General features: G+C 47.0%; 1 protein-coding gene, 1 long non-coding RNA gene and 1 pseudogene across 8 annotated transcripts; 2 read left to right on the forward strand and 1 right to left on the reverse strand.

Annotated features, from left to right (window-relative positions):
• The first annotated feature begins 5423 nt into the window (after positions 1-5423).
• Stard8 (StAR related lipid transfer domain containing 8) lies at positions 5424-84389 on the forward strand. Of its 7 annotated transcripts, XM_028883893.2 has the most exons (15): positions 5424-5652; positions 22710-22743; positions 68560-68631; positions 72942-73023; positions 73994-74057; positions 75430-76829; positions 77425-77598; positions 78380-78539; positions 79017-79215; positions 79596-79806; positions 80069-80183; positions 81139-81363; positions 82269-82486; positions 82593-82769; positions 82938-84389. In XM_028883893.2, exons 1-15 carry the CDS (start codon positions 5608-5610, stop codon positions 83053-83055), a joined length of 3294 nt encoding a protein of 1097 aa, XP_028739726.1. In that variant the 5' UTR covers positions 5424-5607; the 3' UTR covers positions 83056-84389. The 7 variants fall into 7 exon arrangements, with proteins under 7 accessions (XP_028739726.1, XP_028739728.1, XP_028739732.1 ...); XM_028883899.1 differs by lacking the exons at positions 5424-5652; positions 22710-22743 and adding an exon at positions 49901-50036; XM_028883898.2 differs by lacking the exons at positions 5424-5652; positions 22710-22743 and adding an exon at positions 50336-50498.
• Positions 52596-54173, reverse strand: LOC119086714. Its single transcript, XR_005090056.1, has 3 exons — positions 54107-54173; positions 53130-53197; positions 52596-52824 (listed from the first exon to the last, which is right to left on the reverse strand). It is a non-coding gene; the product is annotated as an uncharacterized LOC119086714 (long non-coding RNA).
• On the forward strand, positions 83780-86190 carry LOC114703168 (annotated as a pseudogene).
• The last annotated feature ends 57475 nt before the right edge of the window (positions 86191-143665 follow it).

Here is a 143665-nt window from a genome sequence, read left to right on the forward strand (position 1 = left end):
AGAAGTCACCATCTATGCTGGGAGGGATCATTTAGTGATATGGCTATTTTGGGCACACCCCCAGTCTTGTTCCTAACCCTTCATCCATGTTCCCATGAGTCAGCCCAGCAAATTCACTGGTTTCCCCCAGCTAGATATGGATGGAATGGTAACTCTGGGCTATTACTGGTGTACATCTTTCCAGGAAAAATTCATGCAGCACAAAGCACCATCATCACCATCATCTCTGTGTCTTCGTGGGGAAGACATTACTGAACACTAAATTCTACCAGATGAATTAATAAGGGAACACATGACTAAAAGCCTAAGGTCTGGCTATAAGATCATGTGATCTGTTGGTAGAATGTGCTGGAGGCCAGTCTGTGTAGCTTTGCATTGAAGCTGTTCCCCGAGAAGGCTCTGCTCTCAGGAGAAATGCCTGCCTTCGCACACCTGTCTACAGTAGCGCAGCTAGTGTGACCGCTCCCCAGGGAGGCAGACTGCCGTTTGGAGATTACAGCACCCACGTGTGTCTCCTAGGAGCACTTGTGCCCTTCTGTTCTTCCGGCAATGGTCAGAGGCAGAAAGCCAACCCTTCAAAAAGTTCTCCTTTCATATGTCCCTTGCCTAATACGTAGTAGATGTCGAATAAATATTTATGGAGTGACTTCCTAGACAATAAAAGATAGGGAGTAAATAGATAAATATATAAATGTTTTTAATGAAATGCGGATTTCTTTCAAAAATTTCATCAGTTATTTATTTGCAAGTATAGTTGGGGGGGGGGGCTCAGTGCCACAGCACTGGCTCAGGTCAGAAGGTAGCTTGTAGGAACTGGTTCTCTCCTTCCAGCATGCGAGTCCCAGGGATAGAAGTCAGGTTGTCACCCTTGGCAACGAGTGCCTCTGCCTGCTGAGCCTTCTCAGAGCTCCAGTTTTACTTTCTTTCTTCCTACCATGCTCCTGGCTCAAGCTGGAAAAGCAACTGATTCTACTCTGCCTTGAGATCCCTGCTTGAACTGTGCGTACGTATCTTTCAAGGGCCCATCTTCCAGGCTCTGGATGCTGATGGAAACCTGAGAGGTCGGTTGGAGCAATGAGTTCATGTACACGTCTAGTGACTAGGAGCTATCTTACGCTGAAGCCTGTGCTTTGATTTTTGGAGGATTTCGAAAGCTGTAACTGCTTCATCACTTACAGTTGTTGGTACCCAAGCCTCCCTGTCAGCAGAATGCAGGTCTCTCCACAGTACCACAGTGGTTACCCTGAGAATTCAAATATTCATTTCATTCAAAAGCAGTAGGAAAACAACTTTCCAAGGAAGCAGGAGACCTAGATCCAGCCAAATCTGAGCTCTGCCACTGGCCTGCTGTGTGCAAGTGGGTAAGCCCTATCCTTGTTCAGGCCCCGTGTTCCCATTTTGCACAATGAGGGCTTTCAAACTGGGTGCTCTGAAAGAATTCTAGCTCAGATGTGCCAGGATGCTCTGATGTGGTTTAATTTGGATCTTCTAATGCAGTGTTTCTCTAAGTGTGGTTCAAGAATCCCTGGGACCACTTTCTTTAAAAAATACCTTTTTAAAAACAATTTTGAGGTTATCTTTTAATTTCAACATTTCTCCCTTCCCTTTCCTCCCTCCAAACCTTCCCGTATACCCTTCCCTGCTCTCCTTTTTATCAACTGGTATTTCATGCATATATGTATTTACATATGTATATATTCCCAAATATGACCTGTTGAGTCCATATAAAGCTACTTGTATGTATGCTTTCAAGGCTGACCATTTGGCACCCTGCAACCAATTGGTGTGCTTGTCTCTGGGGAGGGCTACCTCTCCTGCTCCCAGCTTTACTCACTTGCCTATGGTTCTTTGTGTAGTGTTGAGGCCCCATGGGCTTTTCTCCATGCAGTTTGGTATGTTTGTTGGTATGTTCCTCGTTCAGCTCATGTTGGGGCAGTCCTGGGTGAGTCTTTACCGGTGTAGCTTCTGACGTTAGTAGGAGACTTACTACCACAGCAAAGTCAGTATGCAGAATTGTAGAGCCCGGTCCCAATGTATACAGTTACAAAACACCTGCACACCTGAGGCTCAGGGAACATTGGGGAGGAAGGGGCAGAGGACCTGGGCACCTTTTATGAAGCACTGGGGTCTCCCATTGCAAACTACATTTTCCAGAAGGCAGGATTTCTTCATATATTTTAACCCAAACTGCATCTCCAATGGGCTGAATACAGAAGCTGCTATGAGAATCTGGATGTGAGATTATTTATAGATTATATAAAAATATGCTCTCAAATTTATTTATGTTAATATTTAAATTTTTAAGTACGTTTTAAAAGTCAGTCAATATTCTTTAAGTGTTTCCGTCTTGATTCATTGTATGATAAATACTGCTAGACATAAGCCAAATAAATAAGAGTTCCTTGGAGCCCTTCCTTGTTAGTAGTATGAGCAGCTTTGTTCTAGTGTTTCTCTGACGTCCTGATGTATTCTATTCATGCCACTCCTTATTACCACAGCTCTGATCTCATCACTAGCCTGCACACCATCACCTTGGAAATAAGACCACCCTTTCTTCTCCTCCACCCTTGGCCATACTGGGCCTTCCTTCTCCTTCACTTGTGTTTCTTGGCGTAAAATAGTCACTTGGGCTTTAGACATGATGCCCAATCATGAGTAGTGTCAGTTGTTGGATGAGAAAATAAGACAGCTGGAAAGATGAGTGTTGATGAAGCAGCCTTCCTGGCCCTCTGTGCACAGCTGTCCGGCCACTCCCCTTCTACCTTCCCTAATTGTTACAATCTCCAAATCCCTCACCCTAAGGAAGAAGGCCTACTGCCCATTCCACTTACCCAATCCTAACAGGCCTTCATGTCAGGTAAGGGAGATCCACCTGGAAACAGAGCCCTTATGTGTGTAGAGAGGGATAGGAGAATTGGAATGTGAAGGGAGCCCGCAACACACACACACACACACACACACACACACACACACACACACACACACACACATCAGGCCTGCTTGTTCCCTCATTCACAATGACGACACCCCTGGGGAGATGGTTAGAGATTTCCATGCTCCTAATTTAGTCGGGAAACCCAAGGGTCCCTCTTAAGGTGATCACACAACCCAAAGTAGCTGGGGTTAGACTTGAACTCACATAAGGATGATGCTAAATTAAGGCTGCCACTGCTCTTTCAGGGCCAATGAATCAGGAGCATCTAGGACAGGAAAAGGAGGAAGGACCTAACATTTAAAGAATGTTCAATGGAAGCCAAACACATTATCTCATTAGCTCCTAACAGCACAAGTGTGAAGCCACAGCCAGGCTTAGAGAAGGGATGGGTTTCTGATAAAGGCACAATGCTAGAAGATAGACTCAAGATTTAAGTCTGCCAGGCTCCAAAGCATCTGTTTCTTTGCTAAAAGCAGATAACATTTGTTGAGAATTTCAATTGTGCTAGTCGTAGGTCTAAATCCCGTAACTCATTCAGTTTAATTCCCTGACAAAATAGGTGCTCTTATCTTTTGTTGTACAGATGGGAAAACCAAGGCAGTAGCAGGCCTAAGGCCACCCAGTTAGAGAGTAAAGTAACAGAACTGGGTTGGAATCTGGGCAGTCTACTTCGGGAGCTCATGGGCTTGACCACTTCAAGGCTGCACTCATGTCGAAGGTCAGGGTTGAAACGGAAGTCTGTGGCTTTCTAAGGCCAGTGTGGAATGCTGTGCACTATTGCTTGCTGAGTGAATACCAAAGCCACAGAGGTTGTACTTCCTCCCAGAGGCTGAATCTAAAGGCAAGGATAAACTCCAGGGAGCAAGGGACTATGCAGTCATCGAGAGCAGCCACACTCCCTAGCCTATAGCAGTTGCCGCATAGTTGTCCATGCTCAGGCTTCTAGTTGAAGGGAAAGAGGGTACATACTCAGAGGGACGCTTTCTTTCTGCCTTGGCTTGCCATACCGCGTAGTAGAGCAAGCTGGCTGGGAAGGAGCCGCTTTTCTCAGCTGTTGCTATATTTCTGACCTGGCCCAACAGAACTCTATCGAAGATACTTCTCAGAGCTCAGGAAAGGGTAGGGGAAGAGTTCCCTGATCTCCCCAGTATATAAGCAAGGAAACTGAGGGTCCCAGGGTAAGTTGTAAGCAGATCTAAGAGCAGACTCTCCGAACAAATTTCTGGCCAAAACCACCGATGAAAAAGTCCTCAAAGGCAGACAGAGACTTAGGCTGGGGACCTTTCAGGGTCCCAGGATTTGGCCCTTTGCCAGGCCAATTTGGCCTCTCAAGGGGAAGTGAGGCCACTGGGAGTAAGTTATTCTGGGCCCCATGATGACATGTCCTCCCCCAGAGACGCAAGCCTGGCTCTGTGCCACGGGGTCCCCGGGGGACTCTGGACAGCAGCCATGGCACCCTGCCTTCTGAGGTCTGGGGAAGGGTGGGTGCTGTGTGGAAGGATCACTGTTTCTAAATGGCTTCCTGCCCAGAAAGCCTCCAGAACTGCCCACTGCTCCTTTACTGCTGTTCGAACCGACTTCATAGCATCCAGGGGGTGCAAGTTTAGATTTTAGGACTTGAAGGGCTCTTGGCATGGCCACAGATAAAAGAAGGAAGTCATCTTCCCTTCAGAAGCTGTTTATTAAAACATATACAGTCAACCTATGTGAGCTAGGAGGGAGTTGCTCTGCTCTGAGGCAGGGGGATGGATGAAATGGCCTTTGCTGTTTAGGGGGTGTGGTCTGACTTTCTGTGGACTCTCAGGGGCAGTTCAGGAATTTTGAGAGGCGAAATTGTCCACAACAGGGTTTTTCCAGACTTGCCTTGTACCTAACTCCGTACCAGGAGTCGTATAATAAAATGAAACCCCTAATCCTACCTTTCACTGCACAGTTGAGAACATTGAGACCCAGAAGGCAATGGCCTCTGCCAGGTGCCAAACGGAGGCCAGATTGCTGGCTTTAGAACAGGGCTGGAGAAGGACCACCCTGATGCAGGGCCAGAGCTCCTGTCTGAAGGTTGTCCAAGGCCACGGACTTTACCCTTCCGTCCCCTGCCTTCACACCGTCACAGCTTCCTGTACAGGAGCTGCTCCTACATCCTTTCCTGACACGCTCCACAACTCCCTTGTGGTCTTGGTTGTGCCTGGAGCCCCCAGGGATAGCTTGTATGTTACTTGGTAGGCCAGGAGGCTAAGCTGGCCAGTGTACCAACGTACAGGTGGCAGGATGAGCCTGAAAGCCAGGAGACAGTCTGGATACCCAGGCTGGGGAACTTGCGATATTCAGGGAATTTCAATCAGTGTCTCCGTTCATCCCAGCCAACTGGCTAACTGTGCGGAGTTTGAATCAGTGACCCGCCTCCTGGTCCCTCCTCCTTAGCCAGCCTCTCTCCCTCCCTCCTTCCTTCTTTCCAGTCCTTTCCTCCCTTCCCTCTCCAGGAGGGGCCTGCCGTTGAGCTGTTGAGCTGAGCAAGCTGCTGCTGTCTGCCTCTCCCCTCCCAGTGCCGCTGATGGAGCACAGGGGTAAGGCTGGCTCTCACAGAGCCCTGGGGCTCTTCCCACTTTTCTCCTAGATAGAGGGTCAGGCCCAGCAGAGTCCTGCTGAGCCCCCTCAGCCTCTTTCACCCCACCATGCCTCTGCTGGATGTCTTCTGGGCTTGCTTCAGAAAAGTGAAGGTAAGTGTCTGTCTGCTCGGGCTACAGCCCAGCTATAAGGTTCATGCGAGAAGCAGGCAGCTGAGCCCATTGCGTGAGTGGGAAGGTCTGGCTAGTTTCTAAGACAGGGTAAGGCTCTTGGAGCCAGAGAGGGTTAGAGTCAAACCCCGCCCCTTGCCACTTAACTGACTCTCTGAACTTCTGCTTTTTCCTACGGAAGCAAGGAAGCGAGCTGGCTCTTTTTTTTTTTTTCCTCTAAAATTTGTCTCTAACTTGTCTCTTCCCAAGCCTGCCACTGAGATAAGATACATGTCCTCTTTGAGTTTCAGTTTCCGAGCTTTAGAATGAAGATAGCTAAACCAACCTTGGAGGGTAAGAAGGCTGCTGGTACTGTTCACATCATAAATATTTGCAAACACAAAGAGCTAAGGTGTGAAGTTTCTAGCATGATGTCCGGCATGTGGCATCCGTACAAGTAATGGTGTGTATTATTATTAATGTTGAAATCCATCAACATGCAGCAAAGCATCTACTGTGGACCAGGTACCAGGGAGCTACACAAGTCAGAAAGGGTGTGGCTTGTATCCTTCAAAAAGAAATGAGAACCATGACGGATCAAGCCATCATTACATGCCAAGCACTATACTACATAGTCAGGCAGGCAGGCACTAAATGTCTGTTGAAGGGCTACTCTATCCCGGCCATGGGAAATAGAGGAACACAGCAGAATCCACTGAAATGCAAGATTTCTGTTCTCAAGTACCAAGGCACTAACATGTATTTAGAATCTGCATGCGCCAGACCTGGGTGTTCTTTCTCACTATCCAGTAATTTCCTTCTTTGATAGTTGTGGACGAGACACTGTAAATGGCTAATATCACTCAGCTATGACTGATACAGGCATCGGAACTCTAAAGTCTGTGATTTTCTTGATATAATATGGCTTCTCAAAGTACAGTCTGCTGGGAAGACTCTTGAGCAACTAGCCCTACTCTAAGATAGGATGGAAGACTTGTGGGGATTCTTAGGAAAGGACGCTCCATTCCACCCAGAAAGTCTTGGAAAGATTTCACAGGAGGTCACATCTGGGTTGAGCCTGGGGGCGGGGGGAGGGTGGAGAGAAGTGTTTGTCAGTCTACAGAGGGGCATGGAATTCCAGGCATTCCCGACAGGGAACTACATGAGCAATAATTGGCAGAGGGTGGTGGGTCTGGAAGTTGGTGCATGATCTGGTGGTGGAGGTGGTGGGTGGTGGTGGTGGTGGTGGTGGTGGTGGTGGTGGTGGTGGTGGTGGTGGAGGTGGTGGAGGTGGTGGTGGTGGTGGTGGTGGTGGTGGTGGTGGTGGTGGTGGAGGTGGTGGTGGAGGTGGTGGTGGAGGTGGTGGTGGTGGTGATGATGATGGTGAGCTAAGAGTAGGGCACAACTGAAGAGTTGGAAGAGAGAGAGGCACAGAGAGTAGGAAATGGAGCTGCCCCTCAAAGGCTTTGGAATTAATCTGGGGGCTCATGGTCTTCTTTCACTTGGGGGGGGTTCTAGTGAAAAAATTTGCCTATCTGTGGTAGAACTGGAGAAAAGCAAAGACAAGTGCAGTTTTTGTAAATATATATTAATTCAACTCAATGAACTAGTCTTTCTTTGGAAATTATGGAGTCTTTCCTATGGGGTTAGGGTTCAAATGATATTTCTTTTTACAAAATAAGATTGAGAAAAGTTTTATTGTCTGTTTTCAGCAAAATTAAAGATTGTATCACTGTTTTCCTATATATTTTAAAATCATTATTCTTACCCATGAAATCTTGAAGTCTTGAATTTTTAGGGCTTGAGGGGGGCTGATTTTAATAAGGAAGGCTTATAATTAAATGGGTAGTTTTAGGAGAAGTGTTCCAGCAGCAACAGAGGGTGACATGGAAGGGTCCTAGTGGAGAGGGGGGTCAGGAAGGAGATTGCTGCAACGGCCGTGAGGCTGGGCATGGGCGGGGGAGTTCGTGAAGAGTTGGGTAGAATGAGGAAGAAAAAGGGAAGGTGGATTTAAAGGGATTTGGGGGTTTGATGCCCGAGAGGACCCATCTGCTATCATGACCTGAATGTAGATCCCTTTGTACTCATTAGTCCAAGGTGCTCAGCAGATACCCCTGATTCATGACGGTCTCTTCAAAACCACTAGACTAAGGAAATGAAAAGAGAAGGTCAGAGATCTCCATGCCAGGTCCAAGAAGCATATATGATTCCATGCATGCATATGCCCATGAACATAAAACGTATATGTGCATTTGTGCACGTTCAGCCAGACATGCTAAGCATACACAAGAATGTAGATCAGCAGTTTTCAACCTATGGGTCACAACTCCTTTGGGGGTCGAACGACCCTTCCACAGGAGTTGCCTCAGATCATCAGAAGACAGATATCTACATTACAATTCATAACAGTAGCAAAATTACAGTTATGAAGTAGCAATGAGAATAATTTTTTGGTCGGGGGTCTCCACAACATGAGGAAATGTATTAAAGGGTCTCAGCATTAGGGCGGTTGAAAACCACAGAGTAGATACACACACATACAACTACATGTCCCTCCAAGCACATGCATAGATCCAGGCACACCCCTAAAATTAAGTAGAGTACAAGGTCACGTGTATGTATAAATGTGCACATGCACAAGCACACACGTGTGCACGCACGCACACAGAGGAACGCAGGAGCACTGTTGTCATATGTGATCTTTACTTATATAAAGTGACACATGACTAAAAACCCCAGAGCTAAGAGGCAGCTTGCCAGACCCACACTTCGACTTGAGCCTCGCATCCCCTCCTCCAATGCTGTTGCTTTAAGGCCTCAGTCAAAGGCAGGGTGCTCTGGACCTGTCAGCCTGTGCAAAGGCAGGTGCTGTTCTGAGAAACCCACCCTTTCAGGGTCTCCCCGTGAACCGTCACACAGCCGTGAAAAAGCTGCCTGAAGGTGGTCCGTCCGTCCGTCCGTCCGTCCGTCCGTGGCTGTGCAGAGCCTGCTGCAGCTGACAGACCCTTCAGATCATCTAGTCCTGCCTTCTTGTGGCCTTGATAGGGAGAGCAATCCCCCAGAACTCCATCCCCCACGAGGCTTTCTTCCCATCAGCTGAAGAGATGAGGAGAAGGAAAGCAGACAAACTGGGTTTAAGTTCCACCACAAACCTTCATGCATGCATTTTAGCTGCGCACCATTGAGCATGCCCTTTCTGAGCCACGGCCTACAGTCCTGAAGAAATATAGTGCCAGTGTTGGCAGCTCAAAGAAACTAAGAGACCTCAGTGAGCGTGTCCTGTTAAAAGCAGATTTCCAAGTAGTATACTGGGAGCGACCAAAGCAAAGGGCAGGGTTTATTCTGTGTTTAGAGAGCGAGGGTTAGGGCCTCAGATCTTGTCCAGTCCTTTGTCACTGTTAACCCTCAGGTCTCTACTTTGACCCTGCTTTAGTCTAGTGACAGAAGTGACTCATTTAGGAACTGCAGGCTGACAATTCAGAAGCAAAGAATACTATGGAGGTGCAAGAGGCCAGACCAAGCCTTAGAATTGTTTTTAGTTTCTCTAGGTTAGGAGCAGCCTCGGCAAAGGCATTTGGGTGTGAAATGAGCCCAACATACAGTTTCTGAAACCATCAGAGCCAGGAGGGTAGATATGGTCACCTCTCTGTACAATCAAGCATACATAAGACCCTGCCTCCATACTGATGGGCTACCCATTTCTTTGAGTCTTTGATGTGACCTTTTGCTCCCTCCCAGCCCCTAGCTTGGTGCTGTGTACTTAATAAGCGTGAGTATGAGTCCTCTCTGTCTGTTAAGTTGAGCACACCAGTGCCTAGAGGACACGAGTCTGAGAGGTAGAGCCTCACCTCTGTCATCACCATTGGGTGACTTTGAGAGGATTACATTTCCCTATTGTCCCCCATTTCCTTCCTCTTAAAACATAAGTATATAATTACATAGTATCAGATATAGAAAGGCCCTTAGAAGTCATCTATTTTCCCCTTCCAAGTTACTGGTGAGGAAATTGGGGCCTGGAGAGGAGTGAGGTGCCCAGGGTCATAGGAGGAGTCAAAACACAGACCGATCAAGTGTGGTGTCTCTTATGTATTCTACTCTCCCTATTTGCTGTCTTACAAAATTCAACTACAGCTTATATCTGGTAAAACCCTACAGTGATGCTAGGCGGGTGTATCCATACACGTTCTGCCCACACATACACAGTGCACATATGTTTACATGTGATAACAACTCTCATTTACCCACGAAGAGTCTGCAATAGTTGAAGAAATCATGGATAGAGAAGTCTCTTATACACTGGGAAGGCCCTCAGAAGTTAACCAGCCAGGTGCAGTCCAATGCGGGTCAGCAAGCCTTGCCTCATATTCATGTTCTAAAGTCATTTGCTGTATTCACGCGCTGAGTGCATTATGTGTATAGGGCTCTTCCAAATTCATCCAGGTACATAGCCTCAAGCACCCTCTCTTGTAAATGCTCTACCCTGAGTGCACATGGCACTTCTACATGGCTGCTCTTTTGTTTTCTGTTTATTTTTGTTCCTTTAAGACTCACTGTGTAGCCCAGGCTGCCCTTGGATCCACTACATAACCCCAGAGTGGCCTTGAATTCATGTCAATCTGCCTGCCTGGGCCTTTTGGTCCTGGGATAGGTATGTACTCATCAACCAGCTCCGTGTGGCCCTTCAAGCACCTGTTCCTATGACAGTAAGCTTTCCAGCTCACCACACAGTCTCACATTCATGTACATACACACATTCACATAAGGTGAGCATACATTCTCCTGTGTGCTTGCTCATACCTTAGGTCTTCTCTGCCCAACACCAACTCACAGCGTCTCATTCTGCTGGGAATCGGCCTGGAAGGATATGGGGTGTAAATGTGACAATGATTTAGTATTTCCACTCCTAGCTTCCAGAACATCTCTGGTTTTTCTCCATTCCTTCGCCCTTATCTCTACAAACAGATACCAATCACACACACTGTGTATTGCTTCTGAGAGGGGCAAGGAGAATGTGGAGAATTCGAGTATACACAAATGTATACAGATTCTCAGAGCTAGCAAAGGACATCTGGATCCCGTCTCTACATTCCACAGGTTAATAAACCAGTCTCTGGTGAGTGTGTGTATATATACATAAATGTGTACATATAAGCTATATATATACAGCCACCTCTCAACTATTGGAACCAAAAAAATGACATAGACTCTCAGGTCATGGGAAAACTGCTTTAAGGGAGAAGGCCAAAGTCCTCGGTCTCAAAGATGGAGGATTCACTTCCTGGGCTCTCTGAGCAGAATTCTTCAGCCAAGTCCATTATTATATCAGCTGACTAGTGGGTGTTGGCTCTCAACTTGCGTGAACAACCCATACTGTGGGTTGTTCCTGCGTGGTTAATTGTGAGTTGACTAGATGCTGACTTGGGCCTGTGGACTGAAGCAAGAAATAGGTGGTGGAAAGTTCATTGGTCCAGACGGAGTTCAAGAGGAGCTGTGGGTACTCTGAAGCTTTCTGGGAGAAGCTTTTTAGTATAGATGAGAGACAACTGGGAAGAAAGCATTGGACAACTGCCATATCTAAGCCAAGCAGTCTTCTTGGGCCAGACACTTCCTTAATGGAATTGCCAAGGAACTGATAGATAAGAGCCTGGTACATGGATCCAAATCAGGACTGGTCTACTGATAAATGACAAGGAAATTCCAGGGAAAATAAGGGTGGAAACAGGAGAAGAAGGAGGCAGAGATCCAGGCATTTTCCCTCAGATATAAGGGTTGGGAGTTAATGATGATAGATGGAGAAGATGTTGATAAATGAGAGATGTTGATAAAGTTTTGTTAGTGTTGGAAATGGAACCCAGGGCCTTTCACAGACTAGATAACTGCTCTGCCACTGATCTATACCCTTAGCCACTGATCTATACCCTTAGCCTAAGACCTTGAAACTTTCCTGTGGAAGTTCTGCTTGGATGTTCATGATGCAGCCAAAAAGCCCAAGCATTTAGAGTGAAAAGATATCTCATTAATCCTTTGTCTATTCCATCCACAACTTCAGCTTCTTTGGTGACAAAATGGGTACAAGTGGGATGGAGTGTGCACCTGTCACTAGGGCTGTTGACAGGAGAAATGGAGAAAGCTATAGACTAAAAACTAAAGAAGGTTCAGACTACGACTGGCTGTACTTATAAAGTACAGACTGGTCCACACGATTCCAGGTACTTCCTGTATATTAACTCGATGCACCACAACAATGACACTCTAAGACAGGACTGTCATCTCTATCATCTTCATTTTACCAAAACTTAGAAGTCTCAGGAAATGTATTCAAGGTGACAGAGCTGGTGTGTGGTGACCCTGGACATTTCAATCCAGGTAACCTAGTTCCAAAGTCGATTGTGGTCATATGTAATACAGGCCTGTTTCTCCACCTACAACATTTGAGAGTTGGATTGGTCATCAAGTCCTTCCTACTCTGATATTTTCATTATCCGAGTGTTACACACACACACACACACACACACACACACACACACACACACACACACACAACTTCAAGGCCAAGTAAAATATAAAATGCTGCTTTTAAAATGTCAGTGATTTCCACTCCTATTCCCTAGGGAGGGAGGGAGAGAGCCCAGGCTCAGGGAAAAGAGCCTAGCTGGTGACTTTTCCTCCCAGTAGCCCCTAGGGCCTGAGAACAGCTGGAGACCCAGGAAGCTATGGAAGCCAGGGTTTGGTTTATGTTTCCAAATCACTGGTAACAATAACAAGGAGCAGCAGCCCAGATGGCCTGGGCTGGGATTTGGAGTCAGAGGTTTCCCAGGGGCTTAGGGGAAGGGCATTCCTCACCCCTATCTCTCTGTCCAGCCGTTCGGTGGCCACCTGTGCCTCTGATGCCAGGGAGCATACAGTCGGGCCAGGGGGTAGTTCTGAGGCCGAGGCTTCCAAAGCACAGGAAGAAGATGTGTACTTGGAGAATGGCGTCGAGGCCCTGGAAACGGTCACAGGCAAGCCTCCTCTGGCCTTTTCCTCTGCCCTGAGTTGGATCACCTACAGAGAACTGGAGGGGAGAAAGTGACTGTGATGATGCAGTGAAGGAACGGGAGGCAACATACCCAGCTTCTGCCTCTTCATCTTTCCCTGTGCCTCAGTTTCCTTATCTACAGCACAGAGAAGACTACAAGTCCTAGTTCATAACTGATTGCAGGAATGGCATGTGAAAGAGTCTGCCACAAGCAAATATGAATTAAGACGAAGATAGAAGACTTGCTACTCTTCGTGATCTTGAGCCCATGGCTCAGGCCATTTGTGTCATTTAGGAAATAAGGGAAACTTAGCGCTGCCAGCCCCTTCTTCCCCTGACTTTGGGAAGCCTATTGCTGAAGGCATCTTGTGAAAGCCAAAGACTGATAGAAAACGCAAGGTCACCTTGGATTTCAGGAAGTGAGTTGTTTAAATAATCTCCTAGTCTTTGTATCCCCAACTCTCTCATGCCGCCTCTGGTCGTAGTTCAAAGCCTGGAGAAGAGGCCCCACTCACCCTGTTCCCTCTAAGGCCACTCTGCTCTTCTTCAAAAGATTCCCAAGGTTTTGGCAGGAAGGAGCATCTGTGTTGACTGGTGGGAAAGTCAAATCTTTGGGACAGGACATTCCTGAGATTATCTCGGGAACCCCTGGGGGTTGCAGCTTCTCCCTTCCTCTCTTCCCTGGCTTGGCTGTTGTTAGCCTGCTAAGGCAGTACAGCAGGGGGAGACTGGAGAAGACTTGAGGGAAAGGGAGCCAACTGCAGGGATCCAGGCTTGAACCAGCCCCGAGGGCTGCTGAGGAGTTAGGGTGGAGGAGGAAGGAAACACTAATACAACTGGAAGGGAGTGTGTCCAAATCGGCAGGGATTTCTGGGAGCGTTTGTGAAGGTGACTTATAGGACGATTGGTGATCCCGCAGCTACAGGTCAGAGAGTCTTTTGGGTAGTGGGCAACTAAAGAGGAGATCACAGTAGTCCGGAGGATAAGAATGGACAGTCAGGTCTCCTGAGAGGCCCTAATCTCCAAGCTGGTACGGGACAGCTATGGCCTCAGTGAGAGAGCAGCAGGAGGCCTTCTGGTGATCCCGAGTGCTTGCCAAGCATGCACGAAGCTCTGAATTCCATCCAGAGTGCGACATCAAACCAGACATGGTGACACACACCTGTAATTCCAGCATTCAGGAGGTAGAGGCAGGAGGGTCCGGATTCCAAGGTCATCCTTGGCTACACAGTGAGTTCCAAGCCAGCCTGAACTATGTGAAACCCTGTTTCAAAAAAAAGGGGAGGGGATAGATTGTCTCAGAAGGAGCTCTACAAAAGCCTTTTAGAAGTATTTCTTCCATTTCTCTCAGCCAACTAGAACTAGCCTTCCCCTTCTGTTACATGGGAGGGGAAGAATTGAGAGGGACCTATCGTTACAGGAGGCAACATGACTGAGGCCCAGCAGAGGTTTGGCTACTCAGAGGTATAGGTTGAAGTCTAGAGTACCCGTGTGAAGTAGTCCTTCTTAAAATCAGCTCTCTGGCACCCCTTTTAGGGTCCATATTTATATCTTCCACCATCAGCAGACATTACCTACTGAACACTAGCGCATGCTCCCAGGACACTGGCATGGGGTTTAAAAGTGGAACCATGACAGAAGTTCCAATGTAGGACTTAGTAATGAGCTTAGTCCAGCCCCAACCAATACATGCCATCTTCCCTGTATCCAGGTGTTGCCACACTAAACTGGGAGCTTCTCGAAGGACCCAGCCTGTGTCTCAGCTGCTCATATCCAGTGAGAGCCAGGCCCAATCCAGCACCCATTCCAGCCTTAACAAGTTTACTGAGTATAGTAAACAACACACACACACACACACACACACACACACACACACACGTGCCGTCAAATTCACATCCCCACCTACCAGTTGAAAGACCTTGGAAACATGAACATAGAGCTCTAGAGGGGCCAGGGGAGCTTGCTTTCCACAGTAATCACAGTCTGTGTTGGCAAAAGCTGGCTTCGGCCTGGGGGTGGTGAGGTCCCAGTGTGAAGGGAGGAGGGCCAGGCCATGAATAGGGCTCTGTGTGGCCAAGTTGAGAGGACTGGGGGAGGCTGGAATGTGAGGAACGTGCTCTCATGACTGTGGCCTGAGGCCTGGGTCTGTAGCACAGGGTTGATCAGGGGTGATGGGATGGTGGGGGCAACAAAGGTGGAGAGAGAAGCCAGGCAGGGTAAGGACAAAACAACTTTCCAGGTCTCCCCTCCAACAGCAGGGCAGGGGCTGTAGAGGGCTTTAGGCTGACCGCAGAGGCTGCTGGGGCCGTGAGTTTGGGTCCACCCATATGGCTGAGAATTCTTTGGGTCTGGATCAAGCCTGTTGATAGCTTTTGCAGTTTCTGTCCAAACTACCTGTCTCAGACCTTTCCACTCTCCTCCCAGCAACTACCTTCCTGCTTTTCACTTTGGCTTTCTCTTCTTTATGTCAATCTATTCTTCTTCTTCTTCTTCTTCTTCTTCTTCTTCTTCTTCTTCTTCTTCTTCTTCTTCTTCTTCTTCTTCTTCTTCTTCTTCTCTTTGCTGGGAGGACTCTCAGTACTGTAGCTCATATTGTAGCTCCAGACTACAGGGACAGCATCTTTGGATGTGCAGGGCATTAAGCAAAACCAGATAGAGAGATCAGAGCAGTAGTAAGGCAGAGAGACCTTCGGGATAGGAGCGGGGAACCAATAAACAAATGGGCTAGTCACATGGTAGAAGCCAGATAAAGGACAGAGGATGAGAAAATAAAAATGGTTTCCTGAAGGACATCTAGGTATCTGGCCTGGCAGCTGGGTGGATGCTGGCACTAAAATCAGAAAGAGAGGAAAAGGCATTTCTAGAGTGTATGGAGGGAATCTCCCCACCACTGTGAATCTTGTCTCGAATCTGGTCGATTCTAGGAGACTGGCAGATGTCTCCAGAGAGATCGAATAATTACTGGGGTACACTTGCAGAAGGAAAGATGAACAAAGGAAGATGCAGTCCCTGCCATCGAAGAGCTTGTGGTCTTGTAAGAAAGAAAGTAACCAGATAGAAAAATAAAGAGAGATGAATTTTGGAAAGAAAAAGAGAGGCCAGATGTAGGGGCATACACACTTATATTCCAGTATTTGGAGGTCTGAGGTATGAGGACCATGAGTTCCAGGCCCAGCATAAGCTACAGTAGTGAGAGTCCCAGCAAAGAAAAATAAAAGGTAAATAGATGGATGTAAAAGGAGAGAGAACACCAAATAAATGAATGAATGAATAAATGAATGAATGAATAAATGAATAAATAAATGAATGAATAAATAGGGAGACACACACACACACACACACACACACAGAGAGAGAGAGAGAGAGAGAGAGAGAGAGAGAGAGAGAGAGAGAGAGAGAGAGAGAGAGAGAGAGAGCCAAAGTGATAAGCAGGAAGAGGGTTTCTGGGTGGAGAGTAGAAAGGTCTAAGACAAACCTTCCTAATGCTGCCACCCTTTGGTACAGCTCCTCATGTTGTGATGATCCCTGACCATAACATTATTTCATTGCTACTTTATAACTGAAATTTTGCTAGTTATGGATCATAATGTACATATCTGATATGTGATCCCATGTGGGGGTCGCAACTCACAGGTTGAGAACCACTGATCTGGGGTAACATTTTGAAATGTGAATCTATGGGCGGAGGCATAGTTCACTAGTAAATCACTTGCCAAGCATGCATGAGGCCCTAGGTTCAATCCTCAGTACCCAAACCAACAGACACAAGAAAACTCAAATCCATGAACACATAGTTGCTTGTGCTTGTAATCTCAGCATTTAGGTCATTGGCTTAAGTTTGAGGCTAAGTTGGACCATTTGGTGAGTTCAAGGACAGTCGGGGCCATGAATTAACACCCTGTCTTAAAAAAAAAAGGCAGAGACACGACGACAGCTACCCACCATGCCATGGAGCTGGTGGGGGCACAACTCAACCAGAAGCTGCTTGGGCCGCCAGGGGCAGGACTCAATTAGGAGTGAGTGAGTACAGGATGGCAATATGGGAGAGAGACAGAATGAGTCATGTGCCCGGGAGAGAGGCAGATTAGAGGTGAGGGAGGTGAGGAATGGGCTGACACAGATGCCCTACTGCCATCCAGGGTTAGATGTGTAGGTCTGGGCTGCTGCCAAGGGCCAGGACTTGGTCCATGACCCTGATGGAGGCAGAGAGGATAGGGTTGTGCAGAGTTGGCCGGGCCCTTCACTGGCTGAAACACTCAGGAGAGAGGGCTCTACAGCTCACCTCCACAGCATAGTAGAGCTGGCCGGGCGGTGGTGGTGCACACCTTTAATCCCAGCACTTGGGAGGCAGAGGCAGGCGGATCTCTGTGAGTTTGAAGCCAGTCTGGGCTACAGAGCGAGTTCCAGGAAAGGCGCAAAGCTACACAGAGAAACCCTATCTCGGAAAAAAAAAAAAAATAGAGCTGACCCTATTCCCAGGGGCATAGGCGAGCTGAGGGTCTGAGAATAGGAGAGCAGGTCGCATCCCTCTGGTCTGTCATGTGGTAGCATGGGTGAGGGAAAGATGCCTTCCTCCCCTCACCCCTTAACACCTGCAGCAGGTGGGGGACCTGACCCAACCCTTTGCCAGGTGCGGTGCTCCTGGGCAGCACAGTAGAGGTGTTCCTGTAGACCGGGGTGCAGAGGAGCCAGCCCTAAGGGCGCGAGAGGGCCATAGCTAGTACCACCTCCTTTGACTGCAGTGTGGTGGTGGGGATGAGAGAAAGATGCCCTTCCCCTTGCCCCTACTACCTCCAGCTGCCGAGGGAGCTGGCCCCTTGGCCAGGGCAACACTCAGCAAAGCAGGCCCTACACCTCACCTGGACAGCACAGTAGAGCTGGCCCTGAAAGTGTAGTGTGGGAGGAGAACGACTCTGAGGCTGTGAAAGCGGGAGAACTGGCCCAACTCCCTGCTCCTGGCTGCGAGGGGCGAACTAGCCAGGACAGTGCTGGAGAGCTCACCCTGGTGGTGAAGACTGGACAGCTGGCAGGCGGACCGACCCTGCAACTCCCCAGGCCTAGAACCGGGCTTAAGTGTTGGCCCACCCCATCTATGATCGGCTCGAGCACTAGGTGGGGTGGGGTGGAAGTGGGGTTGGTCCTGTGGATCCAGGGGTGCAGGATCTCCATGACACAGGGCAGCAACAGGATATCCAGGGAGAGTTCCAGTGAGGGTCCAGCCTTGATGCTGTAGCAGAGACTAGGGGCCTTGAACCAGACCAACGACTCTTTGTGATGGACACCTGCATGTAAAAATGTATGGACAAAGGGGTTTACTGCGTGACTCACTGTGTCACACGGCAGCTTCCATGATGGGATTTTCCCTTTCTCCCTTTCCCCCCTTTTCTCTCTAAAATTTTATTTTGTTTTATTCTGGGGGTGAGGGGAGGGAGATGGGTGGGATTGGGAGGTATGATGTGAAAGATACAAAGAATAAATCAAAACCAAGTTTTAAAGTTTTTTTTAAAAAGAGTCTTTTTAAATAAGAGACACAGAGTCAAATACAGAGTTAAAAGCCCAAGAGATCAGCGCCACATTCCCAAAGAGGTGGTGTGGGGCAGCTGGTTTTTGGTCTTTCAATAGGTTTGGGTTTGAGATCATTTTCATTGTTTAGGAGGGTTGGTTACAAGTTGTTGTTGTTAATGGTTAGGAAAAGGGCTAAGCAAAGGAGATTAGATTTAATGTTCTTGTTTGAAAAAAAAAGATATATAGAAATGATAGAATAGAGGGCAGATTATTGAATTTACTCTGAAAAGTAAAGAGAAGATATAGATATGATATAGATAAAAAGATAGATTATTGAACCTACTTTTAAAAGACAATTACTAGTTTTAAATACTTTACATTGGATTGGATTTTTGTACATTGTATACAAATTATATATATTGAGATTGTTAGAAAATGCTGTATGTATATTTCTAATCTTGTTCAAGATACAGTTCATTTAACAATGTATGCAATTTGCTAATCCTTGAATGTTATTATTACCAACTATTAGGATATAAAGAAATGAAAGTTAGTAGTTAGACATTACAATCGAACTTGTAGTCATGTTAGGTATGTTTTCAAGGTCAAGTGGATATATTTTAGATAGACAGGTCATCCTCAAACCTTTCAGAGACCTACAGAAGAGTCCTTTGGGGAAATTCTCAGGAGTGGGATAGCTGGGTCATATGATAATCTACTTTACTCTACACGGAATTTCATGTGGTTGGAATAACTTACATCCCCACAATCAATATCTAAGGGACACTTTTCCCCATCCCTGATAGTGTTTGTTCGCTTGATGGACGCGGTGAGACGAAAACCTTGATGTGATATTATTTGTATTTCTCTGAAGGCTATTGATCTTAATAAAATATGCCAAGTGCCCAAAACAAAACAAAACAAAACAAAACAAAAACAAGAAAACAAAACAAAGCAGACCAAACCAACCAAAGGACAACAGACAATTTTACAGCATGAATGTGGTTGCGCTCCTCCTTTGTTTTCAATGGCTTCCCAGACCGACATACCTTTGAATCTGGGCCTTATCTGCAGATCTGGTTGCATCGGATACGCTACTCCCGGGCCAGACTACAAGCAGTTTCTCAGAGAACCTGTTTGGATCTGTCTTTGCCCTTTTTAAATGCTTTTCCTTTTGGTTGTCATGCTTCCGCCCCCCCCCCCCCCACCAATCCCCCGCCTTGTCTGCCTTCAAGACCTGGTCCAAGTGCTTTGAAAAGGGCCTCATGAGAAAGCATCCGCCCACTCCCAACAATAGAAAACGACCCCCTCTGCTCAGTTCAGAAAGCATTGTGCTTTACAGTAGCGGTGGGGTTGGTTATGATCTGAACATGTGACTCTCAGGCAAGGAGGGAAGCTGTCTGATTGGTCTCAATCCCTGAGTACCTAGCCCAGGGCCTAGTTCTGAGGGGACACCTAGGGAATGAATGCAGAAATGAAGAAACACGGTGAATCAATGGCTCCTTGAGTAAGAAGTTGTCACTGCTGAGCTTGGCCCCTTTCACTTGTTTCCTGCTTTAGGGGTCTTCCTGTGTACCCTGGCGGGCCTCAGGCTTACAATTCTCCTCATCAGTCTCCAGATTGCTGGAATTCTAGTTGTCCACCACCACTTCTTCCAGCTCAGGGTGACTGTCTTTTGTCAATGTCGCACTTATGGCTCTTGGGTTCAGGACTCCCAGATCTGACAGGAGTATGTTCAGCAACCAGGAGTCAAGAAGAAGTTCCGCTGCGGCCTAACGCCAGCACACAGATGTTCACGCCCCGTCTTCCTCTACAAAGCTTTCAGCTACCAGAGAAACATCAGGATCAAGGGCAAAATTAAAGTGCGAGTAGCTGTGGTGACCTGTAATCCAAGCCATTCACTAGTGAAGGTAGAAGACTCGTGAATGTGAAACCAGCCTGGACTACATGACCGTGTCTGGGGGATTGGTGGGGAGAGGGGCGGAGAGCACTGTTTCCCAAGCCCGCTTTTATCAACTTTTTATTTTGGGACAGGGTCTCACTGCATAGCTCAGGCTAGCCTTGAATTCACTCTGTAGCACAGGCAGGCACTGAACTTGTGTTCCTGTCTGGGCCTCCTAGTTTGATCGGCCTACACCACCAGGCCCTCCTCTGCCTTTTTTTTTTTTTTGGTTTTTCGAGACAGGGTTTCTCTGTGTAGCTTTGCGCCTTTCCTGGAACTCACTTGGTAGCCCAGGCTGGCCTCGAACTCACAGAGATCCGCCTGCCTCTGCCTCCCAAGTGCTGAGATTAAAGGCGTGCGCCACCACCACCAAGCATTCCCCACCCCGACCCCCAACCCCCCTGGAATTGAGGACCGAACCCAGGGCCTTGAGCTTGCTAGGCAAGCGCTCTACCGCTGAGCTACATCCCCAACCCCCCTCCTCTGTCTTTTGAACAAACGTGAATTTTATTGTGGCAGTAATGAACTGGGCTGGGAGTGGGGTAGGAGACTAGGGATTTAATATGAGTGGAGTGGGGCTGGCTTTCCTGACTGCTAGTGCACTTCCTACTTTCCCGGAACTGTCACCTTCAGGACCTCCCAGGGCTCTGCTTTGGCCTTGTCTTCCACCCCTTCACTCTTTCTTTCTTCTTATTCCCTCTTGTCCACCAGTGAGCATTATATCGGCTCGTTTACTCGTGCCTCCACTTAGTAGCTTCTGAGGAGAGTTTCATGTCTGTACCTCTCTGAGCATGCTTCTCTGATTCTAGAACCTTCTATCTCACTAACATCCTCCACGGGTTTACCAGTGAACACTAAAGTGGATATGCTTCCGATCCCTTCTTTTACTTGTGGACAAACGTGTTCTTCAAGGACAGACCTTACCCGTAGGCATTCTAGGGTGACCTGCGAGGGAGGCGAGTCTTCCTAGGATTAGGAGTCGCTGGTTCTAAGTGTCTGTATCGGATGTGGTCATCATTGTCCTGAGGGTAAGAGACACAGCAGCAGCTACTCCAGCAGCCCCTTTGCTGATAACCTTTCGGCGGATTTCAGGTTGCATGAAGGACACAACAAACAAGATGCTATCTCTGAGAAACAGGCCTGCCTTCCTTCCTCCCTTCCTCCCTTCCTTCCTTCCTTTTTTTGCTTTCCTTAACAGCTTGATTACTATCATTTTAGTTCAGGCTCCTGACACTGTTTGCCTGAAAACAGGCAAAAGCCTGCTGATAGATCTCCCGGCTTCCATTACAAGGCTGCAACACACGCCCTGTGCGGCCTTTTAAAGGTAGCAGTCAGATCTTATCGTTCCCCTCTTCTCTCCCCAATGGCTGCCTACTTGTGCTTCCCAACAAAGCCATGATCCTCATCCTCTCGCTGGCTTTCAAAGCTCTGCGCATTTTCAGCTGTTCTCTCTCTCTCTCTCTCTCTCTCTCTCTCTCTCTCTCTCTCTCTCTCTCTCTCTCTCTCTCTCCAGATTTTTCCTGGAATGTTCTCCATCAGATCTTCACATGGATTACTCCTTATCATCCAGCGCTGTTCAAAGTTCAGCTCCTGGGGGGGGGGGGAGAGGCTCCCCACGTCCATCTTCCTACCTATACTTCCCTATCACGCTCATGGTTTTTTTTTTTTTTTTTTTAAGTTTCTCCTTGGATCTTGGGATGCCTTTTCGAAATGTCCTTGTTTATTTATTTATTGTCACTTCCCACTAAGAAGTGCCTGCCATGGGATCTCATTTGTCTAGAGGGCAGTTATACTCTTAACATGTAGCATGGCGTTCTGCAAATATTTGCTGAATGAATTCACAAAGTATTTTTTTATATATTGAAAAACATTTTTATATCCATTTTTTCACAAAACCTGTGAGAGCAGGATTTTCACTCTCCTGCTCCTAAGTATGCAGAAGCTGAGACTCAAGAGACTATGAGTGTTACCGAGTGTCACATCTGATCAATAAAGAAAGGAAGACTGCCCTCAGTTTGGGCTTTCCAGTTCTAAATAATTCTACTTCCACCAAATAACCTTACTTCGAGCCTGCCCAGGGCTAAACATCTGTGACAAACAGATGCTTACTGATTCTTTGACAATCTATGTTGTTAGGCATTGAACGACTTGGGGCACTTCACCTTCTGTAAGACAAAAGTGTATCAGAAGAATTAGCCAGTGGAGTAGGAGGAAGTAGTATGGAGTAGGTAGAGGAGTCTGGGATTCTAGGCTCCACTTTTCTTTTCACTTCATCTTTCTCATCTGTGGGCCTCAATATGTCCTTCCATAAAATGGGTAGACTGAACTTGCTTAGTTTAAAGATCCCTCTCACTTTTTTAAAATATATGTTTATTACTTGTGTATATAAAGTATGTGCATGGGCATACATATATGCCACAGCACAGATACAAAAATCAGAGGACAACTTGCCGGAGGTGATTCTCTCCTTCTACCATGAGGGTTCTGGGAATCAAACTCAGGTTGTCAGGCTTAGCAGCAAGCCCTTTTCCCAGCTTAGCCATCTCACTGGCCCACTTTCAATTCTGAGATTTTTCTTCTCTGTTTCCTTTGCAGTGCTTTCCATTGCTACCAGCGAGGAAGAACGTTGGTAAGTATACTAGACGCACCTTTCACCTCACCAATGAATAACGGATAGAGCGTCTTAGGGAGCTGGGGGGGGCTAGCTGCTCACCCTAAGGAATGGAGGCAGTGGCTGAGAGACAAAGCTGGAGACATTCTCTCTGTCTCCCTCCCCCGGGCACACCCTGGCCTCTTTCCGCTCTGCTTTTTGGCTCCGGCTTATGGGCAGCGCCTCTTTTTTTCTCAGATGAAGGTCTGGTTCTTGTCCGTGAGCCAGGGGAGGATTTCCCTCCAGAGCTATCAGCAGGCAGCAGCCACCCATGTGCTTCCCTTGTGCTCAGATGCCCTCTTCCCACTGGCAAGTGTGCTACGGATGGGTACTGTGTCAGGAAAGGAACCTAGGTAAGAGGAGGTAGAAGGAAGGAGGCTTGATACTTGAGGTTCATGTCCTTGACGTGCCAACACTTGCTGGGTCTGGAAGGATTCCGAGAGGAGGTAGGCCTCGGGACTAGTTCGATTAAGGAGGCCTGTGTAGTTCAACAATTCCCTCTGCTCTCTGGTCAGTGGCTTTGAGTCTGACCACCTCTCTGCCTCCTGTCCCCTGGTGTCATCTTGGAGTGAGTAAGCCAGTAGCAGTCTGCAAGCAGCTTCGCTGGGCTGAAGGGAATGCAGCTGTCTAGGGAGGGATGACTGCTTTGGCAAACAAGAGAGCGTAGGACGCTAGCCAGGAAAGGGTTTGCAGTCACTGCCAGAACTCATGGCCTAGGCCAGGCTTTGCTGAGGTCATCGAGGCCTCAGCCACTCCCGTTCACTCATTTTGTTTCATCGGAAGGCGCTCATGACTTGAATGAGCATCATTTCTAGGTGGCAGTTAGGGCTGGGGGTGGCGGTGGTCACTGAAACAGAAAGGCATCAATGAAGTGTCATGCTAAAGATCAAGGTGAGGCATCTTGTGAAGGTGTTAGAAGGGACAATAGAAACCTTGCACGCAATGACCTTACCCGGTAGTTGGAGTTACTTTAGGCAGTCTTATCAGAACTCGAGGGGCATTTTGGTGACTTCCCAAGGACTTTTCCAATAGAGGAACCGGAGTTCTTGGGAGGTGGCTGCTGAAAAGGAGAACTGGAAGGGTGAGGTGTTTATTTGCATTGCTATGACAGCAGATGAGAGAGACCTATTTTGAAGAAGAAACATTGCTTGGACAAGCACACAGTATGCATCCGCTTCTCAACCCCCCACCATCATTCCAGGGCTTCTTGCTGAGTACAGTTCCTTCTCTGCCCCAGGGACCTCCAGGAGCACAAGTTCTGGGTGCTGCCCATACTAAGGGAATGACAAACTTCTCCATTTCCCAGACACCAGCTGCACAGGCTAAAAGAAACCCCTCAGACCCTGAAATAGTGACCCCTATCCCAGACAAATGCACTTACAGCTGCGAAGTTGTCTCCTCAGAATATCTGAGGCAGGGGAGCCACAGACAGAGCTCAGTTGGTCGAGTGCTTGCCTAGCACGCATGAAGCTGTGGGTCCAATACGGAGCACAGAAAAAATGGGGTGTGGTGGGGCAGATGGTTAATCCAGTATTCAGAAGGCGGGGCTGGGGGGGGGGGAAGGTCAGAGTTCATCATCCATGTCTAAATACTGAGTTAAATAAAGAATATCTGTACAAAGTTAACGTACTCATGCTGAGCCCCGGGAGGGTCGGGGGAGAGAGGACTGTCTTTTTTTTTTTTTTTTTTTTTTTTGGTTTTTCGAGACAGGGTTTCTCTGTGTAGCTTTGCGCCTTTTCCTGGAACTCACTTGGTAGCCCAGGCTGGCCTTGAACTCACAGAGATCCGCCTGGCTCTGCCTCCCGAGTGCTGGGATTAAAGGCGTGAGCCACCACCGCCCGGCTGAGAGGACTATCTTGTAGTGGGTGACAGGAGAGGTTTACATCTAGGAAGCTGAGAAAGGATTGTTCTTCCTTCTATTGATTTGGCTTCAAGTTTGAAAATGTCTCTTGAAGAGCCCATGTTCTCAGGCCAGATGATGGACAAGCCATCAGAAATTACGAGTGTATACGGATGTGGTAATTGCAGCAGCAAGGCACTGGCCCCGGAGTTCCTTACAGATCTCATTGTGGGAGTCCTGGCCAATGGCTTCTTCTCTAGAGTGCTGTCCACATCAGTAAAATAGGACTTCTTCCATAGACTCATATGGATCACAAGAAACAGTGCGTTACAAACACCAAAGTTGTGCTTATCAGTAGCACACACATTAAAACGGGCACAAGCCAGAGAAAATGAGCATGGTCTTGGCACAAGGATTAGACACAGGAATAGCAAACTAATGAGCTGCGCATGTGGCTCACACCTCAATCCCAGCATTCAGGAGGCAGGGACAGAGGTCCACAGATGATGGCCTAGTCATATAGTGAGAGCCTGTATCCAAAAAAGGTGTCAAAGTACTGAACAAAGTGAGTTTTTTTTCTGATATTTCACTAATAGAATGAGCAGAAACCTTGATTTACTTTATTATTATTATTATTTCTTTGCTGAATAGGCAGTACCTTCCTGTTTCAAAATTCAAGAATTTTACGAAACCAAAATGTCTTCTTGCTCTTGCCTCTCAATTACCAAACAATCATCTTGGAGGTGACCCCTGTTACCAGCTTCTTGGCTCCTCAATGAATGTAGATGGTCTGAAGAAAGTGAGCTGCTTGATAGGGTGGGGGTGGGGAGAGGAGTGTGTGGAAGGGGTGCCAGAAGAGGAAATGGGGGGGGGCAGAAAACATGGGGTGCTAGAATCAGCATTTGTTTGGGCGTCAGTCTTCACCCCACCCCCTCTGCTGGAACCACTCTTAGGAAAAGCCTTCCTTCCGGTCTAGGAATCTCAGTACAGCCACGTGCTCCTGAGTGCCAGCACAGCACGACAGAGTGGTAGAGGACAGGACCAGCCAGAGACTTTTCAGAAGCAAAAAAGCCAAAATAGTGCCTCAGATCTGGCAGTTGCCTATGATTTGCACAAATAATCTTCTTATTAGGGTGAGTCAACCAAGGAGTTCTCAGAGACAGTAGTGCTTTCCTCTATTCCACGGGCAGAGGAAAACTTGGTCTGAGAGAGTTCATGGGAGCTCTTCTTATGGTCTTACCTTACCAAAGGGCAAGAGGAGTGTCCAGCTTGCTTCACTCAGGGGGACCGCCCAGGACCCCTGTTATCGTGATCCTTCTGCAGATCCCCTAGCATAATGCTCCCCAAACTTCACAGTTCTGTGAAGCAACCTTTGAATTTTTCCCCCCACCACTTCATCCTGTGTCATGGGTATTCAATCTCTCTCTTTAAATCAACCTTGTTTTCAATAATGAGGCCACTCTAATAGTAGCATCTATTAGATTGTGTGATACTAGTTACGTTTTTCCTGATATATGGTAAATGAAACCAATGGCTATTTAAATTCAAAGAGCCAACATAGTGCAGGAAATCATCTCTGGCCAGAATACAGTTAACAGTGGAAAATATAGAATATAGGAATAGGAACTAGCAGGTCATGAGTGGAATCTTTGGGGTCTTAGCCGTATTCAAGCTTTCAGTGTCTGTCCGTTTCTTCTAAGGCCTTCCGCCATTTTTTTTGAGCATGGATTGTTTCTGTGATGGATATATTTCTGGAACCTAACAGGAACCCACTTCCTCCAAATAAAACCATAATTCAAACCAGCCTCCAATACTTGATGGGGGGGGGGTGCTGGCAGAAGATCTCTATTTTGGTTTTGGTTTTGGCTTTGTCCTTTGCCAGCTGTGTGAGGTTATGCTTCTTCTTTCTCCTCTCTGGGTCTAAGTGTCCCTAGCTATACAATTAATTAGTCTTCACTAAAGCGCCACAAAGGTATATGGTGCTCTGAAAATCAGTGACTGCACTTGCAGACTCCACACTTCTACGGAAGCCATTAGCTCCCCTATCCAGTAGCCTGCAGAGACCAGGGGGGGCACTCTTGTGCCAAATCCTCTCTAAGGCCCCTTGCTCAGACTGCACAAAGCTCCTTTGTTGCCCACAGCCATTCAGAGCCTCTCTCCAGGCTCCTGCTGAAGTGGCTGCGGCAACCTGGGGGGTAATACTTTGCCTGTAACCAGAGCTCCTCGTCCCAACCCGACTGGCTCCAGTCTGGCTGCAGGCTTGTCTTCTGTACTGGACTCTGCCTATCAGCTGTCCAGTACCCTCCCTCCAATTCTGAGGGGTACGATGGCCTATGTAAAAGGTAGAAAATAGAAACAGATTTGTCCGTTTAAGTACATAAATCCAAGATGCTATGGGGTGTCACCTCTCAAATTTAGAAGGGCAGGAGACTAAAATGCCAAGCATATGAAAACCAGCATCATCACAACTCAGAGCACTTCCTTCATTTGAAAAGGACTAAATCAGTCTTGTAACTGATTCTTGATAGATTCAGTCACTCCTTGTTTGCTATTTTGCTAAGAACATTCGCAGCGCATGCCTTCCTTATCATTTGACAGATATCTTCTTCAGCAACTTGGAAAATCATAAACATCTACTTAGTTGTAGGAGTAGCTGGAACGCATTATCATTTGGGACAGGAAGTCTTTCAGCCATAATCTAAAGGCAGAAACACTGGCTCTCCGCCAAGGCAGAAACACTGGCTTTGAGCTAAGAGACCCAACATCTAGTCCCATCTCTGCCATTAACTCCTTCTATGACAGAGAGTCAGTTACTTTGACTGGACTTTGGTTTCATTACGTGGTCAATGAAAAGTCTGAACCAAAAAAGTGACGGTGGTCTCCTGCATTTTGACTCTGGGTTGTCTCCTATGTCCCACCCCCATACCATCCCGCACCATGTCAGGAGACAGACTGAAATGGGAGTAGGATTGGTGGAAAGGGCAAGTTCAAGGTTGTTGTAGGGGGTTGTGGTAACGGTTTCAAGGGCTGTGAAGAATCATAAGTACTCTCTTTGAGGCCAAAGGTGCTGTGACACCTAACCTCTCAGTTCCTGTTGTCAAGAGTGCAAAACAGAGTTCATCTCAGGCTTGGAGATGCAAGTTAGGTGAATGCACAGAGGCACAGTATGTACTTGCCCACTTTCATAGCCCAAGCCAATCCAGAAGGTGAGAAGATAGAGGGGAATCGGAATTGCAGGTAGAGTGCTGGATCTAAGAAAGATCTGGAAGGTGCTGTCAGCACTGTCACAGAAGGGCCTGTGGTTCCTTCAAACTCACCATCAGAGATGACAGTTTTTCATCCTTCCTCAGGAAACCTTCTCGCCCAGGACTCCCTTTCTTGGTTAATGCAGCAGTAGCCACGCAGTCACTCAAGCGAGACTCATGGGCATCACCTGGACTCCCTAGTCCTTCTTACTTGCTGTCATTAAGCCACTAAGCCATGCGCAAAAGATCCCTCTGTGATGTTTCCTAAATCTGCCCCGTCTTTGCCAACCACACCATCACAGCCCTCCATCTGGACCTACAGGAGCTCAGGCATGGATGGGCTTCATAAATGCTCTCTTTTCCACCAAGCTTTTTGTACCAGTACATCTCTTCCCTTCTTCCTCCTCCTCCCCTCCCTCCTCTCCCTCCTCCTCCTTTTCTTCTTCTCCTCCTCCTCCTCCTTCTCTTATTTTATTTATAGTACCAAGAATCAAACCCATGGCCACATGTGTTAGGCAAGTTCTCTTCCGCTGAACTCTATCCTTAGCTTTGCCAGTTTGTCAAGCCACCATCTAGATGGCATTCCCATCTTGCCTGTGTTTCCATTACAGCACATTACCTTATCTGATACTGTCTTCTTCTCTCGTCTCTCCAATACACCATGAGCTCTTGTATACTGTCTACATGCCTGACCTCTGTATTCCCAGACCTAAGCCCTGGACTTCACATAAACAGTGAATCTTCCAGGGACTGTCTTCATTTATTTATTTTTTGTTAGTATAGCCAAAGATCTTCTGGCAATAGGATTGGTGAATTTTTACACTTCCTTTCCTATAAATTCAGCTCTAAACTAGCTATTACAAATCAGCAGAAAGCCCCCACTGGATTCAGATGATAAAATATCCCAAGGCATGGCTTTGAGGGTGCAAGAGCCTCCATCAGTGGTGCAGATCCACGTGACGCATGATTCCACTAAACCATTAGAACTTGGAGCTTGCACTACATCTCGAGATAGGAAGAGCCATTAAAAAAATTGGAGGTCTCTGAAGATATCATTTGGAGTATTGAGTTTTCCACACAAAAGCAAATGTTAGGGAGCATAGATGAGCCTGGCGTTCAGGTGCTAGGGGGCTCCTTTTTTTATACCATTCCTGCTGTCTGCCCACTCCGGCTCCGACCAAACCCTTTAGGTATGGTGAAACCTTTGTCATTCCATACTCAGTTCAAAGGCCTCCCGCTTCTCTTCCTCCTCCTTCTCCTATGCTATTTTGAGATAGAGTCTAAATATGTAGTTCAGGATGGCTCGAGCTTGCAGGAATTCATATGCCTTTGCTTTTTGAGTGTTAAGATTTCAGGCACCTGCTACTATGCCCAGTGAATGTTGCCGAGTCTGAATTGGGTGTAAACCAACTTCTACTTATTGATCCTATGTTTACCCCTTGGAGTTTCATGAGAGTGGTATGGTATATTCCTTCTTCTCTATGAGTGTGGCATTTTCACTTTTCTGGTGTTTGGGGTTGAGGGGGCCTTATTGCTGTGTAGACCAATGTACTCATTAAAGTTGACAATTTAAAACCCAACGTAAGTGACTGCAGAAGAGCATACAGCAAACGAGGTGAGCGGCGAGCTAGGTGCATGCCTACTCTTCTACAATGTTCTCAGACTCTGTCTTCTCCCAGAGGCAATAGCCTTGACTGTAAGACCATTTGCCACAGTCCCTCTGACCTCCCCAGCAAGCCTCCTGATGGACAGGGAGATCAGGCGCCGGGCTGTTGATTGCTCCATGATGGATGCTCAGGCTTGGTCTGCTGTAGGAAAGCAGGGCAAACTGGTGTCCGAAGCAGACTTGACCCTTGCCACAACCTGAGTTCTGTTTCTTATTACACTCGTCTTCTCCTGGGTCTGAATCCACTCAAACAGCCCTCCCCCTAGCACAGGCCAGCCCAGGGCCAGCCCTCTGAGTCCCTGTGTGTCTGTTTGCTGAAGGTTCCTGCTGTGTGGCCTTCCACATCCCAAAGCCAGAAACAGGAAGCGTTGATTTGGTTGGCATTTTTGAAGAGAAAAATGAAAACATAGGAAGTGGGGTTCCTGGGAACACAAGCTTCCAACCCTGCGTTCATCTGTCCCTGGAACAGGATAGCTTAAGGCATACATTCCACAGAGAAAGGGAATGGCCTCCCATATTAAAAACCCAACAGGGAGCCCTTCAAGGTTTGGAAAGAGTAAAAGGCCAGCCAAAAGGAGACTTTTAAGGAGGGGAAGGGCCATTGGTTGAGACTCCCCAGCCCTGGCGCACACCCCATCCTCATTTATAACTGTCATTCTTAATCTCATCAGTGTTATTGACACATTTGACCCCCAGCAATGCCCTGCTCTCTTTAAGCTATGGCTAAAGAAAGAGTTGGACTTCTCTCTTGTCTGAGGATAGCCAAAGCATGCATTCACTCAGAACCTTCCCTTAAAACCTAGAGGGAAGAGACAGTAAGTACACACAAAAAACAACAGCTTTTCCAAGTACAAGCTTCTTGCTAACTTAAGAAAGCCAGTGCAGGGAAGTACCTTGCCATCCCCTAACTGTCTCCTAAGATAACCACTCGACCCCTCCTGAAGAGCTGCTGAGCATTTGCCTGGCTTTGTCATCAAGACTCTCTACCACTGAGAAGTGAGTACCAGCATGTTTCCCTACCGGTTACTAATAGAGCCAATGCATAAGGGTGAGTTAGAAAACCAGAGAAAAAGAAGTCCAACATTCCTGGACCTCTAGATCTTTTGCACTTCTGGTTTCCAGGCTGAAAAACATGAATAATCCATAGCTAGCTTTCAGGGTAGAAATGTACCTTTGAGTCTCAGAGGAATATAAATATAACCCTGCAAGAAAATCAGCCCTACCTGCTGCCTCTGGAGTTTCTCTAGGCATGCATGTCACTGGGACATCACTGCATATGCACACAGAACCTCTTTACCAAGATCTTAGGTTTTTTTTTTTTTTTTTTTTTTTTGGTTTTTCGAGACAGGGTTTCTCTGTGTAGCTTTGCGCCTTTCCTGGAGCTCACTTGGTAGCCCAGGCTGGCCTCGAACTCACAGAGATCCGCCTGGCTCTGCCTCCCGAGTGCTGGGATTAAAGGCGTGTGCCACCAATGCCCGGCCAAGATCTTAGTTTTTGCAGTAGGACAGGACCATCATCACATAAAAACATACTATCATCTCCCCTGAGGCCAAAGGAGACAGAAACTTTATGGAGGAGGCTTCCAAGTCCATCCATCCACTTATGGTGGCTTGTTTGTCCTAGAAGATCTGGGGCAAAACATCATTTCCCTTTGCTTGGTCTTTGCGGGGAGAGAGGGGCTTTAGTACAAAAGCTGAGTGAAGTGCTGAGCTCCTTAAGAATAGCAACTTTGAAACCGGGCGGTGGTGGCGCACGCCTTTAATCCCAGCACTCGGGAGGCAGAGCCAGGAAGATCTCTGTGAGTTTGAGGCCAGCCTGGGCTATCAAGTGAGTTCCAGGAAAGGCGCAAAGCTACACAGAGAAACCCTGCAAAGCTACACAGAGAAACCCTGTCTCGAAACCCCCCCCCCCCAAAAAAAAAGAATAGCAACTTTGTCTCAGATCTCTCTGTAACCTCATATCTGATGTAGGGAGAACACTTGGGAAACTATTTCGTCGTCCTGCACCCATTCATCCGTTTGTCAGAGGTGGAAGAGGTTGGGAGGCAGAGACACAGCAACAGTCTAAGGAGTTCCCTTATCCTTTAGGGTAACTTTACTTCCACTTAGGTAAAGTTAGATCCTTGATTTTGCTGCGGAAAGTAATTTCAGACAGTGTAGTACAAGGAGTAAGGAGATCTTCACTGTAAACAAAAATGAATGTTCCTGCTTGTGTGATTCCGAGCAATTACCCAGAAGAGTAAGGCCATCTGGACTCAAGGTTATACATGCGTAGGCCTTAAGCATAGTTAATTACTATTTTAGCATTTTCATTTGAAAGCTATATATAATTCTATATAAAAGAAACATTGCCTCTATGTGTGCAATGTTCACAGCAAATGTTAATTGTGCTGGAATTTCTGATTCTCCCCTGACCAATATCAACCAGACTTCAGAGTGAGAGGTGCCTTTTTCTTCCTGGATTGGCACAGTTTTCCCGTTTTTCTATCTTTCCTTACAATTACCTATGTATCCTTGCATCCTTGCTACAAAACAAGCAAAAAAAAAAAAAAAAAAAAAAAAAAAAAAAAAAAAAAAAGCAACTCTAGAATGGCAAGAGAATTTAGACAGTTCTGGGTCTGAATGTTAGCTGTCAGCCCCAAGACACCTTTCTGAGCCTTAGTTCTCTTACGTTTTTGTTTGTGGCCCAGGCTGATCTGGAACTCATTTTGTAGTCCAGGCTAGCCTTGAACTAGTAATCCTTGTGTCTTAGCCTTCTGAGCACTTGGATTAAGGCATGCACCCCCCCCCCGGTATTTCTTGACATTTTCTAATGGAGGTCCCACTGCTCTGCTTTTAGATTGTAGGACCTAAGTGTGAGCATGGGAATTCGAGTGCCTTATAAGCTTGCAGACAAGACATAGATGATACTTAGCTAATGAGGCTTAAACTGCGCCGTCACTAGCTCAGGCAGCCGCGTGGCTGTAAGGAGAGAGTTAGTCTTCCATCCAGAAATCTGACTTGAAATTGCAAAAGCATCAGCTGAGGCTCAAGCAATGAAGGCCCAGGCCTCTGGGGTAGAGACTGCATCTGTTGAATCAGGATTCCAGAACCCCATCCCCCACCCCAGGGAGGTCATAGCACGCAGGCCAGAGAGAAACTGCTGGTAGAGTGATGGGGAAGGATAAGAAATGACTTGTGATTTCAGGTCTCTGCAAGACCAGATGTGCCTTCCTTCTCATATCTGCCGGTAAGCACCTTTGAAAACACCCAGTGAGCAGGCTGGTCTAAAGTACAACCAGGCAGGATGTGTTGACTTCACTCCTAATAACCCCTGTGACCTTCGGCAGATCCCTGTTCTCTCTGGGCCCCCGGATCTCCGAGTCATTCAAATGCGAAGATTGGAGTCTGTGGTTTTTCAGGTCCGTTCTGTGCCTATGTTGTTTCTATGATCCTTAGTTGGAAAAGGATTTGGCCTTGACTTAACCAAAACTGTGATCAATCTGATCATCAGGTACTATGACATAAAATCCTGGGTGTTAGCAGAAAATGGCCAAAAGCAGTTGGAGGAGGGGCCTTGACTAGTCCCGATAATCCCTTCGGTTTGTGTCTAGTTGAACTGGTCCAGCTGGAGCTGCCCAGGGAAAACTGAAGGACCTAAGGATCAAAGCAGGTGTTTCCCAAGCCTGGGGCTCGGACACAGGTACCACAATCTAACATGAAGGAAGGAGAGGAAACAGGAAATCCTACGCACTCCGTGCGCCTAATTGTTCAGGAAGAATTCCTTTGCAGGAGTCAGCCACCGCTGCTGAGTGAGAATGGTGAACTTTGCCGAGGCCAGGGTTCTGGGTGTCCCTTCCCCCATTTCAGTCTGTTTAGACCTTTGCCGTTCTCGGAAGCCTATCTCAAACATTGTCTTCTCCCTCTTCCAAATTCCCAGCGTACTATTTATCTGCTGTGTCACATGGATGGTATTCTGCTTTGTGTTGGAGCTATCTCTTTTCATTCATAGATTGAGTAAAATACGTGCTCCAGTGCAAAACTCAAGCTGAGTATCTGGCTATCAAGTAGATAGCCAAGTTCCAAAACTCCTTACTCTCCCACTTTCTGGAGTTAGCTGCTGTTACGGAGTCTCTCTCTCTCTCTCTCTCTCTCTCTCTCTCTCTCTCTCTCTCTCTCTCTCTCTCTCTCTGTGTGTGTGTGTGTGTGTGTGTGTTATAGTTTATTGTTCAGTGAGATGGCTCAGCAGGTAGAGAGCACTTACCAGCAAGCCTGATGACCTAAGCTCTGCCTTGGAGCCTACCTAGTGGAAGGAGAGGACCAAAGACTGCAAGCCATCTTCTGCCCTCCACTATGGTACTTGTTCAGGCATGCAAGCACGTTAAGTGTGTGTGCTCGTGCGTACACACATGCACACACTAAATCAATGCAAAAGGAAAAAAAAGATAGCTTTTAAAAGAAAATACAAAAGTTGGTTGAGCCTGGTGCTCCAAACCTAGAATTCCAGAGAGCCAAAGGCTGACGCAGGAGGATTGCAAGTTTAAGGGAGCCTAGGCAATTTAATAAGATCCTGACTCAAAGTTAAAAAAAATACAAAAAGAACAAAGAAAAGAAAAGGAAGGAAGGAAGGAAGGAAGAGAAAGAAAGGCTGACTGAGTAGATAGCTCAGCTGTACAGTGCTTGATTAGCATGTACGAAATTCTGGGTTCTGTCTCCAGTACCTTAAAAAAAAATAAAAACAAGAGCATGAGGGGTTTGAATGAACACTGGCTCTGGAGTCAAAACACTCTGAGGTTAAGGTCTGGCTACCCTGGCTGTCAAATCAACTTGAGTGAATTCTGTCTCCTCTTTGATCTGTAAATGGGATAACCGTTCCTATCTCACTATCTCACAGGGTTGCTGTAAAAGCAAACCAGATGAAAGCATCTTGGGAACTGTAAGGGGCTCTCTATTAATCTCCATGTTGTCTCTGCACCTTTGAAATAGAAACCTCAGCCCATCGGGAGCTCTGTCCCAAGTCTTCCCCCGCCCCAGCCCCGTGTCTTGTGCAGAGCAGGCAGCTGGTGATCCTGGGTAATGTAGGACAGCACCCCCGTGTTGTGTGCGACACACCTAGAGCTGCTGACGCTCTGCTACTGTCTAGTTCCAGACTCACAGCCCCTTGACCTTTCTTTGAAGCCAAACCTAGCTGAGGGGACCATTTTTCTAAAATTGCTTGGCTTGTCAAATATCGTTGCTCCACCAAGTGGGCACTGGCCTGGCCTTGTCCCCGAGCGCTTTCATCACTTTGAAATTTCTACAAGCCTTGTTTCCGCTTTCTGCCTCCCTTAGCACCCAGTTCCTCAGCTTCTGGCTTCAATGGATTCTTTCAAAGTTGCCTGCCAAAAAAAGAAATGCTATTCATATAAAGGAAGTAGAAAGATACGGAGACGAATATGCAGTATCCTAACAAAGCAGATATAAAACTTCTGGCAAGGAGTGGTGGAAAGCGCCTCAGATGTCAAGCATTCCAACCTACCTCTAGCGGTCCCTTTTAACAGTTAACAAACAGATGGGGAAACCGAGAGACCTGGAAAGATAAGGGACTTGTCCAGACAGAGAGCAGCTTGGATGGCTGGGTGAGGTGGAAAGGGGCAAGTCTCTGCAATGTACTTGTAGGGTGAGAGGTTAAAGTTGAGGGACCTAGCCTGAGGGAGGTGGGTGGGACTGGACTAGAGATGAATGTGGCCAGCGAGGAGGGAGAATCAATCAGGAGAGGCGGCCGGGACCTGCTGCAAAATTCCCCCTGGAAGGTGGAAACAGAGGAGGGTTGTGGTTTGGTGAGTTATTATAAATCTTGCTGAGCAAGAGAGGGAGCAGAGAGGAAGATAAAGGGAGGGGGGCCGGAAAAAAAGAGCGAAAAGGGAAGGAGGCAAGCTAAGTTGGGAGAATGGGGGTGATCAGGAGTAACAAGGCAGTGCAAGCTGAAATGCAGAAAATGTGTGGAGTCCTGTGCTGGGGGTGCATCCAGCCCCCTGCTAAGATCCTACCTCAACTGCTACTTGTTCCTTCTAGGCTCTGAAAATGTCCACTGGTCCTCATCGTCTCAACCAACTCAGCATGGCCCCACTGTAGGCTGTTTGGAGAAACGGCCCAAGGCTTAGGCTTTGCCTCAGCAAATCTGCCACACCAACGAGAGGGAGTAGTATCATGTAGCCTTGCTTGGTTGCCAGAACAAGCCCTAGGTTACCCCCAATCACTTGGCTTTCAGTACCAGTCGCACCCCCTCCTTCACTGAGTGACCTTGGACAAATCGCCTAAGTCCTCAGTGACTGTATTTCTAAACCAAGGGTAACAGTCTTCAGAGGCGCTAAAGTGGGTTCAAGGGTAGCGTGTGAACAGTACCTGGAACATCACTAGTGTTCAAAAATGGCAAGGGGGCCAGTGACATAGCTCAGGAGGTGAAGGCACTTGCTGCCAAGCCTGACAACCCGAGTTCGGTCCCCAGAATGACATGGTAGAAGGGGAGAAGCCACTCCAAGTGGTCCTCTGGTTGCCACACAGCTGCATCTCTCCAGGAATAACTAAGTAACTAAATGTGAGTGTAGAAATGGTGCGAGTCACTGCTACATGCTGGGTTCAATGGTAAGTCAGGAGACAGCTGGCGCTCAAGTGCAGGAACTGACAGCTAAAGTCGCGCGCAGTGATGCGGGCCAGAGGCTGAGGCAGCGGGATTTAGAGTCCGAGGCTAGTCTTAGCTACACCGTGAGACCCTGTCTCAAAAATGAACCCAAACTCTTCTTACTACGAAGAAGAACGCTAACTAAATGCCAATGAACTGCTTTTATTCCTTTTCTATGAAATGTACAAATCTCTGGGTCTGATGGGGCAGTGGTGTTTCTTGTCACCCTGTATAAACACGTGAATACTTTAATCAATATCGTCATCATCTTTTTGAGGATCCCAGTATTTTTTCTCAAAATCTGTTTAATTAAAATTGTATGGAATGACATAACTGATAATAAAGTCTGAACTGCAAAAAAGGTGAATCCAACTCAATACACACACACACACACAGAGAGAGAAAGAGAGAGAGAGAGAGAGAGAGAGAGAGAGAGAGAGAGAGAGAGAGAGAACTCTTAACCACTGAGCCCTCTCCCCAGCCTCTTGTTTTTGTTGTTTTGAGACAGGGTTTCGCCATGTTTCCCTGCCTGGCCTGGAACTCACTATGTAGACCAGGCTGACCTTCAAGTCACAGAAATCCATCTGCCTACCTCTTTCTTCATAGTGGTGGAATTAAAGGCATGCACCACTGTGTCTATTGGCTTTAAATTTGTCCTTTGATGGAGACTCTCCCCAAACCTATCAAGCTGAGTCCCAAATGAAACCACTATGTAATACAGATCCAAATAATATGCTCTTGACGGAAACAAGGTGAGATAGGCATAGGGTTCAGCTTTTACTAGTTCTCCCCTGACCCAGTTCCCCCATGGTAATCCTGATGCTGTAATGAAGATATCACAACCCAGAGAGGGCAAGTAATGGAACCAGAACCAGAGTCAATAGCAAGTGGTGGGCAGAGTGGGGTATAAGGTGGCTAATAGGCTTGGAGGACAATAAGTTGGACAAAGAGAAGACCTTTCTTGGGTAAGCTAGAATACAGAGCAGACACCCCAAGGTTATAGTAGAGAAAAGGTAGGAAAAGGGTGAGCAGGACAGAAGGGAGGTGTCTGAGTGTCATGAGCCTCATTGAATAGGTTTATCTTACTGGGCCACCTCGAACTTCAAGACAGCAAGCCAAGGACCTCTCCTTGTTCCTCTCATGTTGGGACAAGGGCTGAGGTTCTGAGGGATGCAGTCAAGCTGAGCCTAGATCCCACCCCTAGTCTTTTTAATTAGGCTCGCAGCCGAAGTTGACATTTTCACAAGGCCCCTCCTCCAGGGCTCCAGAAGTTTGAAAGCCAGACTTCCATGCCGTATGTGTAAAGGAAGCGCAGGCCTTGGGGGGAAGCCTGGCATTCCATCTTTTCCACCGCTGATGTGTGCCTGTGCCTCTAGCCGGCCAGGATGTTCCACCACCAGTGCTCATCATCTGAGAACCTATGAGTTGCTGGCTTTTAATTCCAGGACTTCAACATGAGTTACCTGGAGACATGACCTGAAGAGAAATTATGGGATAAATTCTCCCAATAAAGTTTGGGGTTTCTGTGGAATCAGTTCTTCCTAGCAGATCTCTGGAGCCGCTGAGGTGTAGGGAGAAACCTGGAACACTGAATCTGGCGGCCAGGCCAGGCAAAGGCACATACTGGGTACAAGACTGTGAATGGCTTGCTTCTCTTGGCATGGGCCTCAGGGCCTTCCTCTGGACCAGGAGACGTGGATCTGCTGCTCCCTGAAGATGCCAGCTCCAGGCTGGCCTGCTCTGCAGGCCCTGTTCCCCCAGGGTCCACTTGTATACATTGCGTTTGAATCCCAGAAGAGCATAGGAAGGGATAGGCTGCCAGGCAGGCTTCACAATTCAAGGTGGGAGGTAGATTGTTTTAGTTTCAGGCTGCAAAACCAAAGATCCTGTTCATGGCCAGGCTACTTGCTTAGACAGACAGAGTCTAGAAACCTGAGCCAGATTTCCGGGTATGTGTTACTTGTGTATGGGTGCCATCCCCTGTCAGGTGGTAAACAGAAGACAAGGGGCTTCTCCAAGTTTTGACTGAGGTCCAGGTATGTGTACAAAGGCCAGGGAGTGTGGTTTGGAAGCAGGGTCACCTGTGGTAACACGCTGGCACTACTTCCTAGACACATGCAGGAAGAATTAGTGGTCATTGGAACTGAGCACCCTGCTCCGCGCAGGAGCAGAAGTAACGAGGTGGGGATAGGGGTGCGCTTCCTGCTGACACACGCATCTGACTGATGCTCTTGTGGTTGAGCCACTTGAGAGCTCAGGAAGGTAGACATCCATTGTCCTCCCTCTCCCCATCGCCTTCTTCTCCTCCAGCTGGGCAGCTGAACTCGGGGCTCAGTGCTTGCTAGTGGAGGTACACTCTGCCAGTGGCTACGAAGCTCCAACGCCAGCTTGACTTCCCTTATTTAACCAGGCCCAGAGGAGTGGTATGATACATCTGTTGAAGCTGGTGTCTGCATCCCAGGCGTCTTGAGAGTTGCAGTCCCTAGAGGCCGCTTTCCCCAGCACTGGGAAAAAAACACTCAACTCATATGCCCACTGGCTGCCTATCCAATAACCATCCACGGCAGAGATTCTCCCCCTGCCTAACGCTGCCACCCTTTAATACAGTTCCTCATGTTGTGGTGACCCCACCATAAAATTATTTTCATTGCTACTTCATAACTGTAATTTTGCGACTGTTATGAATTGTAATGTAGATATCTGATATGCAGGATATCTGATACGTGACACCCCCCCCCAGGGGTCGTAACTCACAGGTTGAGAACCTCTGATCTAAGGTTTGAGTGCAAAAGCTTAGGAATCCTCCTTTTGTTTTACTTAAGACAGGGCAAGCTACTGAGTGTCTACAGTTGGGCCATAGACATTCCAGGCAAGGCTGAAGAAGGCCCGAGACTCACCTTTGGAAAGGTGTGGCACACCACAGGAAGGAATACTAATCCTGCAAGTCCGTCCATGTCAGGTTATTTTCCGTTCGCAAAGTGCTCTGCCTACCCATTCTCTCAAGGCCTACACCACCCGGGGTGGGGGGGATCCACTTTCTGGGTGAAGAAACCTAGGTTTAGTGACTTGCCAAAGGTTATGTAACTACTGTGTGGCATGGCCAGGACTCAAGCCCAGAGCTGTACCCAAACTCCTCCTTTACTTTTCCACAAAGTGCATTTGGCCAGCCAGGAGAGGACAGAGTGAGTTCACCGCTGAAGCCCAGTGTTTTGGACCAAAAACAACAAACCGCAATTCCCAGGGTGACTCGGCAGCCTTTCAACCTTTTCCATATGAACTGGACTGTGCGGAAGCAACCATGGGGCCTGTGGGAGGAAGGCAGAGAAGCTGGCCGTTTCCAGAGCAGGCCCAGAACTGCTGGCTCTTGTGACTAGCTAGATGCCTCCTCAGCTGGAGGGACATTGAGACTTCGGTGTTTGCTTTGGTGCAATCACAGGCTTGTTGTTTTCCTTTCTGGCCCTGAGATTGCAACTCCTGCTTGGTTATTGAGGCATTTTGATGCCCCTTTGTTCCAAACATCGGGGAAAGAACATCTCAGGGCTCTCAGCCATCATTTGGATTGGTGATGGCTGCTTGCAGGCGTGGTACTTACCTGCCCAGGCAGTCCTTCAATCACTGCTCATTCAAGCCTTTCACAAATGTTCTCTAAGGACCAGCTCTGTGCCAAAGCCCTGCCCGAGCAACAAATATTCTAGAAGTAATAAAATGCAGTCTCTGCCCCCAGAAAAGTCATTCCTTTTTAAAAAGATGAGCAGTTTTTCTCTTCTCTTTTATCTATCTATCTATCTATCTATCTATCTATCTATCTATTATTTTATGTGCATTGGTGTTTTGCTTGCATGTAGGTCTGTGTGAGGGTGCCAGGTCCCCTGGAACTGGAGTTACAGACTGTCATATGCTGCCATGTGGTTGCTGGGAATTGAACCCAGATCCTCTGGAAGAGCAGCCAGTCCTCTTAACCACTAAGCCATCTCTCCAGCTCTAAGTAAATGCACTCTATTATTGGACAGAAAGACATATAGACAATTAACTTCAATTTACAATCACCTTTAATGTAGCTGAGCTGTGGAGTCATCAAGAAAGGGAATGGTGGGGCTAGAGAGATGGCTCAGTGGTTAAGATAGCTTTATCACTTTTGCAGAAGGCAAGGGTTCAGTTCCTGGCACCCACATGGCAGCTCACAACCTGTAACTACAATTTCAGAGGAACAGACAGTGTCTTCTGGCCTCTGTGGGCTCCTGCACATACATGGTGCACATATACTCATGTAGGCTCGCTCTCTCTCTCTCTCTCTCTCTCTCTCTCTCTCTCTCTCTCTCTCTCTCTCTCCAGTATGTACAGTGCGTTGACAGTCCAAATTGTGACATTGGGTAAATTAGGCAAGTTCACTGTGCTGCGCGGTTTTCTCATTTGAAAATGGAGGCAGCGGGAATACTTTGACTTCTTCAGAGCTGATGATAAAATCACCAGTAGACCCAGGTATGGAGGCTCACCTCTGTAAACCCAGAACTTCAAAGATCCAGGCAGGACGGTTGTCATGTGTTTGAGGTTAAGTCTGGGTTACACCGTGAGGGTAACCACCTCCAGCTGAAATGTGAGAGATGCTATCTCAAAAACAAGCAAGTAAACAAACAAGCAGGTCTTATGTGAATTACAAAAATTACATGACAAAGGTGCTCAGAATTTGGGCTCCTACCGTAAGCACGCCACAAATGTTAGCTATTCTGACTGAGTGAGGGCCTATCCTACCCCCCGGCGGGGTCTGGAATTCCTGGGATACAAAGCAGTGGTATGGGAGCATAGGAATCCATGAGACCACAGTCAGCCACCTTCCTCTGATGCCAAACCGACTTAAAGGCTTAAAGAAGACAACACTAATGGGGACACAGACTGGAGTCACCTGGAACATTCCCAAGGATGTTTCAGATAAGAGCAGGGACTTCAAAGGCATTCCCTGCTTGAACCAAGGCTTCAGGTTACATCTTCGGCATTCTTTCCCTCAGCCCCTAGGGGGTAAATGAGCGCGACTCCAAGTGTGAGCCTCACCATTAATGTAGGTGAAAAGAACAATCCAACTTCAACCTCGGGCAGCGCTGCTACTTACAGGCTGCGTGTGCTCAGCACGGTCACATCTGTGACCATCTCCTGCGCGTTTCTATATGGGTAAAGTGGGGGCAACGGCGAGGATGATAAATAATAAAACTATCTACTTTAGAGGGTCTTTGTAAGCATTAAATATTACTTTAAATGCACTCAAACAATGACTAGCACAGAGCTAGTGCTGGATATACTTTGGCTTTTATTAACTCTTTCCTTGCCAGGCATGGTAGTACCCACCTGTAATGCTAGCACTCAGAAGACTGAGGCAGGAGAATTGCTGTGAGTTCAAGGCCACCCTAGGATTCATATAAAGATCCTGTCTTCAAATAACAACGCAAATCTTTTTTATCTGTTTATTTTTATTGCACAGCAACCTTGTTGGCTGGGTGTCCGTTCTGTCCATTCTTTGACACTCTGAGGGTCTAGGTAAGACACTCTCGGGCTGCAAGAGCTGGCAGTCCTTCGGTGGGGAGGCTGTGGGAATAAGCGGCCTCTGTGGTCTTTCTAGCTCCAAGTTCCGGGTTTCAAAGCAGGCTTTGGAGTCCTTTCCTTTCACTGTTCTGGCCTGTGGCAGCAGCAGACCTCGGGAAGTAGGGGAGGGACAGACAGGGAGGGAGGCACCCGCCTTCGCAGGCTAGGAAATAACTGCTGCCGCCCTTCCTCCTCAGTTGCTGCCACAGGGGCCGTGTTCCATACTCACCGAAGCAGAGAGCAGAAAAAGAGACTCCTGGGCTTGAAGGAAGATGACTGGGGCCCACTGTCCTAGTCCAGAATATGTTTGAGGACAGGCTAGAAAGTAGGAAGAGAGGAGACTGGGCGCCTCAGTGACTTATGATCATTTGGAAGAGGCACGGAAAGAATTCTGTGATGTAGAATGGCGGGGTGGAAGGTGGCACAGAGTCAGTTTCTTAGTTCTGAAATAGACTGACTCACTGTGTGACTTTGAGCAAATCCTCACCCCCACATGTAAAACACACTCATTTGATCGTTTAAATATTTTGTCAAGGCCTATTGTGTGCGTCCATTACCCCAGGGAGAAGAAATCAAAATGTCGCCCCCCTCACTCCCTTCCAGTGCCTAAAGAGATAGCACAGATCTCAGCAAACATCCACTCCAACTCTCTGGCTAGCCTACACTCACAAATAGAGTTGACTCCCCTAAGTTAAAGGGCAAGGTGTGGATCTGGGGTATGTGTGTGTGTGACCTACACTACAATGGAAATCTGGAACATGCTTTGTAAATGATAAGAGGTACAAACAATGCTCTGTTTACAGGCTGTGTTGATTACCCCTATTGTGTCGTGGGGTTACTATCCTTATTTTACAAACAAGGAAGCTGAGGTTCCGTATCAGGGCCCAGGTCATGTCATGATTCTCACAGAGCCAGAATGAGAATCTTGGCCCCGTTGACTAGCTATCAAGAGAACTGGAGTGGAAGTGACCAAGTCTGAGTGCTGGCAAACGTCTGTCTTTACTTTCTTGAAAACAGCCAAGGTGGGCCTGCCACCGTCTCTGTACAAGAAAACAAGTTTGCTTGTAGCGTAGCAAATGGCAGCCATTTGCCTTAGAGTGAGGCCTGGAAAAGCTGATCTTTCATTATAGAGCCTAGACTCTGTCCCAGATGCCACGTTCAAAGTTTTTCAGACCTCAGATAGTCCTGCAACATAGAGATAATTGTCTCTGCTAAAGAACGAGCCAGATCATTTCTATTATTAGTCCTTAGTTTTCCATTAGTGACATAAGGGAGTCTATAAGGATTGCCTCCACTCCAGGAGATTCTTGGTCATAGGATTCCAAGATGTCTTTGTTGATATTAATGGCTTCACAGCACACTGAGCAACCCGTGTTAAAGTAGGGTGCGAGTGAGTGGAGGAAGCTGAGTCGGAGAGTTGAACCAAGATGGCGGGAATCACCACATAAGACAGCAGGGAGGAGCCAGGGCGGTGGTAGTGAAACACTCTTTAAATAGGAGATGAGATACAAAAGACCCATCAGGAGAGCTGGTCCAATGGCGATGGGGAGGCTGAGGGGTAGAGTCATGCAAAGAAGGCCCAGCAGCTAGAGAAGGGGGAAGTCCTGAGCAAAGTGGGAGTATGGAACTTTCCAGTCTTCGCCAGGGGGCCAGGGGGCGGGGCAGCCACAGCCATGTTGTCTTGGCAGCCCTTCCCTCTCCACTGGCCACCCTCAAAGGTCTCCACTGGGAGCTCAGCCTGGTGCGCCCCCCGGGCCTCCAGAACTCCTCCTGCACTCTGGCCGGGCTCGGGAGCCACCAGGTGCAGCCAAGGTGCCCACCAATACATGACTGAGGCACAGAGCTGGGGGCCTGCCTTTGGCTCCCGAAGCCTAGGATGTGGATGCTCTAGGGTCTGGAGGGCACCTGGTGGGACTCACCGTGCTGGAAACCTAGTGGGCAGAGGCCAGCAGACCTGGATTGAGAGTCGGTGCCAGATTTCTTCCCCACAGGCTCTGGCAATTCGAGTTCGGCTTAGTTCTGGTTGCACTTTCATTTTCCAGCCTTGGGTCCCTTTGATCTAGAGCGCCAGCCCTTGCTGAGAGTTCCTTTTTCAGACCTTCCACTCTCCATGTCTGTCTCTTCCAATTCCTAACCAGCTCTTGCTTAGTCCCACAGAGGCCCCATCCTCTCCTTTGGACTGTACATCAAGCTTGGTCCCTAGGGACTCTGCTGCCAGCTTCCACTTAACAATCTGGCTCCAGACACGTGGTTGGCATTTGTAAAGAGTATGTCCTTTACCATCTCTTCCTCCGAGACTGTCTCTGGCATCAAGATGTCCACTCTCCTACCTGCCTTCCTGTCCCTCTTTATGACTAATCCTTGATGATGTTTTTCCCTTAGCAGCCCCTTGTCGGTCTGTCTTTTCATCCTTCCGTTCTCTTTTTGGACTCCCTATCTCTGAATCTTAGCATCTAGATAGTAGCTCCCTACATCCTCTGTAATTTCAAATGGTTAGTCTCTCACCTTCTCATCCAGTGTCTCAGGGGCACACCACGGCTCCCGCCACCCTGACATCACCTTTTTACCTGGTATTTGTTGCCCCAAAACTCCATCCCAACCTCTCTTTACCCCAGGAGTATGCTAAGGTGTCTGGCATTTCAAACCTTTAGAAGTTGAACAATCTCTCTGTGAGCATGTAAGATTTCCAGTCACTTCTTCCTATTTTTCCCTAGATGTTCTTCATGTTCCCATCCAAATTATAGGGAGGAAATGGGCAACTGTGTTGGGTTTCTTGTTCTAGATTTATCATGGAATTTAAACTGCCAAATTACAGGGCTCTCTGAGATCCTCAGGCAGACTTTGACAGAATATATGGGGACATTAATGTCCAGAGCCAGCAGGGAAGTCGGTCAGGTCTCACAAAAGAAGCAGGATAAGGTCACAGTTACAGTATCCTGGCCTCTGGTCCAGATGTCTTGGTGCACGGATGGATGGGTGTGTGTGTGTGTGTGTGTGTGTGTGTGTGTGTGTGTGTGTGTGTGTGTGATAGGAACCAATTTCCTGGGGTGATCTGTTGATCTGGAGATATAAAGCCACCTTTGAGTCTTGCTATCCCTCCTTCCATGACCTCTGGGACCTGGCCTCAGGCTACCCTCCTGTTTGGATTAGGCATTCTCTGTGTGAGGGCTGGCCCCTGCCTCCTCACAGTGATATGGCAGATCCAGAAAGGCAAGGTTGATAATAGTGTATAGACAACCTCAGTACTGTCTGAGGGCCAGATCAGGATGTTGATGGTGTGTTGAGGGGGAAGCGTTAGACCTAGACCTGTCTTTGTTTATCTCCCTTCTGCACAGGGGTAGGGAGGGCAGGAGTGGGTGTGGTGTCTCGGTGGACATCCTCTTCTATGTACCTGTGCCAGGTTCACCAAGCACCAAGAACTCTGTCCAGGACAACCTACCTGCTGGTGTGGGGTAGGTGGCAGTCCCTTAGGAAGTGGAAGTATGTGTGTGCCCAATCTACCCACAGCGGCAATCCTCTGGCTCCCTTGAGATGGGCCAGTGAGGCCAGGCCAGGGTGAATCTTGGTGTAGAATGGGGCCTGTCCCACTGCTGTGGCGTGGGGGTTCACTGGGTGGGATCAGGGTCTGGCAGTCTGGCAGGCCTTGCATTTGTTGTGGGGATGGGATCTCATGCGTGTATAAAGAAAGGCTGGCTCTCTGCCTCCAGTGCCTAGCTCGGGTGCCAGGAGGTGGCCACAAGCTGCTTGGCACTGGCAGTTGAGGAAATGAGTTCTTGGTCAGCATGGAGCTCCTACTGCCAGGGTGCCCTAGGGCGGTAGATGAGCACAGCCATATTGGTGCCTTGGGCCATGAGCCTAGAGGGCTCTTTGTCCTCCCAGGATTCAGTTTCCTGTTCTATATCCCAGTTGATAGAACAAGAAAACGAGGCACAGGTGTGCCACACACCTTTCCCATCCCTCCCACAGCTTCCCCTCTAGTCTGTCTTGCTAGGACAGTCCCACCCAGTCCACAACCCATGGCCCGAGCCTCTGTGATACTTTTCTCTCTGAAGCATGACTGTTTCATGTTGTGCAAGCATAAGCAATAGGCCCCTTTCATGAGGCTTGGTGGGGGTCCACAAGCCCAACAAGAAGCAGGTTTTTCTTGTGGGCCTGAATAGGGCTTGCAGGAATGTGTGGAAGGCCCTGTGTGAGGGTCATGGTGCTGGATGTAGCAGGTTGGAGTATAACCCATTTCCCCCTTAAGGATCCATTTCCCATGGTGAGTTCCCGGCAGCCTTTTGCCAGTGGGTGTTCAGAGACTCTATGAAAAAGAGTAGTGTAAGGCCCTGTCTGGTGCCTTCCTCGGGTCCATCTCATTGGATCTGTTGCAGAGTGGGGCCATGAGTCTGCCTGCAACAGCCGGATGAGCGCCCATTTCAGGCAGTGTGTGTGTGTGTGTGTGTGTGTGTGTGTGTGTGTGTGTGTGTGTGTGAGAGAGAGAGAGAGAGAGAGAGAGAGAGAGAGAGAGAGAGAGAGAGAGAGAGGAGGGGGAGTGTGTTCTCATCTCAGCCCTTATTAGGGATCCAGGGGTCTTAGAGGAAGACTCTGGGTGATTGGATCTAGAGGTACTCTCTCCACAGCCTAGAGAAAAAAAAGCCCACTACCCCTGTGGGTCAGGAGAATTTGGCTCCTTGAGTGTTGTTCTGCTGCCTGTGGCCAGCCTTTACAGGATACGCTCACATCCATTGCCTCTGCTTTGCCCACTGGCTAGCACACACTGCTTCTGTTTTACAGGTGAAAATACTGGTAATTGCAATGTCATCGTGACTTGTTCTCGGTGGCATTGCCAGAAAGTGGTACAAGTAGTACCTCTCCTACTTCCTGAGCCAGGATGCTCTCCACCACGGCTCAGTGGCTTTGTCCATACCTAGGATTGAGTTTCCGTGACTATTTAAGCGTTTATGATCCCAAATGCATCTGCTCAGCATCACGGTTCGATTTGGGCTTTGTACACTGAACACCTGACTTCAGAGTTCATTGCACTCCCTCTTCTATGAAAAAGCTCATCTGTGGTAGTGGCAGAGTAAAGGAAGCCTCAGGCTTCAGACCTAAACACACACACACACACACACACACACACACACACACACACACACACACACACATGCACGCCCATGGTTCGGGGTGTTGGATTTTGAGTTTTGCTAGCCACCAGCTTGCTTCAGTCATCACCGTCCCCTGCCTAATGACTGCGCTGGCATCCAGAGTAGCAATGAGGGACCACAGAACACCCAGATAAGAGTGCGTTTTGTGGAAAAAGGGGGAGCCAGGACCTGCACGCTCTGCTTATTTCTGGAGCTGATCCTGTTGCATTCCGGAAAGATTCCTATGAAAAGGCACGATTGCCCCCAACCTTTCCAGGCACCATTACAGACTATCCATCTAGTGCAGGATGGGCTGAGGTGGGGAGAAGAAAGAGGCTGGTACAGGTGAAGGTGCTGTCGAACTAGCTTGTCCCCTGCGAAGAGGCTGGACACGCTTCTTTCTGACGTTCTCAAGATAAAAGAAGGAGGGTTTTTTGTTTTGTTTTTGTTTTTGTTTTAAGACACAAAGAAATGACCCTTGAGCTATTTCAAAGTACCATGACTGCATTTATAAATGGTATCACTGAAGTTTTCTTAAATTATTGTGTTCAGTCATTCATCAAAATTGTTTGTTTTCAAATCAAAGTTAGTGTTTATTAAGAAAAATGTTTTGACGTGCAGGCATTAAGGAAGAGAGAGGCACTTAAAGAAAAAGGACAGGACATACCGAAGACATGGGTGTGGACTTCTCAAGATAGAGTGTGTTGCAACCAAAAAAATGTTTTCATCAAGCATGTCAGGCACTGCGGAACTGGCATTCTATTATTTATAGCATTTGCTAAGTTTTGTACTTTTTCATGCTGTTTTACTTTTTTGGTGTATTTTGTACTTTGACCCTTTGCAGATTCTGGTTTTATTGCTTAAAAACAAAAAACAAAAACAAAAACAAAAACCAAAAAACAAAGCGGGGCTGGAGTGATGGCATGGTTGGTAACAAGCCTGAGCACCAGAGTTCTATTCCAGACCCCATATAAAAACTGCTGTGTATGGTAGTGGGTTTATAATCCCAGCACCGGGGAGGTGGAGACAGGTGGATTCCTGGGGCTTGCTAGGTAGCAGGTCTAGTCTAGCCAGCCAGGCCCAGGCCATGGAAAGACCCGGCCTGAAAATAAAAGCAGTAGGCCACACCTGAAGAATGTCACTGAAGGATTTTTTCTATCTACACACACACGTGCACACTTGTATACACCCACTCACACACACCTACACACACACACACACACACACACACACACACACACACACACTAGTATTTCAGAACCCAAACTATCTTAGTCCAGTTAGAACAATCTACTAAATTACAGGGGATGGCACAAATATAATCCTAGCATTTAGAAAGCTGAAGCAAGAACAATATGACTTTGAGGGCAACCTAGGCTGCAAATAGAGACGGTCTAAAATTTAGTATCTACTAAGTGCTAAATTAGAGTTCTCGTTATTTGTGTGCTTATAATTTCTTCATGGATATCCCTAAGTGTCTTTTAACATTTCTTCACCCGCTAGTGAACATTACCGGGAAACCATTGTACTCAGCTCCACGAGGCAGATGAACTCAGCTCTGACATGGTTTCCTGTCGTTAGGGATTGAAGCATGGTAGGTTTCCCACTTTTAACTCCTTTCTAGCATCGTGTACAAGCAATACACATTTGGCTTCAATTCAGACCCTGAAGCATGCTTACAATATTATATACAGCCCTGCCATCAGAAGGATTCTAGCCTCCTAATAGGATTTTGGCTTGGGGAGTGAGTTCAGGTGGATAGGCTGCAACCACATTTAAGATCTGTGGGGCCATGGGTCACTTGGAAAAAATTGTCACAAGATGCCAGTTGCAGCCCTTCTGTTGAGAAGAGCAGAAAGCACACACTGGGGGAGAGCACACACCGGGGGGTGCCTTGCTTCATTGTGACTCCTTCGGTTCTCATGAGGGCTAGCCAAAAGGAAGGTGGGGAAATTTGTTTGGCCTAGTAGACTGAAGGCAGGGTGCCTGCTTCAGTCATTGCCTAAAATGACCTTGAGCAAACTGCTCTGTTGGATATGCCAGCAATCCAGTGAGATGGATGCAGTTCCTGTAGTCTAATGACCTTAGCTCCATTCCGCTCATTTATCAGGTATGGAGAAAATACCAGTGTGCAAGTATTGGCTTGCCATGGATTTGCTGAGTCGCCCAGAATAAGTCGCCTCTCTTTAGTTTCTGTCATTGTAAACATAGTTGCCGTTCCCTGAGAGCTTGGGTACTCCCAGCCCCGGCTAAATAGGAATCCTCAATTCCACAGTAAAATTAAGGTTGTCAACTTCTGTTGGAAACTTCACAGGCAAGGCAAGGAAGAAACCAATTCTTAAACTGTTTCTTACTGAATTTGAACAAGCTTTCTGGGGGTATTTGGTTCCGGCACCCCTGGAAAGCTCTCTCCTGCCATAATTAACTTTGGTGCCCTAAGTTCCGCATGTGTTTCTATATGGAAGTAAAGTTTGGACTTGCAGGGGGCCGAGGAAGATATTGGGGAGGTTGCAGAATCCTGGTGCCTGCATAAGGTAGGAATGATCACTTCCCGGTCATATTGGGGTTTCTTCCCTTCTCACTGCGTTGTCTCTACTAATTGTGCCTCTCACTGAGGCAGTCTTCTGGACTTACTATAAATTATCCTGGCCACGTCACTTAAAACCTCTCGTGCACATGGCATTTATGTTTGAAGTCTTTCTGCAAGTGCCAGACACATTCACAACTCAATAAATATAAGTCTGTGTGCCTGGCCAACTCGCTCCTTCAAGCTCTGCTCCTTCAAGCTCTGGCTGGGACCCTGGGCTTGTGCCTCCAGGCTCCAGCAGCGTGACCGGAGGGAAAGGCAGGGGCTTGGGGCATTAGAGGAGCTGGCTGGCAGAGCCCCGCCCACCCTATTTGGGCTGCTTTCTGGGGAGACTAGTGGGGGGGGGAGGACTGAGCCCTCATTGGTCTAGGGACCGGTAGGTGGGCGGAGCCCCTTTGCAGTCTCCTCGCAGACGCTCCCTCCCTCCCCACCTGCGCAGCGAGCGGAGACCAGACCGGTTGACAACGGCTAAGCAGCTGCCGCAGCTGCTGTTCTGGCCGGCACCGTTACCCCTGGTTTCACGCGTGTCGTCCTCATCGAGCAGTCCTGTCCGCTCTCGCCTCCCGTCCCTTTGCCTCTGTGTGGACGCAGCTGCCAAGTAAGAGTTGGGGCGACGTCAGGGGGACACTCAGACAGACGGGGGCCATGGGCTCCGGTGGCCCGCCTAGCCTCCTTGGCTCTCTGGCCCGGGCCGGTCTCATGGCAGGCAGTTCGGCTGGGCTGAGGACACGGGAGGCAGGAAGGAAAGTAGCCGCGCTGCGGTTGCTCAGGGGCTGGGGCTCAGAGTTACAGAAACTGGGGACTCTTGAGCGCGCCGGCTGCACTCTCCCATAGGAGCCCCGCAAATGGGCCTGTCTGGCGGCCTGAGGACCCCGGGTCTGACTGGCGCCGTGGCCTTCCTGGGGACTCAGTGGGGGACTTGCCCACTTTGCCCTCCTAATTCGGGGGGCATTTCCAGGAAGGCTTCGGCCACTTGGACTTTCCCATCAGCCCCTGCCTCATTGCCTTTCCCACCTGGACAACGCCTGGAAGTGTGCTGTGTTCGAAGTAGCGGCGTTGAGTAAGTTAATAAATATTATTGAATAAGGCTCATCTTTCTGGGACTTAGTTTGCTATGAAGTCCCACATAAGTTTAGATTAGAAAAGCTCAGATGAAAAGCTATTACATGGAAGTTTGGGGGAGCTCTAACTTGGGTAGTCTAAGATTCTCTCCGTGTCTCTTCCAATACTTACTCAAGTTCAGCACTGAATTACCACGCAGGAAACCGGGGTTCCGCCAGTTCATGTGACCTTAGCGAGTCATGCTTTCGTGAGTGTCAAGTGTTTTCAACAGTACCTCAATTGGCAGCTAGATTTCAGTATCAGAAGGGCCCGATCTCTTCTGCTCTGACATTGACTAACTTAATTCCTGGGCCCAGTCTTCTAACTGGTAAGTAAAGAGATGGTCTCCGAGACACTTGGGGCGACTGGAGCTGGGCAGTTGGTGAGTCTTATGATGATCATGCAGCTAGACTAGCTGGAAAACTAATGTAGGGGAGACAGCTATCAAATTGAATGTGAGGAGGGATGGAACTTTTCTTCCAGACACTGTTTCTCACTCTGGGGACCCCAGAAATTGTACTTAGACATGACGTTCAGCCAAAGTACTAGTGTCCTAGTTTGCTTGGGTCTCACTCAGAGCACCCAGTAATCCTGGGAGGAGAGAGTAATGAATCACCCAGGGCTATTTTCAAACCCTGACTCGGGCTGCGCTACCAGCGCCCACACCCACTCTAAGGGTTGCAGTCCCTGCCTGCGCCATCCGTATCCTTGCTGTCTGGGTTTTCTCTTGCTTTCTCCTTCCTGGATTGAAAGGGGGACATTTATTTTCTGGGGACTGGAGGTGGGCAGTCCAAGGCATAGAGAAGACTTCGGGTGGTGTCTGGGTGAGTGGTGCAGTGGGAAGAGAGGAACGGGATGAATGATGCTTGTTGGGGAGGGGTGGAGGTAAAGTTTTTACCCTAAAGTTGTAGCTACCATTCCACTGGGTATCTGGTGTTGGCCCGTACTTCAGAGCGCTGCTCTTTTCTCCAGGCTCTGGCCTCAGAATTTCTGCTCCTTGAACTTCTCGAGTTAGGGCTGAGAAACATCGTACTGAAAAGAGACTGCTCTCCCTTGCTCGCTTGCTCTCATTCTGCATTGCAAACAGCTCTTTGAAGAATGCGAAGGAGCATCTGCGGGTCCCTCCTGCCTTCCCAAGAGATGGGCCCGGAGATGATATCTGCAGATGTAAAGATGGCAAAGTAGCCGTGTACCTTGTGGGGATGCAGAGGCGGAGGCAATGAGTCTTGGAAAGATGATACCTTAATACTTCCAAAGCTGGAGCACGGGAGAAAAGGAAAGGGCTACCAAGGAGCCCAAACTTGGACCTTCTGTCTTTTTATCTTTTTTAATTTTAATGTACAAAATAATGAGTGCCATTATAATATTTCCATACTTGCATGCTACTATTGCACTTTGCTCATATTCACCCCCTCTACCATCTCTGGCCGTCCATCTATATTGAAATTTAAAAAATCTATTTGGGGGACTGCAGATGGGAATGGGAGCACGGGACCTCTGGAGCCAGGTATAAGGAAGGATAGCAGCGGGGACATGACAGACAGCAGGACAGTCACAAGGGAAGGAGGAGGAGTGTCAGGCCCAGATGCTTTTTGGCCTTTTGTTAGCTAACTTCTGGAGCTCCTTGTTCCAACCATGGATAACATGGGTCCCTCGAAAGGCAAGGTCTTGGGGAAGGATGGAAAAAAGGGTCTTTGGGCGAAAGAAGGAGTTGCTTTATTCTTAAGTAAAAAGGAGAACTTTTTCTTTGAGCTCCCAATTTGGGTAGGATCAGGCTTATGTCCTTGAGCCACTTAGCTGCTCAGGGTGAGGGGGTCAATGATTTCAGGGTTTGGAACAGGAGGCACAGGCTCCCCAATGCCTTAAAGTCTGTGAGGATCTGGAGGTGGGGGTTTGTTTTCTTTTGGTGCTGGGGTGTGGGGTTGGGAGCCTGGGTCTGGTGCATTCTAGGCAATCACTCCAGTCCTGAGATATGCCCTAGCCATTGGTGACTTGTATTTTCCCTCCCACACCACACCCCCAGATGAGATTTTTGAGCACCGTGCTAGTCACGCAGTTGTTGGTATCAAGGGTTTATTGATGCGTTCTTCATTTGTGACTTGGGGGCTTGGCTTGTGTGTGTGTGTGCTTATGTCCATGGGTCCTTGTAGAAGCGTGTCAGTGGATTAGAGGCTCCCAGTGTGGGCCACAGTCACAAGTCTGAAGTGCTGAGTTTGTGTGTTGAGTTTCCTCTGGTGTGGCCCTCCATGTTGAGGGCTTGCTTGCATGCTGAGCAGTTGCTGTTCCTGTTTACCGCAGCCACATGCAGGGATTTGAGAACCCAACGTTAAGTTCCTTAGCAGTCCGAGGTGCCACAGAACACAAAACAAGGACTCGGAGGGCTAGACACACGGAGGTCTAAATCTAGTCTCTTGCTTTCCCAATGCCTCCAACCCTCAGTTTCTATCTGTTTTCCAGTTCACTTGATTAAACGAGGGGATTCATTGCTCAGTGCTTGGTAAACTAACTACAAGCTGCTTTCGAGACGATTAGTCATTAAACTCAGGCTTGGAACTAGTTCTCATGGACGACCCATGGTTATAGCACCTACCTTTGCGAAATCTGCCATCCAGTTTAGGGGTTTAGTGGCCTGAGGTGCTCTTCATTGGGGGCGGGGGGCTAAAGACATTATGAAGAACGTTAAACATATTTTTAAAAGAGAAACAATGGTGTAATTAGATCTCAACTGACCGTTCTCGTAGTTACTTCACTCCATGTCTTGTTCCTTTGAAACAAATCTTAGACATGTTATCAGTTCATCTAAAATATTTAATATATCTTTCTACAAGGTAAGGACTTGAAACAAAATAACTACAGTATCATTATCATACCAAACCTTTAATGTCACCAAAAGTTTGGCTAGTAGTCACATTTCCAATTGTTTTGTCCTAGAGTCCCCGCCAGAGGGGACCTGCTTTTGACTGAGGAGAGGGTGATTGACGGGTGGGTACCATTTGATCTGAACTACAGAAGAAAGGCTAGAGGAGCTCTTCGTTTTTTACAGATGCCACATTGCCAGTAGCAGATGCTAGTTGCCTCTGGGGCTCCTGATCCCAAGGCTGACCTGTAGAAGCTTCCTGGAGAAACTCCAGAAACTCTGTGCCTTTATTCCTCTAGTAGCAAAAGAGAGATTTAATTCCCACTTGCCTCCTGTGCTCAGGGGCCACCCAGGAGTTTGAGGTCAGCAGGCCTGGGAGAATTCCTAGGAGGCTGCTCGCTATCCAGGCCCCTCCCCAGCTCTGGGACCCTGAGGCCAATTTGAAGCAAAACAGGATGCATTCAGGATGAGAGTCTTTCCCAGCTTGTCATCTAATCACCGAGGCCCAGCTTGGAGCTTCCTCTTTCATTTATGATAAAAACCCTTCACTGTCTCTCTTTTCCCTCCTTCCCCATTAAGGGTGTGCTGACTTCCTCCATTTCCGGGCCAGCCCTCCTCCAGCCCCATGTGGGCAGAGTGAGGCCTCTGCCCTCATCTGCTCCACTGCAGACTGTCTTGTCGGGGAGAGAAAGACCCCAGGCATGTCCTACCTGGCTACGGCCTCTTGCTCTTGGTCTGTCCTTGGGAGAGGAGTGGCCCCTTTCCAGCAAGCCTGGGGTCCTGCCACTGCTTGGTTAATGATTGAGCCACATAATAACCACCTTGGAAAGTCACCTCTACAGGATGGCCATTAACTAACTCCTTGTCCACTCCAAGCCTTAAAGGGACCCCATCCTAAACTCCATCTCCTCCCAGAGGGATACTGACAAGTATTCAGTCATAAAAACTCGTGGCGCCGATTAAAATTCTGCCCCTCTGTCCTATGTTTGGACAGAGTAGTTATTCCTATTGTTTGAAGTACATATACTCGTATTAGATGTCATTGCGTTTTGTGTAGGCGTTAGAGTCGGGAAGGGATTGAGGTATTTCCAGGAGCCTAAAAGAACAAGAAATTAACCTGGTAGCACAAGCTTGTAATCCTAGCTACTCAGGAAGTCGTGGCAGAAGGATAATACGTTGAAGGCCTGTCTGGACTACAGAGTAAGTCCAAAAGCCATCTGGACAACCTAGCAAGACCTTGCTTCAAAATGAGAGAGAGAGAGAGAGAGGTAGCTCAGCTCTCATACCTACCTAGCATGTGCGAGGCCCAATGTCCAATCCCAAATGCTGCTGAGATGGGGATTGGGGAGAGGGGTCTGGATCCAGTCAGCTGAGAGAGAGGCTGAGAGCCTCTGGTGGAAGAAAAAGTCTTTCACCAAGAGTCTGTATCTACACAGGCAGTGGGAGGTGGAAAGAGCCAGGCCAGAACCCAGACACAATTTAGAAAGTTCTAGGACACAATAACTTTTCTATAGTTTCAGACGGAACAGAGGAACCAACATTTAATGAACCCTGTATGTCTAATAGAGTCAGGCACTTGACCTCTGTTTCTGTCTCTGAGTGACTTTAGGAAAGCACATGTGTTACCCCTGGGCCTCAATTTCTACATCTGTAAATTGGGTGGGACTCAGGGTTTCCCAGCTCCCTTCCAGCTGTGCAAGCATGTGTTTCCACTTAACACCTTTTGCTTATCCACAGGGTGATAGAGGTCTGGCTACAAATTCTCCCAGGCCCAGCCACTGAATCTCCATGACCTGGGTAAGGCTGGGATGTCTGACTTCACCACTGCCACAGCTGGAGTCTGCTCCCTAGCTCCTCCTCATGTTTGCATCTGTCCTAGGAGGTCTCCCTCTGACCCATTCAGTCACAAGTTAATGAGTGACTTTTCCCTCCGGGGCATATGAGCCCAAGGTGTTCCTGAGATCTCAGGACTGTGGGAATCGGGGAGGGCTTGGCCTGTTGTCCTCACCTTTTTTTTTTCTTCCTCACAATCTCCCCTAGAGGTAGGTATGCAAACAGAGTCCAAGGAAGAAGGGCCTTTAGAGGGCACAAGGCCCGCACCTTCTGAACGTCCTCTCTCCGCCTTGTGCTTGTCTAGTTACTATTCACCTGGCTTCAACCCCCTGGAGCAATGGAAGCTGTTGCTTCCCATCAGTAAGATGACTGCACGTTTTGTCTTCTGTTGAACTAAATGATATCTCTCCGAGGCTTTTAACTCTGAGGCCCGCTTCTGCCCCTTGGAACTACCTAGAGCCTCCTTTTCCCTCGGCCTTCCGCAGTCTGAAGACTGAGCACAGATCTCCCTGTTTTTTTTTTTTTCCAGCCTAAACATCTCAGCTCCTGCAAATATTCTTTTTGGGCCTGGGTCAGCCTCCTCCTTGTTTCCTCTCTATGCTGCTATTGGTAGCCCTTTTAGCAGTGGGGGATGCCCAGTTCTCCTCCGTTTATTTTTACTCTGAACCTCTCAGGATGACCGTTTTAATAACCCCTCTCCAATGAGCCACCAGGCAGATACTAAGGCCCCAGAATCTGGCGCTGAGACACCTTGTACAACCCTTTCCAGGTGCTTTGTTGTTCAGGTCCAGTCTGCGAAAGTGGGGACCCCTCGGAAAGCAAGGCCTTTCTCTTGGTGTCTGTCCCCTTCCTCGACAGTGACAAGGTTGCGGAGAGTAGATATCCAGCTAAATGTGCTGATGAGGATGTAGCCGGGGTGGGGGGCTTCGAACACCGTGCTTTTCTGCCATTTGCCCTTTGCAGGCAGGGAGGAGAGGGGCTACTTTAGGGAGTGCGGAAGCCAGAAATGGGTGTGAGCCCTGCCTACAGTGGGGACTAGAAGAGTGAATCAGGCAGGGAGAAATACCAACTCAGTCATTCCTTCCTGTAGCAAGCGATGACGACAGCAACCAGCCCCGTTTCTTCAGTTTCCCGGACCCTCTCGCTTCATGGGCCCTCTGTGTTCTCAGAACAGCCCGGCAAAGTCGCTGCCCTGATGCCTTCAGTGTGATCTTTGGCAAACCCTTCTGAGGCTCCGGAGGGGGAAAGAACAGTTTCTAATGTAGCACGATTTGGAACTCAGGTCTCGACACACAGCCCGTGGTGTTCTCCTCAAACCACACCCGGCACTCAAGGCAGCTGAGGCTGACTCGGCTGACTCGGCAGCTTCCTCACCACAGAGGAACCTCTGCCTAGGCTGCAACTCTGTTCCTGGGGCAGAAGGAGCAACCTCCAGGGGAGGTGGCCTGGGATTTCCTGTCCTTTATCTGGACCGGCCAAAGACTGGCCTGTCTGAAGTATGTACTTGTAACCCACCATTTTGCTGCAGGCTGAGTTCAAATCAGGCTGGGCAGGGGCAGGGATGTTGTAGGAAGGGCTTGGCTCTAAACAACTGGCGCAATCAGCCTGGACCCCATCAGGACTTTCTCAATGGACAAAAAATAGAGAGGCTGAGGATATGGCTCAGCTGAGAATATACTCGCCTAGCATGCGCGAGGTCCTGTGTACAACTCCCTGCACTACATAAACCAGATGTGGTGATGCATACATACCTGATCCTAGCACTTGGGATGTAGAGCAGGAGGATCAGAGGTTGATGTTACATAGCAAATCTGATGCCAGCTTGCGATATATAGGACCCTGTTAGAAACAAAGAAAGGAAACAAAAGAGTGGGATGTGGGAAAAGGCCCAGAGTAGAGCAGAGCTCTGTATACAAGATGTCCAGAGTAAGAGGGTGTTGGGAAGAACATGAGCTCTGTTTTGATAGTCTTGTTCTGATAGTCTTGTTCAAGGCCTTGGGTGGTTTCACGTCTCTGAGCCTGCATTTGCCAATGATGAGGAAACATGTACCTACCTCCCAAGGTTGTACTCCAAATAACATCTTTGTCTCTAAGTAGTACTTGGTGCCACCCTGTTGCTTTGCTGTTTTTTACTGACCTGGGGTTATGCACGGCTCCAGCATACCACCTCTGTACATTGGGTCTGGACTTCCTGTGACATCAGATTCTATCACATCTAGGAAATCTCTCTTGTAGTTCCTATAGGGCTCCTTCTTTTGACCATCTTTGGTGGCATTTGTGACACTGCAACAGATTGTGGTAATGACAATAATAGCAACAATAGTGGCCTCTCCTAAATCCTTGACACATTTTTACCATACATAGCTCCTGTGACAATTTTGTAAGGCAGTGAGAGCTATTACATATAAAGAAGAAGAGTGAGGAGCAATTAAAGAAAAGACATGTCCAAGGTCAGACAGCCGAGGAGTGATAAAATGAGGACCCAGGTATTCTGACCATACCTCCTGTAACCTTAAAGGCAGACTCTTTCTAGTTGCTTCACCTGGAGGCAAGGGCAACGGTTTGGGCCTCTCCTCTCCCTCCAAGTGCTCATCATATCCAGAAGCAACTCATCTTTTTGGGCAGTCAGTCCCCAGATCGCTCGCCTACTGGCCCTGCTCCCCACCCCCGTCTCTAAGTCTCTAAGGCAGAAGGAAAAACATGAAGTCTTGGGATACTCTAAAATAGAGCCTCGTTGGAGTTGGGAAGGGCCTGCAGGAGGGATTTGGAGGTGGTTCTGGCAACAGCACTAGGTCTGCTTTATTAGCACCTTCTTACACTGAGGGTGGGGAGCAGGGTGCTGGGTGTCATGGGGAAGAAGAGACATTTTAGTGTGCTGTCTTGACAACCGGTTGCATTATTTGGAAGGTGTGGGTGGGTAGGGGCAGGCAAAGACTGGGCGGATTAACACTTGTGAGATCCCTCCAGCTCACATAGCCTATGCTTGTACAGGGATTATGTGGGTGGGGGAGTTGTCCAGAACATCTAGCTTCCCCACCCTCACCAAGTGTACCCATCTCCGACTCTTTGGGGGCTGGAAGCTTCCTTCCTTAGGCTGTACTAGCTGCCAGATCCCCTGCTTTGGAGTTTGTTCCTTGTTATCTTGTCTCCAAAACAAGCTTCAGGGGTGCCTCAAAGGACAGTTTGTCTTAGTCTCTGCTTTCCTGAGTAGGATGGGCCGGACAACATCTCTGGCCAAATACACTGGGAGAGCTCGGCTTTTGTTGTATTTTCAGACCTTGGTGTCTGGCATACGGCCTGATAGTAAGTAAGTGCTCGTGGCCCATTACTTGAATACATCCACACTTCATAGGGAATGGTCTTTGGAGGAGGACTCCAAGAGGGGCTGAAATGGAACCCATCAGCTGGAGAAACAGTGGAAGAAGAAGAAAAAGAAGCCGGAGTACAGTAGAAGACCCCTCCTGACCTTTCACAGTCTCAGCTTTATGCATTGCAGGAGTCGTTCCTTGTTTTGGACAGGGTTGCTGGGACCACCAAATGGAATGTGAGGTGATCTAGTGCCTTTTCCCATGGATGGGAACTACTAAGTGTTCGTCCTGGGCACATGTGGGGTGGGGGTACACAAGTTGGGGCCGGTGAGATCAGTGGAAGACCAGTGGCTAGCCCTGTTTTGAGCATCCCAAATATCCAGGCACATAACCTCCACCACACACAGGACAAATGGGCTGTCATCTCATTCGATCTTTGCAAAAACAAGTGGGTTCTGTGATTACATCCCTATTTTAGAGATAAGGACACTGAGCTACGGGGAGATCACGAAACCTGAGGAATACCGTCTGTGCGGTCCTCGGCCGGAAACACAGTAACTCTTCAGTAACAAAAACTGTCTGTTATTCACTGTTGTGAAGAGTTAAATTTGGTATCATGCCGATTGCCATTAATGAGCACAGTCCATTAACAAGGAGCAAAAGCAGGGCGGAAAGCTGTATCTTCAGGTTGTTAGCCTCGCTCTTCGCACCTTCCCCCACAAGGCTGGTCCCGCGGGTCTCACCCAACTGGTAGGGCACCATTTGGAGTCCTCTTGCCTCTGGTTCTTCCCCGGCCCAAGCACACTCCCCTTGTCGGTCGGTCATACCCTAGCCGTGGGCACACCACAGCCCTCCTCTCTCTGACTGGCTGCGGGGCTGAAGGGAGGAGGAGTTGTGTCTGCTTGCTTCTTGAAGAGGCCACTTCTCTCAGGCCCATATCCTTTCTGTCAGAGACAATTTTTTTTTTCTGGATCCCAGGGTGGGGCCAGGCTACTTTAAGGCATTTCCTGCCCAGGAGTTTATATTTGGCCTTCAGAAAAAGGAAAGGGAAATAGGCACGGGGAGTAGGATGAAGAGGTGGCGGCACCGGGTCAAAAGAGGAGAGGGAAGTAGGAGGTAATGAGTGCACAAGGCGACTCAGGTGACCGTCATTGCCCACACTTAAGCTGAGTGGAAAGAGCTAATAGCTCCCCGCCCCCCCCCGCCCCCCCCAGGGAGAATGCCTCCACCCTTAGGCAGCAGTTCATTTTCTGTTCTCCTCCCTGGATGTTCCTGATTCTTTGCTTTCTGCCCTGGGGCGTGTCGTTCTGCCCAGCAGAGCTGCCTAAAGGCCAGCAGCTGTGAGCTTCAGGTAGATGCTCAGTTCTGTAGCACACTGTGGGGGATAACAGAAGCTCGAGCCAGAAGCGAGGACACTGGGAAGTCGGGAAGCAGAGCTTCCTGTCTGGGCGTTGCCAGAACATTCAGTATCCCTTATCACACTGCACCGGGAGCACCCAGACAAATAGAACCCAGTGAAACGGAGCTACCGGTCAAATGGGGAAAAACAGCTTCACCTGCTCCTGAAGGCTGAGCGTCGGGGAGGCTTCACGGGCTGGAATGCTCGCTCTAGGCTGAACCTTGGGTGTCTGTTTAGAGTAGGCCAGTTTCTGCCCCAGGTTTTGGACAATGAGCAGCCGATTAGGCTGCAGAATAGGAGAGTGACGGGGTTAGGGCTGGAGTCTTTGGGAGGAGAAGCCAGTGGGCTAACCTGTGGACAGGAGTGAGTGGAAACTAGAAACCAAGAGAGAGGGCTGAATTGCTCTAGGCGTGCGATTCCGGAACATAGTTGTGTATGGGAAACCTGACCGTTTAGTGGGAGAAGGTGTTAGGAGCTGATGACTCAATCAATATGTAGGAGGAAACAGGAGGACAAGGTGTTGGGTGGCTTCTGAAGCAAGAATGTCAGCAGAGCTCTGCCCTCCCATTCCCTTTTGGAGTACCTAACGCCAAATGCATCTTCCTCCACAATCCAGGACAGCTCGTCGGCTGAACCACCCATTGCCATTTACAGCTCTGACTCGAGAGGTTGGGGAATAGCAACCAGAAGATGAGAAACTGGGTTCAGAGAGAGGTAGTGGCTTCCCTGAGATTGCACACAAATTGGCGGGGTGGGGGTGGGGGTGGGGGTGGGGGAGCTAAAACTATAAGGTGGTTTGCCTGACCTTCAGCCCGAAGGTTTGGGCCCATACTGCAGTGGAGAGCAGTTACTGCTGCTCCAGCTTCTGCCTTAGACTAGTTTGCTTGGCATCTCTTGCCTCTAGGCTGGAGACTGGAATGGGTGGAATAGCACATAGCTTATTAAAACAAATGTCTTTCCTTGTCGGCGGTGACCTTGTCAGAGCACCTGGGACTAAGTTGGGGACAGGAGCCCTTGGGGGCAAGAAAGCGACTAGAGCAACTGTAGCAGAGCAGGTGGCGGCTTTGACCTTCACTGTCGCAGGGAAACCCTGGGTTGGGTAGGAATGTCAGCTGTCTACTTTGGCCCCACTCTGTCCGTTGCTAGCCGAGGAGACCACAGGCCTGGCTGCCTCTGGACCCAGCTTCTCAAACAGCTCCGGTGAGCCAGGATTTACTTAACCTCACAGCTCATGTGAGTCTTTTTATTTACAACTAGTTACAGGACTCAAACCACTACTTTGGGGAGCCTTGTGTAACTTCCATATATACAGAACTCCATCCCAGAGCTGCCACCTCTCTGGCTGACCCATAAAGTCAAGGGATCTCCATTGGCAGTGGTGAGGTGCACCACCACTTAGTGCACCACCAGAATGGCTCCCAAATTAGTACGGCTGCCTGAGGGTATCTTGGTAAGACGGAAACTGACGCTTCAGACATCCCTTTCCCTCTCATCGAGTTGGAATGATCAAAAATGTCTCCAGACATTGTCGAAACGGGAAGGGAATTTGTCTCTGGATGGGAGTCCTTTTAGTAGGGACTCCAAGTGTTACCCTGTGAGCAGGTACAGACATGAAGTATCAGAGGAGAGGCACATTAGAGGGTCTGCACATGCGCACCTAGCTAGCCAAAAACTTCAGTGGCTTGAGAGCTTGCTACCACCCTGTCCCATACAACCCTCCTAAGCTGTTTGCTTCGTAGGCCCTTCATTTGTGAGGGGAAGACTCCAGAAGGCTTGCTCACATGGGCCGAGGAGCTTGGCCTCCAGCTGCAGTTCGGCAGAGACTCAGGCTGGCATCTGAACAGGTGCAGCAGGGCCCCCAGTTCTGCCCTACGACCTAGCAAGCAGAAGGCCAGCCAGTGTCGAGTACTGCCAAAGTAGGGCGGCTGAAACCCAGTGGCCCTTGCCATGGTGCCCCTCCAGAGAGGTTTGGAATGTGGGATGGGAGCTATTTTTGTCCTGTCTCCCTTCCTCCCTGTGCCTCCTTCCCCTGCCAGCGCTGAGTTGGAGTGGCAATTCCAGCTAAGCACAGCAATAGCAGAAAGTGGTGGGTCTTCCAGTCGGCAGAAAATTACTTACCCTCTTCCACCTCCTGGGCGAGAAGGGACGTGTCAGTGGCCCCAGAATACCTGACAGTTCAGTGAAGACCCCTTTCTCTCTATCCCAAAGAGGTAGGAAACCCAGCTAGTGACCTGTCACCTGTCTTGGCTACACACCTCTAAGAATTACATTCCCATACTAGGCTCAAAGGCTAGGTGGGTAAATGTGTCCATACGGAGGACACGGAAGGGGCAATTAGAGCCAGTGCCAAAGGATGGTAGCTCCTGAGCTACAAAGTCCCCTCTCAAGGCCATTCTGTCTTGAAAAGGCTCCTCTCCAGGGGTGGAGAGTGAAAACAGGAAATGGACCTTGGATCAGCCAAGAGAAATGAACTGAGAGATTTTTAGGCAGGGCTTTGCATCCCCTAGCTGCAGTACAGGCTCTGAAGTGGTGTGTAGCTCCACTACCTGCCTCTCTCCCCTAGCTCAACCCAGGGCTTCACAGAGCCTACCCTGGGAACTTACGTTGTCCCATAGACAGTGGTATCCCAGTACACTTGGCATACTCGCTTTTCCTCCTGTTCCCACTAAAAGTGGAAGAGACCAGTATTGATACCAGACCCTGTTTGTCAGGCATCCGACCTATGACAAGGGTCATGGGGGAGATACCTTTCCAAACAGGAAGCTAGTATGTAAGGTAAAGGAGACCGCCATGTCTGCTGAAAGACAGGAATAGTCAGCTAACGGTTTGATTAAGTGACCTTCACAAACACCCGCAGACTTCTTCTCCTCTCCCCACCATAGGCACTCATATTAGTGTTAGTCACACTCTCTTGCCTGTACCCTCGAGGCCGGGAGCAAACTTCTGCCAGTGGCTCAAAGAAGCTTGATTCTGGCCTCTGGAGAGCATCTTTCCAGGGCTCTCTATGTATGTGTGGCTGTTTCGCTAGTCAAGGCTGGGAGGGCAGGAGTTCTTTATCTCTCCTGCACTTCCGAAGCATCTCCAGAACAGAACTCACAGAAGCAAAGAGACAAGTGAAATCCAACTTCATCCCAAGAGATTCTAATTTAATCAGTCAAGGCACTGGCATATTTCAAGTCTGCCCAGGCGCTAATGGGCACTAGAGCAGAAGGTGACGGAGACATGAGATGGTATACCCAAGGGCAGTAACTCCTAAGAGACAGTTTCATGTCAGGCCTTGTGACATCTGTTCGTTCCCTGCCTCGGGCCCATTGCCTTACCTGCTGGCCAGGCCTGAGATGGACTTTTTTGGTTGAGAAAGAGAAGGATGAGCCTGGAGCCGGGGCGGCTCTTTCACAGACCACTGAGTATCTAGACAGAAGGACCTTAATTTAAGGCAGATAAACATGTGAAGAGGGGTAGCCATCCCTAGACTAAGTGAGGTTCATGCCGTTGGCTGAGTGAGACCTTCTGGCCTCCTGCAACGTGGTTTCCTGGTGCCTTGTCTAGTCCTTCTAACTCCCTTTTCTCATCTGGCTGTAACTAAAACAGCATCTCCATGTGCCTTAAAGTCTTAGGAGGTTACAAAGTTCAGATAGCCTTAAGCAAACTCTCCCTCTCTAATGATAACACTATTTGTCACATTTAAAACCAGCGAAGGAAGACTGTGGGTGTATGGCTCAGCTGCGGAGAGGGCTTGCCTAGCCTGGGCAAATGAGGTCCTGGGTTCTCTCTCTAGCACAGAAACAAACAGGAAGAGGAGGGGAGGAAAGAGAGGAAGAGAAGGAGGAGGAGGAGGAGGACCACCAAAGGTCTGATCACACCCGTGTGGTAACCAAGGAAGTTGACAAGGAGACTCTTTTTTTCCTTTTATTGAAAATAGAATCTTTTCTCATACAATATATCCTGATTATAGTTTCCCCTCCCTCTACTCCTCCCAGTCCCTCCCCCCTCCCCTCCCCTCTGGATCCACTCCCTTTCTGTCATTAGAAAAGAACAGGCTTCTAAGAGATAACGAGCAAACATGACAAAATAACATATAATAAGATGAAGCAAAGACTATCATTGAAGTTGGACCCGGCAACCCGGCTGGAGGAAAAGAGGCAGAGACCCTCTCATTTTCACAGTCGGGGGTCCCGTGAACTGCTAAGCTAATCGCTATAATGTATATGCAGAGGACCTGGTGCAGACCTGTGGAGGCCCTGTGCTTGCTAATTCAGTCTCTGTGAGCTCATATGTACCTTGCTTAGTTGATTCAGAGGGCCGTGTTCTAGCAGGAGTCTTTAATCCCATTGTATGAATGTGGCAACCATAGTTTAGAGAAGGAAGCAAGGTGCCCAAGATGATTTAAGCAGTAAGCAGGGAAACTGGCTTGATTAGAATTCCCCCCTTATTTTAGTTGTTACCATTAGGCATTATCCTAGTAGACAGATATTGGTGCTATTTTTCCTGAGTGTGTGAAAATTTCCTGTGTTCATAGGATGTCAGCAACAGGACCCTTGCTTTGCACCTTGGTCCCTCCTCTGCATAAAAATGCTGTGTGCTAAGATCTATGGTATGTGACTTGGATACACATAGATGCATGTATTGTCATTGGCTTCTAAGTCTTAGTACCCTCCTTTTCCTGACACTCTCTACAGGACACTTGTGGGTAGAGTAGAGCTGTGAGGCCCGATTCCTGTCTGGAGCTTCCTATTACTCTGTGCCCTGACTCTTAAGCGTGTATTAGTTAGGAATCTCCCCAGGGAGAGAGTCTGAGCTTTAATATAGATGGAATCCAGTCTGTGCCAGCTGAATGCTGACTGACCTGTCCAGGCTTTGGCCGGTGCACCAGCTGCAGAATACATCAGTTGAAACTGCTGGCAGTCCTGCTCTGGAATCTGCACATCTGGACACAGAGGTTAGGGCCAGGGGCTACAGACATTCTTGCCTCGCTCGCCTCAGCCTGCCCAGTGTCACTCTTCCTGTTGGGCACATAAGCCAGTTCTCAGTCTGGGCTGGGCTGGTTCCAGCCTCAGGTGAGTTGACTTTAATGTAGGTGGGGGTGGGGGTCACTTCTGGCCTAGCCTGACAGGCTGGGACATGTTAGATGGATGAAGCAAAGTACTTTAGTTCACCCCTTAATCACCAAGACATATGTCGCTGACTGTTCCATCTGAGACGGAGCCTCAGGGCCTCCAGGCCTTCCTGAGATGGTGTATTGTCAGAAGTCAGTGTCCCTGACATCCTGCTCGGTAATAACCCATGACATTCTCTGGATTCCTGCTATGGAGGGCTGCTGAGGAATTCAGTCCTGAGACCTACCCCAAACTCCTTTCTCTGAAGTCTCTGCTGCTTAACCTTACTGCCCTGGGCCATTTGGCTCCAATTCGGAGATTGATGGGACTCATTCATCAGACACAGAAGCTCATGTTGCCCAGGCCACTTTCTCCAGTTCTCTTTTTTATTTAGAACTTCCAAAACCAGATCTCGGAGGGAACACAGGTAGTGCTTGGCATAGTGTGCCAATGTTTTTTCTTCCCCCTAGTGCTTCACTTAATGGTCCTTTTAGTGGAGGCAATAGAGAGATTAGTAACTTGCCCATTGTCAGAGATGGTGACTGGCAATATCAGGATTTGAACTTAGGCCTGTGGTTTCACTAAACAAAAAGGAGCAGAAAATAATTTTTTTTTGTTTTTTTCTTTTTTCTTTCCTTTTTTTTTATTTTTGTTTTTTTGAGACAGGGTTTCTCTACGTAGTTTTGCACCTTTCCTGGGACTCACTTGGTAGCCCAGGCTGGCCTCGAACTCACAGAGATCCGCCTGCCTCTGCCTCCCGAGTGCTGGGATTAAAGGCGTGCGCCACTGCCACCCGGCTAATTTTTTTTAGAACTTAGAATTGGTTTCTTGCTTGCCTGGACTCTGGGGGCTGGTAATGTAATGTCATGGGAAAGAACAGCAAACATGAAATTAAATGATCAGGGTTGTAGCTTCAGTTATGATATTTAATTCTGGGTAACACTGGATACTTACTGTTTTTACTTTGGGTGTGCTTGCACACTATAGCTTGAAATAATATTAATACAGGGCTGGCGAGAAGCACACACACACATAGATAGATAGATAGATAGATAGATAGATAGATAGATAGATAGATAGATAAATGTGTTCCTGTCATGCAGAGGATTAGTGACCATACCAGACTTATTATGCTTTTGAAGTCACGGTCTCTTGCTCACACTTGTCTGGAAAGTCTGCCCTGCTCCATTCTTCAGACTTTTCTTTTCGCCCTAGTGACAGGAAAGCAAAGCTGGTTGCCATGCCGGCTGCTCAGATCCTAGAAGGGCCTTCTGTTGGGACTATGGTGGAAACAGGACAAGGAAACGGTTGTGGTAGCCAAACCCCAGGCTTCAGATGCTCCCTTACTTGTGTGTAGTCCCTTTTCCCCTTCCTTTGGCCCTGTACCATTGGCCCGCGGAGGTGAACCTTTCACCGGGCCTGCATCGCCCCCTGTCAGACAAGCTGAGGTACTGCTAGCAGGGCTCTGACCCCGACATGCCTCTTAGGAAGTTACACTACAAGGACACACACAGAGTTGTGGGTGCTCACATGGACCAAGAAATCTGCATGCATAATATAGGCGCACTATACTGTACTGATCCTCGTGGCTTGAAACCATGAGAAGATTTGGTTGCAGCTCTATATAAAGACAGATGCTAGTGTGGATGCTGAGTTGATGCATGTACTTGGAGAAATTCACAGACACTCACCCGTGTCCTACCCATTTGCCCCAAAGCCTGCCAGTACACCAAAGCTTGCCAGACATTCTCTTTTCCTCCCAGTTCTCATCAGTGTGTGATCCTCAGAGGGGTTATTACTATTTTGGTACCCCGCCTCCCCTGTTCTTCTCTTCCTTGTCTACTTGCATTTCTGAATGAGTGCTTTACAAGTCCTTTTTCTCATCAATCCTGGCTGCCAGGGTCTCCTCCCAGATGTCCTTGTGAGTGAGCACTAAGAAGATAGAGCTTTTCCTGTCTTAGGAAAAAACCAGCACTCTCCTTAGAGTTCCTGGTCAGCAAGGCCACCATACACTCTAAAGAAATGGAGGGAGGGGCTGGAGAGATGGCTCAGTGGTTAAGAGCACCAACTGCTCTACCAGAGGACCCGGGTTCAATTCCCAGCACCCACATGGCAGCTAACAACTGTCTGTAACTCTAAGATCTGACACCCTCACACAGACATACATGCATACACCAATGCACATAAAATAAAGATAAATTGTTTTTTTTTTTTTAAAGAAATAAATGGAGGGAATATTGCTAGCAAGACTCCACAATCAGAGCAGCTCTTCTGAGACCAGCAGCTTTCCCCTGCCAAGCCCACAATGCCACAGTCCATGGTTGCAGGATACCCCGGCCCCGGGCAATACCTTGACAGCACCTACTTGGGGAACCAGTAGCTACTGCTGCATAGTCCTAGAAGTCTGCTGCTAGTGTTTAGCCTCTCTGGTGACCAGGAGGGCCTCTTCTGTGACTCCTGTCTGGCTTTCCTTTGTAGCCAGCTCTGTGTCAGGTATTACCAGAGCAGAAGAGAAAGGCCAGTCCAGCTATTACCGGCCAAGACCCCCACTGTGACGGCCTAATGTTGGGCACTGGAGTGTTCCACAAATAGGCTGAGCCCATAAGGAGAGGCAGGACTGTTCTGGGAAGCCCCCTGGGGAAGGAGGACTGGACATTAATGAGTAGGTGGGGAGGGAAAGAACCAGGGAAGCCGCTGTCACAAGGGCTGGAAGCCCAGAGAAGAGCCAGACTGCCTCGGACTCCAGTTTCGGCACGGCCACTTTGTCAGCTGTGAGACTGTAGGCAAGTCTCCTCTCCCATCCTGTCCACCTTCCTCAGTGTCTAAAGCCAAGGCTGGTCTTGAACTCACAATCCTCCTACCTCTACCTTCTAAATTCTGGATTGTAGGCATGTCTTATGACTTGAGTCAATTCCTTTCAAAGTTTGTTTCTATGACTGGTAGAATGAAGACAGTAGAGCCTTCTTTACAAGTGCGTGTGTCTTACACTAGATTGGCCTTTCAGCGGGCTGGAGGATGATGGGCAGGATAGTGACAAAGGAAGGAGGAAGTATTGTTGGACAGTTCCTATCTCCTAGCGGAACTAGGATGCTCTACCTCGGGCCTGGAAGACTGACAGTTCTAGAAGCTGATGGGGGTGGTGTGTTTTGGTCTAGGTCGTGGGGTGGGAGAGTGGGAGGGATTGGGGACAGGCAGGGAATGAGGCTCAGGAAAGCTGTGGTTGACACAGGGAATGGAGCTAAGAGAGCAGAGGGTGCCTCATGGGCCAGTCCGCATTGTGCCTTCCTTGCTGTTCCTGAACCATCCCAACGAGGTATGCTTGCAGGATTCACCCAGTACCCTGCTGTTCTTTTTTTTTTTTTTTTTTTTCCAGACAGGGTTTCTCTGTGTAACAGCTCTGGCTGTCCTGGAACTTACTTTGTAGACCAGGCTGACCTCGAATTCACAGAGATCTGCCTGCTGCCTGCCTCTGCCTCTCAAGTGCTGGGATTAACCCTGCCTGTTTCTTTTCCTCTGTTCTGTTTTAGAAGCGGAGGCCAAAAAAGCATGTGAATGGCTTCGGGCAACAGGATTCCCTCAGTATGCTCAGCTTTTTGAAGGTAAAGCCACTTAGTTGCTCTCCCCATCCTATTCCAAAACTTGCTTTCTCCTGCAGCTTTTCATCTGCGAAATGTGTAAAATACATCCTCACTGAAGCCACACACACACACACACACACACACACACACACACACAAAACAAAACAAAAAGGCCAAAAAACAAAACAAAAAAAAAAAAACAACAACAAAAAACGACTGTGTATCCTGATCCTCCTCAGCTTTGTGCAGGAACTTTACTCCAGAAGCTCAGAACTCTTCTGAGATTGCTCTCATCAGCTTCCAACTCTGGTGCCAGCCGTGTTCTGAAGGCCCCCATCTTGCACCCTGTGTGCCTCCTGATGACAATGTGAAGGGGAAATTGTGCATCCTTGTGGCTCAGTGTGGACCCCATGTTGCCCATACAATCACCTCATTCCTGCTTTCCTTCATTTCCCCTCATGTTTCTGGGTTTTGTTCTTAGAGTCCTCGATGCCTGTTTCCTCTTCCCCTGTTGTCCACACAGCCCTGCGGCACCCTAACTTCACCCCTGTCGAACTCACTCGTGACCGCCATAGCCACTTCCCAGTCCTCATCTTACTCTTCTCTCTCTGGAGTATTCAGTACTGGTAGCCACTCCCTTTGGTCATCTGAAATCCCTCCATCGGCCTCTTCATCTCTGGCTGCTGCCCTCTGTCTATTCGCTGACTCTGCTTCCTCTAACTGGCATCTAAATATTAGGGTAGCCCAGGGCTCAGTCCAGATCTTTTGCTTTCTCCACATTTCTTTGCTATGAGATGCTCATTCATCTTTCCTATGACAGCTCCTGAGTGGGTCTGTCCAGATCTCATTTCAGAGCTTCTAGTAATCTAATCAGCCATAGACAAATGTCTAAGTCTTATCAAATAAAAAACACAGAGCCAAATATAGGGGTGAAAGCCTTAGAGATCAGGGAAATAGGAATAGCCACCAGCTAACCTTACCTCACCACGCCGCAGCTTCCAAAGTGAGCTACTTCCTGTCTACCCGCGCCTTCATTACCTTGCTGTTCGGCTATCTTAGCCCAGCTACCTCACTTCCTTGTCACTGCCTGTCTGTACAGACCTCCAAGTCTCTATGGTTGGTACTGAGATTAAAGGCATGTGTCACCATGCTTGGCTCTGTTCCCTGGTATGGCCTTGAACACACAGACCTGCCTACCAGGTGATCAGATTAAGGGCATGTGCTACCACTGCCTGACTTTTGTGTTTACTTAAAATGGCTTGCTATTTCTTCTGATCTCCAGGCAAACTTTATTAACATACAAATAAAATATCACCACATTTCCCTGTTTTTTGTCTAATAAAAATTTTAAAAAGTTATAACTAATATAAGAAAAACTATATACAATAACTATATACAGTATATACAGCAATAAATACATCAACACTGTCTAGTCCATTTGCATTTGACAAATTCAGAGAAAATATCTACCTTTTTATCTATAGTATATCTATATCCTCTCTTTTTTCAGAGTAGAATCAATAATCTACCTCTTACCTACATCCTCTTTTTCTTTTTCTCTTTTTTTAAAGTAGAACCCTGAATCTAATCTCTTTTGTTTAGCTTTTTTTTTACCATTAACAATTAGCTAACCAAACATCATAAACAATGACAATAGCATAATAAACTTATCTTGGGTCAGAGAACAGAACAGACACTAGATAGACACAGAGGCCAGAAAATGGTGACACACACACCTTTAATCCTAGCATTCCGGGCCAGAGATCCATCTGGATCTCTGTGAGTTCAAAGCCACACTGGAAATAGCCAGGCATGGTGACACACACCTTTAATCCCAGGAAGTGATGGCAGGAAGCAGAAAGGTATATAAGGCATGAGGACCAGGAACTAGAGTCTTTTTAAGCTTTTAGGCTTTCAGCAGCAGTTCAGCTGAGATCCATTCAGATGAGGATTCAGAGGCTTTCAGTCTGAGGAAACAGGATCAGCTGAGGAATTGGCAAGTAGAGGTTGGCTGTGGCTTGTTCTGTTTCTCTGATCATTCAGCGTTCACTCCAATACCTGGCTCTGGGTTCGTTTATTAATAAGACCTTTTAGAAAGTTGTGTTATAATCAGCGACCAGCTCAATGTCTTTACTCTGAGATCCAGCAGCTGCCTCTGAGATTTGCCAAGCCTAAAACAACTCCTAAAGGCACAGCCATGCACTCTGTTGCTCTGGTTCCATATAGCCAGTAGTTATCCTGAATTCCCTTCTTCCCCCTGCCTCAACATCCTGCGAGTCTTTTCTTCTTCCAGAATGAACACTTAATACCTCCACTGCCAGCCTGCTGTGATCTACCACTGCTCATCTGGACTAATGCACCAGGATCCTTCTTGACCTCCATGCTTCTATTTCACTGCCCCAGACCTGTCCACCGCAGCATGTGAGCCCGTGACTCGTGTGCACCCTGGCTGACCACTCTTGTCCTTGATTCAGTACATCCTTGGTTCCTTTCTACTCCCTGCTCCTACCCAGGTCTCTCTCTCATCAGAACCTTGGGATTTGTGTCACTGCTGACTCAGACTCCTTCTAGTTTCCCTGCTTATCCAGCTTGTTCTCAGCCCTCAGGCCTTCTCTCTCAGAAATGTCCCCAGAAAGGCCTGGGCTCACTCCATCTCATCAAACAGCCGCACCTGCACCAGCGTCTGTTTGTCCCATCACCGTTGATCGGGTTTTTTCATGGCATTTGTGTTATCTAGTGTTGTGTCTCATTTACTGCCTGGTACCTGTGTGAGTGCAAACTCCCTGAAGGTGGGGACCCTAATTTTGTGTTGTTCACTACCACCTTGCACAGTGTCTGGCATGAATTGCTATCAGTATCAATTGAATGAGTACACTGTGTGAATGGGTTTATCTTCTCCCCTTTCTCCATATCTTCCTGTTTCCTCTCCTTCCCCTGAGTCCTGACTCCCACTGCTTTGGATAGTCACTGTATGGCTACATGCTCTTCTTTCTGCCCTCGCCCCCTCCCTACACCCTATAATTTGTGTGAGCCTGTAGGAGGTCGTCTGTCAGAAAGCCGAGAATTCAAATGAAAGAGAAGAACTTAAGTTGGCTCTTGGCAGCCATGGAAAGTCTCAGGCCTGTTGTCTGGACCTGGACCTTCTTTGCTTTGTCCTTTATTTCAGCTCAGACCTCCTAGACATTCTCTAGCTTTTCACTCAGTTACCAACTCTGACTTCCCTAGGTTCCCTCAGGCTCATTAGCTTTCTTTCCCTGTAACACAGTACCTGAGTGTGGTAGTTTGAATGTAATTGTCTCCCCTAAGCTCATGGGGAGTGGCACTATTAGGAGGTGTGGTTTTCTTGGAGTAGGCGTGGCCTTGTTGGAGGAAGTGTGTCACTGTGGAGGTGGGCTTGAGATCTCATATATGCTCAAGCCATGCCCAGGATCTCAGTTCACTTCCTGTTGCCTGCAAGATGTAGAACTCTCAGTTCCTTCTCTGGTACCATGTCTGCCTGCACACCTCCATGTCCCACCATGATGTTAATGGACTAAACCTCTGAAACTATAAGCCGCCCAATTAAATGTTTTCCTTTACAGGAGTTGCCATGGTCATAGTGTCTCTTCACAGCAATAGAAATCCTAATTAAGACATTGAGATAAACAACTTAAAAGGAGGGATGATTTATTTGGCCTTGTGGTTTCCATCCATGGTTGCTTGGTCCTGTTGCTTTGCACCTGTACCCAGGTAGAACGTCATGGTGGAAATGCAGAGTGGAGGAAAGCTTGCTCCCTCATGGTGGGCTAAGAAGGAAGGGTTAGGAGGGATAGTGTGGGTTATGAGTGAAGTTCTGATAACCATTCAATGAAGAACTCAACTCCTTTTACCGAGCCCTACCTCCTAAAGGCTACACCACATTCTGAGTACCTACAGCTGGAGACTTAAGCCTTCAACCCATGCCTTAGACTCTGAAGCATGATTCTCAAGTTCTAAGTGGTTCTCAACTTTTATAACGCTGCGACTCTTTAATACAGTTCCTCACGTTGTGGTGACCCCAACCATAAAATTATTCCGTTGCTACTTCATAACTGTAAGTTTGCTACTGTTATGAGTCATGAAATGTAAATATCTGATATGTGACCCCTGTGGGTCTAAGGTCTAAGGATTAGAGAACTTCAGGGTCGAATGCTGCCACCTCTATTTTATTCCTAGCCTTGCCTTCTGCTGTGGCCCTTGCCTCCTTGCTTCCTTTCTTTCTTGCCCCCAGCCCCCACAGTTCAAGGGACGCCGGGGCCATTTCTGATCCCCTGCAGCAGCCAGACTCATCTTTGCTTCTCTCCACCACACAGAAGGTGTGTTCCCCCTGGATATTGGCTCTGTGAAGAAGGACTACAGTTTTCTGGACCAGGACTCTCTGGGGGCCCTGTGCAGGTAGGGGGCTGAGGGCCAGGCCTAGGAAGGCTTAGGCCCAGTTTTGTGCTTCTTTTTGGAAATGACAACCCCCTTGCACCTTCTATTAGAGGGGAACATGGTTTATTAATGAGGTTTATTTTCTGCAATCACACTGCTCATTGTGGTTACTGTGTCTATAACCCCTTCCTCTACCTCCCATCACTGTAGCTAGAAGACCCAGATCTGGTCTTGATTCAAATTCCTCAAAGCATGTCTTGGACTCAGTCTCTTTCCACTTAAATCAGCTCTGATGTTTCCTAAGGCTAAACCATGATTTCTCTATGAATCTATTAACGTCACTTTGCTGGTTAGCCTCTGTATTCTGCTCCTCCTCCCCTACAAAGCCACCCTCTCTACAGCCACCAAGATCAGTTTTTTAAAACCCCAGATAAGTACTTTCCTCTGTTTAAAATCTGCCACTGCCTGTATGCAGCCACCCCAAACCTTTTCCACACGCCACATTTGCCATCCTGCTTTTCCCTCCCTTAGCTTCAATCACACCCTCTCCCACTAGGTTCTTTGTTGACCGACCGTGCCCTTCCATACCTTGTCAAAGGCTCCTGTAGAAGTCTGGAATAGCTGTCCCTGCTTCTCTTACCCTCAGAATATCCCCCCCCCCTTGCTTTCAAGGAAGCCTTCTTGAACTGTACCTCACCTCTTCCTGAAAGTTCCTGGTCTCATCCTCAGTGTGTCTGCTGTGCCTTCTGCATGCTCTTTTCTTGAACCTGTCCTCTTTGTAGTGGGCTAGTTCTATGTCTATCAGCACCTGGAGGACAGAGGCTCTGCTCTTCCCAGCATCATCAGTCAGACATCATGGACACTAAGCTTGGAAGAGTTTTGCCCACTTGGCCTTGGGAAATGGTGGATGGCATCTTAAAAGTGTCGTAGTAGGCTATGTCAGGCGCTGGGGATTTGGGGACCTTGGGTGAACGCGTACTTTGTGTTGCAGGAGGCTGATGACCTTGAACAATTGTGCTTCGATGAAGCTTGAGGTTCATTTTCAATGCAAACAGGTGACTGTCAGCAAGGGGCAAGGTCTGTGGTCTCTTGGTACCTGGGAAAATCCTGGAACATGCACTTGTGAACGAGCTCCCTTATCCAAGGAGTCCAGGGTCTCTAGCATGGGGGTGGAGATGCAGGGTCCTTCTGTACCGCAGGCCCTATGAGATCACTTAGGGTTTTGATGAGCCTCACCTATAGGAGCCCATGAGAGCGAGCACCGTGGCTCAAGCCTGGCCCTACCCCCTGCTCCAACCTCCACTGCTTCTTGTGTTTCTCAGCACTTGATCTAGTGATGGCTTTCTTTAGAGAAATCCACTGAGAGAAAACCACTTGGTTTGTCATGGCTAAAATTCCTCGAATAGGAGAAGGACAGGGCAATGTGGCAGAAAGATCATGGCCTCTGTGGTCTTAGAAGTCAGGAGCTAGGCTGGAGAGATGGCTCAGTGGTTAAGAGCATTGACTGCTCTTCCCAGTTCAATTCCCAGCACCCACATGGCAGCTCACAAGTGTCTGTAACTCCAAGATCTGACATTCTCATATAGACATGCATGCAGGCAAAACACCAATGCACATAAAATAAGAATAAATAAATTTTAAAAAGGAGAGAAAAAAAAGAAGTCAGGATCACCACAGTCTTACCTCATAACACCTTACTTCCTTGGTCCCTATCCCTATTTTCCCCATCACTACAATGAGTCAGGAGACTGGATTGATAGCTGTCTAAGGTCTTTACAACTTGCTCATTCCTCACAGAAGCCACAAGGCCCCTTTGTCTGTATCTGGCCTTGAAGGTAAGTCTCATGGCCTCATTGTTTCCTGGGAAGAAGTTTTATTAGTTTCCCCTGGAGTTTTCCCCACCAGAGGCCTGCAATCAGCTCGGGTAGCCAAACAGACAGAGCACAGGCCGAGGCACACTTCTGCCCCTGACTCCTAAGTACCCTTTGGCAAGCTTCAAGCCCTGTCCGGGTCTCAGTGTCCTCACCTTGCCAAGGAGAAAATGAATTAGAAAATCCAAAATCCCCTGCAGTTCTTAGATAGCATAATTTTCATATCAGACAAACATTTAAGTATCTCTGTCATTGACGTAACCATGATAGCAAATGATGCTGGGCAAATAGCTTCTGATTTGTGTCACTTTTCCTACCTATGGAATGGGGCTACTGGGTTAATTAGATGACCGTCACCATACATCTAGGCTCTGTCTGTGATCCCTAGTTTCCTACAGCACTCCCAGAGCCAGCTCTCCAGTCCTAGGCCATGGCCTCTACCAGGAAGCAAAGTTCTTCACCCTGCCCCACCCTAAAGCATTTGGAAGCAGAGTAAGGCACAAGCTGGTACTTGTCTGTTGGGCTTCTGTGACCCCTCCCTGTGATGCTTCCCCAGGATGAAGACTCAGAAGAGGAAGAGCAGTGCACCATCAGCAGCCCCTGGGCCTTTGAGCAGGCAAGCAAGTGTGGTTCTCCCACGGGCTCTTCTGCCCTGCTGGCCCCACCAAGCCCTAGCCTCCTGGGGACGTCGAGCTGTGAAAGTGTCCTCACCGAGCTCAGTGCTGTCTCCCTGCCAGCCATCTCCGTGAGCCTTTCACCAGAGTCAGCAGACCTGTCCTTGACAGAGCGTGTCCCCAGCCCGAGTAACCGCTCCTTCCTTAGTCCCACCCAGGGCCAGGAGGGCTCTCAAGACAAAGTAAAGAAGCATTATTCCCGAAGCTTCCTCAAGCACCTCGAGTCTCTGAGGAGGAAGGAGAAGGGTGACAGTCGGCAAACAGAGCCCGAGCAACGCCCGGCCACCCCAGAAAAGGCCACCAAAGCTTCATCTTTCCGCAGCTGCCGTGGCTTTCTCTCAGCTGGATTTTACAGGGCCAAGAACAGGGCCACCACTTCAGCCAGGGGCAGAGATAGTGAGACTCAGAAGGCCTGGGAGGCTTGGCCTAGAGCCACATTCCGGCATCCTCAGCCTGGTCGTCGGCGTGACTGCCTGGTGCATGTGCCCAGGGACCATAAACCCGGCACATTCCCTCGTTCGCTGTCCATTGAAAGTCTTTGTCCCGATGATGGACATCACCTGGCAGATTGGCAGCCAGGTAGGTGCTGGGGCTATGAAGGGCGCCGGGGCTCCTGTGGTTCCACGGGCAGCCACGCCAGCACTTACGACAACTTGCCTGAGCTGTACCCAGCTGAGCCGATACAGGCCGAGGCTGGGGCTGAAGATGAGGAGGGTGAAGGCAGCTATGCCCATCTAGATGACATCCTGGAGCACGTGTGGGGGCTGCAGCGACGGGTAGAGCTCTGGTCTCAGACCATGTACCCAGAGCTGAGGCCTGGAGATAAGGAAGAGGAAGAGGAGGAGGAGGAGGAGGAAGCCACTTCATCAGTTGAAATAGCCACGGCTGAAGTGGAAGGCCAGGAGGAAGAACCAGCCCAGGCAGAGTCTCAAGTCCATAAAGAGTTCCCAACCCAAGCCAAGGAGGAAGTCCCACCGATAATCCTGGCTCAGGCCCCAACTGTGGCGGAACCATTGGTAGAGGCTGAGGCGAAGGCTCCAGCCCAGGCCCCGGAGCACGAGCAAGGAGCAAGCTCCGCTGCAGAGCCTACGTCGGCCTCCAGCCTGTCTGTGGAGGAGGGCCACTCCATTTCTGACACTGCCGTCTCCTCCAGTGAACTGGACAGTAGCGCGAACTCCGTGAATGAGGCTGAAGGCCCAGAAGCCCCTGCAGGACTCCAGGCCTCGGTGCCCCGTGAACGACGTGATTCAGGGGTTGGGGCCTCACTGACCAGACCTTGCAGGTGGGAGTTTGGGGTAGGGATGGGGGTGGGGCCCCCTTCTCAGTGTCTGCCTTCTCTCTGGCCTGCTTTCCAAGTCATCAGGCCCAGGGGAAAAGTTCTCGGGGGGGGGGGGGGTCAGGAGATCACTTCCAGGCAGCCAGTCCCAAGAGAAAAGGAGACAAAGCTTAAGAATGCAGGGTTCTGAATGTGCAGTGTGGGATCTAACTGTGGTGTGGCCTTGAGGAAATGCTGCCTTTTCTGGCCTTGGTTTCCTTGTCTTAGCACAGGGCTGGTAGGGATGGCCTCTTCTCTTCGGTTTTGAGGAAGAGTGTTTCTTGCCACAGTAGCCTTAGAACAGGTGGAGATAGGCACTGCCTTTTGGGACTAAATGGGTCTGAGCTCGGTGCCACCCTCCATGGGAGCTTCTTGAACCCTGAGCGACCTAAAAGCTGAAAGCAAGCTTTTGTCATCCCAAGGCCCCGTCGTAGCACTCAATGTGTTCCCACCTCCCTATACTTCCTTTTTGGGGGGAGAGAAAAAGGGACCAGAAGGACACGGCCTTTTCTAAGGGTTAACAAACCTGTGTCTCTGGTGCTCTCTGGCCCTCTCACCTCAGGAAACTCCGTTGGCACAGCTTCCAGAACTCCCACCGACCTAGCCTCAACTCAGAGTCACTGGAGATCAACCGGCAGTTTGCTGGCCAGATCAACCTGCTTCACAAGGGCTCCCTGCTGCGGCTCACTGGCTTCATGGAGAAGTACACTGTGCCCCACAAACAGGCCTGGGTATGGTGAGTGTCTCTTGGGCCATGCGAGACAGAAGCTATGGACTTTCCCAGGCTCTCTGTCCTGGGAGCACAGCCCAGAGGCAGGCCAGACAGGCAGGCTGAGCCCACAGGCCAGGAGAGTGGTACTGTTCCAGGAGCCTAGAGGGGTCGTGTGAGGATAGATGTGGTCTGGGAATCCCCAGGTCCTCCAGCTGTCCTTTCTCCATCCCAGGCTCCATGCCGCCATCAGTGAGATTGTCCTAAGGTACACTTTGCTTGTTGTGTACTGAGTAAATGAACAGCCTCGTGGCTTCCCATTGTCGAGTCCTTTCTGTCGTGGTCCTCTCATGCCCCAGGCTAGCCCCATCCTTCTGGCTCTTTAGTTAGCCATTCTCAAGCAGTGTCACCTGATGGCCCGTGGGACTAGTTGCCCTTGTCCCCCGTGCCTTTTTGCCTTTGTTCATGCTGTCCTCTCCACCTGGAGCGCCTTTGCCTCCCTCCTCCTGTGCTACAACGCCACTCTGTCTTGCAGAAGTTGTCCGACAGTAACTCAGGGCCCTCTGACCTAGGACGTGTACTCTTCCTTCCCAGTGGCTCTTCCTCTAAGGTCAAGACCTGCTGCTGGCCACATGAATTATCGAAGAGGGTCCCCTCTGTCCCTGTGGCTCCTGCAGGCGGAGGCTCAAGCAGGTGCTAATGAATGTGGTTTCTGAGGACATGCGTTCTCTACTCCTCTCACTGATAGACGATAGATAGCCTTCAAAGCCAGTTCTCGCTTCCTGATGGCTTGTTAATGCCCAAACAGGTCAATGCCCAAGTTTATGAGAAGGAATAAGACCCCAGACTACCGGGGGCATCATGTATTTGGAGTGCCCCCCCTCATTCATGTGCAGCGTACGGGCCAGCCTCTGCCCCAGAGCATTCAGCAAGCCATGCGCTACCTCCGGAGCCAGTGCCTAGACCAGGTGAGTGCCCCTCGGGGAGTCAGTCTGCAGACAAGCGGTGCTGGGAGGTGAGGAGGGCCCAAGGCTGACTGCTCTGCCCTTTATCTTGGGTTGGGCTACTCACCAGAAACCTTTCCTCTCCTTGCAAGGCTCAGCAGGGATGATACTAAAGCTCCCTTCCTTTCTTTATGACTGGAGCCTTCTGCCCACTTTGGGGGCAGCTTCTTTCTGTCCCAGACTTTGTAGTCCCCCTTGTCTCAGAGCCTGTCTTAGCCTAAGGCCACCTGTTCACCCTCATCCCCATGACAGCTGTCTTTCTCTTTGGCACCAGACTGTAAACAACTTTCTCTCTGGACTTGCTGAGCCCATCAGGAAGCCTGCCAGGCCTCCCAGTCTCCAAGATGGCCTATGGTCCTGACACCCCAGTCCTGGGCTGCCCTCACAGTCTCCTCCCTTTCCCTCTGCATATCACGTTATTCCTTCCTCTCAATGGGTCAGGTGGGCATCTTCCGCAAGTCTGGGGTCAAGTCCAGGATCCAGAGCCTGCGCCAAATGAATGAGACCTCCCCTGACAACGTCTGCTACGAGGGCCAGTCAGCCTATGATGTGGCTGACCTACTGAAGCAGTATTTCCGGGATCTGCCTGAGCCCATTTTCACCAGCAAGCTCACCACGACTTTCCTGCAAATCTACCAGCGTAAGTCCCCTGTACCCCTCCTTATTAACCTGCCCCATACTCAGCCCGCCTGATCCTGAGGGCTTGTGGGAAACAAACCTGGCAGCCGGCCACATGAGCTCATGGGAACATTTACTCTCTGGATTTGAAAAGACTCTTGGAGAGGGGCCACACTACTTCTCCCTCAAACCCATTTTTGGTAGGGTAGACTGAGGCCCTGAGCAAAGGACTTTCCCAAAGGCTGCCCTGAGTAGTAGAGCCGTGCTTGATCTAGCCACCAGAGCCCACCTGACCCTGTTCTTTGGAGACTGCCAGGCCCTGTGCATTCTGGAAAACAAGCAGCTTGCCGCTGGTGCTTCTGGAGACATAAAGAAGGCCCTTCTGCCCTTCCTGTCCCGCAGTCCTCCCCAAAGATCAGTGGTTGGCAGCGGCACAGGCTGCCACTTTGCTGCTCCCCGATGAGAACCGAGAAGTGCTCCAGACCCTGCTCTACTTCCTAAGTGACATTGCCTCCGCTGAGGAAAACCAGATGACAGCTGGCAACCTGGCCGTGTGCCTGGCACCCTCCATCTTCCACCTCAATGTCTCCAAGAAGGACAGCCCTTCTCCCAGGTGAGCCGGGTAGCGCATGCCGAGGCCAGTCCAGGAGAATTTGCCTCCATGGGACCTTCAGCCCTGGGAAACCACTAGTGCTCTCCCTACCCTCGTCCCAAGGGCTTTTAAGCCACCGTGGAGCATGCCTTTCCTAAAAGACGTCAGGTGACTTTACGGTCAAGACTGGCAAGCTGGCTTCCCGAGAACTAAGAGGCAGCTGTCACTCCTCATCTTGTCTCGTGCCTTGGTGCCATCTTGCTCTGTCCCCATCTCCCTCCAGGATCAAAAGCAAACGTAGCCTGGTTGGTCGGCCAGGCCCGAGGGACCTGAGTGAGAACATGGCTGCCACCCAAGGCCTATCACACATGATCAGTGACTGCAAGAAACTTTTCCAGGTGAGTCTGGCAAAGCCATGGTACTTGATTATGAGAATGATCAGGCCTGACCTTTGGGCCCTGTTTCAGGCTTCTTTAGAGCAGTGGTTCTCAACATATGAGTTGCAACCCCTCTGGCAAACCTCTGTCTCTATAAATATGTACATTATGATTCATAACAGCAGCAAACTTACAGTTATGAAGTAGCAACGAAATAATCTTATGATTGGGGGTCACCACAACATGAGGAACCGTGTTAAAGGGTCACAGCATTAGGAAAGGTAAGAACTGCTGCCATAGAGGAACAGAATTGATTGAATGAGGGTGTGTGTGTGTGTGTGTGTGTGTGTGTGTGTGTGTGTGTGTGTGTGTGTTATTAGAATGTCTTTACGGGCTGTGGTCTGACTAGTCCAACAATGGGTGTCTCCCAACAGAAAGGCCGAGAATCTGGTAGTTGTTCAGTCCATGAGGCTGGTCTTTGGTCTATGTTGGAATTCTAAAATAGGTTCTAATACCAGTGAAGGAATGCCTCAGCAGCAAGAGAGATCAACTTGCCAGCAAGAGTGAGGGCAAGCAGGATAAAAGCAAAAGGCTTTTTTCTAGCATGTCTTTTCATGTGGGCTGCCACCAGTAGGTGTGGCCCAGATTTAGGGTGGGTGTTCTGGCCTCAAATGACCCTGATTTAGGGTGGGTCTTCCCACCTCAAAGAATCTAGTAAAGAAAATCCTCCACAAATGTGCCCAGCTGCTTGGTTTTGAGTTGATTCCAGTTTTAGTCAAGCTGACAACCAAGATCAGCCATCACAGGCCCCAAGTCAGGCAAGAAGCCCAGCTTGACACGTACCCCTCAGCTTCTCATCTACCTCACTGCAGTGCAGTAGTCATGCTCTCTACTTTACTCTTAACGTTGATATTTGTGGGGTACCCTGCTTTCCATAGCACCCATTCAGTGTGTGTACACGTGTATGCCCTCCCAGGTGCCCCAGGATATGGTGGTGCAACTGTGTGGTTCGTACAGTGCAGCTGAACTCAGCCCTCCTGGACCAGCCCTGGCTGAGCTGAGGCAGGCACAGGCTGCTGGGGTGAGTCTGAGCCTCTACATGGAGGAGAGTGTGCAGGAGCTGCTTCGGGATGCTGCAGAACGCTTCAAGGGCTGGACCAGCGTGCCAGGGCCCCAGCACACAGAGCTGGCTTGTAGGAAGGTGAGCTTCCCACTCTTCATTTCATTGCAGGCTGGGAGAGAGCACTGGGTCTGCCCCATAGAGTTGCTCTGTCAACCTTACTGGGCCTGGGCCTGGTACTTGGGAGATGGCAGCCAACTGAACACGTGTCTGAAGGAGTCAGGAATCACATGAGGCCAGTGCATCTCTCTGGGGCCACCTTCAGGAGTTCTCTTCCTCAGCTCTACTTCAGACTCACTGCCACCATGATAGTTCACTGAAATGGCTGGGGTTCCTTTGGCCCTGGGCAGGCAAAACCCTTGCAGTACCCCTGCTCTGTGTTTCTGTTTGTGCTGTCCTGCTACCTGGACTGACCTGTCCCCAATTCAGACTTCTCCCAGGCCCCGTTCAGTTGCCACATTATAGCTTCCTCTATCCGATACTTTCAGTCAGGGCCAGGGCTGGAGGTGGCTGTTAACAGTGCGCCTGTGTTAGTGGCCTTGCTGTTTCTGAGATGTCGATCTTAAGTGGTACTGCGAACCAGACATTTTCTGTGTATAGAATGGCCATGACTAAACCTTCCCCATGGGGTTAAGGTAGGGAACTGGCAAGGAGCCTGACAACATGCAAAATGCTTTGATGGTGAAGTCATTACAGATAATCACCCCCTTCTTTTCCCGCATCCAGAAATATCACATGTCCTGGGCCCAGGAAGCATCTGAATGTGTGGGACCCATCGTTACTTTTTGCTCTAGAGCAGGCATGTAAGAAGGACAGAGAAGCAGGGGTGTCTGCCGGGTTGTCTGAGTCTGGGTCTGGTCAGCAGAGGAGCCCAGTAGCTGTAGGGAGGGAGCTCTGCACTCTGGAGCCTGAGAGACCAGGCCTGGCATGAGTTCGGAGTGTTCTCACCTTGATAGTGTTCCTGTCTCCACCCCTTCGGCTCGTAGGCGCCAGATGGGCACCCCCTGCGGATGTGGAAGGCGTCCACAGAAGTGGCTGCCCCTCCGGCTGTGGTGCTGCATCGTGTCCTACGGGAGCGGGCCCTGTGGGATGAGGACCTTCTGAGGGCCCAGGTTCTGGAAGCCTTGATGCCAGGGGTGGAGCTGTACCACTATGTCACTGACAGCATGGCACCCCATCCTTGCCGTGACTTTGTGGTGCTCAGGTGAGGGGCTCCTGTGACCACCCGGCTGTGCTTTAAGGGACCAGAAGTTTGGGGCAGGAGCCAGCAGCAAGGATCTAAGTGCGGGTTCTTGTTCTCTGGGTTCCAGGATGTGGCGCTCAGACCTGCCTCGTGGTGGGTGCCTCCTTGTCTCCCAGTCCCTGGATCCTGAGCAACCCGTGCCGGAGTCTGGAGTGCGGGCCCTCATGCTCACTTCCCAGTACCTCATGGAGCCCTGTGGCCTGGGCCGCTCTCGCCTCACTCATATCTGCCGTGCTGACCTCAGGTACCAGGCTTGGGTTGCCTGCCTTACCCCCTTGGCCCTGAACCTATCCCTGGCCTCTACCCTATGTCAGTGATCCCCAATGTGGAATAGAGTTCCTTTCTTCCTTCTCCCTGACAAAGGCCCCAGGGGAAACCAATTTCTCATGTCTGCCTACCTCTTCCTCCCCAGGGGCCGTTCTCCTGACTGGTACAACAAAGTGTTTGGACACTTGTGTGCCATGGAAGTGGCAAAGATCCGGGACTCTTTCCCCACGCTCCAGGCAGCTGGCCCTGAAACAAAGCTGTGAGCCTTAGGCTGATGTTGCCCAAGCCTCTGCTACCAAAGAAATGAGTGGGAATAAGAACTGAGACACCCCTAGGGGCAGAGCCAGGCCTAGGTGGCCCAGCTGCCCATCCGCTTACATCCTAACGCTTCTCTGCACATACCCAAGAGGAGAGGGTGTAAGTGTGCTATCTCCACCCACATTCATCCCCCAATACAACGTTCTGTTCTCACAAGAGAAGAGCATCTTCTTGGTGGCAAGAAGACTGCTGCTGCCCACCTGACCAAGAAGACCCTACTGGATCTTGATCTCCAGCAGCTGCCTACCGACAAGGGGAGGAAGGTGGAGAGCATTGCACAACCTGGGCTCTCTGTCACACCAAGAAGCCAGGCCATCTTGCTTAGTGCTAGGGTTCTTTTGAGTTTGGGGAGGAGATTCTGATCCTGCCTTTGGGGCCAACATTGACCCTGAATACAGGTCTAGAGCAACAGATTGGGTACAGCACAGGAAAGTACCAACGATCACAATCCATTTTATTTCTGTAAACATGATGCTGACTTTTATGAGGCAGATTGAGAATGGTCCTATGGGCCTTTAGTAGGTAACATGACGAATTGGGAGAGCTTGGGATATAAGGGTGGAGAACCTTTCTTTCTCAGTCCTCAAGACACCAGTGAACTATCCTCCCCTGCTTTGGTCCACAAGTTCTCTGTTACTCCCTAGAGTTGTGGGCAGCCTTTGACCACTCATGGCCATAGCTACAGGTAAATTAGGTCATTGCCATGACACAGGCCAGGCCAAAGCTGACAGTGGCAGCAAGATGTGCAGATGCATCCTCCTGCCTTTTGCCCATGGTGGGTGGTCTAGAAGAGATACGGAAGAAGGTATTTCCTAAAGTAGATACCCTGAACAAAATGAAGGGAAAGGCTTCCCTTTGCCATCCAGGTCCTGATTCCAGCCCAATCTATCCCATCCAGTGTCTGTTTGTTCAGATCAGACTCTAGCAGCCATTCAGAGGCCAAGTGGTGCTTTCTTTGTCTTTGCCTAAGCAAACTGGATTGTGGTGGGTTGCAGCTATCATTGTAATGTTAATCTTGTTTTCTCTGTACCTATAAATACTGTACAGCCAGAATATATATGTGTATATGTATATATATACATATGTATATAACAATACATATACACACATATCTGCATGCACACACAACTACTCCCTCTTGAGTACTTTATAATCTCTGGATGGGAGCAGTGTCTGGAGGACCTGGGCTAAGACACTTCTGTTCTAATGAGAGAGGAGAGGTGAAGGGCAGGCCATAGCAGTTCCCTCTGGAGAACAATAAAGCGTGACTGGAGATGCACACTGGCTCTCTAGATGTCTTTTTGCTGAGACAATGGGCTGGGGCCTGGGGTTGCAACTCATACCCATAGGTCACAGGTTGTGAGCATTTTTTTTGCCTTCTACTGAGTCCCAACATACGCTGTGAGGACTTGGGGTAACACTATGGGAAAAGGGGAAGAGCTCTTGTCTTGGGAAGGTGATTGGGAAGGCAGGCAGAATTTGGAGAAGCCCAGACCCAGACAAAAACTTCAAATTCCGTCTTGTGCCTAGGCTAGGGTCCTGGATTTGAGCAGCATTCTGCACCATGACTTCACGAGTTCATAACAGCCCTAAGGAGGGGTGTTCCTGGCTCAGGTTTCTTTCTTTCTACTCCTATACAGCCCAGGTAAAGTAAAAGTAGTAGGGATGCAGTCCCCAGAGGTTGGGGAGTCCTGTGCCACATACACAACACCCTAAAGGAGGGCTGGGTGCTTTGAGGTAGCAAAGCATCGGGATGTCTAAGCCAGGTTCTATTTGACCTCCCCAAAGGGAGACCTTTAATTGGCCATTTTGCTGTTGCCATAAAAATTTTAAGCTCAGGGTCACAGGCCTGATTCCTCAGAGTTGCTGTCATTTGGGGCACCCTGTGGGGGCTCTTTTCCCTCCTACTGCTGCTACTATCAGGGGATGTCCCCAAATCAGAGATGCCCAGGGTGCTGCTGAGGGTCCAGGAGACAGTGGGATTGGTCTAAGAGATTGTTTCAAGATTAAGGGACATGCAGTTGTTTCAGGGGTGAAGCCTCAGGACTGGATCTCTGTGGCCTGCGTGCTGGTAGACAGAGAAGAGTGTGTTGGTTCCTTTAAGATGGGTGGGAGTTTTGTAGTTCATGATATTCCATCTGGCTCTTATGTAGTGGAAGTTATTTCTCCAGCTTACAGAGTTGATCCTCCTGAGTCAATATCACTTCAAAAGGAAAAATGAGAGCAAGGTATGTGAATTCCATTCAAAACAACAGAAGTGGTCAGACCACCTCATCCTCTCCAAATGAAATCTTCAGGTCCACCTTCTTCATTTGATTTTATTTTCATTTTTTGTTTTGAGACAAGGTTTCTCTGTTTAACAACCCTGGATGTCCTGGAACTCACTCTGTAGACCAGGCTGGCCTTGAACTCTCAGAGATCTGCTGCCTCAGCCTCATGAGTGCTGGGATTAAAGGTGTGCCTCAACACACCCAGCCCACCTTCTTACTTTATCAGGACTGGATCATAGGGCTGGACAGACTCTCTGATGAACCCAATAGTTATGGTGATTGTTTTTCCATTATTGATATCTGTGCTTCTGCCAGAAGTGGCCAACACAAGTGATCCTGACGTGAGCCAGGAGATAGAACAGTGAATGTATATGTTCAATGCCCACGTGAATTGCCTGATTCTGAGCTCAAGACAAGACTCTTCCAAAAACTGGCAAATCTAGCAGTAGCAGCAGTAAAACAGGCAAAAGTGGGGCAGCAAAAGGAGAAAGTCAGGGTCACAGCTACCATCGCAGAAGCAAGACAACACTGTACAGCATCCAAGTTTTGATGAAAGTGGTGTGAAAAGAGTATGGTAAACTGAGTCATCCCTGAAGTCGATCTTATACAACTATTGTCTATGTTAACTTCTTAACACGTTTTATATTTGGTACATGAAAAAACCCAGTTTGTATCCTTTGTCTCTATAAGGTCAATACTGATGTCACTGAAAATGACATTTATAAATTGTATGAAGTACTACTATACATTGTGTACATTAAAAGAAATGTCAATCTAGAAAACAAATAAAAGAGACCTTCTAAGTTCCAAGGCCAGGTCTAAAGAAAGTAGTCCCACAACTTAGATTTCTGAGCAATGTAGGCATGGGAATTTTGCAAGCATCATAATGTGCTTAGGGAATACAATGGGAGCCATGACATCATTCAAGGAGAGAATCTGATGAGATGGTCAATCAGTATGTAGCCTATTCCTGAGATAGACGCTTGTTAAATGGCACACCAGTGTGCAGGCTTTGGAATCCTGTAGCATACATTCACCCAGGAGTACTATTAGCTGGAATACAAAAGTCCTGCTGCCGTAGGAGCTCGAGTTCATCAGAGTTCCAACAGGGACCTCCGAACCATGCTTTCTCCTGGCTAACATTGGCTTCCTGACTGTTGAGGTGGGAGTTCTTCAACCTGCATCAAAACCAACAACAGCCAAAACAGACTGGGTTCCCATCAAGTCACCTCTATCACCTCCTTCAGTGTCCTACCTCTATTTATCAATGCATGTCTTTTGACTTTTCCTCATCAGTGCTGAATGGGACCTTGGAAGGAAGGCAGGTAGGCAGAAAATCAGCCCCTGGCTTTTGGGGTCATAAGAAGGGAGCTTTGGGCTGGAAGGTAGTAGCATAAGCAGGAATGGGCTTCCAGAACACAGTGTGTCTTATCTGTCATTGAGACAGATGAGGAGGAGAGGGCAGACTCCTAGAAGGACCAAACAATCTGCCAGCACTCTCTATGTGGCCTCGCCCTGAGCTGGCTGCCAGGGTAGAGAGCCCCAGGCAGATCCTGATGCACCAGGAGAGCATAGGGTGGTGAGAGAGGCTGGGAGCTCAGGCTGCAGTTCCACACGGACACCACTCCCTCTGTGGCTTGAGACCTTCTTTGCAGGGAGCCACGGGCCAAGTAACCCAGCAAGGTGTGGTACAGCTTCTTAGCCAGCCTGCCCCATATCCGAGTTCTAGCCATGTGGCTTGCTTCCCTAGGTCCCAGAGCCTCAGTGCTCTCATCTGTAGATGGAGAGGACACAAGCGTATTCACAGGTCAGAGTAGTCAGCTGCTTGCCCAGCACCCACCAGTGTTCTGTCCCTTGCTGCTGGTTTCTTTTGCTGATACGACCTCACATCTTCCTTTGTTACCCAGTTTAGGTTGTGAAAGGCACTGTAGAGAGAAGGACTTTAGAAGAGGAGGAGCGGGGTGCCTGTCCTGGGTACCCTACTGTCACCCCAAACTGTATCATCCCTTCATTCCCCCACCCTTCAGGGGCCCTCCTTCGGTGATCTTCCTTGATAGCCACTTTACCAAGGCCATCCATTCCCTTGTAGGAAAACCACACGAGTCTTCAAGTAAAATCGCTATAGGGTTCTGGCAGGTCGCTGGGGAGAGCAAGCGCTGGCAAAGGACCAGGCTGCTGGAGAGTGCATTTCCACCAAGGGGCACAGAGCTTATGCCCTTCCCAGCTCTCATGCCCAGGTGGGAACATGGGTGCAGAGCCAGACGGCCAGAGCTGTGAGGGTTCTCAGGGAATCTAGACATCCAGTTAGTGACATGGAATCTACCTATTAGTAACTGGATCAATTCATTAGACAGGAAATTTCGGTTCAGGATAACCGTCTAGTCAGCCATGCAGCATGATTGCACAGACGCATGCAAGCCCACCAGGTCGCATTCTCAGCCACTGGACCACTGTTGCAAAATGGTGTGGTCATCCTCCAGAGCAGTGGTTCTCAACCTTCCTAATGCTGCTACACTTTCATACAGTTCCTCATGTTGTGGTGACCCCAACCACAAAATTATTTCCATTTCTTCTTCAAAACTGTAATTTTGCTACTGTTATGAATTGTAACGCAAATATCTGATATGCACGATATCTGATATTTGACCCCTGTGAAAGGGTCATTCGACCCCCAAAGGGGTCGCAAACCACAGGTTGAGAAACACTGCTCTCCAGTCAGGGCTAGGCACCCCGTCCCTCTGGGGCCCAGGCCTTACCTGGTGTCAACAGCCACTCAGCATTGCATTACACATGCTGGCACTCCATATGGGTTCACAGCACACTACACATTCTGGCAATGACCCCTGAGCTCAGATGACCACAAAGCAGCTGTGCACACACACTGTGGGAGCGGCCTAGGTGGGAGGCACAGGCACTCCACAGACACTGATGGGAAGCCACCGACTCAAAGGGGAGGACATGCTTCCTGGGCTACCCTTGCAGGCGCCCTTCATGATAGAAGCAGCTGAGTAGCTACCTGGACTAAGCAAGCCTGAGAGAACTGGTCTGCTGGGTGGAAGGGAAGCTACAGTCTGGAGCCAGCTACGCCTTGGTATAGTCCACAAGAGGGCAGTGGTACTCCATGGGGAATGTGGGCCACAACAGCCAGGAAGCTGCTGGAAAGAAAGCTCACCCTCAGCTGCAGCCTCCCAGGCTTTTCAGGGTCCTCTGGTTTCTAGGCCTTTCCCTTCCCAAACTGATCCCAACCTTGTTCCTTCCCCTGCCCCCTCAGTTCTCCCCAAGCCCTTGAAATGGGGAGGCCCCTTTGCATGGGGCCAGTGACTGGTCCAACAAATATTTACTGAGTGTTTAATATGTGCAAGCCCCTGCTGTTCCCACCAGGCATAGACCTGGGACTGACGTCAGTAAGAACCCCTGCACTTGCTGAGCAAGCATTCTACATGAGGAACAAATATAGTAAGTCACCAAAACAGCGAGTCTGTTTGAAAGTGACCAGTTCTTTGGCAAACAGTAAAGCATGAAAGAGGCAGGCAGCCGAGACTGTATTATGCTTCCAATGAATTATCTATCCACCCACCCATCCATCCATCCATCCATCCATCCATCCATCCATCCATCCATCCATCCATCCATGCACTCAGTCTTCCATGCACCCCACTATCCATCCATCCATCCATCCATCCATCCATCCATCCATCCATCCATCCACCTACCCACCCACCCATGCACTCAGGCTTCCACCCACCCACACCTCCATCCATTCATCCAACTATTCAATCATCTGTCTATCTATCCATCCATCCATTTACCTGTGCTGCCTCATTTTATGTCAACTCAACACAGCTAGACATATCTGAAAGGAGGGAACTTGAATTCAGAAAATTCCTTCATAATATCCAGCTGGAAGGCATTTTCTTAATTAGATAGTTAATGGGGGAGGACCCAGCACATTGTGGGTTGTGGCATCCCTGGGTAGTGGTCCTGAGGTGTATAAGAAAGCAGGCTGAGGAAGCCATGATGAACAAGCCAGGAAGTAGGGCCCTTCTATGGCCTCTGCATCAGCTTCTGCCTCCTGGTTTCTGACAAGTTTGAGATTCTGTCCTGACTTCCTTCTATGATGAGCAGTGATATAGAAGTGTAAGCCAAATAAATCCTTTCCTCCCTGACTTGCTTTCTGGTCGTGGTGTTTTATCAGAGCAATAGAAACCCTAACTAAGACACCACTCATTCAAATTCAATCATCATCCATCCATCCATCGATCCATCCATCCATCCATCCATCCATCCACACACCAATCCACCCACCCACCCATTAAGTTGTTCATTTACCTACCCATGAATCCACCCAACCATTCAATCATCCACCTATCTATCCATCCACCTGTCTGTCCATCTAATCATCCACCCATCCACCCATCCATCCACCCATCTATCCACACAGCCTTCTACCTACTAACCCATCCACCAATCCATTCATTTATTTATCCACCCTTTCACTGACACTCCCACCCAAAATTCTTACTTTCTTTTCATAAACCTTCTCAAGGGAGGCTGAGTGGAAGAGAGTAGATAATAAACCAGCAGATGCCATTACAAGCTGTATTCAGCTATGCCAAGGGCTATGGAGGTGATTACCCAGGGTGAGGTCATCATGGATGGATGTCAACTCTATAGTAAGGTGGTCAGCAAGCAAGTCTCTGAGGAGGTTAAGTACTCCAATAGGACCTGCGGGAAGGAAGGGGTTGTCTATGCAGAGGTGCAGGTGGAAGAGTTCTGGGCAGAGGAAATGGTGAACAACTGTAATGGTCCTGATGGGAACGGGTGAGCATTTTCAAGGACCAGCAATCAGCAAGGCTGCTGTCCAGAGGTCAAGGGGAGAGAGAAGAGCAGGTTGGAGAGGTCAGTGGGGCCCTGACGAGATGGGCCCTCATGAGGTACTGGTCTAGTCCTGCTTGCTCTGCCTCCATAGCTTCTCTGGTCCCCAGCCTCTGTTCTCTGTGTCCGAGGCTCCTTTGCTTATCCTGTTTTCTCTCCTTCTCGATTTGGGAGCCATTCTGTCTTCTGCTTTCTCTTCTGTCCATTTCCACCTGTGCTGCTCCCACTTCGGTCTGTGAGATGTTTAGAGTTGTCTCGGCAGTTCTGCCCCCTCCACTTTCTGCCAACTGACCACCAAACTGCTGTTTGGGACTCCACAATGTAGCCCTCCCTGCCCACCACATCCCTCCCTTTTCTTTTCTTCTCTTCACTTGCCATGCATTAGGCAGTGTGGTCCAGGTGGAGGTAGGACCTGTCTTGAAGTCAGAGGATCCAGTGCTCAAGGTCCAGCGTGGTCATTTTTACCTATGGGAGTCTGGGAAAATCATTTAACTTCTGGAGACTCAGTTTCCCCGGGTACTAAGGAAGGCTTACAAGTAAGCTAAACAATGTGTCATTTTTTTTTTTCATAATGCTTTTGGCCTGTCCATAGCTAACTATGCTTTTAAATGTATTTTATATGGTAATTTGTACCTTTTTAGTTTATTTTTTGAGACAAGATCCTACATATGTTAGGCCTGCCTTCTACTGTCTATAAGATGACCTTTAGTGTCTGATTATTTTGCTTTCATCTTCCTGATGCTATGATTATAAACATATAGAATTCTTTTTTTTTTGTTTTGTTTTTGTTTTTGTTTTTTTGTTTTTTGAGACAGGGTTTCTCTGTGTAGCTTTTGGAGCCTGTCCTGGAACTCACTCTGAAGACCAGGCTGGGCTCGAACGCACAGAGATCCACCTGTCTCTGCCTCCCAAGTGCTGGGATTAAAGGCGTGAGCCACCACCGCCTGGCACAAACATAGAATTCCATGCCTGACTTTATGTGGTGGGGGATCAAACCCAGACTCTAGTGCACACCAGGCAAGCACTCCACTAACTAAACCATTAATGGAAATCCAGAAGTTGCTGGATCTTAAGACCCTCTCAAACCTCACCCATCTGGTGACACTCAGCTCAAATGCGTCAACACCTTGAAGTCATCCTTTAAGGTTCAGAAAATGAGATTCCTCCTTTCTCTGAATAACCATAGTAATCTTCATCTTTATTCAGGTCACTAGCTTCCTTGTGTCCTTACTCCCTCTTAGGATTCTTGAGGTATCAGTCACTTGATCACATGTACCTAATTATCTTAATGTGTAACATTCACTGGTATTCAACACATTCACATTGCAACTAATGTTTCAAAACCTTTTCTTTTCTTTTTGTGTGAAAAGGTAAAAAAACAAACAAACAAACAAGTCCATTAAGCAATCACCATACAGAACCTTTTCCATGGCAATCATTTAAGCACTCTATCTCTAGGATTTGCCTGTTCTAGATATTTCATACAAATGAATCAAACAATACATGTAGTTGGTTATTTTTACTTTTTGCTCTTTGGGGGCCTGCCACCCAGCTTCCAAATAAATACACTGAGACTTATTCTTACTTATGATTGTCTGGCCTTAGCTTGGCTTGTTTCTAGCCAGCTTTTCTCAAATTATCCAGTCTACCTATTGCCCCGAGATTTTTCCTTTCTCTATTCTATATGTCTTTCTTTCCTTCATATTCTGTGGCTGGCTGTGTGGCTGTGTGGCTTGCCCCTGGCATCCTCCTCTTCTCCTTTTTTCACTCCTTCCTCTTCTCCTTTTCTCCTTCTATTTACTCTCTCTGCCTGCCAGTCCTGCTTATCCTTTCTCCTGTCTTGCTATTGGCCGTTCAGTTCTTTATTAGGCCAATCAGGTGTTTTAGACAGGCACATTAACACAGCTTCACAGAGATAAACAAATGCAACCTAAAAGAATATAACACATCTTTGTGTCATTAAACAAATGCTGCACCGCATAAATAAATGTAATATGTCTTTAACTAATATTGCACAATGAATATAAGATTTTGTTAGGCCTCTTTCACTGAGCTTAACGTTTTTGTGTTCCACCTAAGTGATAGCATGTATTTATTTACTTATTGATTTATTCCTACCTTTTGTCTCTTTTTTTGTGAATAATGCCACTACAAACATTTGTGACTTGCTATTTGAATGTGTGCTTTAAGTTTTTAACCTAGAAGTAAAATCACAAGTTCCACCAGAAATCCTCTATAGTCCAGGTTGAACCCATTTCTGGATATTTGGATTGCCTTTTGAAGTTTGGGAATTAGAGTTTCCTTTGGACCTGACAAAAATGAACTTGATAATCTAAACATCAGAGCTAAAACCATTAGCAGCAAACAACTGTAAATCTTCATGATTTCAGATTTGGTAACTAATTTGGTAACAGATTTGGTAACTAACTGGGTTAAAACACAAATAATCCGTATTTAACAGTTTAAGGAACCATCAGGTGTTTTCTGCAATGGCTGCACCATTTGGTATCCTCACCAGGAATATGTAAATCTATTTCTCCACATTCTCCATTTTTATAGTCATCAAAGTGGGTTTGAAGTTGTACCTCCTTATGCCTTTGAGTGTCTCCTTAATGATTAATTATATTGCATCTATTTTTGTGTATTTGTTAGCTACTTGCGTATTTTCTTTTAAGAAATGTCTACATCATTTGTCTAATTTTAAATTGGGTTGTTCGTTGAATTGTAAAATTTCCTCCTTTGTTCTGACCACTGTCTTTATTAGATATGAAAGCATAAATATTTTTCCAATTTGTAGGTTGCTAACTTATGTGATACTGTCCTTTAAGGCACAAAAATTTAAAATTATAATGAACTCCAATTTGTATTTTTCCTTTGGTTGTTCATTCTTTCTAGTTTTAAATGTAAGAGTTTTTCAAATCAGGGCCAGTGTGGTGGTGCATACCTGTAATTTCAGCACTTAGGAGACTGAGGCAGGAGGACAGATTTCTCTAAGTCAACCTGGGCTATGAAAAAGTCATCCTTTAAGCTAGTCAACCTTCTTTTCTTCCAAGACGGAAGTCCCCATCTCAGAAGAAAAGAGAAAATTAGTTACCAAATCTGAAATCATGAAGATTTACAGTTGTTTGCTGCTAATGGTTTTAGCTCTGATGTTTAGATTATCAAGTTCATTTTTGTCAGGTCCAAAGGAAACTCCAATTCCCAAACTTCAAAAGGCAATCCAAATATCCAGAAATGGGTTCAACCTGGACTATAGAGGATTTCTGGTGGAACTTGTGAAGTCAATTCTCCTGTACCAAGAGGACTCATTTCCCTCATCACAATGACAAAAGGCTTCCCTTGGTGCCTATTAGCATACTAAAAAAAAAAAAACAAAAAAAACGAGGCTGGCCTCCAGGCTCCTGCTGAAGCTCAAGTACCAGTTACACACTTCAAAGTTCATCCTAGCGCTTCTCACCTCCTCTGCTACCCCAAACTCCCTCCAGTTCACAAGCTTCCCTCCCCTCAGCTACTCATTCTTCTTATAACCCTGCTATTCCCTCTCTCTCCCCTCCCCTTCTTCCTATGTCGTCCCTGCTTCTCTTACTATGCTTTCTCTGTTCTCTCTCCCTACAGTTCTCTCCTCTCTCTCACAGATAGCTCTGTCAGGGTCCAGTCTGCTGGCCGTGTTCAGTCTATTGCTTTCCTTCTCTGCTCTGGACTCTTCCAGATGCCTCTGGCTGTTCTCGCTCTCATAGCTACAATAAAAACCTTCCCACAGGGTGGTCTACACAACAGAGTGGTCATGCCATCTGTTTACATAATTTTCCGTTCATTTTTTTTTTTTAAGAAAAATCTGGAGTGAAGTCGTGATTCTATTTCTTTCTCTGCTTGCGGTCATTGTCTTCCTGAAACATTTGCTGAAAAAAATACTTGTGATTTATTAACTCATCGAGCCTGGTTCGGTTTACAAGTGCTGTTCCTGTTCTAGCTGTGTGGCCTCAGATAAAGCTTGCCACCTGTTCGGGTCTCAGTTGCCTCATCTGGAGAGTGGAGTTGCCAACAGTGTATCTACCAGGATTGATGTGAGGATTCTGTGGGGCTAGAAAAACCCAGAAATAGTCTTCTCCATCTTTTTCTTCAACTGTAAGCATATCATTTTATTTCTTGTTTCTTGCAAAACCCAGGAACAAACTCAAGGGACCACTAGCATGATTATTTCCTGTATTCATTCTGACTCCCTCCCTCCTGGAGTTAAGGGACCAAATTAGATGTACAAGCTGCATGCTGTCCCTTCCCTAAGGGTTAGAGGGATTGTTATCAGTGAAAAATATTTGTATCCTCACAGAAACAAGCCTTTCAGGTTGATCTGATGCTTCGTTTAGACTTTCTTGGGGGATTGTGCCAGACTGTAGCCAAGGTTCTTTTTGGAGGAAATGCTGGAGCTCTGCAGGGCTGAGAGTGCAATTCTCATCTTCCCAGTTTATGCACCAGTGAACCTTTTACAACTTGCAGCTTTTACAGTGAGATGCTCAGGAGATAAAGGCAATTTCCACACAAGCCTGCAAACCTGAGTTGGATCCCCTGGATGCAGGAAAAGTGGAAGGAGAGTGTTGACTCCACAAAGTTGGCCTCTGACCTCTATATGTGAACACACACACACACACACACACACACACACACACACACACACACACTAAGAATTAAAATGTAGTTTTGAAAAATTAGATTTGATGGCTCATATATATGTGTGTGTGTGTGTGTGTGTTCATGTATGTATATATGTAGGTATGAATCAAAGAAGGAATGAATCTAAGCCAGAGTTAGTTACCCCAATATATAATTGGTTATTTGTGTTTATTGTGAGTTATTCACAGTATCCAAGATATTGAACTAGCCAAGATGTATTTGGGGGGGGGGAGGGAGAAGAAGAGAGAGAGTTTTGGTCAGCTCTAAAGAACAGAATTATGTCACTTTACAGGTAAAATGGATGGGATTAGAGATCATAATATAAACAAAATACTCCAGACTTGGAAAGACAAGTATCTCATGTTTTCTTTATATGCAGAATCTAGGTCATAAAAAGAGAAGTGAAAATACAAGGGATTCTATTTGGGAGGAGGAAGGGAGGAAGAAGATCAGTGGGAAGGAGGTGGGGACAGTAAAGAGGGGGTGATATGATCAGAGTGCCTGTATGAAAATGTCACAATGAATCCCATGAGTTTGTACAATTAATATAGACTTAAAAAAAAAAAAGACCTGTCTGTGAGTTCGAGGCCAGCCTGGTCTACAGAGTGAGTTCCAGGAAAGGCACCAAAACTACACAGAGAAACCTTGTCTCAAAAGAGAGAGAGAGAGAGAGAGAGAGAGAGAGAGAGAGAGAGAGAGAGAGAGAGAGAGAGAGAGAGACATGGTGGTTCTAGAAAAGGGAGGTGATGTAGGCAAGCTCATGGTACTAGCAAGTGGGAAATAAGACCAGAGATCAGTTGACTCTAAGACTCGTACAGCCTTCCCTTCAACACTGCCTTCCCCGAGAGGGCTTCCCATTTCAGCTGCTGGTGCTCTCATCAGCATCATCAGCATCATCAGCATCATCAGCATCAGCATCAACAGCAGCAGCAGCAGCAGCAGCAATCTCTATGTCTGGGAATTTAGGGGAGTGACTCTTATCCCTGCCTGAACGTTGGAATCACTTGGAACTTTTCTTACCTTCCTCCCTCCTTCCCTCTCTCCATCTCTCCCTCCCTCCCTCTCTTCCTTCCTTCTTTTCTTCCCTCCCTTCCTCCTTTCCTTTCTCCATCCCTTTCTTTCTCTCTTCATTGTGTTTCTAAGACAAGTCTTCAATATGCAACTCAAACTGGTCTTGAATGCAAGATCCTCCTGTTTCAACTTCTCCAATGATGGATGAATCCTTTTTAATATAGATGTTTGGGTGTCACCCCCAGAAACTGAGGTCATTGGACACATGGAGGTTTAACAGCTCCCAGGGTGATTCTGATATGGTGCCAGGCTTAAGGACCACTGATCCAGTGTTTCCCTGACATTACTGATGGTTGCAATTACCTGTGCTCTGCCTCATGCTCACCAGCTCGCCAGCTCGGACAGCTGCATATTTGCTAGGCATCCGGAGGGATGTTGAGATCAAAGGCTTTTCTCATATGCATCTTCTGTCAGCTTCACCATAACCTGGGAGGAAACAGGTCAGAGCTTAGCAGTTCCATTTGTGAACTGAAGCTCTGGAAGTATAGTAATTTATCCATAGATGTCCAGTGAGTCGAAGAGCTGGGGCCAGAATCCAAAGCTTGACTCTGATACATCACACGTGTCCCGAACTAGTTTCCATGGTGCCAGTCTGGGAATTGAAGGACCAAGTTTGATTATTTGTAATCCCTCAGTCTTGCAAGCTGCATCTCAGAGAACTGTCCATAAAGGACATCCTGGTTCTTTCATACTCCCTGATCCTCAGAGCCTCAAATTCCTCACCTTTTAGGACACACAGATGGCCTGTTGGCAGATGGATATGGAGTTCTTCTTTTCTTTCCCCTTTATTCTTCCTCCTCCTTTCCTTTTTCCTCCTCCTCTTCCTTTTCATCATTTTTCCCCTTTTCATCCCCACATCATGTAAGTAGAATTAACATAGGAAAGCCAAGGTTTGAAATGAGAAAGGCCTAATCTGGTGAAGATGCTTTTCAGACAGCTTCGGGGAACTTGAATGATAAAATATTCAATTTCATTTAAAAGTAGACACTATAAGGCTGTTTCTACTGCTTCAAATATCAACATAATCAAAACATTACCTTCTACCACCTATATACAACAAAACACATGAATATAAAAAACAGTGAAAATAAAAGGTCATAATTATCACTGTCAGCATATATTCTGCTTGGCAAAGCATTTCTAACAACTTAATATACTATTTGTTTATTGTCTGTCTCCCTGCACAAGACATTGGGGCAGGGACTTTATCTTACACTTAGTAGGAATTCATTCCTTTGTTGTGGTGCCCTTAGCAGGCTGTATCAGGTGCCAGGTATTTGATTTGGGAAAGTATCGAAGCAATCCCACTCTGGAACCATAGTATCTGCTTCTATTGCTCTGCAACTGAAGGGTCTTATTCAGCTTTCTGTGTCCCAATCTCTCCATCTCTAAAATGGACATAACACTAGATCCTAACATGCTGCAATCCAGAGCAAGGAACTGACCACTGCTACCTTTGTTAGATAGGACTGGGATTTATATACCCTGGGACTTGTGTCCACAGGTTATCTGCCACTCCCCATACCTGCCACAGAGAAGGCCACTAGAGGCTATGAAAGGGACATGGAACAAGCTCTCCTCGGGACCTCAGGAGGACTTGGGTCCCTATCAACACTTTATTTTATTTTACTTTATTTTATTTTGCTTTATGACCTCCAGAAAATCTCTGTTGAGTTCAGTGACCTAAATGGAGGTTACTTGTTGCAGCAGCCTTGAGAAACAAATATAATAGCTCTTCCATCTTCCCACAGTCTTTGCTTCCCTTGAACAGATCTTAGAACCAGTAAGGGTCTAAGGATCAGGTATGGGGCTCCTACCATCCCCGTTCCATGGACCAGTTCCCCTCACCAAACTGCAAAGTTCAGACAGACCATGCCATCTGGAGCTGATGAGAATTGTGGTGAATCTTACCTGCCTACTCCTTATCATTGGCTAAGCCAGCCACCCTAGGAGCTTCTGATGGCCACTCTGCTCCATGCATACCAGCATAGTGAGCTCCTGGCTTTAAAACCACAGCCCCTCATTTGCTTCCGAGAAACTTGACCTACGGACTGAAAAAATCTATCCCTATTCTCTCTCCCAAGGTAGGCTCCTCCATCCTCACTCTAGAAGCTCTCTGCAGTGGCACATCTGAGCTGTGACGTTCCAGATACTTGGTCAAGAGTTATTCCAGTGTGTGTGGTTTGGGATGAGATTAATATGCATTAGTAGACTGAGTAACAGACTAAAGAAGCCTGAACAACCACCAGGCTCCTGGGACAATGCGAATGCTTCCAGCTGGATTGTGGAGCTGGGCCATTAGTCTTCTCCAGCCTTTGAACGGGAACAGAAATACAAGTGTTTCTTGGGTCTGCAGTCTGCTGGCTTTTAGCCTGGAGCTCACAGTGCTGGCTTTCCTAGGTCTCAATCCTTCGCACTAGGATCAGAACTTACCTAGCCTGTGCAGAACTTGAGTCATCTCAGCCTCTGTAATCACACAAACCAATTCCTTCTGACAAATCCCCTTCTTCCTATCTGTTTGTCTGCTTTGTTCTGTTATTCTGAAGCTCCTGGTGCATATGCCACGCTACCCATTTCCTCGCAGACCTAAGACCTTTGCTGCTTTGGCAGTTTCAGGATTTAGAATCAGGAGATCAGATTCTGGCTCTGTCACTGCCTTGCTCTGCTACCTCTGCCTTCTGGAGATAAGTCTATAAAGATAAGATCAATGACACCCGTCCTCTTATTTTGCTGGACGACTGCAGCCAGCCATGTGACAATGGTGTACTCGTAGAAAATAGAAATTTCCACCTCTCTGCCTCCGCCTTTTCATCAAGAAGCAAAAATCCCCCTCTTCCTTCCTTTTTTTTTTTCTTTTTATTTCCTGGCAGAGCAAAAAAGCCTTGAAGCTAGAGGAGGTCTGGAATGCTGACCTCCTGTCTCAGTAGGTGGCTATGGGCGGGGCCTTTTTGTCCTCAGGGTCTTCGTTTCCTGTGATTACAGTAAGGAGAGGGGGGCCAGAAGAATTGGAACACAGAATCACAGATAATCATCTCCCAGGGACTTGGGCCCAGATGTCTTCAAGCTCCAGCTCCCAGGAGTGGTTCAACTTTGACTTTGGCAGGTGGTTCTGACCCTATCTTCAAGTCAAATCTGCCTAGCACCCTCACCCCTTCCGAGGACAGATTTCCTCAGCTCCGAATGTACCTGGCAGTTCAGCTATGTGACTCACAACCCCATGCATGGAAAATATTTCTAGATAGCTTACTTACCTTTTGCAGGATTGCCATTATTTTCTAATTGTCAAGATTTCTTTCATGGGTGTTCCTTACTAATGAGAGAGAATTTGTTTAACACACATCTTTTCCCCCTTTTGGTCTGAGCTGTTTCTTCTGCTTGCGTAAGGTACCAGAGTGTGATGTCTTCAACAATAGGATCCTATCAGCTGGTTCTATTGAGCAACTAAGAAGAATGACAATAGTTTGTGTTGTTTGGGGGTGCCTCTGGAACCTCCATGACCAACAACTCATGAGGACGTATCATAGTCTAAGTCATGTCAGATCTTCCAGGTCTTACCTTAAAGCTACCCTCATCATCTAGGGGGCTCCACAGAGATCTCATTTTCCATTCTGTGTTTACTTAACCCTACCATCTCTCCTCAAGGCCCCACAACAGGAGCCTGACTTAACTTGTACTGGAGATGAGGATGGCAGTGAGGGATACTTCTCAGATGTGCAATTGATCACGTGGACACTTTAGTTAAGACATCAGGACGAATTTCCTGACAGTGAGAATTGTAAAAGACAAATAGAGAGGGCCAATCTGCCTAAGGATGGGGGTGTGTGTGTGTTCTCTTTCTCCCTCTCTTCTTTTTGTGGGAGCTCATTAATCAGAGGCACAACAAATGCCTTCAGATATGGCCTACTGGTGATTACAGTAGGACGGGGAGGAGGCCTGGGAGTCATCTTTGACTTCTGCATCTGTATTGTCTGGTACCCTCAGAGTACTGTGCTTCTCCCGCTCTGGATGCAACACAGGGACATACCCATGACTGTTCCGTGCAGTGCCTCACAACCGTCCCTCAGATTTCCGACAATAAGGCAGTTCTGTGAGTAGCTGGGCCCTGCATGGTTCAAGGGCAGTGGCAGACGTCTGGCGAGAAGGAGCTACCAGCACCTCTGAAGAGTGAAACTAAGAAGACCAATGGTCCATCAAGAGTTGAAAAGTGCCATCAGCAAGGAGTCGGGGACAGTGTTACAAGCCCCCGAGAATGAGAGAAGGTTCCAGCTGGGCTAGTACAAGGCCTCTGTGTGTATCAAGATGCAGAAAAGAAGGGAGAGACAATATACCCTACTAGACTCATTTCCCCAGCTGCTTGGTCTGTGGGTGCTGGGTACCTGTGAAGGAGAGGGGCTGTGGGAGGGTCGTGAGCTCAGGCAGGAACAAATACCCTCCCTCTCCACGTATCTGATCAGCCTATTCTTAATGAGAAGAGAATGCCCACCCAAGCCCCAGGCCCCGTACTCCTGTTTAGAAGGCAGGTTTGGATCATTACCTCATTGCTGTCTGGGGACTGCTGTCCTGTCTCTTGCTCTTGCTCCAACAGCCAACATCCTGCAGAGCTGCGCTCAGAATCAAGCCTCCCACCTCAACAGGCTATGTCTTTCCCTGATAGGACACGTATCCAAGGAGAGATAGTCGCAGGGCCCTGCAACAGGTTTGTTGAGCAGGACCACGGGGCCCATGACCTTGCCACACACATGCCCCTTTGCTCCTATTCGTGATGCTGACAACACTTAGGATTCAGCTGTGGGCTGAATTTAGTAGCTGGGCTCCCGAGTTGCAGCACTAGCTCTCCTGGCTGCCGCAGCTGGGTTCTGAGCACAACCATCCTCAGCACCATCCGGGCATCAGTTCTTCCTGCCACATGCAATACTGTCGGAGGAGCTGCGCCTCTGTCCTTCCCTCCTGACTCCTGTGCCCTCCTCTCAGCTGGACTCCAGCAGAGGCTGAGTCTTCACAGTTCCCACAAGCCAAGGGCACTCCACCAGTCAACCAGATGCTGAAGGGCTGTGGACCTGTGTGTCTGTGTGGGCACGTGTTTGTCTCAAGGCCTGGGGTTTTTCTGTGCTGCTGTGTGGACACATGGTGTGGTCTGTATATCCTTGCATGACCATCTGCAGCACACTGTGACACCAAGAACACCCTGGGGACCATTCTGCCAACAACACTGCACACTCACCAGATGGCCTTATTTTTATTGTCAGGTGATGTGCTCTTCTGACAGCCCCCAACAGGCCTACTGATTCTTAAATTCCTCCATCAAGCCCTATCAGGACTAAGGTCATCAACAGAGTGAGGTTAAGTGGCAAGATGGAAATGTCCTTTTCAAATAGTGCTGGATAATAATGCTCATTTTGAAGCTGAAACTTTAATGGTTTAATTTTAGGCCTTATAAAAAAATCTCTTTGTGTGAAAGCCATCTCATCAAAGCCGTCAGAACACAATGTTCCTTGGGTCTAAATGGATGCATCAAAGCAGTCAGGTCAAAATGCCATGCTCACTTGCTCTCTCTCTCTCTCTCTCTCTCTCTCTCTCTCTCTCTCTCTCTCTCTCTCTCTCTCACTGCATATGCCTGCTTCTAAGCATATGAGGGAACCATGGACTCCCTTTTATGAACATTTGGAACAGCCCGGATCTCTGCTGTACGCTTCCTAGATTTTGTTCAGTTTACACCATGTATGTGTGTGGAGAGAGGTGTCTGCCAGCCTTGCCTAGAGAAATAGTCTGGCAGAGGGGTGTCGCCCTATAACTTGACTCTACACTTCATTGTGGCAAGGAAACGAGGCTAATGCACTGGAACGGGAGTCCCTGTCTGCCCTTCATTCTAGTCAGACACCTCTTCGCATCTCATCATTCCAGTGCTGTCATGCAACCAGGCAGTCTCTCCAGCCAATTCCCTCTAATGGAAAGTCATCAAATGCCTCAGAAAAGAGAAGCCTTGAAGTCCCCATTAGGAAGGAGTTAATTGTCGACTGTGGGTTTCATGGGACTCCATCCTTTTAAGGTTTCAGGTTGGAAAAAGGCCAGAAACGCAGCCCCCTCCCCCCAGTGCCCTCACAGAGTTGTCTTGGGCAGCGTGGAAGGGATCGAGTGAGAAGACTGGAATGGGACTGGCTGGTGCAGGGACCAAGTCCAGGATGGGACTGGGTGGAATAAGGAGACTCAGCACTGCGGTGTTGGCCTGTAGATGGTATTGTGACTGGACTGTTTCACCCCACTGCCATCTCTCACGCACCACTGCTGTGGGTGGGGCTTTTGTTTCTCTTGCCTATCCACTGACAGTCATCTTTCCTGATTCTCCTGTGGTTCTTCTTTCCTTTCTTTGTCTCCATCCCATACTGGTCCAGAGGGAGCCTTCTGTAACACTAGCCGACGGTTATCACCCCCTATCTAAAACCCTTTGCTGGGTGTCTGGGGCAAAATTTCCTATAGGATCTGAGATGTTCACTATGATCCTAAAGACAATGTGACAAATATATTAAGAAGACTCTTGACCTCCTCTGACCCCCCATAAAGTAAATAAAACATTTTGATTGCATAACAAATCAACATAGCTATTCTAGGGTGTCCTGAGGCTCATCAAGAAGAGGGGTCTAAGGCAAGCTTGTTGCCCCACTTTTTGACACCAGTCTCCTTTCCAATGCATCGTTCCATTACAACACGACATCCAGGGAATTCAGTGTGAGAGCTAGCATCTGCAAGACTCTCCAGGCCATCATGTTCGTTCATACTGCCCACGACCAGAATCACTTCCTAGCCTCTCCCTACTGCCTCAGTAAAGATTGGCAGGACTCTAATGCTGTAATTCTTCGAAGAAACCCATGCACTGTCTGTCCCTTCCTTTCCAAGTAGGATTTCAGTATGCTATGCCTTATGCCCTGCACTTATCTCTGACTTGTAAGTCACTTCTGTGACGTAAACTCTTTCCATATTTGCCTGATGGACTTGACACAAAGTGATTGTCATGATACTCAGGGTCTGCATACCACAGAAAGGAAGCACAACAGGCCATTATACTCATTTAGGAGTGCTCATTAAACAACCCAGGAGGCTCCACTCCCAGGAAGGTGGCCGGGATTTGGGCCTTAAGTAGCATGTGGCTCTATCTCTGAGTTATTGTGAGTGCCTCTTTGGGGACAAACCGGAAAAGAAAGGCCTTGGGCTTCACATGAGTCAGGGGCATGTCCTGGCCCTTGGTGATGCACCTCTCATCTCTGGGTGTGTTTTTTTCTCTGTAGCAATGTTCCCTTGCCAGGCTATCTTTGGATTCCCAGCCCCCAAATATCGACACAGAGCCTTCTTATTAATTATGAAAGTGTGGCCTTAGCTTAGGCTTGTCCCACTAGCTCTTATAACTCAAATTAATCTGCTTTTTATTAATCTACATTCTGCCATGTGGTTAGGTTACCTCTAATTTGTGCCATATATCCAACCTCTTTAGTGTCTCTTTGGCATCTCACTGGCATAATCCATATGTCTAGTTTCCTCCTCCTGTTGTAGAATACTATTTTAAAGTATATTAGATTTGTTCGTGCTGTGAAGCATTTGTTTAATGATGCAAAGATGTGTTGTATTCTTTTATGTTGCATTTGTTTAACTCTGTGCAGCTGTTGCTTTGCCTGTCTAAAACACCTGATGGTCTAATAAAGAGCTGAATGGCCAATACTGAGTCAGGAGAAAGGATAGGTGGGGCTGGCAGGCAAAGAGAATAAAAAGGAGGAGAAATTTGGGAAGAAAATATCTAGGAGCAGGATCAAGGAGGACTCCAGGGGCCAGACACCCAGACACCCAGCCAGTCATGGAGTAAGAAGTAAAGAGAGATATAAAGGAATAGAGAAAGGTAAAAGCCCAGAGGTAAAACATAGACAGGATAATTTAAGAAAAGCTGGCTAGAAATTAGCTGGGTATTTATAAGTAAGGAAAAGCCTCTGTGTACTTATTTGACAGCTGGGTGATGGGCTTCCTAAAAGATCCAAAGAGTAAAAACAACAACTACATCCTCCTCTCTTCCCCTCTCCCCAGAAATCCTGCCTATTGATTATCCTTTCTTGCCTATGTACTGGCTATTCAGCTCTTTATTACATCTCCACAATACATCTCCACATTGTATACAAATATCCCACAACATTTCTCCCTTTTTGTCTAAATAAAAAGGAAAGGTTTTAACTCTAATACAGTAAAACTATATACAATGCAAAAAATATCAAGTAAGGATTACATTCACAATGTCCACCCTATTTGTATTTAGCAAATTTGGAGAAATTACTCCATTATCTATCCTATCTTGGCAAGTCTAAAGTTTTATATTTAAACCACTTTCTATCATAACTTGTATTACCATCCTAAAAATATCTTTTTAGACCTTAAAACATTTTCTTAGATAAACTTAACTTTATAAAGTTTACATCTCTTTTGTAAGTTTTTTTTTAATTTGGTAACAAAGAAAATAGTATAACTATCTAGTCTTCAACCCCCATCAGAGTATTGAGAAGGATATTACCTGAGTAAACAGGAAGTGCAAACAACTACAGAAATGACAGAAACAGTTAGCTGCCTGGATAGTCACACAAGGTTCCTCTGCAACTTTGGGGCATCCATCTTTGGCCTATAGGCCTAGAATATCTGACAGATGTTTCTGAGAAGAAGGAATTTTGAAGGACTCTCCTATTTTGACTTGGCAAAATTTTGCAGTTGCTTTCTTTTGTGTCCTTGTCCAGTTTGGACAGCATACTGTCAGCAGTCAAGGCAAGGGCAGTTTCTTTCCCAGTAGCTAACTTTACCACAAATAAAAGCAAACTCCATATAGAGGCTCTTCAATGCTCATGATCTTTTTTGGAAGTAAATTGGTGCTGCCAGAAGCAGATATGTCTCACTGTCAAAGAACCCTTAGGTTATTAAAACATCTTAAATGCCATATTCTGTAGGTCTCTGAAGTATTTGAGGACCACCTGTCTATCTAAAATATATTTCTGTTTGACCTTGAAAATATGCCTAACATGATTACAAGTGTGATTGTAATAGGTGACTAACTACTGATCTGTATTTCTTTATTATCATAAACAGTTTTTGATAATAACTTTCAAGGACTAGAAGCTTACATCACATTGTTAGATGAGCTGTATAGGTACAATACCTTGAACAAGAGTAGAAATGTATGTACAGTATGCTCTAACAAAAGTAACCTGAGAATGCTCAATCATACCACAAGAGCACTTGCTCAGCTATGTTCATATCAGCATTGTTTGTAATAGCCAAAACATGGAAACAACCTAGATGCCCTTCAACTGAAGAATGGATAAATAAAATGTGGTACATATACACAATGGAATACTACTCAGCAGAGAAAAACAATGACATCATGAGGTTTGCAGGCAAATGGATGGATCTAGAAAAAATCATCCTGAGTGAGGTAACCCAGACTCAGAAAGACAAACATGGTATGTACTCACTCATAGAAGGATACTAGATGTGGAACAAGGATGACTGGACTGCTACTCACATTACCAGGGAGGCTACCTGGGAAACAGGACCCCAAGAAAGACACGGGGATCACCCAATGACAGAGAAATGGATGAGATCTACATGAACAGCTTGGACATGAGTGGGGGTAATGAAGGGCAAGGGTCGAGGGAAAGAGAGCTTGGGGGAGCAGGAGATCCCAGCTGGATCAAGAACAGAGAGGGAGAACAAGGAATAGGAGACCATGGTAAATGAAGACCACATGAGAATAGGAAGAAGCAAAGTGCTAGAGAGGCCCACAGAAATCCATAAAGATACCCCCACAATAGACTGCCGGCAATGGTCGAGAGATAGCCCGAACTGACCTACTCTGGTGATGGGATGGCCAAAACACCCTAATTGTCGTGCTAGAAACCCCATCCAAGGACTGAGGGATCTGGATGCAGAGATCCACGGCTAGGCCCCGGGTGGAGCTCTGGGAGTCTAATTAGCGAGAAAGAGGAGGGTGTATATGAGCGAGAATTGATGAAACCAAGGTTGGATAAAGCACAGGGACAAATAGCCAAACTAATGGAAACACATGAACTATGAACCAAAGGCTGAGGGGCCCCCAACTGGATCAGGCCCTCTGAATGAGTGAGACAGTTGATTGGCTTGATCTGTTTGGGAGGCATCAAGGCAGTGGGATCGGGTCCTGTGCTCATTGCATGAGTTGGCTGTTTGAAACCTGGGGCTTATGCAGGGTCACTTGGTTCGGCCTGGGAGGAGGGGACTCGACCTGCCTAGACTGAGTCTACCAGGTTGATCTCAGTCCTTGGGGAAGGCTTTACCCTGGAGGAGGTGGGAATGGGAGGTGGGCTGGGAGGAAGGGGAGAGGGGCGGGAGGGGGGAGAACAAGGGAATCCGTGGCTGATATGTAGAACTGAATAGTATTGTAAAATAAAATAAAATTTAAAAAAGTAACCTGAAATTTGTATCAATATACAAGAATCTAAATCAATGTAAACTAATACTAGTAGTTGCTTTTTAGTTTAAAAGTAGATTCAATAATCTACCCTTTTCCCTATCATTTCTATTTATTCTATATCCCCCCTTTTTCCCTTCAGAAAGAAATACCTGAATCTAATCTCTTTTGCTCAGCTTTTTCCCTGACCATGATCAACAACTTGTAACCAACCCCTCAAATGATAAACATTTTAAACCCACCAAATGACCAAAATCCACCAACTCCACCTCCTGGGAATGTGGGCATTGTGTTCTCTAGACTGCTTTCTTTTGCTTGAGGGTGACAATATCTTTAGAGGACCCTGAGAAAATTTGGATAATGGTCAAGTCCTGGGAGACTGTATTATTTGCTGTTCAGTCTTTGTGTGATGGGAAAGTGTAGAGCTTATCTGAAGTCCTGTAAGGCTAGACCATTTCAGCTAGCACCTTTGTAGTTGTTTTGGATGCAGAATTTTGAGTAAACTGCAACAGAGACATTCTGAGAGACTGGATCACCTGGGCTACTTGTCTTCATTGGTATCTGGTTCCTTTTTTCCCCTGAAAACAGACATTTTTAAAGGTAACATACATATTTGCATTAACACAAGCTTGGAATGTGCAGTATGCTCAAATCAGCTGAAGATGATTCTCTGTCCTATGTTTGAGCAGGCAAAAGACATTTGTCAATTTAATAAATCCGTTCGGACTGTATAACCAAACTGTCATGAGGACTCTGTAGCCAACAAGATTCATCATGTCTCATCCAGTCTCAGAGCTGTTCCTATGTCGAGGGATCAGCTTACACACCACCTGTCCTGTAGTCTTTCTTGGCTTTCCCCTCATGTCTGTAGCCAAGATCCTCAGGAGGTCTCCTCTGATCAAATCTGATCTCTATTAACTTTGAAGGAATCCATAGCTTTCCATTTCCTGTTGGAAACAAAAGCACAACCTCTTCCCTAACAGAACACATTGTCTGACTTCCACTCTGAAGCCAAGACATCCCTAAAGTATATAGGCTAGTTTAATTTAACAGTCCCTTCTACAATCCAGTGTCGTTCAGCAGCTGCCATTTGCTCATCAGCATTTAAAAAATTCCAAGTTAATAAAGCACCTGACAGAATCCAGACACACTGTGTATTTCCCATCTTTACGTGGCTTATTCCCTTTACACTACTTTACTTTTTCTTTAAAGACTATTTTGTTATTTTTAAACTATTTATTTATTATTATGATTATACCCATTTTCTTTTCTTCAGCATCTAAGCACATTTTTAAGCATTTCAGAGGTTTTTCTCAGTCTGGACCTGACTTTCTGTGCATCTGCCGCCAAATCTTAAACTTGTAGACTATGGCTGCATGGCTCTGATTAGCACATGGTGCTGGTAGCTGACTCCTTCCCCCTCCGTTCCGTGAGAGCCTAGCCTCATGCTGGTAGATACCATCTCCATCTCCGGGGCAGCATTTACCCGCCCCAGTTCTGGGAATTTCTTGTTTTTTCTTGTGACAGCCATTTGTACTCGGTGCTGTCTACTCAAGTGCTCAGCTACACAGCAGAGCCTCTTAAAAGAGCTATGCTTCTGTAACCAAGCCTACCCAAGAGACTGATGCCACCAGGGAGCTGCTTGTTCAGAACTTTTTTTTTTTTTTTTTTTTTTTTTTTTTTTTTTTTTAGCTTTCTTGGGCTTAATGTGAATACATGGCCAGACCTTGAGTGGGATGTGAAGTAGTACTTTCTTATGAGGACCACCAGCCTGAAAATAATGACATAGAGACATTATTAATTATGAAAGCTTGACTTTAGATTAGGATTGTTCTTAACTAGTTTTTTTGTTTGTTTGTTTGGTTTTTTTTTTTTTTTTGGTTTTGGTTTTGGTTTTGGTTTTCCAAGACAAGTTTTCCCTATATAACAGTGCTGGCTGTCTTGGAACTTGCTCTGTAGACCAGGCTGGCCTCAAACTCACAGAAATCCACCTGCCTCTGCCTCCCGAGTGCTGGGATTAAAGGTGTGCACCACCACTGCCCAGCCCTAACTAGTTAACTTAAATTAACCCATATTTTTAATCTACATTCTTCCACGTGGCTTGTTACCTCATCTCTGTACTGCTTATCCTGCTTCCTATGTGTCTGGCTCTTCTCCTAGAGTTCTCTCTCTGCCCAGAAGTCCTGCCTATCCTCTCCCGTGTAGCTATTGGCCAAGCATAGTAATACATCATCACATAGTGTCGAGATATCCCACAACACTTCTCTTTGGCTCTGACACTCCAAGTTCTAGAGTGGAGAAAGAACAGAAGCTACACAAATTAATATGAGGATTTGCTTGGGTTTTCTTGAGGGAAGAAGCCGGGCACTCTGCACAGGACCTAGCTTGCAGTGAGCACTCAATAAGTAAGCATTGAGCAAATGAACTTGAGCTAAAGATATGAGCGTGGAGGCTTGAGCATGACTCCGAAGCCTTTGGTTGTTCTAGAGCAATGGCTCCTTCAGCCTGCCACAGGCTCTGGGTTTCCACGATCACAGGCTCACCTTTGAAGTACAAACATTTACACGTGGGGAAACAGCATTCAGTCCCCTCACGTGTTCTGACCATCTTGCTGCCGTGTTTGGTCGTTGAACAAACACTGATACTCCCGACGTCCCAGGCACTGCCTCCACGGGGCACAGTCCTTTTCTGTTAGACTTCCAGGCCCTTATTGGAGATCCACCCAGGTGGCAGCGTTTCTTGGCCAGATAGACAGAAGAGTTCATTCAGTATTTAGTCACTGAGTATGTTCTATGTGTCAGCCACTGTGCTTTAGATGCTGAAGAAACAGCAAAGACCAAAGCTGTCAGAAACCCCTGTCCTCCTGGGACTTTAGCTGTAGTCAGGGAGAGAAATAATAAACATAAATATGTAAATTAAGCAGTATGTCAGAGGGTGGTAAAGTCTGGAAATAACACAGTGACACAATCATCGGGTCAGGAAAGGGGATGCACACTGCATTCACACAAGGCAGGCTGCACTGGAGTATAAGTAAGAATCTCTAAGTGGGGGAGGACGCAAGCCTTGCAGATAATGGGAGCTGAGCAGGGTAACAGCATAAGGTGGGAATGCTGCTGGCATGCTCAAGAAACAGAGAAGAGGCAAGTGTGGTCAAAGCAGACTGCATGAGCGGAAGGGAGTGATGGGAGATGTCATCAGAGACCGGGCAAACAGTGAAGGGGCAGTTCCCTGTAAACAGTGACAGGGACTTGAGTGAAATCAGAAGCCAATGGAGTTTTGAGCAGAGATCAAATCCAGATGTTTCTAGAGTCTGTGTTCAGAATGGAATAGAGTGGAAGAGCAAGGCCAGCCAATAGGCGTCTGGAGTCATCCAGGCGAGGAATATTAGGATGAGGAATGGTGAGGCTCTCAGTGTGCTTTGAGTATAGACGACTTGAACTGGATGACTCTCGGGTTTTCCCTGAGCAACTGGAAGAGTGGAGTTTTCATTCACTGCTAGTCACAATAGGCAATCACACCCAAGCTGCAGGACAGAGTGAAGGTTGATCAAGTTCCTGAACAGCGCGTTAATTCCCTACCTGCTCAGTGCAGGCTTGCTGCCAGGGAAGGTCCTGGCTGACTTAGAGAAGTATACGTGTGAGCCACATTTGTGACAGGCCCTGGTAGAAACCAGAGAGAGCTGATGGTGCCAGGTAGCACTTTGGGGACCTTGTTTTCTATGGACACCTTTGTCTGACTCCTCATAGCTTCCTTTAGACAGCGCAGTCTCCCACAGCTTCCAGAAGCCTGTCAGACCTGAGATAACACAGTGACACACAGAGCTATAACACAGAGCTCTGAGGGCCAAGTTTCCCAGATAGAGTCCAGGGCTGGTGGTTTGGAGAGAGGGATGGGGAATGCTGGGATTCTCCGGCATTTTAGATAGTAAGGAATTGTTATGAGGACTGTGTGTTTATCGGAGAACCAACAGCCATTGAAAGAAGAAACACCAATCTCAGAGAGTAGCTTACATTTGAAGGGGCCATGATGCTTCCTCAGGATAATTCCCAACCCTGCTGCTTACTGGCTATCACCGCTGTATAGAGGATATTCAACTCCCACTTAAAGTGACACAGGGTACAAGAAGCTATGACACTCAAGGATCACTGGTCAGACCCAGAGGGACATCTATCGTATCCCTTGTCCTGGATCTTACCAAGACCTTCCTTAACAAAGATGACTAAGGCTTCAGTCCCGACTCTTGGTTTAAAGAACAGAACTGAGCTGTATTTCGAGCAAATGAATGTGCTACACAGAATACTCTCAAACCTGCTGTCCTGGCAACTCTGGCCACTGGTGAGCTGGCTGCTTCCTTTCCGAGGTGTTATTGTAAGGAAGCAATAGAAAGGTTTACAGTAATTGGAACCTTTAAGAAAAACTCACATTCTGTGGTTCAACTCACCAGAGGAACAGATCTGTGCCTTTTATCACAGCTAAGAATTTTCTTAGTATTTCACCTCTTTTAATTAATTACTTTTAATCATATGTATATGTGCATTCGTGTGCAGTGCATGTGTGTTTGTGTCTGTGTGAACATATGTGCGCATGTGGAGGCCAGAGGCTGTCATCTGGTGTTTTCCTTTACAGCTCCCCACCTTAGTTTTTGAGACAGAGTCTTTCACTGAATCTGGAAATCACATATTGGCTACACTGGTTGACCAGTGAGTTCTAGGGATCTGCCTGTATTCATACCCAAGCACTGGGTGTCACAGACACTCTCCAGCACACCTGGCTTTTCCATGGGTGCTGACTGAGACATCCTCCAAGTCTCTTTCCAACCATTCTTAAGTCAAGCTAAGTCTTCAGTGGTTGCTTTTCTACTCTATCCAGCCCCCCCCCCCCGGCTCTTTAAAGTGTTCATGACCCAGGAAGTTGATTCTGCTTGGATCTTCTTGCCCCACAGTTCTCTCAGAATTGCTCACATATGGACTGGCTTCAACTGGCTTCCCTCCTTCAAAGACTGAGGGAAATGAAGAAATGCTAAAAAAGGGACTCAGTGTTCTAGCACCTTTGGTACAGGACACAACTCTGAATGCTACCAAAAGAGAAAGGTAAACACCAACCCAACCACAAACCCTTTGATCTACAGTGCTGTGCTACCTGCAAGATATGCTAGGGCATTGGTGGTACAATGTTTGTGGTAGTAACCAACCAATATCTGGTTTGACTTAAGGTCTGTTCCATGAGATGGAACCCATACCTGACACTGCTTGGGTGACCAAGAACCAGGGACTAGATAGCCCAGGGACCTAGGGGAAAACCAAATACTGCTGTTCTTAAAAAGCAAAGCAAAACAAAAACAAAAAGACCATAACAATAAAATGACTCCTAATGACATTCTGCTATACTCATAGATCAGGGCCTTGCTCAGTCATCATCGGAGAAGCTTCCTCCTGCAGCAGATGGGAACAAATGCAGAGACCCACAGCCAGACATTGTGCAGAAAGTGAGAGACCTTGGAACACTCAGCCTTAAATGGGATGATGACTCATTCAAATCCCTCCCCTCAGAGCTCAGAGAACTCCACAGAAGAAGAAACAAAAAGAAACTAAGTGCCAGAGGGGATGGATGGCGGGGCGCGCGCGCGCGCGCGCGCGCGCGCGCGCGCACACACACACACACACAAACAGGCCTCCTAAACCAACATGATCAAAGCTCATATGCACTCACTGGGGCAGCACACACAGCGCCTGTACAGATCTGCACCAGGTCTTTTGCATATGCAATGCTTCCAGTTTAGTGTTTACAGGATTTCTGAATGTGTGAACGAGTGGGTCTCTGCTTCTTGTGCCGTCTCTTGGGCTCTTTTCCTTCTGTTTTTTTTTTTTTTCCAATTCCGATGTGTTGGTTTTTGTTTTGTCTTATTTATTTTATTTTTATTATTATCCCTCAGGAGCCTGTTTATTTTCTAATGAGAGACAGAAAGCGAGTGCATCCAGAAGGGAGGAGAGGTGGGGAGGAACTGGGAGGCACATAGGGAGGGGAAAACATAACCAGGATATATTATGTGAGGAAAAAAAATCTATTTTCAATAAAAGGAAAAATAAAAAGCTTTCAATGTGTTATTCAAATTATGGATTACAAAGTTTCTCATTAAGTAAAATAACAATAATATAAATAATAATTTTTTTTCAAAAAGGAAGTAACTTATTAAGTATCTGTGCTAATGTAACAAAATACCACAGAGTGAATAATTCACAAGTAATAGAAATTTATTTCTCATAGTTCTGAAGGTTTGGAAGATCAAGGGTAAGATGTCACCAGGGTCAGTGGATGGTGAGAACTGATCTCTGTTTCCTAGAAAGCACCTGGTTGCTTCATCCTCCAGACCTGTATCTTCAAGTAACTGAAAGGATGGAGAAGCAAAAGAGCATGCCTTCTACATTCAGACCACACCCTTTTTTATAAAGATGCCAGTTCTGTTCATGAGGATAGAGTTCTTAAACTCAAGGCATCTTTGCACTGAGGACAAAGTTTCAGCCTGAATTTTGGAGGGAACATTGCCCGTTGATTCTACAGCAGTGAGCTATGGGATTGCAGGTATTTGTGCTGGATGCTGGGCTGTTATGTGGGTGTTGGGATCTAAACTCTGGCCCTTGTAATTGCACAGCATGTGCTTTTAACTGCCCAGCCATCTCCCCGGGCCCTGCAGATTGCTTTGGTTAGTATGAATAATTTACCAACAGTAAGTCTCCCAATCCTTGGGCAAGGAGTGTCTTTCCATTTGTGTCTTCTCTAATTTCCTTCATCAGTTTAGTGCAGCTTTCAGTGGAGGGAAGTATTTTGGCTCCTTGTTTATTTTCAAATGCTTTGTTATATTTGACGGTACTTTAAATTAGATTTTCCTTATTTACCTTTTGATAGTTCATTGTTAGTCTACAGAAATAGAACTGACTCCTGTATGTTGACATTTTCTTCTGGAAATTAATTTGTTTATATTATTAGTATTTTTGGTTTGAGCGAGTTTTTGAGGTGTTCTATATATAAGATCATGTCATGCGTGAGCAGAGGTAATTTTATTTCTTCCTTTCCAATTTGAATGTCATTTCTTTGTTTGCTTATCTAATTGTTCTGGCTATAACTGCCAGTAGTATGTTGACTAGAAGTCATAAGGGTACATACCTTTGCCCTGTTCCATAATTTAGAGTAGGTTTTCAGTTTTCACTGAACATGATGACAGCTGTGGGCTTGTTGTATGTGACCTTTATTATAATGAAGTACATTTTATTCCTAACCTTTTGAAAATTTTTAACAGTTAAAGAAATTGAATTTTGTCACTAAAAATTATTTCTTTATTTTTTGAAATTAAAATATAATTGCATCATTTCTTACCTTTCCTTTCCTCTCTCTAACTCCTTCCAAGTCCCCTCACTCCTTCTACAATTCATGGTCTCTTTTTCTGTGTGATATATGTGTGTGTGTCCATAAACATATACTGTGTGTGTGTGTGTGTGCGCGCGCGCGCGCGCGCGTGCGCGCGCATAAACATGTAAGTACAACTTCCTCAGTCTGTATAATGTTGTTTTTTTCAGGACTGACCAATCGCTATTGAATAACTAACTGAGGAAGGCATATCCCGAAGATAGCAATTTCTCCAACTCTCAGCAGACCTTACTAGCCTGCAGTTCTTTGTACAGAATTGAGGAGACCCCTTGAGAGTCCCCCTCTTCCACGTCAGTGTGTCTATTGATGTTATACTTCTTCAGTTTCATTGATCTTTTCTACTATTGTTTTCCTAACAATCTTGAGTGTGTACACGTGTGCATGCATGCAAGCAGGTGGGTGTGCGTGTATGTGTGTGTGTGCCTGTGTATGTGTATCTGTGTGGTTCTGGGGATGAAACTGGAGTTTAACACATGATACACAAATAATCTACCACAGGGTCTGCCACAGGGTTATATCCTCAGATCTATATTGAGTCAGTTTGTAGTGGGTAGCCATTCCAGCTTTGGTCTGGAAGTTCCAACCCCCATTGAGGCTTCGGTAACTATCATGTCTACAAGGCCGGGCCAAGGGAGGGCCCTGAAGACCTGAGATCAGGATGCGCCTGCTGCTGGGAGCCCGGATGCTAGAGGTGGACCGAGGAGAGAGCTCCAGAGAATACCGCTGGACTATGCTGCGTCTTTCCCAGAACCCTCAACCTATCTATCCCTTCATTTGTAAGTTATGCCATTAAATAAATCTCCTTTTAACTACGTGGTGGCCTTAATAATTTCACCAATATCAGTTATTGTGGCACAAGCATGTAACCCTAGCTACTTGGGAGGTTGAGACAGGAGGACCCCAAGTTCAGAATCCTGCTTCAGTCTGCAGGGTGACTTCAACTTAGTGAGACCATGTCTCAATTTTTGTTGTTGTTAAAGGACTGGGCAAATAATTTATTTGTAGCATGCTTACCTAGTGTGTGAGAGGTCCTGAATTCAACCCCAAGCATCACCTAAACAGAGATGGGAGGTGGGAGGAAGGGAGAGACAAAGGGAGAGATTATTGTTTTACTAGTGCACTGCTGCTTTTATTGTGTCCTGTAAGTTTGGCACATTTTGGTTTCATATTTTCCTAATTTCTCCTTTGATTTTTTTTCATTGGCCTGTTGGTTATTGAAGAGTATGAGGTTAGGCCAGCCAGATGCTCAGCAATAGAGGCACTTGTTGCCTGATCATGCAAGCCTTAATGATTTGAGCTGGAGCTCCCGAACACACATAAATGTAGAAGAAGAAAACTGACTCCAGAGAGTTGTCCTCTGACCTCCACATGCACACCGTCAGCATGTGTGCCACCCTCTTCCATGGTGACAGCACATGCACACAAATAATAATTAACATTACAAAGGTTATTGGGTTTAAGTAGCGCATAATTGGGTTTTCTGGCTTTCCTTCTGCTGTTGATATGTAGTTTTAGTCTATTGTGGAGGAGGAGGAGGAGAAGAAGAATTATTATTTAGTATCACTAGTCTTCTTCAACTTACAGTTACCTTGTGACCTACCGTGTAATCTATCATGTGGTGAATGGTCCATGTTTACTGAGGTGAATGTGTATTCTGTTGCTGAGTGATGTGCTCTGAGTATGTATGTCTGTTAAGTCCATTTATTTTCTAGTATTGTAAAACAGAGTTCTCTTACTGGTCTTCTGTTGCTGCTGAAAGTGGCTGTTGAAATGTACTTTTATGTGCTGTTACTTCTTCCCTAAGTCTCTCAAGGTTTGCTTCCTATATTCCAGTGCTTTGATGATGAGTACAAACAATTACTATATGTGCTTGGAGAATTAACTCTTTTATCATCATATCATGCCCTTTGTCTCTCATGGCCATTTGTTACTTAAAGCTTATTTTATCCACTATAAGCATACCCACCCCTGTTTTATTGCTTACTATGTCCATGAAATAGGTTATTCCATAATTTACTGTCAGATTGTGTGCATTCTTAAACGTAAAATGAGTTATTTGTAAGTAGCATATAGCTAGGTATTATTTTATTTAATCCAATAACTTAGTCCACGGTTTTTGGTTAGGGAGTTGGATGCATTTACATTTAAGATAGTGACTGACAGTAAAAGACTTAGTATGGCCTGTTATTGTCTACTGTCATATAGTTCTTCTTCCCGACTCTTTTCCTCTTCTACTGTATTCTTATATTATCCATGTCAGAATTTATATCCTTTGCATTGTGTACTCATTAATACATGGTTATAGTTACGTATTTCTTACTATTTTGTCTTTAAACTTCCATTCTGTAGTTAACCAATGACTTACATACCAATGTTATAGCCTTGGAGTGTGCTGCACTCATCTCTATAGTAATCTTTATGTAGTTGGACAGTTCTATATGCTTGCATTTTGCTGTTTAGCAACTTCTTGTTTTAACTTCAAGAACTCCCTTAGCATCTCGTGTAAATCTGGCCAAGCGGAGACAATCTCCTTTAGCTTTTGCTGATTGAGGGAATGTCTTTATCATTCTCTTACTTTGAAAGAACGGTTTTGCTGGCTCTAGAGCTTTGGGTTGACTTTTTTCTTTCATTATTTTGTATCACCTCATTCCTTCCCAGCCTATAAGGTGTCTGCCAAGAAATCTATACATATAGACTTAGCCAGGCTCCTTTGCATGTGATTAGTCAGGCTCCTCTTAGTGCTTTCAAATTCTTTATTTGTCTTTGAACTTTAAAAAACAAATAAAAGGAAGTGGTAGGAGCATTTTGTTGGGGGTATCAGGAATGGGGGAGGGTAAGAGAGTGTGTAGTTAGTGAACAGAACATATTATATGCATGCATGAAATTACCAAATAATAAATTAAAAAAATCTATCTATATAAAAAAGATAACTTGATATTAATGTATCTAAATGTAGTTTTTTTTTCTAGTTCATAAATCTGGGTGCCTACTTTCCTATCTAAATTTGGCAAGTTTTGAGTATTAATTGTTTGTATAATCTTTCTGCTCTTTTTTTCTCTTCCTTTTATTTCCGAAATTTCTATGATGTGTACATTGGTTCACTTTATGGTATCCCATAAAGTCCTATAGAACCCTCTCCATTCTGTATAATTTCAAATGAGCTGTTTCCACGGTCTCTATTTTCTCTCTTCTGCTTGGTCAAGTTTGATGTGTAAGCTCTGTATAACATCTTTTAGATCAGTTATTCTTTAGCTCACGAATTTGTTTTTCATAATTTCAATTTCATTGTTAATATTAATATTCCATTCAAGTATCATTTCCTGTTTTAATTTAGTTGGCTATCTGTGGATCCTTGTAACCCATGACAGTTCTTTCATATGATAATTTTGAATTTATTTTCATGAGGCAATTCATAGATTTCCATTAATTTCTTTTTTTCTAACGTGGCATCTCTCTCATCTCCACAAGACTGACTCTGTCCTTTCAATTTTCACTCACTCTTCTCGCTCTCTGTTCCTGTTCCCTTGAAGTAATGCCTCCTCTATACCAGTTCTTTCGGGTGAATTCCTGTCTTCCTCTAAACATACCTGCTCTCTGGTGTATCTCCCATGCTTGGGTTATTATGATAAATTTATGACTGTGTTCTGTTTTCTGCTGGATTTTCCTACTGTTTCAAATGCTCACCATCCTGCACAGTCCTAACCTTCCTTTGAGCTTTGGACTTTACCAGGCCAATCATCAAATCTAGGCTTCCTCATTTGCTACCACAGGGACTGACCTAAGGAGGCCTTCTTCACCTCTCCGGGTTTCAGTTTTTTTCTCATCTACAAAATAGGGCCATTAGTAACAGAATTGCTATAAAAAGTAGATGAGCCCGTGCAGTTAGGGTCTCAGTACAGTGCCTACCATCCCAAGAAAAGGTTTGTAAATGTGTAGCCAATGCTTGGCATACTACAGGCATTAAATGTTAGTTGCTCTGATGATAACCACCTTTTGGAAACAAGTCAGGTGTATTTTTACAGGTAGGACAGAGATGGATCTGACTCCCAATATGGGCAAAGAAGACAAGAGAAAAGGCATTTCCGGCTCACTCATTCTCAGTCCTGTTGCGGCATTGTTGACTAATTTCCCGCCTACCCAATACTTCAAAGTCACCCAGACATTACTTGTCAAATGCAGCTTCACTACTAAGAAAATATCACTAAGTATAAATGGCAAGCTTCGCTTTCCCACTGTCTCTTGAGCCCGATTCTAAGATGAGAACTAAAAGGGATTGCAGTATCTAATGAGAAAATAGGTGGGTAAGCTGCGTGAACCACGCTGGAGAGTGTTGGTTGATTTTCTTTTTCAATTTCTGAGATGCCTCCGTCTTTCCCCGAGCCCTGAAACTTGTGTCCTTTTTCAGCGCTTCCCTCCCTGACTTCTCTCACACTCTTTGCCGTCACACTGCTTCCCCTTGTCATAAAGCTGTCACGGGCCAGGACACAGCCGTTTCCTGTACTTGTTTATGTTTCTATTTTTCAATGACCTGGACAATGTGTCCCAGTCCATGGACAGCCTGAAACCACCACTGATTCAGATGTCCCCTGGCCCTGAAGGTGATTGGAAGGAGGCCAGCCTCAAGATGGGTGCACTTTCCTCACCCCTCAGAAGGGAGAAAGCTGGGAGCCATACGCTTCTCCCTCAAGCTTGCTCATGCCTTGCTTCATCCCTTCCTTCTCAGGGGCCATAAATTGCTCTCAGCTGACAGTGAGAAGCTTGCCCAAGATCACTGGAGACCGCGAGAGGCCCTGACAGGAATCTGCTTGCACAGACTCAGGACTACAGTTGAGAAATGAGAAGACTGCTCTGAGCATGCCTGCTCTTGCCTGCTCTTGGAACCCAGACAGAGTGGGGTCTGGTTAAGTCTTGGAGGGGAGAAATGAAAAGGCATGTCTATACTCTAGTAAGGGGAGCAAGGAACGCTGAAAGAGCCCTCGTGCTTCCTTGTCCCCAGAGTGTGGAGACAGACATGTAGCTGTCTCAGTGTACGTACTTCTCTGTCTTCGAAGCAGCAATGTCTTCCTCTTTCACAGCCTCTGGGTCGGCTTTGCCAGGCAAAGTTACTACTGAACACAGTCCAGCACAAAGATGTTTTAGTGTTAATTTATATGAACATCAGAAAAAAATAATGTAATAATCAATATAGCAAGACTAACACTTACCTTTGTATCAATGCAGTTATAAAGTGCAATGTTAATATTATTGATGGATGAGGGGTGGGCATGAAAGTAAAATCACCTAAGGCCTGTGAAAGTTCATCTGTGACCACTGGACTGTATGGCAATTGCAGGTCCGTTACTTTCTTCTGGTTTTTGAAGGGTTGCAGCAGCCCCAGGCCACCTTAGGGCCCTTCTTGATGATAGCTAGACTCCAAGGGACAAGGTAGAGAAGGCCATCTCCAGAAAGCTTTTGGGGTGGTCTGAGAAGAAGGACAGCAGCCTTTACGGAGCAGAGCAATGCGCATGCAGCAGCCCCATCCCAATTCTGTGCTGTCTCTATTTCCTCCAGCCGGCTAGCTTCTGGCACCCTTGTTGAAACACAGTTCCTCACTGTTCAACAGCTCTCATGGACCACTTTTCATTCACTTGCCCCTGCACCCCAGTTCTAGAATCTTCAGCAGGAGGTCAGAGACTCCTCCTCACCTTTTGCACTGGGCTGCTATGGAAAGAACGCAGGCTTGAGGGGTGGGTCCCAGTTCTCTGCTGCCCATGCTCTTAGATCTCCATCTGCAAGAGAATGCTAACACATCACAAGGGAACTTAGTGGGAAAGAGCAGGGCATGGTGCCTGGCATGGAGCAGTACTTAGTGTCCATGTATTCCCTCATATGCAACCAAAGTGTGGATGCCATCCTCACCCCCCACTCCCTGGGCCTGTTTCAGCCTTGTTTCCTGCTTCCAGGTGACGGCCTCTAGCTCCTGTTCTGCCACTACTCTCTGCCTCCCTTGAGTCGAAGTGCATGCCACCTGCCACAAGCTCCCTGAGCTGAGGCGCAGGCGTCTCTACACCAGACCTTGTGCTGGCCACTCCCATATGAGACAGCACTCCCCCATGCCTATCCTTGATGCTCAGAGCCCCAAACAGGACATGACCCAGAGTGATAAGAGATCAGGGATGAGTTGACCAAGGAAGGTTGTCTAAGGCTTGAAGTGTGTGGCCCCTGCAGAGGGTGAAGGAGGCTGTGTCAGTTATGGCTGAGACATGGTTGAGCAAGAGCCTGGAGTGAATGAGGCGGCACAGTCAATAGGGATTAAATGCATGCTCTACGCCGGGATCACATTGGGCAACCTGTTAGATGCCCGTGAGTTTTATGGAGTCTTGCCAACACCCTAAGATTCATGTACTCCTCTGCCCATTTATAGATGAGAGAGACTGAGCTGCTGAGAACCATGTGGTTGGACAAGTTCTGACTGGTAAGAAGTGGCAGAAACAGAATGTAAACACATCTCAAAGCGGCTCCAAACGCAGTTGGATGGCCTCCCTACCTCACTGCACTGGACAGGGTAGAAGACTCAGGGTTGAACACTAAAGGCACCAGATTCCAGATGTTCCCAGGCTATAAGAAGGGTGGCCATGTGTTGTGTGGGGTTTACCCAGCATTGAAAATTCATTCCCAGAGGGAGAAAAGTGGCTCCGTAAGTCTCATGAAGGAAATGAAACTTACAAGGCTCAGGAAGTAAACAAACTTCACAAGTCTCAGGAAGTTCTGGAAGGTTTCAGAATTCACAAGGCCCCTCCAAAGTTTATATGAGCAGAAATAATTGCTTGAGAAGAGGAGATGCTCTGACTAGCAAAGCTGCCTGTTAAATAATGGAATAAGCCCCAGGGATGCGGCTTTTGGAGGTTTGTTGATTTCTTGGATGAGATTTCTGACAATGCTTTTGAGTCGTCCATGCTCCTTTAAGTTAAGTACAAGTCACCCTCATTCCTATAAGTAACCGCAATAAACTAACCGCTGACTAGGCTACACTAGGAATTGTTGATTTGGTCTGTTGTTGGTGCTCTATGTGTACTGAGTGGAATTTTGTTCTTTTCTTCCCTGGAAAAGCACACATTATAAGATAGCTATCTCAAGAACCTTCATTTGAGTGTATGCCGGGGGTGGGAGGATTGGTCATAAGCAAGATGGAGCCCTGGTGAAGTAAGAAACAATTATAGCCATTCAGACAAACCAGGGTTCATGTCTTTCTGGAAGCCTCAATGATGACTTCAAGGTGGAGAAATGTGTGAGCTCAGTATCGTCAGATAGGTGTAGCTTCAGGAGGCCTTAATAATATAGTAACCTCTGGACAGATTGATAGCATTGTGCAATAAACAGGACACATTGCTAAGTACTAGGTGCACACTACACGCCTTTATAATTCCTGGGGAAATTGAGTTTCTGAACAGTTAGTTTGTTCAGAGCCCCAGAGATGAAAAAAATTATAAACACAGGGCCTTCTGACTTCAAGACAGGTCCTACCTTCACCTGGACCACACTGCCTAATGCATGGCAAGTGAAGAGAAGAAAAGAAAAGGGAGGGATGTGGTGGGCAGGGAGGGCTACATTGTGGGGTCCCAAACAGCAGTTTGGTGGTCAGTTGGCAGAAAGTGGAGGGGGCAGAACTGCCGAGACAACTCTAAACATCTCACAGACCGAAGTGGGAGCAGCACAGGTGGAAATGGACAGAAGAGAAAGCAGAAGAGAGAATGGCTCCCAAATTGAGAAGGAGAGAAAACAGGATAAGCAAAGGAGCCTCGGACACAGAGAACAGAGGCTGGGGACCAGAGAAGCTATGGAGGCAGAGCAAGCAGGACTGGGCCAGTACCTCATGAGGGCCCATCTCGTCAGGGCCCCACTGACCTCTCCAACCTGCTCTTCTCTCTCCCTTGACCTCTGGACAGCAGCCTTGCTGACTGCTGGTCCTTGAAAATGCTCACCCGTTCCCATCAGGACCATTACAGTTGTTCACCATTTCCTCTGCCCAGAACTCTTCCACCTGCACCTCTGCATAGACAACCCCTTCCTTCCCGCAGGTCCTATTGGAGTACTTAACCTCCTCAGAGACTTGCTTGCTGACCACCCTACTATAGAGTTGACATCCATCCATGATGACCTCACCCTGGGTAATCACCTCCATAGCCCTTGGCATAGCTGAATACAGCTTGTGATGGCATCTGCTGGTTTATTATCTACTCTCTTCCACTCAGCCTCCCTTGAGAAGGTTTATGAAAAGAAAGTAAGAATTTTGCGTGGGAGTGTCAGTGAAAGAGTGGATAAGTGAATGAATGGATTGGTGGATGGGTTAGTAGGTAGAAGGCTGTGTGGATAGATGGGTGGATGGATGTGTGGATGGGTGGATGATTAGATGGACGGACAGGTGGATGGATAGATAGGTGGATGAGTGAATGGTTGGGTGGATTCATGGGTAGGTAAATGAACAACTTAATGGGTGGGTGGGTGGATTGGTGTGTGGATGGATGGATGGATGGATGGATGGATGATGATTGAATTTGAATGAGTGGTGTCTTAGTTAGGGTTTCTATTGCTCTGATAAAACACCACGACCAGAAAGCAAGTCAGGGAGGAAAGGATTTATTTGGCTTACACTTCTATATCACTGCTCATCATAGAAGGAAGTCAGGACAGAATCTCAAACTTGTCAGAAACCAGGAGGCAGAAGCTGATGCAGAGGCCATAGAAGGGCACTGCTTCCTGGCTTGTTCATCATGGCTTCCTCAGCCTGCTTTCTTATACACCTCAGGACCACTACCCAGGGATGCCACAACCCACAATGTGCTGGGTCCTCCCCATTAACTATCTAATTAAGAAAATGCCTTACAGCTAGATATTATGAAGGAATTTTCTGAATTGAAGTTCCCTCCTTTCAGATATGTCTAGCTATGTCAAGTTGACATAAAAAGAGCCAGCACAGGTGGATGGATGGATGGATAGATAGACAGATGATTGAATAGTTGGATGAATGGATGGAGGTGTGGGTGGGTGGAAGCCTGAGTGCATGGGTGGGTGGGTAGGTGGATGGATGGATGGATGGATGGATGGATGGATGGATGGATAGTGAGGTGCATGGAAGACTGAGTGCATGGATGGATGGATGGATGGATGGATGGATGGATGGATGGATGGATGGATGGATGGGTGGGTGGATAGATAATTCATTGGAAGCATAATACAGTCTCGGCTGCCTGCCTCTTTCATGCTTTACTGTTTGCCTAAGAACTGGTCACTTTCAAACAGACTCGCTGTTTTGGTGACTTACTATATTTGTTCCTCATGTAGAATGCTTGCTCAGCAAGTGCAGGGGTTCTTACTGACGTCAGTCCCAGGTCTATGCCTGGTGGGAACAGCAGGGGCTTGCACATATTAAACACTCAGTAAATATTTGTTGGACCAGTCACTGGCCCCCATGCAAAGGGGCCTCCCCATTTCAAGGGCTTGGGGAGAACTGAGGGGGCAGGGGAAGGAACAAGGTTGGCATCAGTTTGGGGAGGGAAAGGCCTAGAAACCAGAGGACCCTGAAAAGCCTGGGAGGCTGCAGCTGAGGGTGAGCTTTCTTTCCAGCAGCTTCCTGGCTGTTGTGGCCCACATTCCCCATGGAGTACCACTGCCCTCTTGTGGACTATACCAAGGCTTAGCTGGCTCCAGACTGTAGCTTCCCTTCCACCCAGCAGACCAGTTCTCTCAGGCTTGCTTAGTCCAGGTAGCTACTCAGCTGCTTCTATCACGAAGGGTGCCTGCAAGGGTAGCCCAGGAAGCATGTCCTCCCCTTTGAGTCCGTGGCTTCCCATCAGTGTCTGTGGAGTGCCTGTGCCTCCCACCTAGGCCGCTCCCACAGTGTGTGTGCACAGCTGCTTTGTGGTCATCTGAGCTCAGGGGTCATTGCCAGAATGTGCAGTGTGCTGTGAACCCATATGGAGTGCCAGCATGTGTAATGCAATGCTGAGTGGCTGTTGACACCAGGTAAGGCCTGGGCCCCAGAGGGATGGGGTGCCTAGCCCTGACTGGAGAGCAGTGTTTCTCAACCTGTGGTTTGCGACCCCTTTGGGGATCGAATGACCCTTTCACAGGGGTCAAATATCAGATATCCTGCATATCAGATATTTGCTTTACAATTCATAACAGTAGCAAAATTACAGTTTTGAAGTAGAAATGGAAATAATTTTGTGGTTGGGGTCACCACAACATGAGGGACTGTATGAAAGTGTAGCAGCATTAGGAAGGTTGAGAACCACTGCTCTGAAGGATGACCACACCATTTTGCAACAGTGGTCCAGTGGCTGAGAATGCGACCTGGTGGGCTTGCATGTGTCTGTGCAATCATGCTGTGTGACTGACTAGACGGTTATCCTGAACCGAAATTTCCTATCTAATGTTCCAGTTACTAATAGGTAGATTTCATGTCACTAACTGGATGTCTAGATTCCCTGAGAACCCTCAAAGCTCTGGCCGTCTGGCTCTGCATCCATGTTCCCACCTGGGCATGAGAGCTGGGAAGGGCATAAGCTCTGTGCCCCTTGGTGGAAATGCACTCTCCAGCAGCCTGGTCCTTTGCCAGCGCTTGCTCTCCCCAGCGACCTGCCAGAACCCTATAGTGATTTTACTTGAAGACTCGTGTGGTTTTCCTACAAGGGAATGGATGGCCTTGGTAAAGTGGCTATCAAGGAAGGTCACCGAAGGAGGGCCCCTGAAGGGTGGGGGAATGAAGGAATGATACAGTTTGGGGTGACAGTAGGGTACCCAGGACAGGCACCCGCTCCTCCTCTTCTAAAGTCCTTCTCTCTACAGTGCCTTTCACAACCTAAGCTGGGTAACAAAGGAAGATGTGAGGTCGTATCAGCAAAAGAAATCAGCAGCAAGCGACAGAACCCTGGTGGGTGCTGGGCAAGCAGCTGACTACTCTGAGCTGTGAATGCGCTTGTGTCCTCTCCATCTACAGATGAGAGCACTGAGGCTCTGGGAGCTAGGGAAGCAAGACACATGGCTAGAACTGGTTTGATTTTGATTTTGAGGTTCCCAACTCCAACCTCTGGCCCTCAGAGGCTGTGCATGGGCCTGAGAGGGAGTTTAGCCACCTGCTTTGGATTCACTTGAATGGGGACTTGTGTTGTTAGCATTAACCTCCAGGACTCAGATCAGAGGGCACCGAAGGAGAAAGTGAGAACCAGCAGCCTGGCACCATCTGACAACTTGCCAGAAATGCAAGTTCTCAGGCTCAGTGCTCCATGTGGTCACAAGGCCTATGGGGGGGGGGGTGTGCTTAGGAAATGTGAGAGTCTCTGGAAGGATTACAAACATACAATCGGGTATGGGGCAGGCTGCCTAAGCAGCTGTACCACACCTTGCTGGGTTACTTGGCCCGTGGCTCCCTGCAAAGAAGGTCTCAAGCCACAGAGGGAGTGGTGTCCATGTGGAACTGCAGCCCGAGCTCCCAGCCTCTCTCACCACCATATGCTCTCCTGGTGCATCAGGATCTGCCTGGGGCTCTCTCTACCCTGGTACCCAGCACAGAGCATCAGAGGCCACATAGAGAATGCTGGCAGATTGTTTGGTCCTTCTAGGAGCCTGCCCGGGCCTTCTAGGAGTCCGCCCTCTCCTCCTCATCTGTCTCATTGACCCATTGGTAGCTGATGCTCACTTTCTTCCTCTGGGCCATCACCACAGTTGCTCTACCCCAGGGCAAGTAGGGAAACTCCTGCACAGAAGGTCCATCATGCCCGTGTCTACAACCATGCACTGGTCGTTGAAGCCCACCTCTGCTTGTGCCATCTCCCAGTCGAAAGCTACCCTGCTGTACCCTGAAAAGCCAGAGGCTAATTGGATTTTTTTTTGCTTGCCTGACTCCCTTTTAAGGTTCCTTACAGTATTGGCCAGGAAAGGCCAAAGGCAGTCAGGGACAAGAAGGAGTGGAAGAACAGTGGAAGGAGAGAAAGAAGAGTGACTTGATGAGCATCCCATCTGTTTTAGCTGTGGGTGGTGGTGGTGGTGGTGCAGGCTGATGTAGTCCCACCTGAACCCTCAGAAAGGCAGGTGTATGAGCAATCATGGCCCATAGTTCTCTGTTGAAATCTCAAAGAGACTGGGCCTTAGAGTTCCATCGTGACATTTTCAACTGCTAGAGTAGGCAGTCTGCCCTGTGGTAGGGTATCGGAGGCTAAATTCCAGCACAGCAGGCTTGCCAGGTGAAGCCCCGTGGGAGGTGAATGGGTTATGAGCATGAAGACCTCATCAATGGAATGGCGTCACTATTTCAGGAGTAGTGTGATAGCGAGAGAGTAGCATACAAAATTAGCCCCCTCTTTTCCATTCTCTCTCTCTCTCTCTCACTGGCTCAGCCTCAGCCTCTCTTCTCCCACTTTGGGATTGGTTGTTCCCACTCAGCCTCACTCCCTTGGATTTCTTAGCCTCTAGTATCCTCAGCAAGTCTCTGTCATTGTGACAGACCCAGAGGAAAAATAAAACGAGACCTCATCATGGAAAGATGAGTGTGCCTGGGTTTCTGGTTCTTAGGAGGTTGTAGCAGGTTAGATCACAGGAAACAGAGAAGACTCCACCCCTGGCCGTTTGGCTCCCATGACACCACATTCCAGAGCAGATGTTTGGGGTCCTAAGTTGCCATTGTTTTCCCTCTATCCAGTTCACAAGTACAAAATGTTTCCACTGTATCCAGACATCAAAGAAATGTCAGAATTCTTTGACCTCTGCAGGACAGTCTCTATTATGACTCCACTAATCTGATCTTTGTAGAACACAGCTGTGGCTAGAAACACTCCCAGGTTTGCAAATCCTCAAGCTCTCCATTCTCTTCAGGAAACCATTCCGAGTGCACCCAGGATTGCGGCCTCCATCCTTGACGTGGCTGCCTGACTTCTGTGAAGGAATACGAACTGATGGATAGTTCAGGAGCTGTACCTGCATGTTCTCCTCAAATTCACCTAAGAGCTGTGCAAGGGACTTTCTGTGACCCCCTCCATTTTGCAGATGGGGAAACTGAAACCCAAGGAAGTAAGAGAAACTGTCCACAGTGGCATATCAGTAGTAAGGGTTAGAGCTGTAGCATTGATTCCTGACTAGTGCTTCCCTCAGGGACTACTGACCATTACACACGTCTTTGGTTGGGTTTTTGTTTTTTGTTTGTTTGTTTGTGTTTTGTTTTGTTTTTTGCTTTCCATTGTCTTGCCTAATTGAAAATGTATCCCCTCATCTTCCAAAGCAATCAGCCCTGGTTACTGCTGAAGACTGTCCTAATCAGCCCTTTTCATACTGCTCTGAGCCCCAACTCTGTGAGTCCCAGCTCTATTGTTGCATCAGGCATGTGACATCAAGACCCAAGCCTTGCAAAAGCTCTCCACCACTTGCTGGCCATGTAACCTTGGGCCAATCACCTCACCTTACTGATAACTTCTTGTCACTGACATTAGACTCAAGATAACATCTTCCTCTGAGGCACATGGAAATGTTTAGTGGGACAGTGAACCAAACGGAAGCCTTCAGCACTGGGAGCAGAAGGGCTTCACTAAGAGCTAACTTGGATTTGCTGGTGTGCCCTTACAACTACCTCTCTGCCCTCTTCAGTTAGGCTGTGATGTGGCAAGGCCAAAGGCCCTTGGATGCTCTGCCTCTAAAGTAGAGAAGGGAATCGGCCACGTACTGGGGGCTCCTGTACATGCAGCCCTGGATTTTCTTCTCTCTCTCTCCTCTCCCCCTTCCTCTTTTTCCTCTTCCTCCCTCCTCCTCCTCTCCCTCCTCCCTTCCATCCTCCTTCTTATTCCCCATTCTCTCTCTCTTTCCTCTCCTCTCCTCTTCTTCCTTATATTTCTTGTGACAGGGTCTCACACGTAGTCCAAGCTGGGCTGAAACTCATCCAACAGTCCAGACTCACCAAGATGTGGCAATCCTCCTACCTGAGTCCTCCAAGTGCTGAGATCACAGGCATGAACTACCATGTCTGACTCGACCGTTTTTACCATGTCTGGCTGGATAGCTTGTTAGTGACTTGACAGCTACCCTGTGGGGCAATGTCATTATCTCCATACTGTAGCTGAGAAGTCTAAATCTTCACAGTAGAAGTGAAGGTAGAAAATGGGACCAATCTGAGACTCAGCACCCTATGTCCCTTGCATTCTGGAGAAAGGCCTCAGGGTATCTTGGTAGAAATCATTGTTTCCACAAAAGAACCTGATATCTCTTACCTGTCCCAGTTTTGGTCTAGATGACACATCCTTTCCTATAATGGCACTATGATGGTGGTCTTATCCAAAGCCTATATGTGCCTTTGAAGTATCCTCTAGAGTTTGACCCCTTCACACCACTGGGCAAGGCCACCCACGATGTCACTGAAGTTCCTCATGCAGAAAAATACACAAAACTATAAAGATGTTGCAAAGAGATTTATACTGGAACAGAACATCCTGCTCTGGAGAACAGAGGTTGACTCCAAATATAGGCAAGTGACCTTACGGAGACATGACACTAGACATTGTCTTCTGGTATCCATACACACACACATGCATATGTGTTTCTGCACACATAAAAACATGAACATACAATGTACACACACACACACACACACACACACAGACACACACACACACACACTTGGCATGGAAGCTGGCCAGGTCTGGTGACATTTCGTTGACTATATATTCATCTCTCTGACTCTACTTACATAATTCAATGATAATCTACATATAATTTATATTTTCCCAGAACTGAAGCCTTGTCCCAACCCAGGGCAGTCACAGCTAGGAAACTCTGAGGCAGAAGGGGAAGAAAGAACCAAGTAAAGAAAAGGGATTCCTCCCTCTTATCTGATTTCTTTCAGATGCTCAATGTGTGGCCTGGTGCTTGTTTGCATATCTGGAATATTTTCTCACTGGCCTTCTCTGCCCACCAGCTCTTCTTCCAGCACAGTGGAGTCTTCAGTGTGTTTCTCTTGTCTTCTGAAAAGTGTCATATAGTCTGGGCACTTTGAAGTCAAGCACAGTGATAAATCATCTGTTTTTTTTTTTTTAAATAACCATAAGAACATGTATGTAAAGATTTTACACACACACACACACACACACACACATATATTTGTATATATATGCATATAATCTCCATATCTACCCCCTCTAGAGAATCAATCAGTTGGGAGTGTTTTCCCATAACTTGTACCCGATTCCCTTCTCCAGAGTCCTACTAAATTGTTCTGAACATGCTTACTTGCCAGACAGAGAGATGGACTCATGTTCAGAAGTCACACAAGACAGGACTAGAAGTAGAACACACACTGGACGGGCGTGTAGGCATCTTGGGAGTGAGGCCTGGTGAGGCAGGGTAGAGCTGTCTTAGGGCCTGCAAGCAGCAGGGCAGTCCAGCTGCAGAGTCGTGGTGCAGACCCCCTGTTCTGACCTGTGGAATCTGGCTGTAAGAAAGGCACCTGCTGTTGCTCGGATGGTGGGACCTCTTTCTGCCCTCACTCCTCCCACACCTGTTTTGTTCTTTCTTGCCTTTCTTCTCCATGCTTACCTTTCCTTCTTGAAAAACAAATTATATACAGTAAAAATGACAAGCAAAATTTTCAGTATACTCTCTCATATTCCAAAAGCAACACATATTTTAAAAGTTAGTCATCATCCTTTTTACAATAGCAAGTTTATTGAGATATAATTCACATACCATACAGTATATGCTTTGTAAACTGAAAGTGTACAGTTTAATGGTTTTTTAAATTATATTTGCATAGTTCAGTACACATCACAATTACCAGAGTTCAGTTTCCATTGCTGTGATAAAGACAATCAAAAAGCAACTTGGAGAGGAAAGGATTTATTTGGCTTACACATCCTGAGTTATAATCCATCGAGGGAAGTCAGGGCAGGAACAAAAGCAGGCCAGGAGTCTGAAGGTAGAAACCATGGAGAAGTGGTGTTGACTGGCTTGCTCAGCTTGCTTTCTTATAGCACCCAGGACAAACTGTACAGGAATAGCACTGCCTCCAGGGATGATGTCTCCCACATTAATCATGAATCAAGAAAATTTCATGGCCCAGAAACTTGTGAACAGGCCAATCTTATGGGGACATTGTTTTAGTTACTTACTTTTCTATTGTCATGGCAAAACACCACAACCAAGGCACTTTATATGAATGTAAAGGTTTAATTTGAGGCTCATGGTTGTAGAGGGTTAGAATCATGAGCATCATGATAAGGTATTGCTGGATCCTAATGGCTCCCTCAGGGGAGGGGATGAGAAGGCACTGCATCAGTGACACAGACACTGGGACTCAGTTGAAGGCAAACAACAGACTTGATTATTCAGTAATGGGGAAGGCCTTATATACCCTCTTCCCAGCACCCAGGCTGTGTTCCAATCTAGTGACATTGCATGGTTTGTTCTTCATGGCTGGGCACGATTAGGAGCTCTGACAGCACCTGTTGCTAGACCCTCAGGCAGACTCCAGGTTGGCTCATAAGGAAGTATGTTATATGCATGCCTTGGCAAATGGTTTGAACCAATTTCCTTGACCCTATGGGCCTGTCCTACTTACTACAGTGGAGATCATGGCAGCAGGCAGGCAGGGATGGCATTGGTACAGTAGCTGAGAGCTTATATCTGATTCACAATCATAAGGCAGAGAGAAAGAGAGAGCTAACTGGGAATGGTGTGGGTTTTTGAAACCTCAAAATCCACCCCTAGTTGTATACCTCTTACAAGAATGCCACACCATCTAATCCTCCCCAAACAATTTCACTCACTGAGGACCAACTGTTCAAACATATGAGCATATGGGGGTCCATTCTCATTTAAACCACCACAGGTATTTTCTTAGTTTAGGTTCCCTCTTCCTAGATATGTCTAGTTTTGTGTTAAGTTGACAAAAAACCGACCAGCACAATAGTTAAGAATGTTTTCATTTCCTCTGAGGGAAATGTCACAGCCTTTAGGCAGTTCCTCCAGCCCCCCCCCCATACCCTCTAGCTTTAGACAATTCTGATCTATTTCTCAACTATAGAGCCCACTCTAGAAACTTCCTATAAATGGCGTCTTATAATAGATGGCTTTCTGTGACTAGGTTTCCTTCATTAAGTATAGTGCCACTAAGATTCAGTCATGGTATAGCCCAGGCCACTGCTTTCTCATCTCATGGATTTAATGTACAAAAGTTAGCAAATGTTGATCATTACAGAGAAGGAAAAAAATCACAAATAAGCCCACTATACCCAGTGTAAACATTGTTAGCATTTTAGTGGATTTCATTTCTGTATTAGATATAGACAGACAGAAGAGAGGACTTACCTGTAACCTTCTTTAGGAGTAGTAAGTCCCCTGTGTCTGGGGCTATGGAAGCAGAAGCTGAGAAGTATTGCCAGGGATGTTATAGAGTGACTTGAGCACCAGAGGTTGGTGACACAGAATAGTAGACACATTTCCATGCTCTTTCCTTCTTTAGAACTGGAACTTGGAGATTCTATCTAGTTGTTTACCAGAGACACCTTCATGTGGTTTCCCTAGGGATGCACAGTGGGGCTCAGTTCTCCAGCAACTATATCTAGGTTTCATTTGTGGCTAATGAGTAATATCAAAGAAAATTCTTGATATCCCTGCTGTTTTCCATATTTGCCTCATGGACTTGAGTTCTCTACTTTGGCCCTGGTTGTAAGGGTCTTGGATACTTAAGACAGACCTAGTGTGGTTCAGCATCTGCCAACACTTACAGGCAGAAGTTTCCAGGAGAATTGGTTAGCAACAGAAATAGGGAAGGAAGGAAGAAGTGGTGATGGAGGGGGGAAGGATGAAGGATATTCAGGTGAGAGGGAGAGAAGGAACTAACTTTTACTGAGTACTACCTGGTTGCCAGGTACAATATTCAGCATGAAGGCAGAATGGGCTAGTGGAAAGACAAAGAGTCAGGCCTTTTTTCTCTTAATCATTATTTTTTCCTTGTATTTAATGAACATTTATCAAGCCTGCTATGTGCCAAGTACCATGTTAAAGACTGGGCATTTAGTATTCTGCCTTATGGAGCTTTGGCCTGCTAGGAGAGACAGACATTGGGCAATCAATTCTTCAGAATGATCCCTAAGGACAAACTGACAGATGCTCTAAAAACATGTGCGCGCGCGCACACACACACACACACACACACACACACGAGAGCATGGATAAGTTTTGATGGAAGAATCACATTCAGACTGTGAGACTTGGGACTTGGGCATGCCAAGGACATTTTCTATGAAGAAATGGCCCTGAAATAAAACTTCCAGCATACAGAGGGACTTATCTGAATCAAAGATGAAAGGATGTTTCCTACTGGAGCCTCGAGGTGGAAACACATTAGAGTGTCTAAAGAAATGAAAGGAGTGTGGCCAAAGGTCTCAGACTTAGGCACTCTATAGGACCTGCTCCTTCTTAATCTTCTTCTAGGACACCAATGCTCAGCCGCTTGATGCTCCACTTGAAGCAGTTCAGTGTGAGGCTCTGCTGAGGAAAGCACAATTTTAAAGTTTCTCCATGCTGCACCCCAACTTTCCCACCACTCATCGAACAGCCCACCATTATGTGGGAATGCAGAGGGGATTCTTTTTTGTTTGTTTTTTGTTGTTTGGTTGGTTTTTTGAGACAGGGTTTCTCTGTGTAGTTTTGGTGCCTGTCCTGGATCTCACTCTGTAGACCAGGCTGGCCTCGAACTCACAGAGATCCACTTGCCTCTGCCTCCCAGGATTAAAGGCATGAGCTACCACCCCCTGTCCTGGATCTCTTAAAAAACCTATTCATTTCTTGCTACCTTGCTACCTTGCTACCTCCAAATGTGTTCCGAATACCTGCTCTGTGCTTGCCTTGTGTGAAGTGCTGAGGTTACCGAGGTAGATTTCATAGCCTTTTTTATCAGAGAGTGCACAGTCCAATGAAATGGACAAGCATAAAGAAAACACATGCTTGTTTGTGTTTTTCCAGAGAAGATAGAAACTAGAAAAATTGCCAACAAGTCCATGAAAAGATGTTCAATATCATTAGTCCTTGGGAGGATTCAAGCAACAGCTGAAGAGCTGTCATTCACCTCCTCTAGATTGGTCCTAATTTTAAAAACCAAAAGCAACAAAAGGTGGACTGGGAAGAAGCTCAGTCAGCAAAAGTAATTGCCTCGAGTTTGGTCCCTAGAACACATGTGAATAAATGCCAAGTGTGATGGTGTGTCCTTGTAATCCCAGTGCAAGGGAGGTGAGGATAAGCAGAGTCTTGGAGCTTGTTGGCCACCTAGAAGAACCTACCCGATGAATTCCAGGCCAGTGAAAGACTCTGTCTCCAAAACTAAATAAAGTGGATGGCTTTATAGAGGAATGACCCTAAAAGTTGTCATGTTCCATTTACATACACATAAGCATCTACAAATATACAAACGCACGCATACACACAGGTTGGTGAAGATGTGGAGATACTGGGAACTATGTAGTCGCTGCATTGTAAAGAGGCAGCCAGTGTGGAAGTAACTGGCAGCGACTAGTTAACTAGTTTAACTAGTAACTAGCGACTAATTAAACCTAGAATTACTACTTGACCTAGAAATCCTACTTCTTATGTACCTCAAGGAAATGAGTCCTTTGTTCAAACATTTGTATACAAATGCTCGTAACATCATTGTTCATACTAGCAAAAGAATAGAAATGGTCGATATGTCCACTATGGATGAGTGGATAAACAAAATATTTCATCACCACATCAAATAATACTTTCAAGCCATGACCAGTGTGGTGGTGCATGCACTCTTTAAAGCAGCACTTAAGAGCTGAGGTAGGAAGGTCTCAACTAGAGGCCTACCTCAGCCACATTGAAAAATTCTAGGGGTCATCTCAAAGCAAAACAAAATAAACAAACAACAAAAAAGCTGTTAACATGGTACATTTTTAAATGAAAAGAAAAAAATCATGGAAAACACTGTAAGAAATGGAAATGGTTGCATAATATACAGCTGGGCTATGAAAGGACGACAGAATGTGAGTATCATAGCTTCACGACAGCGAGACTTAAGCTGTAATTCTTTTTCAAGCATAGAATATTGACAAGATGATAATTATTTTGTCATGTTTACTTTCCAATGTGAGTAACTTTGAGAGAACTAGGAAAGAGTAGAGTATATTGCTCATCCGAAATGGGATATATGCATAGAACTTCGCAACACCATAGTCGTGACCGCCATAGAGTGGACCAGCCTATGAAGTTAAGTCAGAATGACGGGATATATGGGTTACGCGATCATGCATGACGGTCGAACTTAAGGGAAAACATTGGAAGTACGTCAGGAAAAAGAACTCCAACAATAGTGCTTGGTCGTTGACGCCCGACCAAAAAAATTGATTGAACCCTCTCAGCGTCACTCTAGTAAAATCCCTCGACCAAGAAGCAGCAAGTGAACTTAACCTCTGAGCCATATATCGATTTCCTTCTTCTACCAAACAACATCCTCACATCTACTGAGCTAGCCTAACACAGAGAAGCCGTGGGTGATTTAACTGTGCTTGCAGAAATACAGTGGCAACAATGTGAAATTAAAAGTGCACGTAACTGAAGATAAGATACAGAAAAGATGAGCAGAGCTGATGGAGTAACCAGGCTGCCGAGCATCCTTATCTCCTAGGATGGGGGAGTCAAGAGATACTGTCTAGGGTTGACAGAACAAGAAATATAGCCTAAGTACACTATCTAAAGCGACACATAAAAGCAATGAAGGAGCGAAGGATACGGTGTGCATAGAGAAGATGGCAGTAGTGGACAGTCTATCTTCGGCTGCCACATTCAGAGGCAACAGCTTAAGCATATGCACAGGAATAAACAAGGGAACTCATTACCAAGAGAAGCAGCTGAGAGAAGGGAAGGTTTGTCACGAGAGATGATAGGGTGAAAGAGACTGTCGACTGTCATCATAAACACACAACGTGCTCTTTGATTTTTAACCATATGCACATTACTTTTCTTTTAAAAAGCTGTCATAAATTCTGCAAAGGCAACCATGTCACTCCTGACCATATATATTCTTTCTATAGCTAAGTAAGTTACATTGTGAATCCTTCACGGATCCCTTGGATCCCTTCACAACTTCATCACAACTTACATTGCCAGTGTCATAACCAGCTCTTTCTGAAAGGACTTAGGACTTTAGCCAGGCAGCATCTTGGAAACCATTCTCTTCAGTCCTCCATGCTTTTGCAAGTCTTTATTACCGTCATTACTGTTTTGATATGGGACAAAGGCTCATTGTGTATTGAGCCGGAAGTCACTCTGTAGACCAGACTGGGCTTAAATTCACAGAGATCCACCTGCCTCTGCCTCCCAAATGCTGGGTTAAAGGCGTGTGCTGCCACATGCAGCTTGCACATCTTCTTGCCTCTACCTGATGCACATCTCCCATCCTCCATCTCTTCCACAGGCCCACACTCATCTTGCCAGGCTCGGCCTGTGTTAACCTTCCTTCAGAAGCTCTCCTGCGCACTGCACGCCACAGGAAATTTGGCTCTCCCTTTCCATTGCACTTTCTCAGCATCTGGCCTCCCTCTCTGTGAGAGCTCAGGTCACATGGAATTTAACCAGCTGTGTCTAGTTTCCCTCTGTATTGTATGACACATTTTTATTCTGGTTTCTGTGCCCAAGGCTTAGAACATGCAATATTGAGCTGGATATGATTTTTGAGAGGATGTTTAAAAAACACTTCTCACCAAGAAACGAGGGGAAAACAAGAAAGTTTCAGGAAGCTAGCGCAGTGCACTGCATTACAGCATCAGTAGAAACCATGAAAGAGAGAAACAGATGTTTAGCTGGGCGGTGGTGGTGTATACCTTTAATCCCAGCACTTGGAGAGCAGAGCAGGTGATCTTCTCAGTCCTGATTGAGCCAGCCTGGGTTACAGCGTGAGTTCCAGGACAGCCAGGGATATACAGAGAAACCCTGTCTCAGAAAGAGAGAGAGAGAGAGAGAGAGAGAGAGAGAGAGAAGAGAAGAAGAGAGAAGAGAGAGAGAAGAAGAAGAAGAAGAAGAAGAAGAAGAAGAAGAAAAGAGAAGAAAGAAAAGAAAAGAAAAGAAATAGGCTGTCTGCCTGTCCTTCAAAATATTAAACACATTTACCATATGACATTGAAAATCTGGTCCTTAAACACAAATATTCACAGCAAGATTATTCATAACAACCAGAAGAATACAATCCAAACGACTGCCTACTGAAAATAAAATGAGTTAGTGGAACTATATAGTATACCCATACAACAGGATGTTATATTTCACCATGAGGAAAAATGAAGTGTTGCAATATGCCCCAACACAGATGAGCCTTGAATTCATTCTAAGTGAAGCCAGGCACAAAAAATCCCAAACGGTATGATTCCATTTATATCCGATATATAGAACAAGCAAATTGATAGAGGCAGAAAGCAAATGATGCGTTGTTATGTAGGGCTGAGGCTAGAACAGAGCAAGTAGACGTGGCTGCTAATGGATACAAGATTTCCTTTTGGGGATGTTAAAACATTGTAAAACTAGATAGTAACGATGATCATACATCGTCATGAATGTAGTAATCGACCACCATATCACAAACTTTAAAAGATGAACTTTATGATATTTAAAGTATGACTTAATAAGTTTTTTTTTTCAGGGAAAACTGGAAAAGAAAAACAGAAAGCCTGGTAAGAAATACACAAAAGGTGGAGGCATGGTCTATTTGGCCTGCAGAGTTAATGAGAGTGATTGTTATTCAACTTCACAAAGCATCCCATATACTCTATGATGGATGTATAGCATCCCAAACAAACAAACAGATTGTTAGTATTTTTAAATATCAATAAGGATAGGGAAGAGGGCAATTGCATCTTCTTGGTACCTACCACACACTAGGAGGTTCTCTTGATCTGCTCTCTGCTGTGGTGACAGGATACCCCATCCTAGAACAAATCATTAACAATCGAAGCTTATTTTTCTCACAGTTATGGAGGCTGACAAGGCCAGGATTGAAGGCTTGTATGCCTGTCATTCTAGCACTTGGGAGATGGAGGTAGAAGGATCAAGAGTTGGTCAACCTCTGCTATATAGTGAATTGGAGACTGTCCTAGTTTGGTTGCTGTGATAAAGATCATGACCAAAGTCGACTTGGTGGTGAAAGGGTTTGTCTAGCTTATAACTCTTGAGTCACATCCTTTGTTGAAGGAGTCAGTCAGGCACTCAAGCAGGGCAGAACCTGGAGACAGAGCTGATGCAGAAACCATGGAGGCATGCTGCTTACTGGCTTTCTCAGACTGCCTTCTTAGATAAACTGGGAGCACGTGCTGAGGGGCAGCCCAGGCCCTAGGAGGCTCAGTGCTCCTGCATCAATCATTAATCAAGAAAATGCACCACAGTGTAGATGTAACCAACCGTCTTATTAAATAAGAAACACAGAAACAATGTAAAAGAGAAAGCCAAGAGGTCAGAGCTCAGAGCTAAAATCTCACCCTTCCTCCTGCTGTCCCAGCTTCGCGAAAAGAGACCTACTTCCTGTCGGTTCGTTTTTTTTAAAGTATGTTGTTCTGCCTTCTCATTGGTTGTAAACCCAAACACATGACTGCCTCGTCACTGTCTGAATGTACAGCCCCCTAGGTCTTAAAGGTATATGTCTCTAATGCTGACTGTATTCCTGAACACACAGAGATCTTATGGGATTAAAGGCGTGTGCCACCACCGCCACACTCTTGCTATGGCTCTAATAGCTCTGACCCCCAGACAACTTTATTTATTAACATACAATCAAAATAATATTTCAGTACAATTAGATTACCACCACACCACAGGTCTGCCTATCAGCCAATCTGGTGGGGGTATTTTCACAATTGAGGTTCCCTCTCCCAAAATACCCCTAGCTTGTATCAAGTTGACAAAACAAAAAGCCTAACCAGCACAATAATCAAAAGCAATTTGGGGAGAAAAGAGTTTAAAGAGTTTATTTGCTTTATACTTCCACATCACAATCCATCACTGTGATGGTTTCAGTGAGAATGTTCCCCCATAGGCCCATGCATTTTTTTTTGTTTGTTTTTTGTTTTTCGAGACAGGGTTTCTCTGTGTAGCTTTGCGCCTTTCCTGGATCTCACTCTGTAGACCAGGCTGGCCTGGAACCCACAGAGATCCGCCTGCCTCTGCCTTCTGAGTACTGGGATTAAAGGCGTGCGCCACCACCGCCCGGCATGGCCCATGCATTTTAACATGGCCCGCAGTTGGTGGCACTGTTTGGGGGAGTCTAGGAGGTGTGGCCTGACTGGAGGAAATATATCACTGGCATTGGACCTTCAGGTTTCAAAACCTCCCATCATTTCCAGGGCTCTCTTCCTCTCTCTGCTTCATTCTTGCAGTTCAGTACGCGAGCTGTCAGCTTGCTGCTTCAGCTGCCGTGCTTGCTGCTGCCATTCTGGATTCCAGCCCACTGTACTGTAAGTCCAAGGAAATGTTTTCTTCTATAGGTTGCTTTGGCCAGAGTGTTTCATCACAGCAACAGAAAAGTAACTAATACTGAGGGAAGTCAAGGCAGGAACTCAAGGCAGGAGCCTGGAAGCAGGAACTGAAGCAGAGACCATGAAAGAATGCTGCTTACTGGCTTGATCTCCATAACTCCCTCAGTCTGCTTTTTATATAACTCAGGACCACCTGCCTATGGGTAGTACTACCCACAGTGGGTTTGGATGTTCTTTATCCATCATTAATCAAGGAAAATCTCAATATGATGACGTTTCCTCAATTTAGATTCTCTCCAGATGACCTAGTTGTGTCGTGTTGACAAGAAACTAAACATGCAAACAGACAAAAGGAAAGAAATAAGTGAAAAAAGATCAAAAGCCTATATCTAAGGGCCTTCTTTCCTCATCATAACATGGCAGAAGGGCAAGAAAGGCCAGGTGGGACAGAGAGAGGGAGCACTCACAGTAAGGTCACCAGTCAAGGTCAAGAATGGTGGTACCTGCCTGTAATTCCAGCACTAGGGAGCCTGAGGCAGAAGGATTGCTGTGAGTTTAAGGCCATCCTGGGCTACAGTGAGAGTTCATAGGCATCCCTGAGGTGTCGGCAAACTATATTGATGGTGCAGGGCTCCTTTAATTGTTCTGTTCTCACCCTACGCAAGAACTCCCCTAGGATACCACTATTCCTGCCTCTGAAGGGAGCCCACCCACCAGTTCCAGCCTTCTCTGTTCCATACCCCTGCCTCATCCTCATTGGAGTGTTAATGACTCGCTGTAAGTGTCTTTGTCCCCACCTCATTTCTTTTTTCTCCTCTTCCTGGACTGTAAGGACCGTCTAGAGTATCTAACCACTAGGGCATCTCTGGTGTGCTTACTGCTGTGCTGAGGGGCTGAGAAACAAGCTTGACAGCATAAAGATGTTGCTGGCCTCACTTCCCTCTTCCCCTCAGTCACAACCCTTCCTCAAATGACAGCCTTGCTCAAGACCTGGGAAGTCCTAGAAGTCACACAAGTTTGACTGAAACTGAGCCTCTAACTTTGACACAAGTACCTTCAACTGCCCACATCATCTCTCCAGTTGGCTGAAGGCTCACGAGAGATGTCCATCTGCCATTTGTACAATGACTCTAGAGACACATGAGGTTTTGTGTCTTTATTTTTCATGATCTTAACTTGAGTACTATGGTCTTTTGTTTGTTTGTTTGTTTTGTTTTGTTTTTGTTTTTCAAGACAGGGTTTCTCTGTGTAGTTTTGGTGCCTGTCCTGGGTCTCACTCCATAGACCAGGCTGGCCTCGAATTCACACAGATCCGCCTGACTCTGCCTCCTAAGTGCTGGGATTAAAGGTGTGCGCCATGGCCACTCAGTAGTACTAGGGTCTTGTATGACCCAAGTTGTCCCTGGCTGTGCTTTCCCATACTTGACTCAGGCTATCTTCTCCAACTTTCTAACACATCACACATCACACACACACACACACACACACACACACACACACACACACACACACCCCTCCTGTGTGTCTTCTTTTTTTTTTTTTAGAGAGTGTAGTACATGCTAGAGAGCTGTGTACATTAGCTTTAGTCTGCACTCAAGGTGATCACATAGCAGTTCATAAGGGTCAGAAGTGGAATTGAAACACAAATCAATTTGACCTCAGAGTCCAAGTTCTCAACAGCTGCATTAAGAAGCAAATGAGATCCCTGCACCTCCCTCATGCCCAGTCGCTCCGCTTGTCTTTAGGAGAAGCTGAGGACTGTAGTTAGGAGTTTGCATTGGAAGTCAGACAGCTAGTTACCAGACACCACCACTTCCTAACTGTGGGAATGTGGACAAGTTACTTACTTTCCATAGTATCACTTCTTTGGTGACAAATGGCAGTAATAATAGTGAGAATTCAGAGCGCTCAGCCACTTCCATGGTGCAATGTACATAAAGGGATTATCATGGAGCTTGGCGCATAGTAACCACTCAATGAGTGTCTATGAGCTGGTGGCAGTAACCGAGACAAACACATCATGACAGCACTGTCATTGTTCCTGCTCCTCACCTCATCCTCTTTGTCCCATTATCTACCCCAGAGAATGAGTGATGTATACCAAAAGATATGTCCTAACTCCTGGACTCTAGTTTTATCTCATTTGAAAAAGCATTTTTGGTAGATGTGATTAAGTTAAGGATCTTGGGATGAAGAGATCTGTCTGGGTTATCTTAGTAAATAATCCAATGAAGTGTCCCTATGAGAGAGAGGCAGGAAGCTATTTGATTTTATCATCACAGTATCTGAGTGTTGTTACCTTTATAATGTATTTAAGTTATAAGATGTCTGGAGAACATAGTATCATTCCAAGGCCTTACCTTTTTTCTGGGGAAGACGTTAGTGCAGTTTTGGTTGTACACAGGATAGTTGTGTCATTCTGGGTGGCATTATGACTTTTTAAACTGTCTTTGAAGGTTAAACCTGGTTTAAGAAGATGTGTATTGGTGCCAAGTTAATAAGAGATGGTCTTTTAGTGGTTAATTTTACATACTAACTCAAATGGGCCATGTAGTATGCAGGTGCTTGATCCAACATTATTCTGGGAAATGGATATGGTATCTATAATCCAAGCACTCAAGAGACTGAGCTGGCGGAGCAAGAGTTCAAGGACAACCTGGCTCCATAGACATACCTTGCCTTAAAAAGTCACGTTACTTCCTCTAGGCTGTGCTCCAGTATTCCTGGATCTCAAACACCTAACATCTGAGTTCCCAGGGAATGCTTTCTTTTCCTGACCCTTTGTTGGAATGTCCATATCTTTCTCTCTTGGTTTCTCCTCTGCCACATGAGCTAGGGGATCTCACTCAGCCCTCCAGACTTCACCACTGACTTCAGCCTTAGAAGTAGTCTTCTTGTCTCCATCATCTGGAGCTTGTCTCCATTGTTCTGCAGCTACATCTCCCGGAAGGTAGGTGTTCATGGTCTTCTTTGACAAGAATGGTACAGAGAATCCAAAGAAAGATGTAGATAGTGTATTCATCAAAAAATGATGAACAAGAGATCATCGGGACAGTGGAGACATTTAGTGAGAAGGTTTAAGATGGACAAAAGATGGACGTTAGTGATAAATTCTAGTGTAACTTTCAACATCTAAGTAAATTCTGTGAATAATGGTATGTGCACCTAAGGAAAGAAAACTTGACTTTTCCTGATTATATTGTCAGAAGTCCACATGGAAATCATGGGGGTTGCTGGGAATCTCAGAGTAGTTATGACTTAAAACTTCAGGAATAGGTGGCCAAAGGCGTGAGCCCCTCCCTCAGTGTTATAATAAAGTCCTGAAGTTCACTGACCAATGAGAAAAGGAAATAACAATACCATCAAGCCCAAATGATTACTCTGAAAATTTTTATGAGAGGGATTTTGGATTATATTAGAATTAATTTTTTGTGGTCTGATTGTTCTTTATTTTATATCTAGAATCCACTTATGAGTGAGTACATACCATCACTGTCTTTCTGGGTTTGGGTTACCTCACTCAGGATGATTTTTTTTCTAGTTCCATCAATTTGCCTGCAAATTTCATGCTTTCATTGTTTTTCTCTGCTGAGTAGTACTCCATTGTGTATATGTACCACATTTTTTTTCATCCATTCTTCCGTTGATGGGCATCTAGGTTGTTTCCAGGTTCTGGCTATTACAAATAGTGCTGCTATGAACATAGCTGAGCATGTATCTTTATGGTATGAATCAGCATTCCTTGGGTATATGCCCAAGAGTGGGATGGCTGGGTCTTGAGGTAGTTTGATTCCTAATTTTCTGAGAAACCTCCATACTGATTTCCACAGTGGTTGTACAAGTTTACATTCCCACCAACAGTGGAGGAGTGTTCCCTTTGCTCCACATCCTCTCCAACATTGACTGTCATTGGTGTTTTTGATCGTAGCCATTCTGACAGGTGTAAGGTGGTATCTCAGAGTCGTTTTGATTTGCATTAGAATTAATTTTTTTTAATATATTTGAGTGTTCAAATGTGTGCCTGCTCACCATGTGCATGCCATGTGCTTGATGAGACCAGAAGAGGGCACTGGATCCCCTGGATTTGGTGTTACATACAGATGGCCATAGCCAACATGCTGGTGTGGTAAGCCAACCCTGGTCCTTTGCAAGAGCAGCAGGAGCTCTTTACTACTGAGCCCCAACATTAACATTTAAGTGAGTGTAGTGAGTAAAGCCGATTGCCCTTCCTAATGTGGATGAGATTGAAGGTCTGCTGAGGAGAACAAAGGGCTGCCTGGTCGTTGCCTAGGTAACAGCATCTTCCTGGAGGTCTTCAGTGGAAACACTGGCTCTTTCTGGTTCAATACTCAAACTGAGATGTCAGCTTTGCAGATTTTGATGGGTTCTATTTTCATGGTTTTTCTAATGGTTTTATTTGTAAGATAAAAGCAATTCCTTACAATCCATTGGCCACTCACTTCCCGAAATCCCTTCTCATCTGGTCTTGAATGTTCATCCTTGGTGGAGCTCTCAAACCTCAGCTGGAAGGGTGTGTGTGTGTGTGTGTCTGTCTGTCTGTCTGTCCGTCCGTCTGTCCGTCCATCCAGAAGAGGGCATCACATTCCCTGGGACTGGAGTTACAGACAGTTATGAGCTACCATGTGTGTGCTCAAGTCAATCCTAGGTCCTCGAAAGAGCAGCCATTGTTTCTAACCACTGGGCAATCTCTCCAGCCCCACAATGTGGTTCTTAATAGCCAGAAGTAGAAACAACCCAAATGTTCATAAAGTGATGAGGGAGTAAACTTTTATCACTGATCCATACAGTAGATCATGTAGCAATACCATCCAACATGGATAAAGCTCTAAAATAAATCCTACATAAAAAGCCACTCAAGACCGCATAGTGCATGCATTTGTACGGCATATTCAGGATAGGCAAATCTACTGAGGAGGAACAAAAGATTAGTTTGGAGTTGGAGAGAGGAAGGAGGAATGAGGCAGGTAGTGCCTGATAATGGGTATGGGTTTATCATGGTGGTAGTGAAATCTTTTGAAATTAGTCTATGGTGATGTTTACACAGCAATCCAAGTGCATTAAAATGCAGTGGTCTAAGCCCTGCTGATGGATTGATTGGTTGGCTGACTGGCTGGTTTTTGTGGTGCTGGGAGTGAAAGCCAGGGCCTTTAACGTGGCAGGCAAACACTCTGTTGGCGAGGCCCGCCCTCGCCCTTGGGTTTGCTCACTTTAAAGGAGCAGCTTTTACGGCATAGAGATTCTATCTCGGTAAAGTCATCATAAAATAAGGAAT

This window comes from Peromyscus leucopus, chromosome X (assembly GCF_004664715.2).
Source record: "Peromyscus leucopus breed LL Stock chromosome X, UCI_PerLeu_2.1, whole genome shotgun sequence".
In the NCBI taxonomy this organism is placed as follows: Eukaryota; Metazoa; Chordata; class Mammalia; order Rodentia; family Cricetidae; genus Peromyscus; species Peromyscus leucopus.

Bases quoted from the DNA above. Each gene is read 5' to 3' on its own strand.
- Stard8 (XM_028883893.2), top strand. From the start codon at position 5,608: ATGCCTCTGCTGGATGTCTTCTGGGCTTGCTTCAGAAAAGTGAAG. The intron at 22,744-68,559 runs GTAAGTATACTA...GTTCTGTTTTAG, and splicing joins ACCAGCGAGGAAGAACGTTG to AAGCGGAGGCCAAAAAAGCA. The intron at 74,058-75,429 runs GTGACTGTCAGC...ATGCTTCCCCAG, and splicing joins TTCATTTTCAATGCAAACAG to GATGAAGACTCAGAAGAGGA.